The sequence below is a fragment of the Emydura macquarii genome, unplaced genomic scaffold, assembly GCF_026122565.2.
Source record: "Emydura macquarii macquarii isolate MOO-44397 ecotype Brisbane River unplaced genomic scaffold, CSIRO-AGI_Emac_v2 contig_1390, whole genome shotgun sequence".
In the NCBI taxonomy this organism is placed as follows: domain Eukaryota; kingdom Metazoa; phylum Chordata; order Testudines; family Chelidae; genus Emydura; species Emydura macquarii.
In genome coordinates, this window is record NW_027131527.1 from 15,532,688 (window position 1) to 15,676,866 (window position 144,179).

General features: G+C 40.2%; 1 protein-coding gene across 1 annotated transcript; it reads left to right on the forward strand.

Annotated features, from left to right (window-relative positions):
* The first annotated feature begins 4,899 nt into the window (after positions 1-4,899).
* On the forward strand, positions 4,900-71,885 carry IPMK (inositol polyphosphate multikinase). Its single transcript, XM_067552759.1, has 6 exons — positions 4,900-5,279; positions 16,954-17,039; positions 40,088-40,184; positions 46,184-46,356; positions 64,662-64,743; positions 65,921-71,885. Exons 1-6 carry the CDS (start codon positions 5,057-5,059, stop codon positions 66,550-66,552), a joined length of 1,293 nt encoding a protein of 430 aa, XP_067408860.1. The 5' UTR covers positions 4,900-5,056; the 3' UTR covers positions 66,553-71,885.
* The last annotated feature ends 72,294 nt before the right edge of the window (positions 71,886-144,179 follow it).

Consider the following 144,179-nt stretch of genomic DNA (forward strand, 5'->3'; position numbering starts at 1 on the left):
CCTGCCCCTCGACTGCCTCCTCGACCAACTCCATCCAGGCGAGGTCGAGACCGCTTCAGGCAGTCGAACAGAAGAGACCGCCAAGGCCCTGCAGGGGGCTCCCAGCAGGGCCAGCAGAAAAATACCAAGCGGTCCTTTTGACGGGACGCTCGAGGGCAGCCCAGTAACCATCACCATCCCACTGGTTTCCACCCCCCCCTTTATGAACAGACTACACCCCTTCCTCCGAGAGTGGCAGGGAATAACCTCGGACTGCTGGGTACTCAGCATAGTGAGACGAGGCTATGCTCTCCAACTCTCGGCATTTCCTCCAGACTCTCCCCCTACCCTGTCCCTCTTCAGGGACCCATCTCACGAGCTACTCCTCGTCCAAGAGGTTCACTCTCTTCTCCGCCTTGGGGCGGTAGAGGAAGTTCCTCCTTCGGAGAGGGGCAGGGGGTTCTATTCCCGCTATTTCCTTATCCCCAAGGTAAAGGGAGGCCTCAGACCTATTCTGGACCTTCGTCGTCTGAACAGATTTATCAGACGCCTCAAGTTCCGGATGCTCTCCCTAGCCTCCATCATTCCCGCACTAGATCCAGGGGATTGGTATGCTGCCCTCGATTTACAGGATGCTTACTTCCATATTTCTATCCTCCCTGGGCACAGACGTTTTCTTCGTTTTATGGTAGCAGGTGTCCACTACCAATTTTCGGCCCTACCATTTGGCCTCTCCTCAGCACCCAGGGTCTTCACGAAGTGTATGGCGGTGGTAGCGGCCCACCTCCGCCGCAGAGGCGTCCAGATCTTCCCCTATCTCGACGATTGGTTAATACGGGGAAGATCCAGGGTTCACGTACAGAACAGTCTAGCCCTGACCTGCACAACCTGTACCAGGCTGGGCCTGCTCGTCAACGAGCAGAAGTCCACACTTACTCCAGTACAGCGGATAGACTTTATAGGGGCCACCCTGGATGCAGTCCACGCCAGGGCCTTCCTACCGCTGCCCAGATTCCAGGCCATGACCGCCATCATTCAGGAACTCTTCAGTTTTCCCACGACGACAGCCAGGCGCTGCCTTCAGCTGTTGGGTCACATGGCGGCATGCACATATGTGGTGAGACTAGCTCGCCTCAAACTCAGGCCCCTACAAGGTTGGCTAACCTCGGTGTACACCCCAGCCAGACATTCACTTTCCAGGGTGGTCACCATCCCAGCCCAGGTCCTAACCTCCCTCATCTGGTGGACGGACCCGAGCGAGGTTCTTCGGGGGGTTCCCTTTGCAGACTTAACCCCATCGGTGACGCTGATAACAGACGCTTCAGATGTGGGTTGGGGAGCTCACATGAGCAACAACCTCAGCACACAAGGTCTATGGTCGCCTCACGAACGGCACCTGCACATCAATGTCAGGGAGCTACGTGCAGTTCGTCTCGCCTGCAAGGTCTTCCTCAGGTTCATAACGGGCAGAGCAGTACATGTCCTCACGGACAATACAGCAGCCATGTTTTATATAAACAGGCAAGGGGGGCACGCTCCTCCACTCTGTGCCAGGAAGCCATACAGCTATGGGACCTTGCGGTGAGGCACGATTTTCACCTCTCTGCCTCTCACCTCCCCGGGGTCAGGAACGACGAGGCGGACCGCCTCAGCAGGTCGTTCGTACCCCGCCACGACTGGTCACTCCACAAGGAGGTGGTGTCTTTTCTCTTCCACAAGTGGGGCACTCCCCAACTGGACCTGTTCGCCTCTGCGTGGAACAAGAAGTGCCCGAGGTTCTGCTCACTCCGGGGACGAGAGCAGGGCTCCCTCTCGGACGCCTTTCTAATCAACTGGACGGGGCCCCTGATGTATGCGTTTCCCCCGTTCCATTACTCCCCAGAGTGCTCCTGAAAGTCAAGAGGGACAAGGCGAATGTCATCCTCGTTGCACCAGCCTGGCCCCGGCAGCACTGGTTCACTATGCTATTGGACATGTCCATTGCCGAGCCGATACCGCTGCCGAGGCGATACGACCTCCTCTCCCAGGACCGGGGCCGCCTCCTTCACCCGGACCTGGACTCCCTCCACTTGACGGCATGGAGGCTTTGTGGTTAACTGAAGGGGAGAGAGCCTGCTCAACACAAGTACAGCAGGTCCTCTTAGGGAGCAGGAAACCTTCCACTCAGATGCTGTATAAGGCTAAGTGGAAGCGCTTTACCCTTTGGGCAGAGTCCCGGGGGATCTTACCTAGTTCATCGCCCATACAGGCAATCCTAGAATACCTCCTTCACCTAAAGATGCAGGGCCTCGCACTGGCTTCCCTGAGGGTGCACCTGGCGGCCATCTCGGCCTTCCACCGGCCGATGGAAGGGAGATCTATCTTCTCTCATCCTATGTCCTGTAGGTTCCTGAAGGGGATAGAGAGATTATACCCACAAGTTCGCGACCCGGTACCTCTCTGGGACCTGAACTTGGTTCTCTCCATGTTAACCGGACACCCATTCGAACCCATGGCTACATGCCCTTTGCTGGTCCTGTCCTGGAAGGTGGCCTTCCTAGTAGCCATTACTTCGGCCAGACGGGTCTCCGAGTTAAAAGCCTTGACCTCGGAGCCCCCTTACACTGTCTTCTATAAGGACAAAGTGAGACTGAGACCCCACCCAGCCTTCTTACCCAAGGTGGTGTCCCAGTTCCACTGTAACCAAGACATTTTCCTCCCCGTATTCTTTCCCAAACCCCACGGATCGGAGGCGGAGCAGAGATGGCACTCCTTAGATGTCAGGAGGGCCCTGGCCTTTTACATCGATCGGACAAGGCCTTTCAGAAAGACAACCCAACTGTTCGTCGCGGTTGCTGAAAGAATGAAGGGTTTACCTGTGTCTTCTCAACGCATCTCTACATGGATTACCGCATGTATCCGCACTTGTTACGAGCAGGCGAAGGTGCCGCTTCCCAGCTCGGTGACGGCACACTCGACCAGAGCCCAGGCCTCGTCAGCGGCCTTCTTGGAACGGGTGCCCCTGACGGACATTTGCAGGGCAGCAACCTGGTCATCTGTCCATACCTTCTCTTCCCATTACGCCATTGTACAACAGGCAAGAGAAGACGCGGCTGTAGGCAGAGCCGTCCTAAGAAGGGCTACTCAACAGTGACTCCTACCCGCCTCCATGGTATGGCTACATAATCACCTATGATGGAATGCATATGAGCAAACACTCGAAGAGAGAAAACAAGGTTACTTACCAGTAACTGTTGTTCTTCGAGATGTGTTGCTCATATCCATTCCAAACCCACCCTCCGTCCCCGCTGTCGGAGTCGGCAGAAAGAAGGGACTGGTGGCCACGGGGTCGGCAGGCTCCCTATATACCGCGACATGAGCGCGGCACTCCAGGGGGCGCAGGAGCCGACCCGCAGGGGGTTGCTAGGGCAGAAAAGCTTCCGGAGGCTCGTGCACGGGGCGCGCACTCACCTATGATGGAATGGATATGAGCAACACATCTCGAAGAACAACAGTTACTGGTAAGTAACCTTGTTTTTGATTGTTTTTAAGTTTTACAAGCTCATTTAAGTTACATATAACAGGTGATTTACAAGTATACCCAACATTTAAAAAAATGACTCATGAGGTTAAGGGTGAGAGCTGATCTTTCATTTTTAAAACAAGCATTTTTGTTCATTTGTATTTATCAAAACTAAAAAAAAATCACATAGTAGTATCTTTACTAGGCACATTTTTCTCCAGGAGATGCCAACTGTCACATGAGACATAAGACATCTGACTGATTACTTGTCTAATTACAACCAGGTGGAAATTGCTGTGCCAAAGTGCAGATCTGGTGATTGCAGCAGTGAACAAATCTTACAAAAGGAGAAAAATGGGGAAAAGAAAATGCAGTAATTACAGCATGAAAGGAAAAGCTGATACCAGGGGGAAAAAAAGCAAGTGAGTGTTTATACTGATGCACTACATGGGTGTTCCTGCAGCCTTTCTATTGAAGACATAGCCTTAATCTACATCTTGAAACAACAGATAGCTGCCTCTGTCTACCTTGAGGAATTTGAGAGAGAGAAGAAAAATTCCGTCAGTGCTACCATTGAATAAGGCGGCCTGAGCCTTGTTTTACCTCAGTCAGTTCAATCTGCAGATGATCAGATTTACTCAATTTAGTCCTAAAAACAGGCCTGCCCAGGAGCGCCTTGTCTACCCATAAGGCTCCTCTGGAAGCCGATGTTAGCACGAGTGGTACCTTCTCCCTCACCCACCTAAAACGGCCTCATGTGCACGAAGCCTGAACACTTGTGACAGCTCTAAGGCTCCAACCCTGTCAACGCTCGGTGAGTGCTTTTCTTGGCTAGGCTGCACAGTCCCAGGGTAGCAAAGCCAGGCTCAGGCGCGTTTCCAGGATGGGGCCTTAAAGCCACCGCTGCGAGCCTTGGCGCTGTGGAAGGTTTTCTCTGCACTCCGCAGGGCTAGCACAGTTTTTGCAGAAGGTGGGCGCTGGGTAACACCTGGCTCAGCGCAAGCCCACTGCAGGGCCTCGGGTTCAGCGCCTGCGAGCCCCCAGGGAGAAAGATAAACACAAAATGCCGCCCCCCCCCCCGGGAGAAGGGCTCAACGCGAGGGGCATTTGCAGCTTCGGCGCAGGCAACGCGAAGGCGAAGCGCCGGTGAGCCCCTTCCCTCCCTGCGAGCGCTCAGTTCCGCCATCCGCTCCCTGCCTGGGGGTGGCCCCCGGCTCCTCCCTCCGCTCCCTGGCCCGGGGCTTCGCTTAACACGCCGCCCCAGCGCTGAGCGAGGATTCGCCGCCACGGCCGGGCCCCGTCCCAGCCTGCACGCAGGGGGGGCCGGGCCAGCCCCAAGCGGGGGCGCTGGTCGCTGGCTGGAGGAGGAGCCGGGCCGGAGCGGGAAGTATCGCGGTGCTGGGCCGCCGCCGCCCGCTAGTCGCTCTCCGAGCGCGCAGGGAGGGAGCTGGGCTCCCGAGCGCTGCGCGGGGCGATGGGGCCGCGGGCCCGCCCGCCGCACCCTTCCCTGGGCAGCTGGTAGCCGGTGAAGCCCGCAGAGCGCAGACCGGGAGCCCGCGCTTTCCCCCCCGGGACATGGCAACCGAGCCTCCGCGCCCAGCGCCGCCTGTGGGGCGGTGTCCGGAGAGCGGGCAGCGCCGCGCTGCTGACCGGGAGGAGGCCGAGCCGCTGCGGGGCACCGCGCTCGAGCCGTCCCCCGCCTCGGCCGCGGCAGGCGGGGGCAGGCAGGGACTACTGAACGGCTGCGTCCCGCTCTCCCACCAGGTGGCCGGGCACATGTACGGCAAGGATAAAGGGGGTGAGTGCGGACGAGCGGGGCGTGGAGCCCGCATCTGTCGAGGTCGCGAGCTGGTCGGGGGAGGGGGGCATCACAGCGGGCCCTGGCTGCCTTCTTCCAGGTGCGGTCTGGTTTCCTCTCCTACTCCACCCCGGTGTGATTCGAGCCTGGGTCGTGTCGCGTCTCCTCCTCTCCCATTGAACCCTTCTCCTTTTAATTTCCTCTTGCGGGTGCGATCGTGGATTCGTAGGTGCTGGAACTAGGGGTGCAGGAGATGTTGCCGCACCCCTGACTTGAAGTGCTTTCCATTTACAGGGTTTACAGTTGGGTTCAGTGGCTTTTAGCACCCCCACTATAAAAATTATTCCAGCCCCCTCCCACCCAGTGAATTGGCTGTTCTTTGCTTTGCTATGGTCCGAGTCTCAGGTGGGTGGTGTCTCAGTGCTCCCCTTTTGCCTGTTGGAGTGTGTGAACCCTATATGAAGTGTGCATGTATTTCCCAGTGATCTGTAAGGATTCCTACTCAGGAAGAGGTTGTGTGACTGGGGTGAAACCTGTATTAATCTAACACCCAAGGGGCCAGCAAAAGTCAGATGCTTCATAGCGATTTGTTCTTAACTGAAGGTCGTATAAAATTATAGGAGAGACTGCATTGGGATTCTCCAGAGCAAAGGACTTGACTATTGGTGATTGTTTCTCAGTGCAGGTTTCACTGGGAATACTGAATAAGAGCTATAAGGAAAACATCTGAGTGAGGTACAGCTGAATATAATGATGGTATTCATTTTGAACGACAAAAGAGAGGTTTAGTTACCATGCAAAAACGGATCCTCGTCCTACGGAAAATCTTGGGTGGGCGAGAGAGGAGAACAGGGAACAATCAAATCTCAACAACGAAGATTTTAATTCATCACCCCACTTTAAACAAGTGTCTGCTCAGTCCCTTTTGGTGAGGTGTTGGGAACGTTTTCTGGTTTAGGAAATTAAACTTATCTCTGAAGTAATCTTAACAGACCCGTTTCAGTAGGTACAAAAGGGTCTGTGGGAAATGTATTTCCATTTATATAATCATGTACAAGTGACAAGTGCCCATGGAACCTTCCAGATACTGCCTATAACTGTTAACTGAGAGGAAATGCCTATTTTTTGACTGAATGTACGTTTTAATGGATCCCTAAAGTTCTGAAATCTTCTTTAAATTGTCCTCCTCTTCTGACTTCTGAGATACTTTTGGTGAATACTTTTCTCCTACAGTAGGTGTAGTACTACAATGCTGAAGCTTTTAGGTTGCTGATTAGGAAAAGATATTAGTTGAACCCCCTCTCAAAAAGTAGTTGACTGTCTCATAAACTAGATATTAATCTATTCAGGAAAATTGATAGTCCGTTTGATATTTTGTCTGTCCACTTAAAAGCGGGTTTCATTTAATAAAATACATTTCTCTGCAATGAGCCTCTCTGGAATACAGCTAAATACCTTGTCTGTTATAGTAATTTTAAGTTTGTTGGTGTTTTTACAGGGTCCCTTCCTTCCAGCCCCCCACCCCAAATACTCAAGCATATTAAAACAATATCTATTAGAGAGAAATTGGATAACTATTAAAAGGCTTTTGTTTCTCCTGTCTACGTGTACAAGCAGCCCACAAATTTGTTTGACAAATAAACAAACATCTGGAGGTGCAATAGATTTTTTGATCCCAACCCCGCCTCCCAACCTTATCCGTTAGACCCACTGGTATGGACAGTCCATGTACAATATCTTAACCACTGTGTTTCTAAATAATATTACATAAGCAACTGCAACATTATATTGTATGCCTCTACTCCAGTTTAAAATACTTCCATCATCCTGTTCGCTGAATGCCTGTCCTTCCACTTTGAGGGAAAAAACTTCCCCAAAGAGACATTTAGGCCCAAGTCCACAAAAGTATTGATGATCCTAGCTTTCTTCGACTTCAGTGGAAGTTGGGAACTTCAGTTCCTTTGTGGATCTGGGCCTTAGTGCCAAGTATTAATAATGCCCATCCTTGTAAAGAACACAGAGAATATTTCATAACCGTTTTCTGCTGTGTGTGTGTGTGTGTGTGTGTGTGTGTGTGTGTGTGTGTGTGTGTGTTCAAAGGGAAAGTTAGGGGCATGATCTTTTTATTGAAGTCTTTCTGTATGATAAATGGGAGTGGTTGGCAAGTCTTATCTGGTAGTGAGCACAAAGTTAAATACAAATTACATTTTATATTTATTAGTTTTGCAGCTGCTCAACATGAATCTTTCTTTTTTCATGAGTTCAGTAAGCATTACATTGACCTTGTGAGTCTACCTGAAATGGTTCCTATTTAAAAATGTTTTGTATGGTAAGAAAATGTATGTTCCATAATCCAACACATATGATGATTTTTTTTAGTTACATCTGGCAATAAAACATCTGGGATTTCTGTTTAAGAGTGTAAGGGGATGAGTGATTACTTGAAATTAGAGGGAACATTCTAGTGATCTACCAGATAGGATGAAAATGTAGTCCTCAAGCTCCTTGTTGGAGTCTGGAGTGACTAATTTGAAGAATGTTTATATACATCTGTTGGTCTTTCTCATTCATGGAAGATTGATGGGACTAATCTGTTGACAAGTTTCAAACGGAAAATATACTTGTTACCCTATTTTCCCAAGGGATAGTGAGCCGTGTTCTTGGCCCATCTTTGTAAAGTACTTTGAGATCCTTTCAAAGGATCATGTCTTTCTATTTAAGAAATAAGCAGAATGAGTGTCTTCTAAAGTTAATGTTCAGGCTCTGTTTATGTGAAAAAATGGTTTATTTATAATCCCACCAAGGATATATATTCCATGTAATGTGAGAATATTTGTGCAATAACCAAATAAGATAGCTTTCTTGTTTTGGTCATTCTATCTTGTAGAAAGATGCACATGCAGAGAGAGAGCTCCATTGTGCCTTCTGTTGGTGGAAGTCAGGTTTTTGGTTGCCAACCTGTGTTACTAGTTGTTTATAAATGCATTGAGATGTCGATCTTTATTGTGCATGAAACCAAACCAAACCCACCCCTCCAAACCACATTAATATGATTCTGAAGTAGTGTTTTGTTTTTGTTTTAGGTGGGTGGGGAAGAGGAGGAGGAGGAAACTTGTCCTTGTGAAAAGGACCAGAGCAGAGCAATAGGCCTGGAAACTAACTAGACCTCTTTTTTACCGTTGTTAGTAGGTTTTAACACTTGGAAACGTTCTGTATAGTTAAGAAAGATTGTACTAAATTTTCAAGTAATAAGTTTAATCATAATTCAAAGAGTAACATATCAGAAGTAGGCTGCTGTTTAAACAAACAAACAAAAAGCTCAAAACAAACTACCCAAACACTTGTACAACAGTTTGTCCTCAAACTTCAATATTCATTACATTTCATTTTGTCATTTCAGTATTGCATGGGTTTTTTTTTTTGAGAAGTATTTGCCTTGCCTTTATGTTGTCTAACCTTGATGATGCAGTGGCAGAATGTAAACTTGGGGTTAACTGATGTTCTGTATATGGCTTTTAACATTGGGATCATTAGACTAATTCACGTATTTGTCAGTAGAGTACTTAATGCACCTGAGGGTCTGCTTTCCCCCATGTCTACACAGAAGTATATGTAAAAATGGCTGTTTCTCAAAGATGCATTTTGTTGATCCCAGTGAGTGGTGAGGCCCTTATTCGCTTTGTGTCTGGAAGTTCTTAATTGTGGAATGTGTTCAAAACCCTAGTCTTAGCAAACTGCTTGTTTTCAGTCTTAAATTTATACCACTTATAAAAAGCCTATTACTAATGATGCAGCCAATTTATAGGCTGCGAACTAACTTTTGACTGAAAGTCCTTGTAGCCTTTTCTGTAAAGAGAGGGGCATGTAATTCACATGCCAGTACAGTAGGCACTTGTTTTCAGCAAAACTTTGTAAGAGCAACCGCCACTTATGAGCACCATTTCTCCTGGGAACACTTGTCCACTTGGTAACAGAAACACAGCCGCCGCATAAGAGCAACATTTGTGACATTGTGACATCGCATCCAGGGTGGAGATGAAGGGGAGGATGTAGAGGCATTGCCCCCCAAAACTGCATCTTTCCACTCCCCTCCTGACCCTGGCCCTTAAGTGCAGCTCCAGGGCACACAGCTCTGTCCACTTGCCCTGCCTGACACAGCCTGTGTGGAGAGCATGTGTAAGGGGCTGTTTTGAAGGAGGATCTGGAAGAGAGGGATTTTTTTTGGGGGGGGAGCAGCAGAGATACAACTGGAAGGTTTCTTCCTCCTTTCTTCAGCATCTGGCTTGCAGGTGGTGGAGAGAGTTTGCTGTTTTGCATTGGGGAGTGTCAGCCCCCCAGTGCACTGAGCTGTCCCCTCCCTCAGTTGCTGGTGGAGGGGTGTGGGTATGCTGTTTTGCAGTGGGGCGGTTAAGTGACTTCCCTCCCCAGGTCACTGCCCTGTCCCTTTCCCTCCTCTCATTTCCGATGTCCATGCTAGGAACCATCCCTCATCCATTGCAGGCTGTGCACGGTGCCTTCCCCAGCTATCCATTCCTTGCCAGGGTGTAGCATGAAGCTGTCAGTGGGAGCATCCTCAGCTTGTCCCTGGCAGCTGGGCTCGCTCGGCCATTTTGCCAACTGGGGGCTCTCCTGCTAAACCCAGCATTCACCTGCCCCGTTCCCCCCAAATCTTCCAAATCCCCTCACCCCCAACAACATTGCTGCCCCATGTTTTCCAAAACACCTTTAATTCTTCCTACACATTTGGTCAGACGACACTCCCCATAACAGCAACAGCCACTTAGGAGAGACATAGCGAAAGGGCATCAATATGTTGTTACTAATGAGCGTCTACTGTATCTAAATAAAGGACAAACATTCAAAACTCTAGAAAACTATGTTCAGTTTAAACTGTGGGCTAAGTGACTGCCAAGACATTTTTACACCATTTATAGTACTTACAAAATCACCCACTACCTGATACATTCCATAGGCCACATAACTATACACACTGAACTCTACAGTATTCACTATATAGTTCAGTGTGTAAATAGAAATTACAGAAAAATATAAAACTAGGCTTTTTTTTAAAAAGAAAAAGCCACAGAAGAAGCAACCTTCATGTAATGCCATTTCCAAGACTGTCCAAAGAAACCCAATTAAATGTAAATCACCCCAGAAAATTACCAATTTTAATATTAATAAGACTTTTATTGTCACCTGTGACTTAAGATCCCACCCAGTTTTGTTTGTTTACCATGTCTCATGAACTTTCATAAACTTTGAAAGGCTAAAAGTCAGACTCAGAACTTATTCTAGGTATGCTTTTTAAAAAAAAAAAAACAACAAAAACCAAATAACATATTGATCCTTCTGATAACTGCCATTTTCTGTTTTGTATAGAGAATTTACCAGAAAAGTTTGGAATGAATACATCATAGAAAGAAGCTTGTCCCCCCCCAAAATGGGATTTTTCCTCTTGATCAGAATGGCACTCTTCAGTTTCGGCTCTCCCTATTACAAAAATTGAGCAGTGGAGCAGTAGAAATCTCCTTAAAGGAACAAAGTTGTGTTGGCCTGTCCTTCTGATGAGGACAGTTTAAGGCAGGCAGTGCTGGCTCTTGGTGAGCTGCAGTCACTTTTTGAGCCTCTCCTTTTTTTCCATTTTCCACCCAACCCTTATCTTTTGACTGTGTGCCAAAACAATTAATTTAAGTAAATTTAAGAGACTGAGCTGAGAGATTCAGTTAATTTCTCACAAAGTTACTTTGTAGCATTGCTATCAGCTAATCCATAAGGCTGATCTCAACAACGTAGCACATGTGCAGGAAAAACTGACTGCTTTGACTAAGCCTTGTAATCCCCACATTGCCTATTAATTTTTGTCGTTATGGGCATTTTGGTGGCTCCTGTTATAGTTAAGTTAAATAGTATGGAAACTGTTGCAAGCATAACTCCTGTCCTCCTTTCATGTGTTCATAACTTGCTGAAACCTGAATGTATTCTCCACTAAAAGAAAATAGAATTATTTTTGTCTGGCTTAACTTTTAACAGGAATTGAATTGCTTTGAAAACCAATATAGTAGGATTAGTCACTCTATAAACAGGAGAGTAGCTTTGTTCTTCTTCTGTTCTATATGCTGTTCTGTTCTCTGTACGTTTTTACACTGTGGTGAACAGCATGGTGTACCAGTGTGTGGTGGTGTTTCCATTCAGTTCTTCCTCTGAGGAGAGATGAGAGAGTGTCTTGTTTTGCTACCTGTTTTGTTAAATATACCTATAGATATATGACCATGCTAGAGAAGTAAGGTCAAAGAAATGCATGTTGCATTTGGAGTGGAAAGTGGTGAGGTTTGTGATAGCTCTTAGTTCCAGAGGGGGTCATGCCCTAGTCTTGGACCACCCCTGGAGAAGGTTCTGTTTCCTGTGCTGATGAAATTTACTCTCATTGTTCAGAGTTCCATTGTGCTAGAGGAGCGAATGCTGCTCATAGAAGCAATGTTCTCAAATGAACAAGTGGGTTTCTGACCAGGCCACAGCTGCGCCAACCAAGCATGACCAACACACATACAGGTGAGATTCCAGCAAAAACTCAAGATTGGGGCAGCTTTCTTAGATTGACCTGCTGCCTACGACGCCATACAGATGAATAGTCTTCTCCTGAAATTTAGCAAAATTATCCCATGCAGTACAATAATAAAATTCTTCTGAGATGTTCTGACCAATCGTAGGTTTTGCATTTTCCTTGGTGACTAGGTCAGCAGGACATGCACTCTCAGTGATGGCCTACCACAGGGCACAGTCCTAGCACCAATCCCATTTAATATGTACACCAGTGACTTTCCCCAAACATCATCATGGAAATTTGACTGATGATGATGACATTGCTTTGAATACACAGGCAAAGTATTTACCTACTGTAGAACAAATCCTAAAAAGCATGGAAGAATATTTCTTATATTGGCAGCTAAAACCAAACCCCATTAAGTTTGTCGTATCAGCATTTCATCTAAACAGTTGAGAGGCTAGGGTGGGAACTACATGTGGACTTTTGTTGCCAGCAGCTAAAAAATGATTCCATTTTGAATGATCTTGGTGTGACATTTGACTGAATTGTAACATACCACCTATACCTGAAAAATACCCACGACAAAATAAAGATGCATGTAAATCTCATATAGAAACTGTCAGGAACGATTGGGGAGCTGATGCAAAACTATGGACCTCTTCACTGGCCTTTGTCTACTTTATTGCAGAATACTGCTCATTTGTCCAATTTATAGCTCCCACATATCTCTTGTCAACTCTCAACACTGCTGTGCAGATCACTGTGATCACACAGTAAGATCAGCATCACAACCATGGCTTCCTGTACTGGCGTACATCAACCCAACCCAAATTTGTTGCAACTTGGGAATCCTTTGGGAATCCCATCATGTTGGAGCAAACAAGGATTTTCCAATACACGAAGGCTTAAATAACATACTGAGATTCTGATTCAATCCCAGAAAACCTTTTCGGCTTGCAATACAAGAGCTTGAAGACTAAGGGTTTTTTTTTTGGCCAAAGATCAATGGCGAGCAAAGTGGAAGGACACCAACCTCCTGAACAGACGTGTCATCTAGTACTCAACTGGAGAACCCAGTGGCTTTTCCCTCCCATGGAAAATATGGTCCACTTTGAACTGCGTATGCACATCATGTGGTAGATGTGTCCATTTCCTCTGTAAATGGAGACTGCGCCACAATCCTATTCGTGACTATGGAAACTGACTTCAGACCATGACACACTTCAGCCATTGTCCCAGATGATCATATCCTGGTGGTATCTCTGCTATCCACTCCATGTTACCTGAGGCAATCAATTGGATTGCTTGCCTAAACTTGGACATTTATGTTTTTAAACCATATGAAAGAAGAAGAGGTATGAAGTCGTTGGCCAGTCTTTTTCCCAGAGCTTTAAACAGCCTTTTAGGTATCCTGGGCCTGGAGAACTTTGAAGATAAGGACTGAGACCTTACACTTGATTCATAGTTCAATGGGAAGGTGGTGTAGATTGCATAGGACAGGTAACCTGTGTTGCTGAGGAGAGAGACTGCATTGTTTTGTACTAGTTGGTGTTCAGATAAGTGCTGAAGGTTTTATGCTCAGCTATATTGCATTTCTGTAATCCAGCTGAGTGATGACTGAGACATGAATAAGTGAGGCCAGGTCTTCGTCTGCCAGGATGGGATAGAGACTCCTAGCCAACTGGAAATGGTAGAAAGCATTATTTGTGGCTGTTGCGATGTGAGAGCTTTCCATCAGTAAGGAATCTAAGAGTACTCCGAGATTGAATTGAGCAATTTTGGATGTGAACCTTGAATAACAGGAAACTGCACCCATGCTGTGAACTCCTCAGCATACTTTCCTCTTCCCACTGAATCACTTTTGTTTTGCTCAGGTTCAGCTTTAGCTAGCTGTTCTTCATCCATGAGTTGATCTCATCCAGGCACTGCGCCATCTTGGTGGTAGTGGCATGGTCATATGTGGTGAAAGATAGGTAGAGCTGTGTATCATCTACATATTGCTGTCGCTTGAGTCCATGTTATCTGACCAGCTCTCCTAGTTAGTGGTTCCATGCAGATACTGAAAAGAAACTTTGTGGAACCACATAAGTGAGGGGTCTAGTGGTGGAGATGCAGTTGTCCATCACCATTCTTTGGGTGCATCCCTGCTGGCGGGACTCAATTGAATAAAAGATGTTCTCTAATCCACCTTATCTCTCAAACTAGTGCATTACCCTGGACTCCTCTCTCAGGCGAGACTATAGTATCTCTTGATCAACAGTGTCAAGTGCTGCACAAAGGTTCAGAAGGATAACAATGGATATCTATATTCTGTCCATTGACAATAGGAGGTCATCCATCAGTGTCACTAAAGCAGTTTTAGGCCAGGTATACACTATAGTCTATATTGGTATAATTATGTTGCTTAGAGGTGTGAAAAATCCACATCCCTGAATGACAGTTATATTGACCTTAGCTCCTGTGTAGACAGTGCTATGTTGATGGGAGAGCTTCTCCCATTGACATAGCTACTGCCTCTGGGGGAGGTGGATTAGCTATGCTGGTAGGAGAAGTTATTCCGTCAGTGTAGTAATGTCTTCACTAAAGTGCTGCAGCAGTGCAGACAAGCCCTTAGTTTTGTGTCCTGGCCTAAAATCCCAGTTGTGCTGGGTCTAGAATGTTAGCTTCAGTTAGATGAGCTTGTAGTTGATCTTTGGCTCAGAAATGACAGGTTTGACACGGGGTGATAGTTGACTAGAACTGAAGTATTTAGAGTGGGTTTCTTTTTTGTTAATTGTACTACATGTTTGAAGGAAGAAGAGAAGATTCCTTTTTGGAATAAGGCACTGGCTGTTTTCATCAAGGGTGGCATTAGTTATTCATTTATCTCTTTCACAAAGCAAGAAGGGTATGGGTTGGATTCGTTTCTTGGTTTGGGATTCCTTTAGGGTGTCCAGAACCACTTGATAAGTGAATATATTGAACTTGGGAAATGCAGGCAGAGTGGATCCATGTTGTCTGAGAAGGCATCCTGAATGTGTGTGATCTTTTCAGTGAAGTAGGATGATAGTTCTTTGATTCAGTTATACGTACTCAGAATTAAGTGATTAACCATCCTGGATAGCTCCTTGGGGTGGGATTTGGCAACCTCAAAGGAGACTGAAAGGAAGGTTCTTGGACCTGTAATACAGTTTCAGTGTAGGCTTTGAGGAATTTGTTTCACTCTCTCTGAATCAGCCTTTGTTTTCTGCCATCTGCATTCAGTTTTCTGCCCATCTCTCTCCATCCAACAGAGGGTGTCAGAAAACCAAGGAGACCTGCGTGGGAAATGGGAAGCATGGGACTATTTTTTTGAGGAATAGCATGCCAATGGCTGAGGCCAGTGTAAAATGGTAATGATTCACCAGGTCCTTGACTTCTTGTCCTGTGGGTGGGGTTTGGAATTTGGTTGGGGGACACAATTCAGGAGAGAAACTTCCATTGCTGATGTTTTTTTAGCAGTATTTTAGCTAACTCGTCAAGCCACAGCATTGTAATGCTCCTTAACAAAATAGAACTAAAAAACTCCCTAAATTGCTAAAAATAGGTAGAAATTGTGGAAAAATTGAAGGCTTTTGAGAGGAAAATATTTGATTTATAAAGTTTTAGAGGGAGCTGTGATTAACAAATATATTTGTAAATGCTTCGTTCCAGCATGATGCATCAGTATATATTGCCGTAAGAAATCTTTGATCTAAAGTGTGCTCTTGTTTTAGCGATAAACTAGGTATTTGGGATTTAGCCCAGAAATTATATAGGTAAAATATTTGACTTGTTGAAGGTCTATTCAGAGAATGGAAAAAATGAATTTTAGATTTTTTTTGATAGCAAAGATGTTAGCGGATTAAAGTAGAACGTGCAAAGGGCTTTGTAACTCATCAGAGTATCTGTTTTCTATGTAATGCCTATTGCAGGATTCATATCTGTAGCATTGCTGCCACTTGGGTAACAGTAATTAGAACAAAATATTGGTGTCTTTGTCATAAAACAAAATTCCCTTTATATGTTTAAAAACTATTTTGATTAGTAAATATATAACAAGGCATTCTTCTTAGTGCAATAGGATTATCAAAATGGCCCATAACTGAGTGTAATTTCTGCTTTAGTTTGTAATTTAAAGGTGTTTTTTTTAAAGCAGTTTAGTGGATATGCTTACAAGTAACAGGGTATGATAAAATATATTGTACAAGCTAGAATGCCTTTAGTGAAAACTTTATGGAAGAACAAACATGTTCTTGAAACTCTCATTATGGTGAGAAAATTCTACTTACACTGCCACAAAGAGCCCAATCCGGTAGAAGTTCCACATGCGTAGTAATAATTGTCTTCAGATTTTCCTATTCAGAACAGCTACAGGATCAGCAGGATCCTGTGAAAAGTAACAGGAACAATGAAACTTATTCTGTTTCCCAGAAAGATCAATTTCAGAATTGATATTTTGGTTCCAAAAGGACCAGTACTCTGGCATGCTGTTAAAATCACTTTCTAGAGAATAATTTTTTTATTAATGCCTGAATACTATGTAGTGTATCTGCTAAGGATGCTCTACACGCAACGTACCTAACAAAACATAAGAAAGGAAATGAAAAAAATGAGGCATTACTACTCTCAGCATGTCACAATTAGTGTGACTTAGTGCAGCCTGTGCACTACAACCTCAACTTTGCCCTGGTCTTCCAGATTCTTTTCTCAAACTTCTTTCCTCCAACACCACCGAGACCAGGCCTTTCTGCCTCTTCCCTTCCAGCACAGTCCTATAAAAATCACTTGTACTCAGAGTGTTGGAAGGCTTCCATCCCGACTCGTGTAGAGTTAAGATATCAAGTATTTTCCTGTTAAAATCATTTTATAACTTAAAACATTTTCTACAAGAATTCTTCTCCTCTCCTTTTCCCTGGCCCCTGCTAAGAGTTTGGTGATTGGGGCTGCGTTTGCTAGCTTCCACTGTTCTTTACAAAGAAACTTTGTTCCACTTTCTTTGCAAAGAATAGTAGGAGTAGTTTATACTGAGCAGTTTAGCTACCTCTTGTGTAATATTTTCTAGCTTTAAAAGACAGGACCGTTGCATTCTTCAGAATTAAACTGTGAATGAACTGTTTGTTTCTCTAGGTATATTGCAGCATCCAGATGGCACAGTCTTGAAGCAATTGCAGCCACCGCCTCGGGGTCCCAGAGAACAAGAGTTCTACAACAAGGTATGAGTTCTTCAGTAAGGATGTGGCCTGCCTTATTGAAAGGGGAATGTTGTGTCTGATTCACTTAAAACATTCCCTCCCCATCACCACCTGAAAAAAAAGACACTGCAGTGTCAAGGTTAAGTAATACAATGGGTAAGTAATGCATCGTCCATTCACATGTAGAAATTTGGATTCCAATCCTGCTTTTCCAGTGTTGCAGGTTTGAGTGATATTGCATTGGCAGAGTTGTCAGGACGTTTTATGTGTTGCCTGGATCTTGTTATTAGAAGAGTTTCTGCTCTTTGAGTCCCAAATATACCCTCCAGATAGGGTTTGGGATCATGTACCTGTTCCACAGACAACAATTCCACATATTACACTTGAAAAATGAGCAAAAAAGAAAAACCTACACCACACACGCATCTACTTTCTCTAATTGCAAAGCCACTATGTGTACTTCTGCTTCTTATTCCATCTCATTTTTCTATGAAATGTCTCAAAATTCTATATTTAGATATGTAGTGTATATCACCCATCCCTCAAGTTCTGATTCATTAAGAGAATAATTCTATTCTCCACTGTATTAACAAACCAGACCCATTAATTTTAAACAAACAAAAACAAAAAACCTCCCTTCTAACTGAGTGAAATTCTCAGCCTGTTCCAAATCGGCTTATAATGAAATTTATATACTGTCCAAATGTATTGCCTTCTTGGGTTTCCTTTATTGGTACCTCAGAAAATTGTAACAAAACATAGGCTGATATTTGTTTCCTTGCCAAGGTTTTGCTATTACTAGGGTTTTCCCTGAAGGACTTCCTCTGCACTTTGTTCTCTTTACCTCAGTGAGTTGCTCCAATTTTACTAACATACCTAGGTTGAAGCATGAGACAAGAGAACATGAAATCTTCATACGGGATCAAATCGGTAGTCCATCCAGTCCAGTATCCTGTTTCTCCCAGTGGCCAGTACCATAAATTTAAGGAGAAGGTTCAAGAAACCCTGTAGTGGAAACCTTGCTGTTGACCTTTTGTGTGTTGAAATAAACCATTTATTCCTAGTACCGTAAAATATTTTTGGGGTTTGTAAGAAAAATTGTAACTTGCATCTTAATAAATATACTTTTTCTTTGTACATAAACTGTAAATAAAAATAAGATTTTAAATGTTATTTGAACTGTTTAGATTTTAGATTCACCTTGCAGGTCTACAGGGATTTATGTAGAGTTTTTAATTGATGTACAAAATAATTTGTGGTTGCATGCCTACAGAGCAGGCATTAATTTTAATGTGATTGTATTTATATGGCATAATCAGTCTTTTTTAGCAGAATAAAATGAATATTCTCAAGTCATTTGTCATACTGGTGTTCATACCACATTGATGATTTTCTTATACATGCTCTGTAGGGGTCACCAAAAATAATATGGTTTTTATAAAAAAACAATAGCTTTTGTTGTAAAATGTTTGGTCTGTATGTATTTTCAAATGTCAGAATTCAGAAATTGTGAGAGTAAGTCCACAGTCAAATCTGTAGATTAGTAAGAAATATTATTGATACTTGTTGCTGAGATTTTTATGTCCTTAACACTTTTTGGACTTTAACTTAAGAAAAATCTTTAAATGAGTGAGTTCACCAGAATAATTTATGTTTTGGGAATGCATGTTGATACAAAATTGACTGTGGAACACAAAACCCTGCGAGTGAAAACAATATTTGCATATCAGTGTAACTTGATAATTGATGTTATAAAACTGTTTAAAATCACAATTACTCTTGAGTTACAAGAGGCTCAGCAGGAGTCATTTAAACCTAAATGTAAATATTTTCCTGAAGCTTCATAATGGTTATGCCATTAGACAAATCTACAGAGGACATAATTCAGGTTGGGTGGTAATTCCCCAGCAAGAGTAGGAGATTGAATAGAGGGGTCTTGAAGAATGATAAAATACCAACGAATAAACTCTATGTAAGTCTAGACCCTGATAAAGATGTGCCATCACTACCCCAACCCCAATTCTTCTATGAAAGTCCAGGGAATAGAAGTATTCAAGTATCCGAAGAGGAACTTTAAAGCATTAACTTCCATCATGCCGGATTTTTTTGTGTACCTATTTTCGTAGACCATGTAAAAGAAGCTTGGGGACAAAACTAAGGACAAAGCGATCTTTTGTGATGCCACCATGGATGGAGTAGCTCTTTCAGCAAGTTCTATGGTTACTAGTGTAGTGGCTAGAAGCCAATTTTAATTAAGAATCCTAGGAAGGGGATTCACCTGCTAAACAAATCCTGGTATTGACCAAGATTTGACGTAGCCAGCTATTTGGGGGAAACCCTGGAGGAAGCACTTTTTGAGAAGGCGCGTGTGTTTCTAGTCTCCAACTATTCAAGCTAAAAGTAGACAGTGAATAGTGTTCTATATGGAATAAATTATTTTGTGTGTGTGGGCAGAGTCACTATTGAAGAGGACAGCAAGAACAGACGATGGAGCAGGAGGAAGTAGGGGAGGCATTTCAGGATATGGTGATTTGAATGCCACCTTCATCTTAATTTGTCCATTAACATACTACCAGGTGTGTTCTGCCCCTATTCCACTAAATCACCTGGCTCTCCTGAAATTTTAGGACTTCATTTCTGATGGGAGTTGTCTGACAATAATAATGATAACAACCAATAATATGGCAACTGTTGTCTGTTTCAATAAGCAGAAGGGTAGTAGAAGCTTCCTGCCCCCATGGAGATAATGGCCATTCTCCATTGAGCAGAGCCTCAACTGCCCATTGATGCAGGCTAATTACAAATAGGAGTCTTACAATAAACACCAATGCAGATTTGTTTAGTGGGACAATATTGGATCAGTGAGTGTGGAACCTGCACCAAACAACAATTTTAATGCCAATAATTAAGGGGAAGGGGAAACAACAGTTGAATCTGTTCAGAAGCAGATGATAAATCCAAAATTCCAAGGTAATTTTCAGGAATCAGTGAAAATTAAGACCTCTTTAGTAATCTCTATTCAATTTCTGCCTAAATATGGATCATTTGGTTGAAATTTTTTCTTTTATTGTTTTCCTGGGGGATGCATTTGATCAGGGAGAGAGACCTTTTCAGTCCAACTATCATCTAGTTAACAAAATAAAACTTGGTTTGCTTGATTACTTATTTGCTATGAGATTATTTCATTGGGTAAATCAAATTTTACTTTACTGTGCAAGAACGTGTGGCAGTCTACACTGATGGAAAATGACAAGTAGTGCTTATCTCTGTTACTAGGGAGGGGAAAAAATAAACTCTAGCAAGATACTGGAAGACTAATACAGAAATTGTCCCCTATAAAATGCAACTGAGTAACAGATTAACTATCTGTAATTTTAGTTAATGGTTTACTAGACATTGCTTACATTGCTAGCTTTAAAGAATGTGTACACCAATTTTAAAATAGCAGTATTGTCTACTTTCTGTCGTGCTGTGAAAACTGCAGACAACACCTTTTCTCTTTAAAAAAAAAAAAAAAAAAAAAAAGTTTCCCCCTCAGTTTCTTGTCCCCGTTTTCAGGCACATTCTCCTGGGGCTGTGTACAGAAGTGGCCCATATCTTACTGCATGGGGAGTGCAGAACTATCCAGAAAGTTGTATCATTTCATTTCTAATACTTCTACCTAGTTAAAAGCCTGAGGATTCTCTTGCTTTTCATTGGTTACAGCTCATTTCAGTAATCTTCCAAATCCATAAGCAGGGAGAAAAGGAAACATGTCCTGAGTGAGGTTTTCCTTTTTTCAGAATTTCTTACACTGCAACTGATGACAAGTCACTTGCAAATTGCAGTCTAATGGAAACATGTAGTTGGAGCCAGTGGGAAACTACAGAGAAATTGCAAAACAAGAGGGAGATTGTTTTTGAGGATATATGATTGTTACTCTAATATGACAGTTCTTTTTCCCAATCATGATTTTTTCTTTTGTTTCTACAAATAGGTTATCAAAATAGAAAAGGTATGCAATAATAGGAAATAGGTTTGATTTCCTAAAGTTAAAGTGCTAACATCCAGTTATCTCATGTATTGTGGGATTCAGCAGCCTCTAAATTTAGGTTTCCTAATGCTCTCCGTTATGAACATTTCTTGTAATCTTTGTGCCACTCTTACACATTCATTGTTTGCAGCAGAATTTAATATTCAGTGGGCAGGAGGGAAGAATTCTCTTAGATTACAGAAATGCATTTTTATTGTCTCATGAAATGTCATTCAGATTTGACTGAGATACAAACTGTCAGAAATGAAAATGGTTTCCTTCTCTCACTCTTGGCAGCATGCCACAATCACTGGACACGGTGAGGCTGGGCTCTCTCTGTCGTGAAAGCCACAGCAGCACATCCTACACTGGGAATACGTTGCAGCTGCAAGAGCAGCTATATCTGAGGGGTGGGATGTGGGGAAAGAGAACAGGGCTGCGTTACCCTAAGTGTAAACCCCTGGACCTAGCACATGAGGGCCTTGATGGTCCACTTTGCTCTCACCCAGGGTGGAGGTATCTATAGGGAAGAAGAGCTCCCCAAGCTCTCAGACTGGGGGCAGAGACAGGTTTGGCTTCTTCCAACCATTCCCTAGGCCCAGGACATGGCTTCAGTAATTAATTCCCTTTCCTTCAGGACAACACAAGTGGCAGTAGGTTCCTCAATTCTGGTGCAGGGGATAGATGGGTGTGGCTGGGTTCTGGCCCCTTTTGGAAAATCCACTTTCTCCTGCTGCCAGGTAATGTTACTCTTGTAGCTCAAATAGTAGCAGTCTGCTGCAGGCTTAGGGTTCAGACTCTGTTGATGCATAATATGGGTATGAGGAAGCTATTTGTTTCTCATACGAGAAGTTGGCTTTTATATTTTTCTTTACTTTAAAATTAAAACATAAGTTAGGACTGCTTACACACAACCCATTTAAAAACATTAGTGAGGCTGCAAAGTCCAGCACTTGAGTATTAGGAAACAATAGACTTACAGTTGACGATGCAACCTTAATTCTGCACCACTGTGTATATGCCTTATAGTGTAGTCTTAAAGACATAACTTGATATTTTTTCCAAATGACCCATGTCTCATTCACTACACAGGCTGGCTGCATAAGAAAGTAGAATTGACTGTTGCCCAGGCAACCTTAATATGTCTTTCTTTTCTTTAGAGTGTTTGTATTTGTAACTAAATAATGTTATGTAGTATAGTTTTGTGTGTGTAATATATGTATATTAGTACAGGTGCAACATACACATTTTTCACCTGAAGCCTGAATTTCTTGTGCTTGCATTTGTTCTATAGAGTCCTTGCGACTTGGCTGTACAGGCAACACTGGATTGTGCTTCTAATGATCATCTTTGCTCTCTGTCCCACTCCTCTACCCCAGGAAAGGCAGCAGCTTCTTTCAGTCATGGAGGGGTTTTTTTGCTTTGTTTCTTTCATTTATAATTAGGATGCCAGTGACTTGAGGCAGCTCAAAAGAATTCAGATGGTTCACCTTCCCACTCCATTGTGGAAAGTCAGCCAGCCATTTGAAGAGGTTTCTGGGTTGGAAGCTTTCTAATAGAACTGTAACAACTAACAAGGCTTAGCCCTTTTTCAGCCTATATAAGGCAAAGTGTGATAAGGCAGCCTGTGTCCTGTAAACTGTTCTTTGCTGGTGACATAAAATGAAAGAGATCAAGGAGGTCAGGAATCTTTTGCTGCATGTTGAATTACAGTATTTAATAAGCTCAGTTAATCAGTTTTACATGATCATGAATGTGGTGCTTCAGTCCAAAATGGGATGGAGAGTGAGGTCAAAATGGAAGAACTGGCAACAATGAATAAGCTGCATTAAATTGTAAATACGAAGTTTTTGACTGCAGAACTTAAAGCTGTTCTTGTAATTCCTCTAACAAAGGCTGTTCATTACCCATCCATTTATTTTGCTTTCCCCACTGTCATATGCAAGCATCAGTTCCTACAAACCCCAAACCTAATGAAGAATAAAACATAAATCTCAAAATGAAAAAAAATTAGAAGAAAAGGAAGATTAAATTGAGCCTCACTGTATTAAACATGCTTTAAAAAGATGTCAACTTAAATATTTTCTCTGTTAGAAATTTGTTTATTTACTATAGTTAAATACTGTTAAAGGTAACTAAGATTATAAATTTAATTAGAATATTCTGTGTTCAGATTGATTACTTGGCATTTGACAGCCCTTTGTATGCTGTCAGTTTCATTGCTTCTTCTGAATATTCAGTTTTCCTCATTTGTGTAGGTCTTTCATGCAGCAACAGAAGATTGAAAAAGACTTTTCAAAAAGGAAACAACTTGCAAAACCTTATAAATTAACACGAGGGAAATAAGGGCAGATGTATTTCCTTAAACTACTTTTTTTTTTTAATGATGAGATGTCAAGTTGGCACTATCTGTTTAAATTCCTTTCTCTCTTACCCTGTCCTAAAAGCAGTGGCTAGAAAACTAGCAATCCATGTTACTGAACATAAAATGTTTATTTTGAGAGACACTCATACAGAACACAAATTAAATAAAATGATCCATCAACCTCCACCCCAGGCTAAAGTGAGTAAACTGATGATCTTTGCATTGTGTCCTGAAAGTTAAAGAAGTTGGGGAAAGCCAATTTTATTGCTACTCTGTACTGAAAATGTCTTGCCACCAGTTCTTCAACCTCATTGCCTTACTTTAAGTGGGTTTGCACAGATATATCTGAAAGCAGCATTTGGACCTGCAGGTGGAAGAACGTGTTAATTATGTGCAAGTAAGAAAATCTAGGTCATTCTCTCATAAATAAATTGGCTTTTCAGGGCTAAAAGGATTAAGAAGTATTTTTTTAAATCCCTAAAGTAAGCAGATACAATTCTGAATGCATACAGAGAGTAGATCTGTTGATTATTTGCCACTTCTGTATAATCAGTTTTCAGAGTAGAACCATACTCAAAATAAAAGTAGATCAGATTGGCAAATTTGAGAACTGGAGAGAAAATTCTAAAAACGAAAGAATAGGTACAAAATAAACTCATCTACTGAGGCAGTGTGTAAAGCCACTACTTAAAGCTTTTCTGAATAGGCCATAAACTAAAGTTAAAAAGCATTGTCTAAAATACTTGAAAATCTTGAAAAATCTCATCCATAGTCTAAAGAGCATGTCATTTCCCCTGTTGTTTTCAGAATTCAGTCATATATCCTGGTCATTTTCTTGGTCAGTGTATAAGCAGACCAGACCTGCTCTTAAGGGATATGAATGTGATTGATTAAGTAAGAAAGCTGTAATTGAATTTGGCTTTTTGATTCCTAAATCTCATGACCTACTTTTCTTGTTTGGCTTGTCAGATGTAGCCCATCATAGAATTTCAATTGTCTAGTCTTCATATTCAATGCTGTGTTTAGTGAAAGACCATATTTTACCAGTTTTAAAGAAGCCTCAAGCTGGCCTCTCTCTCTCTCTCTTTTTTTTCGTGTGTGTGTGTTGGGGGGAGGGGGGGGGGGGGCTCAAACATGCATCCCAACACCACCTTGCTTATCTGTTGAGTTCTGTGCGTGCAGTGGTGGTAGTGGTTGAAATGTATGTACAGAGATACCCACACGTGGATGTCACTTCTTGAAAATTTGGCCTGTGGTCCTTTATTCTTCATAAATGGTACAAAATAATTATTTGAAAACATGGTAAATGAATTTTAATACAGTCCAGTCATGCTGTTGGTGCCATCACATTTTGTTGATGGCAAGGCGTGTGTCATTGTAAACAATTTAACTTTCTCCACTTGTATAGAATTGCCTGAACTATCTAGTTAGAACTCTCACACCACATAGCAGTATTGAAAATATAATAAGAAAACCCTATACACCACAACATAACAGAAGAAACTGATTTTTCAATTAGATTGCTAGATAATTTAAAATGACATAGGTGAGGAAAAAGTAGCAGGTAAAATAGTTTGGCAACAGGACATGAGCTCAGGCTAAATACAGATTTTGATGGATAATTTTCTGTGTTTTATTAACTTGAATTATAACATGAGTATAGCTGTGGAAAGACAGTTACACTGTACTTAATTTTTCTGCATCATTTTAGACTGGGGACCGACGAGTTAGGCAGTAGTTCTTCAGAAAAGGACCTGAGGGTTACAGTGGACAAGAAACTGGATATGAATCAACAATGTGCCCTTATTGCCAAGAAGGCTAATGGCATATTGGGCTGCATTAGTAGGAGCATTGCCAGCAGATAGAGGGAAGTGATTATTCCCCTCTATTCAGCACTAGTGAGGCCACATCTGGAGTATTGTGGTCATTTTTGGGCCCCCCACTACAGAAAGGATGTGGACAAATTGGAGAGAGTCCAGCAGAGGGCAATAAAAATGATTAGGAGGATGGTTCACGTGACTTATGAGGGGAGACTGAGGGAACTGGGCTTATTTAGTCTGCAGAAGAGAAGAGTGGGGGTGGATTTGATAGCAACCTTCAAGTCCCTGAAGGGGGGTTCCAAAGAGGATGGAGATAGGCTGCTCTCAGTGGTGGCAGATGACAGAACAAGAAGCAGTGGTTTCAAGTTTAAGTGGGAGAGGTCTAGGTTGGATAGTAGGAAAACCTTTTTTTCCTAGAAGGGTGGTGAAGCACTGGAATGGGTTACCTAGGGAGGTGGTGGAATCTCTATCCTTAGAGGTTTTTAAGGTGGCTTGACAAAGCCCTGGCTGGGATGATTTAGTTGGGGTTGGTCCTGCTTTGAGCAGGGGGTTGGACTAGATGACCTCCTGAGATCCCTTTCAACCCTAATCTTCTATGATATTAGAATATTTAAATAGTTGCTAGCAATTTATGTATAACTTCTCATGGCAATAAAATTATCTAAATTGTATGGTGCACAGAAATATAGAGGGGAAACTACTTTAAAATTCATTTAAAAATAAACACATACCTAAATAATTGAGACAGACTCTAATATTAAAGTAATATTATTGTAGTATCTTCTCTGTGTGAGTTGCCTCCTGCACTAAAAACATATAATTGCTGAAATATAATTTAAAATTTTGTTGAAGTATAGTATCTTTTCACCTACCCCCCCCAACCACCCAAGCCTTTGAATTTGACCAAGTAGCTATTAAAAACTGCAGCAGACAGCATTGCTTGTCAACTTGCATAAAAAGGGGGTGATGAGGCTAATTAGATTTTCTTCTCACTCTTCTTATTGTGCCATTTGATGTCTCTCTTTTTGTCAGCATTTCTAAATTAAACACATACATATATATATATATATATATATATATATATTAACTGCTGTGAAAGTTTACGCTGAGCAGTATAAGTGTGAAAGGGGGTCAATTTTTATGAATTTGTTGATCTACCAGTTGACTTAAAAGGTGAAATCTAAGAAACTACATTTGCCAATTAAGTGTTATGCCCAATATTAGAATGGAATCCAATAGAATAACTCCTTTTTATTTAGTCCAGAGAGTGTTAGTTTATTAACTGAATGTAAGGTTCTTTTCAGGTCAATTTTGAACTTGAATAATATTTCTCAAATCAGGACAATTGGTTACTCTTAACTGATGAACAATTCATGAATTCACTGAAACCATGTCAATATACCATCATAGTGGTGAGCTGTTGATTATACATAAATCAAGTGTAGCCACATGTTCTAGGTATGTATTGCACACAGCAATATAGTCTTGCAAGCAATTGTCAAAGAATAGGGTTAAGGCTCAGCATTTACACTAAGGAACAATGCAAATCACCAAGATTTCTTATTACATTTACTTGTGAAAATCAGTTCTTTCGTACCTAGCACATATATCACTTTTCCAGTATTTCTCTAAGGAATAAGGATGTACTTGTTGTAGGGCACTTTTAGGTGTGTGCTCCCTGCTATTGGAATTGATTGGTCCAAAATGGATAAGTTTAGGACTTGAAAAGCAATTGCTTAAAGTTATGGTTCAGATCTCTCTTAGGCCAATTTGTTTGGACTCATAAAGGAGGGCACACATATAGCATTAGTTAAAATCTAAAATATTATGTGAGGCCTCACTAGAGACTGCAGACTTAGCCAGATAACCTTCAGTTATTTGTATTTCTCCTTCCATTTTTTAATATCTTTGAAATGAAGTCTCACCACTTCTTATCCTCATAACCCTGGGATGTGGGAGGAGTTCTTTCCAGACAGCTGGTCTGGGTGCTCATCACACTGGGGATTCTGCAGCTTCCTCGTGGGTTCGGTCAGCTGTGGTGTCTTATGTTGTGGGATTTCAGGGCTCATTGGAGGGAGCCGCCTTATGACTTCTCTTGAGTGTGTGCCCGCTGAATGCTCAGATGTCGCTCTCTCTCTCTCTCTGCTGTTACCGATGGATACTGATGGAGTTTGTGCATAACAGATTTCTTCAGTCCTTTTCTTACCGGAGGCTTTTTATGGCAGAAAAAGGTTTTATCAGTATGCAAATTATGAGAGATTCTTGCCTAGTTGATTGAGAATCTCTTTTAGCTATTTTAATTTTTATTTTTGGGGAGAAGAACTACCAGTTTGGCTGATCTGTAGGTCCTAAACAAGGTATCTCACGAGATGAACCATTTTCTTCTTGTTTTTACTTTCTTGGTGGATTCTGTTCTGGGATGGGCAGAGGGGGATGGCTTTTTTATATTTTATATATAAAACTACTTTACATTGTCCACAACAATTTAAACAAAAACTGGTTAAGTTGGTTGTCTCCTGGGGTGGGCAGAATCCCTTTAAGACAATTTTCTGCTATAAAGGGTACAGAGAACAGATATGCCTTGAATGATTAATTTCTCCTGGATTAAAAATACATAATTTTATATATCTGTTCTCTATGCCTTTTACAGCAGAAAGTTCTCATAAAGGGATGCCCACCCCAGGAGATAACTAACTTCACTCGTTTTTATTTAAATTGCTGTGGACAGTGTAAAACAGTGCTGGTGCTAGCTCACTGGATGCCCTAGGCACTCCTTCCTCTTCTTCTCCCAGCCAGAGCAGGAACCTGACCACCATGGAATTTGTCAAAAAGAACAACAAAAACAAACAAGAACAACCCAAAACAAAACCAAAAAAGGCCCCAGCCTGCCCAACCAAAATGTTACATTGCACACACATCTCTCTCCCAGGGAGAGAGAGAGAGAGAGAGAACTAACCACATGTGACAGATGTTAGTCATTTAATGCACTGTTTGCAAGCTCTTGGATGAGAGTGGTGTAAGAACTGTATAGAATAGAGCCCTGAATGCTTACGTAGTTTCTGTTTGAATACTTTGTGCTGGTGGCTAAGGGGGAAAAACTTATGACAAAAGTTTGCCTAGTTGGCATGGACAGATTTGTACCTTTTGACATGTGTTGTATGTTTTTAAGGAGAACAGAAGACCAACCTGAAAGTGATGATATTGAGGGGTCTTTAGAAGATCGTAAGTTTGAATGGAGGGTGATGAAGAGGAGGGGATGCATTGTTTCAACATACTGGTTGGGGAAAAGAGAGAAGGATAAATGATGCCAAACTGGATTGGCAAGTGATACAGCACTGCCCAAATATTAGTTTAGAACTGGACCTGAAAAACCAATTGGTTTAAAAAAACAAACCCAAAACCTGTACCCCCTCCCTTTATGGCTAACAAAGAACAAATTCTTGCTGTTTGGAATACACACACTCTGGAGATGACATGATACCAGGCAGACAGTTTGAAAGTGTCTGTCTAGGATACAGACATGCTTGAAGGACCCTTCAAAGAGAGAGACTTTTTAAATTGTGGGTCAAATGATTTTTTTTATATGTTGTAAGTAAAAGTCTATGGTTCGTTGCAAAACTACTAGTCTGCTTAGTAGTATCAATATTAGTCTGAGGTATGCTATGTATAATATAATGGATTTCTTCAAGAAAATATAGTTTTTGGGTTTTTTTAAGCCTGCTTGTTTACTTTGTGGGGGTGGGGTTGAGGGGGCACAAGTTGTACTGGATGTTCTCGAAGGAAGGAAAAATGACTTGTGCTTCCTTAGACCTTAAGATCAGAAGTTGAGTAGAGAGACAACTTTAGTACAGAATCAGAATTGAAGATACACTGGTGACATCCCTATAAGATGCTGTGATGATGATTGCATAGGCTGTTGTGGGCCAGGGAAGGCATAAGGGGCTGAAGAAATTTACTTTGGTAGCATGGGTTTGCTGTGATGATATGTTGTCTCTAATTCTAATCATACTAGAAAGCAGGACCCTGAAACAAACTACTTAGGTTTGTGCTGAGTAGAATAGCTTTGGACCACTGGTGGGATAGTTTTTATTTTGTGTTAACTCACTGTCTCCTTTTTTAATCTTGCACCACACAAGAAACTCAAACCAGTCACTCTGATCTAATTATGTTTCTACTTACAAGATAAAGACCATTCATCTGTTGTTGGGCTATGAGTGTTGCAAGACTTACCTTCTGCTATCTTACAATCCCTGTTGCGTGAGAGACAAGATTTGGAGAATAGTAAGATCAGCTATAATCCAACCAATTTGGTGGGTAGTGTTTTAAAACTAGTTGGTGTATATATTGTCTGACTTTCACCTTCATTTCTACCTCTACAGAGAAGATACTTTTCTCAGTATTGCTGTTCTCAGGTCCCTGGTAACTTCATGTTAATGTTTGGCTATGCTGAAGATTTTTAGTGTAAGACATCTTAAACAGCCCTACATGGATCTATGTTCGGTATGCCTCATGGAACCTAAGGCTCTTGCTAAGTGCTATTTACTCCTTCCCTGAGGCTGCGAGTCCTATCAAGTGTTGCTTAATTTTCATTATGCAAAACTTAAACAAATGTGAAGTGTAACTTGCTGTTTGGTTGCTGTTAGAAAATAAACTGAAATTCTTTATATAAAATCATATTCTTCCTGTTTGATATCAAACTAAAACTTCTATCTAATTTAATAGACACCACCAAATCAGTACATCTTTAAGAAAAATTAGAATTTGAAAGTATTAGAGACTTTCTAAAATCCACTTACATATCATGTTTTATAAAGCAAACTATGGAAATATCATAAAGCAGTTTTGAGTTTAGTAGAAGATCTATTGCTCCATTGTAATTTATAATATATCTTTCTTTGTCAGATAAGTAATTTTATATTGTTTACAATACACTATTTTGCCCAGTGAAAAGTTTTTCCCACAATTGTGGGAGTTGGGAATATCCTGAGACTTTCAGCTGTAGTTTTCGTATAGTCTCAGACATATATATCTTTTTCTAGAGTCTGACAATTTACATACAACTGCATTTTTGCTATTTAAAAGGAGTATTTTGTAATTCTTTATATATATTCATGGACTCTTAAGTTTTGGCATTGTTAAGTAGTTGAATGACTGTATTCTGACTTTTGTTTACTGAGATATGTTGAGAAATATTAGAATAGTTGGCTAAAGGCTAATCAAGTCTCACTTTTGACTTGTGACCTGAATTTATTTCCACATTATGTTGTGACAGTCACATGATATTACTTAAAAAATTTGTGAAGTCAAACACTTAAAAGTTAGGAAATACTAGATTTACAGTTTCTGTTGCAACCGTAGTTCCCCTCAGTGGCATTTCCTAGCTTTTAAATGTTTGACTTTGCAACCTAATGTTCTTTTAAAAATAAAAAAGAAAAATAAAAGAAACATTTTATTACATACAATTGTAACAACATCCCATCATGCCTTATCAGAAGTGTCTGAACCCTGAACTTTCTTCACTGTAGCACAGATTTCTACCACTTAATCTACAGGACAAGCTACAATAGCTGGCTGCAGGAAAGCTTGAGAGGAGAGTATCATTTCTTGCACATTTATTATTGCTCTAAATGTTGCTAAAAAGTACTTTAAAAACCATATCAATTGCACTGCACATGTTCATAGCAATTTCAAAACATTTGAGATTCTGTCAAATGAAGAGTTTCACCAAAACATTTAAAGGAACTTTAATAAAAACTAGTTTCCTCCTAAAATTCAATGATTTTTCTACCCCATGTCACTTAGGTGCATTAAGCTGTTTATAAAAATTCTTTCAGTTTTTTAATAGGAAAGAGTATTCCCTGCCCCGCCCACAGCCTCTCTCATAGTCAAAAACAGAAGAGCTGTTTGGGCTGAACACTTTTCCCCTTCCCCCGCCCTCCCAAAAAAAAAAGAAAAGAAAAAAGTACTTTGAAGCGGAGACCAAATATCCAATTTATAGTTTTAAACCTGGACTACCATTAGATTGGATAGCTTCCATTTGTGCTATCTGAAAAATGTAGCTCATGACATGTGACATCCATACCTACTCCAGTCTGAACTGGCATCAGTAGTTGTGCAGTGCTGTTAATGGGCATGTTTGCGCCATTTGCATACCTGTGTTACACAGATAGAATGGTGATAACTTGAATAAATTAAAAATGATTGCTTTAAAAATTGGATTTTATGAATGAGTGATGTACTTGCTGAAGATTGTTTGTTTGGAATAAGCAGTAACCTTTGGTTTCCAGGCAAGGCTTCTTGATGGTCCATTATTCCAACTTTTGAGGGGTAGAACTGGAAATTCCATTCTCTTGTAGTTAGCATGCACACAACATGTGTTGCTTAATGCAGTGGTTCTCAAACTTATTTGATCATGACTCTCTTCTTTTATGTCTAGCAGTTTACACCCTCCACCCGAGACACAAGTGCATGTACCGATATATGCGGCAGCAGTTCTGCATTTGAATAATTTTTGGCCTCTTTGTTTTTCACTTGTTTTTTTTCTGTTGCACAAATGAGCCAATGATCCATTGTAATAACAGCAAAAGCAAAACTGTGATTGTGGTCGATGCTTACAATTAAATGTGCACACTGTGTCGTAGCGAACGGATTAACGTATGAATGATGATGACTTCATATCTTGCTATGCAAGCTTAACAGAAATCTATCAAAATGCACAGTGCCATCTAGAATCCAATGCACAGCACCATCTGAGGACCTGATATGTCTGGAGGAAACAGCTTTGCTAGTTATTCATTGCTCTTAGTAAAATGTGCCCAGTAAGTCCATCGTCCGTGTGTCCCCGTCTCTTCTCTCCCCTCCCCCCCCCCAGTTTCTCTTGCCCCTGCAGAATACATTCCGTGCCCTCCACAGGGGGGCCTGCCCCCCAGTTTGAGAACCTCTGTGTTAATGTAGTGTTAACTGTAATGCTATTGTATGAGGCTTAATTACAATTGTTGTAGGTATCATAACTGAATTTGTTGACTCTTGTACTTGTGAAATTTAGTTGCATGTCCTTGGCTGTCTTAAAACAAACTAGACAATGCAATTTTACATTCATATGCAAGATCTCCTATTCAGTTCATATTCAACATTCTGGATTTTGTGTCTGAATACAATGCGTGCAGTCCAGTCGGCACAATCAAATGAGAAGATGCTCATTAGCTGCTGATTATTATTACTGAACTCTTTCTTATGAACAGGTAATGCTCTCTTTTATGCATAAGAATGAGCAATGCTTTCTTGATTAATTTTTTACAGTTATTGCCTAACTGGGTGGCTTCCCCTGATCTCCCTCCATTATGAACCAAATATATGTTCTTATTTGGCAATATCTCTTCCCCCCCCCCCCCCCCCCTAAAAAAAAAAAAAAAAAAAATCCTGCAAACTGATACTGTGATCTGTATTTAAAGAAAAACAAGTGCTCTGGATATCTTAAGTGATGTTAGTCTAGATTTAAAAAAATTGTAGGAGGCTGTCTAATATAATACCCTTAATTCCATTACATTGTCATTGAAACAGCAATTCATCGTTTAGCATGACAGTGTGATATTTTTTCCATTTAAAAACACAGCCGTTTTACATCTGCTCTTCTTCATAGGATAGTAGACTATTTAGGAAACCTTCCTTATTCTTAGAGTGATTAAGCCCTGTGTTTTATTTGATCTTGAAGTTGGGATATCCCAACTTCATTAGTGTTCTAAATCTACAGGAGTGTACTTTTGGTACCTTCCCAAGTCCATGGAAATTAATATTACTATCATAAAAGTAAGTCAAATGATCATTCTGCTCTTAAAAATTGTAGAAGTGGCATCTTTTAACTCAACATGCTGTTCCCCTGTGTCTTTTCAGAATCATATCTGCTTACTTTATTGGCTAAAATAAGTCTTTATTAATACCATAAAGCCAAAGCAGGACAGGTAGCTGAACTTTTTTCTGGTTCATGTGTCAACAAAATTGTCAACTTAGTTTCATTTGTAGAATATTTACCATCAATGTGAGCTAGAGAGAACAGAGATCCAGGTTAAGGTTGAGGTTCCATACCTGACAATAAGAAAACCAGTCTCTGAACAGATTTGTTCTGGAAATCATTAAGGCAACAAACATGAAATCTCTGTGTCAGGCCATACCTCAAAATAGCACCCTGGAACTCCTACATTCACCACTGTCATATTATATTATGTTTTTTACAAAGTATGCCTTGTGAAGTATCATTTTAAAAGTCTTGATCTGTTGAACATTAATATCCTGTTCGATTGTTTGGGTTATCATTATATGTGAAGTTATGAAGCATTGCTATATGTGTCACTGAAATATGTTTTGAGGTTGGGAACACCCACAACCAGCCTTTCAGGTACAACAATGGAGTAGCCATGGATAGCCAGACAGTGCTAATGGCTCATCAACACCCATCAAGAAAGAATCCACTATCTAGAGACTTCTTAAAGAGAGCATGTATACAATGGAGGCTACTTGGCGAATGGGGACTGCGTGATTCGCACATCACAGCAAAGATCTTTCCAGCAAGCTGGAAGAAAATATAAAAAGGGAAGTGACATCATCGCTTGGCCTCTCTCCCCCCCCTCCCAACTCAACACCTGCAGGAATGTCTGGAGGACAAAGACTTTGAACTGGAGGGAGGTGGTCGCAGGTTGGGAAAGAGTCCAAGGCTGTTTATTGAGGCTCTGTAACCTGCTTGTTCCATCTGTCAGGGTGAGACACGGCTTGATTCAAATCCTGTTTAGTCTGTAGAACTTAGACTGCGAATTTATTTTTATTTCTTAAGTAACCGACACTGGTCTCTACGCTTGCAACTTATAATCACTTAAAATCTGTCTTTCTGTGGTTAATACATCTGTTTTATATTTTAACTAAAACCGTGTGTTTTGGTTGAAGTGCTTGGGAAATTCCAGCTCCGTTTACAAAGGCTAGTGTGTGTCCATTCTACTCTGAGGGAGTGGTGAACTTAATGAACTTACACTGGTCAGGCTTCTGACCAGTGCTAGAAGTTACAGTTCTGGGGTGCAGGACTGAGGAGTTGGGGGGAATTGACTGGAGCCTCTCTATTGTTGGTTCATGAGTGGCTGGGAGATCATTCATGTAACTCAGTTATGTGTGTGTCCCTGCCTGTGGATGGCTGTACCTGCCAAAGGTCTGTAGCTTGCCAAGAGCATCACAGTGTGAGAGGCAGCCCAGGTTGGTGGAACGGAGGACTCAGCACTCCCACAATCCAGATTGCACCCCTGAGGACCCTGTCACAGTGGCACAGCAAGCAGGGTGAAATGCACAGCTTGTTGTTCTGAGTGAGATTTGCACTTCATACACTGGGGTAGAGATTTTTAAGTGAGACTTTGTGGTGGCGGAGAACAGTCAAAGAAAAGGTTACCAGTTTGTTATTTTCTGTTTGCCTATTTTGGGAAAGGGAAGTAGGGCCAAACAAGCAGAAAGCTGGGCGAGAGTGATGCAACTGCAGAATTGGAACTGTTCAGACTGCAGGCGGCAGAAAAAGAGAACATTAGTGAGCCCTAGAGCTGCAAGCTCAAGAAGCTGAGCCCCAGAAGCTAGCACATCAGCAAGTCCTAGGACTGAAAGCCAAGGAAGCTGCGGCTCAGAAATTAGCCATGAAGGAGACGGAAAAAATGTGGAGACACCAATTGGACTTGCTAGAGAAGCAGAATTGGAGCCCTCCCGTACCACTGATTCCCACCTCTCCAAAAATCCCCAAGTGGGAACAATTGTGTCCTGCGTACACAGAAGCAGACGAAATTGCAGGATATTTCAATGCTTTGGAGAGACTGTGTATGATTCCTGAGATTCCCAATGACAAGAGAATCCCCACTTTGGTTGCCAAATGGATGAGGGTTAAAGGGGCTGCAATCTGTGAAGGAATGTTCGACCTTGTTGCTCAAGAGCATTTCCTGAGCATCTGTAAAAATGATGTGAAACAGTGTCTAGGGGACAAAAATGTGAAAACTGTGTATGAGACAGTGTCTCTAGCTGATCCCTTTGAGCAGACTCAGGCATCTATTGGGAGTAAACCACAGAAAGAGGGGTTTAAACCTAGTGGGAAGCATGGTTCCCATTTTACCCCTGGGAAAAAGGAGGGTGGCTGTGAGGCTGGGCAGTCACCTCCTCAAAACCATTCCTTTAAACCCCCATCCCAAATCTCCTTTGAGTACAGAAGAGCCCAAAAGGTGCTACCACTGTGATTCCACTGATTACCTGAGGAATGAATGCCCTGTGCTAGGAGACAACCAATAGCTCATGTTAATTCTAGTGTCCTCCACACAGAAACCTCACAGGTGCCTGAGACTTATCATATTGGTTTTGTGGAATTGGCTTCTGCAGAGCCAGACATGGAGCACATTAAGATTATCAAAATTAATGGTAGTGCGTGTGGGGTGGAAGGACAAAGGAGCACAGATTTCTCTGATCAAGAAGTGTGTGGTCCCAGATGCCAGTACATTACCTGGTCAAATGGCAGAGATTTTGGGGGTGGGCAGAACCAGATTCCTTGTGTCACTAGCTAGAATCATGTGGTGTGGAAAGATTTGGAAAGTGTTTTGATTGTGGAGGTGATGGAAGGCATCCCATTTGACATGCTAATTGGAAATGATTTTTTCCATATAGCTAAGATCGTTAGTGTGGTGACCTGCAGCAAGAAGGAATATTATGCTGGGACACCTGAGGGAAAGGATAAAGTCCCAGGAACTGCTGAAGGAATGAGAGAATCAACCCGTCACAGCCTCCCAATGCTATTATATAGGAGTTTTGTTTTTCATAGTAGAACCCCACCTAAAGACTTGTTCACATGGTGCCTGTAAAGTGTGTATGTTAACATGGAGTAGGTACTTTTTAGAATATGCCAGCAGGATCTACGCTGGGCAGTTAGAGTGCAACATGTTTTACAAATCACACCCCTCTGACACATGTTGCTGCATGGGGTAGACAAGCCCTTTGTTTGCACAAGAGATTTCACACATTATAAATCAGAGGTTTTCTTGTTAATCTACTCAGTGTTCAGTCATTAATACCCTCAGTGATGCTATACCAGGAGGCAGACATCATGCCCTAAGAGGTTGAGCAAACCACGAGTGAGCTTGTCTAGCTTTTTACCAACTTAGGGTATCTGCATTGAGAATATGCGGCATTCAGCTGGAGTTGCATAAGAAGTTCACCAGGTGATCAGAGCAACATCATGGAACAGCTTGGGTGCTGGCAGGAGGACTTAGGGAAGACCGAAAAGCAAAGAAAGGAGGATCTGGAGTGGAGTGGAGGAGATGCTGGTGGAGTATTTTATTTTTGATCAAGAGAATAAGGGAGTGAAACATGGCATTTCGGAGAGATAAGTTTGAGAGACTTTTGGGGATCGTGAGCCATTCAGTTCAAAGCTATCCTGCCCAAATCATCTGCCTACCCATGTCCAATCCCATAATTTTATCTCCATTGGTACCATGTCATCCAACTGTGGACAGCTCTCGCTGAGGGGGAAGTCAGTCAGTGAGCTGTGGAACTGCACAAAATCAGCAGTTATCCTCTGCACTCTGTTCCTGTTTTAATATGGAAGAAAACATCCTAATTTGCAGTTCCTTTCATAAGTAACATGGAACAACATTTTCAGTTTATTTTGCTCTTTGATGTTTGAAGTGTGTTGCACTGTTACTTTTGCATGCCACTGTTGCTGTTTTGATCTTGTTTCTTTCATTTTGTACATCCATTCAACTTTGTCATGGGATCCGGATGCCTAAATATGCTGACCTTTAATAAAGCTTTGTGTAGTCACACACGGAGGTCTGGAGTTGCAGTGGATAAATAAATTGAAAAGAAATAACAAATCCACCATATTTGTTTCATGCAAAAATCTTAAAGACCACACTTCATTTCACTCCCCTGACCCACATTGTGGCATCAGCACCAGTATACAACCCACACAGCTCAAATGGGGGTGCACAAGGCATCCCATGTGGCTGTTGCTGTAATGGACCAGCATCAAGAGGTGCACTCGGTGGCTGTTTGTAAGCAGACTCCAAATCCTCAGTGTCCTCAATCCATTTTGCCCCCAGATTATTCCCCTTGAATTGTGTGTCCTTGTGCCATGTATGGTATTGTATGTACTACGGTCCAAAGGAGTATGTATGTACCATCATCTTCCCTTCAGTCAGTCAAAAGCACATTCTGCCACCATCCTTTACCTGTGTGGTGTTTAATTGTACTGTTTCTTGCCAGGCCAGTGGAAATCATAAGCCTTCATCACTCAGGGCATCAGAGAGGAGGCAGGGGTGCCTGAAATGAGAGTGGGCGAGGACATCCGACTGATGGCTGTCACGAGGATAGAATCCTTACCAGCTTACCCGCACTGAAACACTCTCACCTTAACCACTCTGCCATGTATATGCTTTGTAGGTATCCGTCAATAGCACCTGCACAGTTTGGGAACACCATCAGTTCAAACCCCACAGTTATTTTCGAATAACCTCCCTACATTGCTGTAGAGCAATAATTGCTTACAGATTTTTGTGACTACTGTGCCAAACGTGGATTTGCTAATCCCCAAATGATTACCAACAGATCTGTCTGGAGTTGCCAGCTTCTACAGGTCAATAGCAACATGCTTCTGGACCATTATTGCTTCTCTCGTCTGGTTGTTTTGGTGCTCAAGGACCTAAGTGATTTTTTTGCACATCTCCAGGGATCTTGCTTTCCTCAGACAAAAGTTGTGGGCCTACTGCTGATTGAATGTTTCCATCACAATATAGTCCCAGCAGTCTGTGCTCTGGTCATGAGAGTGGGGCGATGTTTGCTATGAAAGAGAGCATCAGCTGGGTGCATGCCTTCATATCTGCCTGGTACTGATCTCTTCTTGGTGTGCTTGTAACAGCAAGCTACCACTGCTTTCTCTGGGCAAACTGACTCCTTAAATGTCTGCTGGTGTTTCTTAGTGGCAGCTTTCACAGAGGCACACCAAAGAAACACTGCTTTCATAATAACTAGTCCTACTTGTTGGAATGAGGAGGTTGTATATCTTAGAGCACAAGTGGGTAACACACCAGCTTTTGTCCTGCAAGGCAATGAATTTCCTGGACTTAGGTCATTTCTGCCCACAGTTCCCAGAGGTGACAGACCGTTTTCCCACAGCACCTTGTGAACACATATGTAAAGCGGCGCATTAAACTGTGGTTATACAGGCCATGGGATATACATCCAGAAATCTCTCACAACTGGATACAGTGCCAGTGCAGACGTTGGGCATGATAGTAGATGTGTGGAACTTGACTGCTGTTCTGTAGTGTGATTGTGCTCTGTCAATTTATGCAGATGACTAACTTGTGAATGCTCAACTCAGGGTTAGATTGAAGGTAAGACAAAGCCTAAGACAAAATGTGTAGGCTAGTTTTAATGTTCTGCTGCTGCTTGATGCTCCAATATACTTGAATTGACATAAATAGTGATAATTGAAATTTGCCTTGATGTTTGTAGAATTGTGACTAGACTTTTTTGTTCACCTTTGTCCTGAGGCCATTGTGGTGTCATTTAGTTCAGAGTACCCTGTAACATCTTCAGTTCTGAGGAGGAGACTCAGTTATAACAAGGAAATCTCCTGCCATGGCTATATGGGTTAGTTTTGCAACATAAATGGGCCCTAACTGTTTGGGAGTTGCATTTAAGGTTTGGATTTAAGAAGCACTATAAATAGTTTGGAAGTGCAGTTAAAACATGTTATTGGATGCTTTATTGCAGAACAACATGTTTTAGCATTTCCTGGTAACTCCTATATTGTATCTGAGGGTCCCTCAGTGTAGATATAACTTGACCCATATCTGCAATGGCTTTGGAGCCATGCTGTCTACAAGCATTTAAACTTGATGATTAACATTTGTCTAAGCACCGTATCCTTTATCAGTGTGGGCAGCCTTTTTTTTGGTCCAAGATCCATGCCAGCCAAATTGCTTTAGGTCCGTGTTTTGGAACCAGGGAATGGCTTGCAGCCTTCCTAAACTGTGTCAGGGAGATCTCGGGGACCGGCACCAGACCACGGATCAGTCACTGAGAAACACTGCTGTAAGTTATTGGCTGTGCTGCCTGTAGCTACGTTTTCTGACAAAATATTCAATTCCACACTAGCCAGGGAAGTGTTTTAAGAACCCTGCTAGCAATAGCAATATTTAAAAGTGGTTTTAGTCATAAGTATTTGATTCAAATAGGAGAGTCTCTAGGCTCCAGTTTAAGTGAACGAGGAATTAATATTATAGAAATATAATAAAGAGCAGCTATTATTCCCAAACTATTTTTTTCAACCATTTCTTCCCAAATTCTAGAAAAAAGCAAAAGTGGATGAAAACAGATGTATCTGAGTAGCGTGTTAAGCCTGTGAAATTTATTCAAAGGATGTAGTACTGGGTTGTTTTGGGGAAAGTGAGGAAACAGAATCCGAACTGAATCTGTATTCTAAGCCCAATATAATTTAAAATGGTTAAAATCTATAGTAATCCTTCGAAATCCAGGATTTAGGACAGAAGAATGAATTCAATCTGCAGTACACTGGCTTTTTAATACCAACAATTACAACTTAAATTTTGATAAGAAAAGATTAACTGTTTTTTTGTTCGTTAGCTATTACAGTATTCCATGGGTAGTAAAAATCAGTGTTTATTTTGCATGTTGGAAGATCACAAAGATGTTGAATTTCTCATATATACTTTATCGTCTTGTAGGTTTTTCCACATAAAGTGGTTGTAAGTGTTCTAGAATACAGGCTATTAGAGGTGGTAATTGCTGGGCTCTTGAAAGTATATATTGCATAATTTACAGTTATATTTCCCCTCCTTTGTTTCAGGTTTATGCTGCTGACTGTTGTGACAGTGTTCTTCTAGAGCTGCGGAAATACTTGCCGAAATATTTTGGCAGCTGGTCACCACCTACTGCACCTAATGGTATTGTTTTAATTTTATGCTAGCTGCCCAAACTGGATGGGGAAATTTTCTGGGGAATTGGTTTGGCAATACCAACCTTTTGTAACTTTTTTGTAGCATAATCCTATTATCTATATCATCATATATAACAGTAATTTAAATAGGTGCCCTGTTTAAGAAAAAATTTTAATGTAGGAAAAATATTTTGTCCTACAGATATTCCTGAATCTGAGTGAGACCAAGATCTGACATTTTAAAACTTCATTTGTATAACACTGTAAATATGTTGCACTTTTTTCTCTGATCTTGCTGGTGGAGACTGGAAAAAAAGATACAAATTTCTGCTGCAGATTTAAGAAAGGAAGTAGTGTATCCACTTTCTTATCCAGATAAGATATCTCTTATCCACAGATAGGACCTCTGGAACAGGACATTATAAAGCCCATCTAAATCTTTAGCCACCTTTTAACTAGCAATTTAATTCCTTTAGTATAGCTTTCTATTAGGTGTTGCTTATGCTGAATGTGGATAACTTGTTTTCCATATACAAGTATGAATTATTCTGTGTAGAGAAATTCTGCTATAATCCCTTCAGTGTCTGGAACCTCCTTAGTTCACATTAATACCTTCTTGCTTTTGTATTTGGCAGTATCTTGAACAGCTTTGTTATAACACCTGTCCTTTTTATCACTCATACCAGTAAACTGTTAATCCCCCTGCTTCTTTAAATTCCAAGCCTAGTTTCTCTTAGTCATTTGTATAACTCAGATACTAGAGGCTCTGTGAAAGTCTGGATATCATATATATATATATGTGTGTGTGTGTGTATATATATATATTCAACATTTCTGAGAGAGATGCTGTAAATTAGCCAGTGTTGTGCACAGATGGGCCAGAACATCTGCTGGTCTCCACATCAGTTATGATTTTGGCTAGTCATTCCCAGTGTGTGCTCTGAGTTCTAAACTTCCTTTTGATTCAAGATTCTGTGCTATTATTTCCTTTTTACTGTTAAGTAGACCTAGTGACTTTTGTCTGAGCATATCAGTTTTCCCAAGTCCTTTCCATTCTTTGCAATAACATTTTTGTAACAGTATTTTCTAGCCATCAGACTTAATTAGCAAGCCCCTGATTTGGATTTCTGATATAGAGCCTATCATAGTCCAGGAAGTATGTACAGGAAGAACCATCCATGTAGCTTCTCTGGCTGGAAGTTAGTGGGTAGAAGTAGGCAGATTGCTTCATTGCTTCACCAAACACCCAAGAAGGAATTCTCTGTAATAACTCAGAACTCACCCCATCTAACATCCCTTCACACGCCATTGGCATATCTACCACGAGTAGTCAAAGATCAGTCAATTGCCAAACTAGGCTGTCCCATCATACCATCCCCTCCATAAATTTATCAAGCTCAGTTTTGAAGCCAGCTAGGTTTTTTGCCCCCGCTGCTCTCTTTGGAAGGCTATTCCAGAACTTCATTCCTCTGATGGTTAGAAACCTGCATCTAATTTCAAGTTTAAACTTCCTGATGGCCAGTTTATATCCATTAGTTCTTGTGTCCACATTGGCTCTGAACTTAAATAATTCCTCTTCCTCCCTGGTATTTATCCCTCTGATGTATTTATAGAGAGTAATCATATCTCCCCTCAACCTTCTTTTGGTTAGGCTAAACAAGCCAAGCTCTTTGAGTCTCCTCTCATAAAGCAGATTTTCCATTCTGTGGATCATCCTAGTAGCCCTTCTCTGCAGCTGTTCCAGTTTGAATTCATCTTTCTTAAACATGGGGGACCAGAACTGCACATAGTATTCCGGATAAGGTGTCACCAGCGCCTTGTTTAATGGCACTAACACCTCCCTATCTCTACTGGAAATACGTCATCTGATGCATCTAAGGACCACAATAGCTTTTTTCACGTCTACATCGCATTGGCGGCTCATAGTCTTCATGTGATCAACCAATACGCCCAGGTCCTTCTCCTTCTCTGTCACTTCCAACTGATGCGTCCCCAGCTTATAGCAGAAATTCTTGTTATTAGTCCCTAAAAGCATGACCTTGCACTTTCCACTATTAAATTTCATCCTATTTCTATTACTCCAGTTTACAAGGTCATCCAGATCTTCCTGTATGATATCCCGATCCTTTTCTGTATTGGCAATACCTCCCAGCTTTGTGTCATCAGCAAACTTTATTAGCACATTTCCACTCTTTGGGCCACGGTCAGTAATAAAAAGGTTAAATAAGATTGGTTCCAAGACCGATCCCTGAGGAACTCACTAGTAACCTCTCTCCAGCCTGACAGTTCATCTTCCTGTATAACCTGTTGTAGTCTCCCCTTTAACCAGTTCTTTATCCACCTTTCAATTTTCATATTAATCCCTATCTTTTCCAATTTAACTAATAATTCCCCATGTGGAATCAAATGCCTTACTGAAATCTTGGTAAATTAGGTCCACTGCATTCCCTTTGTCTAAAACATCTGTTATCTTCTCAAAAAAGGAGATCAGGTTGGTCTTGCATAATCTACCTTTTGTAAAGCCATGTTGTATTTTATCCCAATTACTGTTAACCTTGATATCCTTAATTACTTTCTCTTTCAAAATTTTTTCCAAAACCTTGCATACTACGGAGGTCAAATTAACAGGCCTGTAGTTACCCGGATCACTTTTTTTCCCTTTCTTAAAAATAGGAACTATGTTAGCAATTCTCCAGTCATACGGAACAGCCCTTGAGTTTACAGATTCATTAAAAATCCTTGCTAATGGGCTTTCAGTTTCATGCGCTAGTTCCTTTAATATTTTTGGATGATGATTATCTAACCGCCCCCCCCCTGCAATTTAGTCCCATTAAGTTGTTCGAGTTTGGCTTCTACCTCGGTAATTTCTACCTCCATATTTTCATTCTCATTAGCCACCCTACCATTGTCCCCAAGATCATCATTAGCCTCATTAAAAACGGAGGCAAAGTTTTTGTTTGGAGATTTGGCCATGCCTAGATTATCTTTAACCTCCACCCCATCCTCAGTGCTTAGCGGTCCCATTTCTTCTTTCTTGGTTTTCTTCCCATTTATATTGCTATAGAACCTTTTACTATTGGTTTTGATTCCCTTTGCAAGATCCAACTCTACTTGACTTTTGGCCTTTCTCACTTTATCTCTACATTTTCTGACCTCCAAGAGGTAGCTTTCCTTGCTGATCCCTCCCATCTTCCACTCCTTTCTAGGCTTTCTGCTTTCTCTTAATCACCTGTCTGAGATGGTCTACAACTCTTGCCTATGAATTTTTTCCCCTTCCTTGGGATGCAGGTTTCAGATAGTTCCTGCAACTTTGACTTGAAGTAGTTCCAAGCCTCCTCCACCTTTAGATCTATGAGTTCTTCAGTTCACTCCACTTCCCCAACTAATTTCCTTAATTTTTTAAAGTTAGACCTTTTGAAGTCAAAGACCCTAGTCACAGATCTATTTTTGTTTATCCTTCTATTTAGTTTGAACTGAATTAGCTCTTGGTCGCTCGAACCAAGGTTATCCCCTACAACCATTTCTTCTATGAGGTCCTCACTACTCACCAATACCAGCATCTCGTCTTGTTGGCTCAGTAACTGTTTGGTGAAGGAATCCATCAGCTATCACATCTAGGAAAATCTGGACCCTATTATTACTGCTAGCACTTGTCCTCCAGTCTGTATCTGGGAAGTTAAAATCTCTCATAATCATATAGTTCCCAGTAGTATTTACTTCATTAAAAGTCTTAAAGAGGTCTCTGTCCATGTCCAAATCAGATCCCGGTGGTCTGTAGCACACCCCAAGCACTATCCTAGGTGAAACTCTAGTAGTTTTCTTCCCCAGTGTGATTTTTACTCAGACAGACTCTGTCTTATTAATTCCATCACTTCTAATTTCTCTACAGTCTACCTCACCATTGATTATACAATGCAATTCCACCACCTTTGTCTTTATATCTGTCTTTCCTAAACAGCACATACCCTTAAATACTTGTACACCAGTTGTGACTACTATTCCACCATGTTTCTGTTATTCCTATAATATCTGGTTTCATTTCCTCTACCAGTAGCTCTAGTTCCTCCTTTTTGTTACCCAGGCTCCTCGCACTGGTATATAAACATCTTTGCTGTTTGGCTTTGCTCACGTTCCTTACCTGATTTGACACAGTCATTCTACTGCCAAGATCGCCTATTAGGCTGGTATCTACACTACTCGTCCTACTAATATCCATTCTGCTCCCCACTGCTGTGTCCTTTCTTACTTCATTTTCCTCCCTCTCAATGCTAAAATCAGGTGTGGCAATTACCTGGGCATCTCCCCAGTCATCTCCCCAACTCCCTAGTTTAAAACTCTTTTAATCAGTTGTGCCAGCCTCCATCCTCAAAGTACATTTCCTTCCCTACTCAGGTGAAGTCCATCCCAAGAGAACAGTCCTCTGTCCACGAATGCCTCCCAGTGACCATACATCCCAAAGTCCTCCTTATAGCACCACTGCCTGAGCCATCTGTTGATCATCAGAATCTTGTTGCACCTTTGTTGTCCTTCTCTCGGGACAGGCAGAATCCCACTGAAGATCACCTGAGCCTCGATTTCCTTAAGAGTCTTCCCCAGCCTGGCATAGTCTCCTTTGATACGTTCCAGTGAGAATTTAGCTATATCATTTGTACCCACATGAAGGACAAGGTTCCCATATACTGTAAACCTCCAGAGACTGAACGGAGTCTGTGCATGACCCCTAGCTTGGGGCTCTTAGCCACGTTCTTGGGATACAGCCTAGCATCTGTCTAGTATCCCTCCTGAGAGCTGAGACCTTCCGCTCCAACTGCCTAACGCCTGCTACCAATGCTGACTTCGCACATTCTCCCATAGCTTGAGTGCACCCCCCAGAACTCCAGCCTTGTGGGTGTTCTGGGTCCACCAGTTAACTCTTCAAGGCCACATAACACACAGACAGACTTCGCACAGGATTCTTAATCACCCTTGCTTTCTTTAATAGCACAAGAACTATACAGACTTATAAAAAATTAAATCCTACAATTCATTTCCTGCCTCAGTTTCCTCATTATTCCAGAACATTCTGTGGTATGGCATCAGGACCTCCGGGACTATCCAGGGTCCTTCTTCTGTAGCACATGGCTTTTCTTCTCAGTCGTGGAGGCCCCTGCCCCCTTCTTCAGCATGCATGTCTCTTTACCTCTTTCCTCCATACTCAAGCTGACCCTAAAGGCTTTCTGATGCGTAACATAGTATCTGGTACCTGTGAAGATTGGATCCATGATTGCACACAAGCATGTCAGAAAATACCAAGAGAGGGCATTTCTGGTTGGATAGACATACAGACTTAATATAACATCTTAAACGTGTTTCAATCCCAAAGATTTTTGGGGTTTCAAACAGTTGGCATGTTTCTGTTTCAGTTAAAGATATTATCGCACACAATGAGCCAAAATGCTTTGTTGCTAAGTACAAATGGAATCTTTTGTCTTGAACTAGGATTATCAAAAGGGTCAAACTCATGAGAGAAATGGGTGGAGAATTTTTACTGTTCTGTAGTAAGGATATGAGATGCCATTTTTTCCTAAAACCACAGTTCCCATTGTTTTTAATTCCCCTCGTCTCATGTTTAAAAATTAATACTTAATTTCATGATCTATCTGCTCCTTCGTACTTATTTTAAATTTATTAAAGACTTAAATGAATCAAACTCCTGAATTCTTTTTCAGCAATAAATTGGAATCTGTTTCAGTGCCAGGTAGGCTGCTGTAATTAGCGTCTTTTCCTAAGGCAGGAAGATTGGTGCTTACCTTTTGAAACTTGGTTCCGACAGAATTTGCATGTGCATGGTACTAGTGTGTGTTCTTTTTTAAATTCACGGGTACAAATTTGTTCTCCCTATTCTAATACTTAAACTTAACATCTAAAGTGTGCTTTGTTTTTTATTCACACTGATTCAGGTAAAACTTATATAATAAAATGCTTTGTGTTAGCCTATTGTTAACCGAGTTGTTGTCTTTTTAACAGATCTATACCTAAAACTGGAAGATGTGACCCGTAAGTTTAATAAGCCGTGTATAATGGATGTGAAAATAGGCCAGAAAAGTTATGATCCATATGCTTCAGCTGAGAAGATTCAGCAACAGGTCAGCAAGTACCCACTAATGGAAGAGATTGGGTTCTTGGTGCTTGGCATGAGGGTAAGATCTTGTCTTTTGTTGTATTCAAATTCAGTTTATGCCGTGGGCTAATGCCAGGAGTTAACAAGATTTAACCAATAGTTTTCTAGTGAATAACACACTTCTGTCTCTTCTGTGTTATATGAATAAATGTACGTCTTAATATGTCATATAAAATATATTTCAAAACACAGCTCATATTTAAAATAAGCGTTTAACCATGCAAAGTCCCTTCTAAGATTCTAACCGTAAATTGAACATGTAAATGAGTATGATGCAGAAATGTCTCAGGTTAGAAAGTGGATTCTTTAAAACTTAATTTAGTTTTGTTCCAAAGATTACTTTTCACTTGTCATCATATAAATTTAGGGGATTATCAAAGCAATTTTAAAAAATTATAAATGATGCATTAGTTACTTTATATTAACAGTCCCAGATTTTAATGTGTTGGTTTGTATTATTTTGGTGTATTAAAAAATAAAAATATTTACAATAGAATGTTTTTATGGAACATCTTGTTAGTAGTATACATATTAAGGCAACTTTTGGCTTTGCTTTCAAGACTATGGCTCCAATCCTGCAAATACCTGCATGTACTTAACTCTACTCATCTGAGTAGTCCAATTAATGTCATTGGGGACGACTCATGCTTACAGTTAAGCGTATGCCTAAATGTTTGCAAGATCAAGGTCTAAGATATTCAATAGAAATAGATGTTATATTTTTCTCAGTTTAAAAGAAATTTGATGTTGAATTTTCAAAGAAATTTGTGGTATGTGGAGACACACACATACATTTACAATTTACTTTTTTTAAAAAAAGTGTTATTGACAGTTACGCTGCTTACTGACTTCAGTTTTTATCACTAACAACACACAAAGTCAAGGTTTTTTGGTGTCATTGTACTTCAGTTTATGAAGATATTGACCAGGCAACATAATGTGAAGAGATAATTGTGCACTTCTTCTGTAAAGGTGTAGTGCTCAACAACTTTCTGATTAATTGTCATTTTCTTGCACTCTTGTCCAGCATAATCTTCACGATTGTTTCAACTACAGAATTTCTTTCCCCCTGCCTTTTCCATGATGTCTTTTTCACGGTTTCTAAAAGTAATATTTCTTTATATTGCCAAAGGACTTTTCAGTCACTTTTGTACTAATTATTGAACAGGTGACAGAGATGATAAACTACAATAATTGACAAGGAATTTGCTTATGAATATTTTTTCCTATCTTTTGCCAGTATGTTGTCATTTTGAATAGCTAGATGTTTGTCTTTCTTGTATTACCTTCTTTTGATGCTTATCTAAATTTCACTTGAGGGTCAGACACGATTTTACATTTGTGATGTGACACTTGGTGTAAAATCAAAGAATTACTCTGGGGGAAAAAAAGGGAATATAGACCATGCTTCAGCTCCCTCATTTATCGTTAATTATGCTGGGGACCATGTAGCACTTTGAGACTTGTTCTTGTGTAGATGGATACCCTAGTCATGAGCTGTACGGTCTCATCATTTGAATTTTTGATTTGTTAGTTTCTGGTGTGTGCATTTGCTTATGCTTTAAGGGGCTGAGGGAAGCAGAATGTGTCCAAGGGAGAGCAGGTAAAATGCAAATACAAAATATTTGACTAATTTCTTGAGCACCACACTACGTGTGTTCTCTTTCATCATAAGCAGACTTCTCAAACACTAACTTCTCAAGCATTTGTACGCTTGTCTCTAAATAAAAACTTAAGGTAATGCACATTTGAGACCTGAGAAGGGCAGGCAGAGATGATTACAGACCTCTAGAACATCTGAACTGAACTATTGCATCTTTTTTCTTATCCTTGCCTGTCTTACTTCATGTCTAAAATAAGAACAATATTGTATTATTTCTAACCCTGGAAAATGTATTTATTACAATCTTGCATAACTTCCCTTCATACTGAAGCGTTAAACTGCTTATTCTGGACCATTAAGCACATATAAAGATTTTGCTCTCACATCTATAAATCAGATCATGATGTTGCTGTGCATTAAAAACTAAGCATTATAGCCTTGAGGGCAATAGGGAGCTCCTTTTCATTAGAAGAACTATCCCATAGACTACTTAGGTCATCTCTAATCTTCTGTAAACAGTAATTTTGTACATTGATTGACACGTTTTGTGGAAGGTCTGTCAGCCAGATTATCCTTTCGAGCAAGGCTTTATTTTGTTATGGATTTACTACACACTTTGATTTGGCAGGCATTTTCAGTCTGTATTTATAGTAGATGAAGAGTGTTATTCACGTTTCCTTCATTTTGTTTTCTCATTGTTTTTCTTTACACTCTCGTACTTGTTAATGAGTGAGGTTCTACTTTATCTTGTTTAGTGGTGTCCTAATTTTAAGTGATACTCTTTTGGGATAGTTTTACTGAGATCTGTTGGGGAAAAATAATATCTGATCTGAGATTTCCTGTCTCAGCTAATATTGCACTGGTGTAGAATGTAAAAGATGGGAATTAAGATAAATGTTTGTTCTGGCGCTCCAATAAAGCCACACTGTGTAAATATTTAGACAGTGGGATTTTATTGTATATGTGTGCTTAATTGAATGGCGCAGCGGATGTAGATGTTAAGCCAAAAAATGAAAAGTTTAGTTGAATTTATTTACAAGTTCAGAAGTGAATGCACAAAGTATCCTCCCACCATTCCCAGGACAGCTGCATGGACAGCGGCAGCCATAGTTAGAACAAAGCCCGGCTGCATTCCTGGCACTGTGCCTCAGAATTCTGAGCCAACGTGCTGGGGTTCATTTGAAGAGGGTTGAGTCTCTTACCCACATGAAACACCAGAAGCTTAAGTAATTAGTCCATGAAGATGTAGATCTGGCCTGGCAGCAGGTAAAGGTGAATTTTGATACAATTGGGAAGCTGGCAAGAGCTGTTTCCGGGATGCACCATCTGGGATGGCGGCCCAAACTATTTCTTGGCTGCAGGCATCAGTGTTCCACCAAGAAGTCGAGAGAGAGAGCTTGAGGACGAGCTTTAAGCCTGAGACCTTTTGTGTGGGGAGCATGTGCAGGGCTCACTGCAGAAGGCAATGGAGATAGAGTCTGCTTTGTTCTCTTGGGCTTGTGTATCTCTTCATGTCCCTCTGTTAAGGGAGAGCAAGGAAAGGCTGTGCTTCGTAATGTGGATTTCATGTTGCCATCTCCCCAGAGCTGTCTGCCTAAGCAGCATCAAAAGCCAAAGAATCCAGAGCTTTTCACCAGCAAGCACCAAAAACTGAAGGACTTTTGAAGGCTTCCAAGTTGCTAAAGTGTCTTAATTGAACTTTTTCATACCTTTAACATGTTTGTGCTTCATTAAAGTTTAACCTAAATGCTGAAATTCCTAGATTTATAACACTTGTTTTGAAGATAATTCCAACATCACTAATGCTTTTTACCCTAAATTACTGAGATGAGATCTCAACCTTAACTCCATCTTAAGGTACTGTTTTTTGTTGTCTAGGAATTATTGTATATGCAGGTAGTACTTATGTAAGATTGTATACGAGAATGTGGGCTGAGAATAAAATGTCTAGTCAGAAACAATTGGATTCCAGTCCCAGAAGGATGGAGATTATAGCTCTACTGGAATGTGGCTGATTTTAACTTTTATTTTTCTCTTTATATAACCTCTCCGGATCTGTAAAACACTATTTTATGTGCTTTATAATTCACTGACAATGTAAATGTAATGCTTATTTTTACATTATTTTATGATTGTGAGTGCTAGTGTTTAATACTCTGTCATTAATTGATGTCATCTTGTTCATATGGAAAAATTCATTCTACTTCTTAGCTACAATTATCTTCACAACTATAGTTCATCTAGACACGGTGCTGTCTTATTTAGTGCCTAATCATTGTGGTATCTGGATTTTGTATATCTTGTACAAAAGCTGCAGGGTGAAATAGAATTTCCGGTGTTCCATACTTATGGAGAGTTTTCTCCTTGGAGTACAAATTTCTTCTATAATATGCTCAGCTGATAATAGATGCACAAGATTTTCCCCCATACCTAGATCTCCTCGGTTGATTAACTTTTTCCTGTGTTCCTGTTTTATTTTCTATAAAGATCTGATTTTAATTGAATACTTTTTTATGCAGTCATCTGTTACTCAATATGCCAGCTGTCATGTGCAAGGGACGCTGCCCTCTGATGGAGAAGATGATAAGCTAAGGGCATTATAATAAAGAAAGTAGGTATTTCCTTGTTCTTTAATCTCTCTTCTTCACAGTTTATTATTAGAGATGATGATCTCTAATAATAAAGATCCTTGAATAATTTAATAGACTGCAGAGAATTGGTTTCAAGGATCAGCCAAGTTGCCAACAGTGTTAAATATTTTTCTGGCTTTCATGTGCCCGAAAGGGTAGTATGTACAAAGATCCAGAGAAATTGAATTTGTGTGGTTGTGAACCATTCAAGTTCTATGCCATACAGAATAGGTTCTGCAGAGAACCATAGGGTGGAGGATTGGGAGGTAGGGTATCCATGGGGGATCTTTCTTTTACAGAGGGGTCTGCACAGAAACAGAGCTGGAGAGGCACTTCCTTAGAACAGGGATTCCCTAACTGTGGGCTGTGGCCAAAAGGTGGGCTGCGACACAATTCTGGGTGGTCCATCAGCACAACTGCATTTTGTGGTCAAACTCTTAGTAGATCTTTAACTCCACGTGACTCATATAATCTAAGTAAAAGCTATACAGATATAGTGTTTTTGGACTGTATGTGTTGGACAGAATGTAAAGAAACTTCATTTATTTTAAAAAAAACCCCAAGCTGCAATATGTTAAATTTAATTCTTGCAAGTACAGTTCACTGCAAGGTAACCTAGCAACATACACACAATCTGCCAAAAATGGCAAACAGTATTTCAATCTGACATAGATCGATTTATTTTTCGAAAACGAGAAGGGTGCACTGGGGGGAAAGATAATGGAAGTCCTGGACCATCTACAGCTAAACGAAATGAGCCAGTCAAAAAAAATAAAGAAAGTGGTAAGAAAATATGACGACACATACTTGAAATTTGGATTTTCCTTTACCAGATCGGATGAGTACCCATTGCCTCAGTGTGTTATAAAGTAACTGTTACTTTATATTTTTGTTTACAATATGTGATTCTTTTATAATTAGTCGAGAGTAGGATTGGGTTTTTACTTACACAGTACAGAATTTTAGATTTTACACTTTAAAAAAAATGGAAAACACAATGTAGTGTTCAAAGTTGGATGACTATTTTGTTTTAAAATCAACAAATAACAATGTGATTTTAAACAATTTTGTTAATGTTGTGTTGCTTATTATTCAGTTTTATATAGTGTACATTTATACATTGTGTTTTCCGTTTGAACACCACATTTTGCTCTTAATGTTTTTTAAAAAGCATAGTTTTACTAAAACTGTTTGGTTTCAAATATCTTGAAGCATTTCTTTGAGTGCTAGGGATTTCTATCATTACAATTATTTACATGAAAATGAAAAGAAAACATGTACATTGTTTATTTACAATGTTATAGTTTGTATGTAATAATAAAAAATAATTTTCCTCAAGAAGCGCTAATAGTGGGCCGCAGTGCCTATTGCAGTTGCCTCAGGGAAAAAAGATTGGGAGCCCTTGCCTTATAGCATGTTATACAGCAGAGGTTCCCAAAGTGTGGTCTGCAGATCACTCTGATGGCCTGTGAGAGAACAGACTGCCCTCATGGTGCTGGGTCTCTTCATTTCCAGCTGAGAGAACAGATGGGTGGACAAATAAAATACAGAGTAAAAGTAGAAATTGTGATGAACCTTTGTTCAAAAAGCACTAACCACTTACAATAGCACTAGGGCAGCTAAAAATACATATAATATGTACCTATTATTATTCTTCCCATATAAGCCATTGCTCTATTTCTGGGGTGGCCAAACTGTGGCCTGAGAGCTGCATGCGGCTCTTTTGCAGTTAAAGTTCAGCTCATGGAACCCCTTTTGTCCCTGTCCCCCCCCCAATCTCCACCTGCCAGACTGGGGTGGGGAGCTCAGAGCTTCTGCCAAACAGGAGGGTGGTGGGTCTAGAGCAGGAGTGTCAAACTCGCTGATGGTGATGGGCCAAATTCTCATAAAATGCACTTCACAGGGGCCATGCAATACCCTCCGCCGAAACATTCGGGCCATCTTCCCCTTTTTGGCGGTGGGATTTCATGGGAGACCGTGTTGCCGGACTGAGTGCATTGCCGCTTTAAGGGATTTCTCTGCGTCCGGCATCGCCGCTTTAAGACATTTCACGGACTCTTAAACTGGCAGTGCCGTACTCAGAGAAATCACTTTAAGTGCCAATGCCCTCAATTTGGGCAGCAGCACGTCTCAAAAAACTGGCTGGACGCGGGCCGGATCAAAAATGTTCACGGGCTGGTTGCGGCCCGCAGGCCGTATGTTTGACACCCCTGGTCTAGAGGATTCTGCCCAGCAGGGAGGGAGGTCTTGGGGGGTCAGTAAGTTTGGCCACCTCTGCTCTGTTTGATACAGGGTTGTTATGAATTGGTGGATGGGTAGAGAGACAATGAGACAATGTCTCTGTTACAGTAAGGTTTGTCCTAAAACCTGGAAGTTGTGAAAAGAAGCAAATGCTCTGTAAATAAAACCTATTGTTCTGCAGGAATATTTCTGGTGTTGTTTTCAGTGTACTTAACACAGGTGCATTTTATTTCAATGAATAGACATTCCACTAAATGTGCACACGTGTTAATGTCTGAGGTATGTGAAGAAGAGATTTGGAATGTGCATTCATTTCAGTGAACCAGACAGACAGATTCATAACAGTCTCATGTTAAACATTGATAAAATTGTGCGTAGTTCAGTGTGGGATTTTTTTTTTTTTTAAGGAAAGGATATTGATTGTAAAACAAGCAATATTAAAGCAATGAGAATTTAACACACAAGTCGAGAAATGTAAAATTATGGTGTAGAAAACAAAACTTGGCACCCATCTGTGTGGTTATAAGAAATAGGTTTTAACAGCATATACAACAATATAAAATACTACATAAATTCAGGAAGCATGGAGGTGTAACAAAGCAGGCCACTTACCTTTTGCAAAAACATACTGCCACTGTCAAAAACATACTGTCTCTTTTAGGCAGCTTTTTTGTCCCAGACTTAAATAAAACAAACAAAACCAGTTCTTAAGCTCACCCTGGACTATAACTCATAAGGGATTTTCCCCTTTACCTCTCAGGATCTCACTGACTCCCCTCCCAGGGGACTCTGGCAGTCGTACTTCCTAGCTCTGACTTACTGGGTCTCCATCACTCTATGCCCAGGTGCCTTCTTCTAATGCTCAGGTGGGGTTAGCTGACCTGTCCCAGGTACACTGGCCTTGCTCCTTCTTAATAAGCGAGTGTCATCCTGTGATGTGGGATTTAGGATCCATAACTTTGAATTTCTTGACTTCTGTGGGATTAAATATTAAATTAAATTAAAACTCTCTCAGGAGGTGATTGTAGACCTCATTGCACCTAATACACTGTAGTAGGATCTGGGAGGAGATAGAGGGGGGTAGTAATGGAGCCGTTGAAAAATCCTGCGCCTACTTTTCATACTCTTTTGGCACTGTAAATGTGGTGAAAACCGACCCAGGTCACATTCTCCTACATACTCATGAGTCTAAATTTCTGAGACTAAAACTCAGAGACATTTACTAGAAGTTAAATCCAAGATGATTGATTATGGCAAGTGACAAGCCAAGACTGATTTTTCTGCCAAACTGTTTAGTTAGTTACCTCATCCTCCCACTTTCCCTCTATTTTTCTGTGTTGCTCACCTGTCATTTCCTATCTGACATCTAGACTGTAAATCACAGATTTTAAGGTCTGATCATTTGTCAAGTCAGGTCACTGGCAGAATGGAGGCCACAGAATTTGATACTGTAATTCCAAAAAGTCAGTTCAATAATTTGTGATTGAACTAAAGGATATCTTTTAGAAAGACATACCTTTTTGATTAAAGATTCCGAGTGTTGGATAATCCACTATCTTGCCTGTTAAAAGTTCCAATGATTAATTATCCTAGCTGTTTAAAATACGTACTTCTAGTTTTTCTAGGTCAGGGACTGTCATTATTGTCTGTACAACAGTGCTTTGATCATTGATTGGGATTCCTGTGTGCTACCATAATATAAATAATAATGCATGAGGAAGAGAGATTGCCTACCACTGTCTCTCATTTATTGAAAGATTAGGGTGCAGCACAAATGTCCTAACTGGTCTTGAAAGCTTAGCTACTCTGTGAAGTAATGTTTTGGACTGCAGATTGTCTGTATTTCAGAAAATGTTTTCAGATATTTAATAATTTGATTGGAGAGCTTTTCATATGGATCCTCGGTTATATTTTGCTTTTTCACTGAACTAATTAAAACCAGTTCTGAGTCTCTAACTTGTTACTGAAGTGTTCTCTTTGTTACTTATTCCAGTGATGAGTTAAAACTGTATATTCAAACTGTGTGTCTTCACTTAATTGTATGCTTACTCCGAGCTGTTCTCCTAAACCAGTGTGCACATAAACCAGAACTGTTGTTTATAAGCCAGAGAACAAACTGTACAGTTTGTGTCTTTCTCAGTCAGCAGCAGGGAGATTTGTATCTCCAGCATGTCAGTGCAACAAAGAGAACATATGTCAACATTTCTATGTGAACTTACAATCCTTGTCAATAACAATATAATAGCAGCCATTAGAGGATAAAAAAAAGTTCCTAGAGTTTTTCAAATCCTTAATTTTTTCCCCCAAAATAAAAAGTGCTTGTCAAAACTTAGTGGGCCAGATTTTCTGCTGGTATCATGGAACTATATTGATTTACATCAAATGAAGATATGTCTCAACATTTGCATCCTATAATACAGCAAGTTTGCTTGCTGTGTTTCATGTTGTCACACTTCTTTTTGCCTGGCTCTTCCAATCTTGTGAGCAGACAGGGTATTGATATTTAAGATTCTTGCTGTAAGAGCAGAGATACCTTTAAGTAAACAGAACGCTGTATGTATAAATATAATTAAATATATTTATATTTGATAAATTATATATTTATATATGTACAAATAAATGAGACAGAAGGAATAAATAAAAGCACTTCAGACTAATAAAAGTGATTCTTTAAATGTTTTCTGTTTCAGTAATAATTTACACATTTATAAAACTGATTTTGGCAGATGTTCAAGAGGTCTGAAAAATATTTAATCAAGCTATTTATTTATGAAACCAGAATTGTTCCTTATTGATAAATATTTAAATAAAAATATCAGGGGAAGGTCAACCATTGATTATCATTTGAACAGTTTGTGTATTTCACTGTTTTGTCCTGAAAGTCAATATTGGATTACTGTGAGTAATATAGTGTAATATTTGCCTGACTTCTCTAAATACAACTTAATATCTGAATTTGGGGTTGCAAATTTTCAACCCCATCATTTTATCAATGTGTTAAACATTTAAAAAGGAGAATATTGGATCAGCTTGTTCTTTTGAATTTGAGGTTTACATGAAATTAAGTATGTAAAGTGAACTAAAACTACTTAAAACGAGAACTCTTACACACACTGATCTGTTTGAACTAAACAGAAATATGAAAACACATTGATACACCTGTAAGCAAGAACAAAGTTTTGGTTAAGTTCCGATGAGGATGGTTTTCTTTGGAAGTTAATAATTTATTTGTATTTCTTTGCCTGCTGCTTGTGTAGAGTCCACATTACCAGTATCTGTTTAAAAAAAGACTGGTGTTCTTGCCCACAGTTCTGCAGCTGGGTCTGCCCATGCAGAAACCTATTGACTTGCGGCTCCTTATTGGTGCACAAATCTGCTTACAAAGAACCAGATGCAAGGGCTTTGTTTGGGGTCTTAATGGGATCAGATACTTGCAGCGATTCTTGATCATGTGCATAGTGCAAACATGGCAGTTAATTTTGAAGGAAGGAATTTTCTCTTAGGTGATTTTGGTCGGGACCTTGAGATTTTACCTTCCCCTGGGATGTTAAGGCAGGCATACTCCTCACAGTCAGTGAACTACAGTTGCAAAGGGAAGGGTAGATAGCGATCTTTCCTGTCTTCTTGCATTATTAGGAAGGTTACATGTTTGGCTAGTCACATGCCTAGCTAATCTTTTTGACAGAAATGAGCTAGTGCTGTCAGTTGCAACAGCTGGGTTGAAACAGTTTAGTTCAGAGGCCAAATACATTTGGAGAAGAGAGTCTTGCTATTGGTAACTGCATCTGAGTGGGAAGAAAACATGGTCAAGCAGGAAGCCAGGTTGTTTTAATTAATTGTATTGGGTTCGAAGAAGGAGTTGGTTAGAGAGAGGAATGCAGCCGTAACTACGCAACTATTACCTTTGTTTGGCACTAGGTAATCATCGAGTAGGGTTGGGAAGGGGGTATAATGGAGCATTCCTATCAGATCCTGGGTTTCAACTCCATTGTTGTTGTATTTGAGTTGAGTCAAGCTTTTCTAGAATGCGCCAATAGATCATTTATATTGAATCCAGGATATTTTTTAATAGAATGAGTGCCATCTTTATGTTTAACTCTGCTTAGATTGAAAACTAAATTCCTAATTATATATTTATTTCGGTTAGACGTTCTTTTAATGTAGTTTTTTTTATATTGTAGGAATTGTAGCTAAATCCATTTGTAACCTGTGTAGCCTCACAGTATTTATATTAGTACACAGGAAGATTGAGAAATGTATTAGAAATTGTAGCATTCTGCTATATTAAGATGCTAAAATATGCATTCAAAGGACCTGATGATTCTCTTCTTCTTTTTTGAACTGTAAGAATACTGTGTAAATCAATACTGTCTAAATAGTTACCAGGTAACTGTGTCTGGCTAGTGCTGGACAGTAGCTGTGTGGTGACTCCCTTGTCTGATAGAACACTTGCAAATTGTTGCATCGAAAAGAGGTTATGGGCAAAGTGGAATAAAAAGTTTTCACCCAACTCCAGTGAGTGAGATTTTTTTGGTAATGATCTTGCAGTACGTATACATAGACTATCTACATAACTGTTACCCAAAGCATTCCTGTGTTCACATCCTACAAGCTACTGTAATAATCTTTGTACAAAATATGTATTGTGAGGTATCAGTTGAAAACTACTAACTTGCTGATCAGTAATATTATGGTGAAATGTATGTAGCAACATTATATGTAAAGTTATGAATTTCCCCTGCATGATGTTATTTGCACATGTTCAAAACCAGACTGTCCTGCCTAGGCAAAAGTTGTCAAACAGGTCTATCCTAAACAAAGGAAAATGTGTTTACCCCCAGTTTACATATAAGTAGTAAATAGGATCATCAAGACAACAGGGGGAGGAGGTGGTAGGGAACAGAACAATTTGCATTTCAGCAAACACAGCTGCAGGGAGGAAGGTGGAGCATGGCACCTCCTTCACCAACAGACTCCATGTTGCCTTCCTCACTGCTTGAATAAACTTTGCTTTGAGGGGTAACCTTCAGAAGAATCCATTTCAAAGGTTTTCTGGATTATAAAAGAAAGGGGTAGAAAACCCCAAGTTATCTCTTTTACCTAAGAAGACAAAGGCACCAGCACATTTGGGCCTCTGGAAAAGATCTTGACTGAGGAGAGGGTCAGTCACCATCTTGCTGGAGGACTGTGGGTGAGAAAGGCCAGCTTGAATGAAGTCTTGAACCGAAACTTGATAAATTCAATTTTAGACTTTTAGATGTGTATTTTCACTTTTGTTTGCTGGCAACCATTTCTGACTTTATTCCTCATACGTGAACTCACATAAAACCCTATCTTCTTTCATGAATGAACTTTTTTGCTATTAATCTAAACCAACAGTAGTGTGTTAGTACTAAAGTGAATGTCCATTCCAGTTACTGTGGCAAATTGGTGTATGTTGTTGCTGGACATATCAGAGCACACAGGTCTGGGGAAGCTCTGGACTGGGCTGTGTTGGGGTCATCTTGCTGCTTATAACCAAGGCTGGTGGAATCGAATATATGCTCAGTGTGGTGCTGACAGGTTGCTGGACCCAGAGCTGCTGGACCAGGTCTGCAGCTATACACAGATACTCCGGGTGTGACCCCCATGCTGGTAGGCTGGTTGTGAGCAGCCCAGATTGGGAGCTACAGCAACAAAATATTGTGAGGCACTAGGGTTACAGAGCAGGTGGTGACACAACTCATCCCTGGTCTGAATTGCACCCCAGAACATGACAATAATTTAGTGCTTTTTCTTCCAAAGAACACATCTTACCGTTGTGAAGCAGCAGCAGCTCTCCTTAATTTTTCAGCTCTCCATTTTGACGTCTTATCAATGAAATAGTAAAATAAACAAAATGATTAACAAGTACACAACCTCCTGGAATGAATAATTTGTGAGTAGAAACTGAATAATTTGGAGAATGTCATTGGATATATATGTGTATTGGAGGCAATGCATAGGATCCATTGGGAGGTAATGTCCTATTTCATGGGCCATGTTGTGGATGGGTGCACAGTTAATGTGCTGTATAATACATAACTTTTAAAAACCAAAATTGATAAAAGACCCTCATTTGGAAGGGGCACTGTGTAAAGAAGAAGAGACATTGGATGCACAAAGAAAAATACAATGGGTCTCATTCAAGCAAAATGCTGAGGTCATTGGGCATTTTGTTGGAGTAAGGCCTGAAGAACAAGGCATAATAGCTTTAAAACAATATTTCTTCAAAACATTTTAATGCTTTGTCATTAGAGGTCATTGCACTTAGACTAATTAAGGAGATAGAGTTTAATGCATTGATCTTTAGTCAAGTCAGGTGTTTGTGATACAGAACAGGTGTGGTATGCTATTATGTGCTGAAGGTATGGGTTCTACTCTCCCCAGGTACCAGAACCGAGGCTTTTTTTATGGAGGCAGTGTTTATTTTTTGTGCTTCTTCACAAGCTACTGCCAGGGAACTTTGGCAGAGGTTTCAGAAGCTGTTTTGGAGTGGAGAAGACAGAGGCAGCATCTAGCTGTTAGAAGTAATGCAATAGCAGCAACTGAATAGAACAATGTGGATGTGGAGGTGTGGACTAAGCTGATGCGGTTTCTAATGCTAGATGACCCCTATGCAGATTGCCACTTCTCGGCCAACAACAAAAGCACACATTAGGGGAACCACATTGTGATGGAAACATAGGATGACCTGCAGTGGGCCCAGCACTTTCACATGAAGACATATTCATGGAGCTGTGTGAGGACCTTGCCTTGGCACTTGCACAGCCAAGCAGCCAGATGAGAGAGTTGGTGAAGGTTCAAAAGCGTGTTGCTATCACCCTAGGAAGACTGGCAACCCCAGACTGCTATATAGATCTGTTGGTGATCAGTTTTGGGTTGGGAAATCTACAGTTGGTGCAGTGGTCATGGAGGATTGCAAGGCAACTAATGCTATGCTGGCCTTGTCAAAATTAGAACTATTAAAATGATAAAATTATTATAAAAAACTATAAAATTAGAACAATGCCCCTGCCTTTTCAAAATTAGAACTATTCCTGAAATAAAGGTGGGATTTGAATTGATGGGCTGCCCAAACTGGGTAGGTGCAATTGAATGGGAGAGATGTACCATTTCAAGCAAACAAGTATGTTAACAGGAAAGGAGTACTACTACATCATTCTGCAGGCCCTTGTGGACCACATGGCATGTTTATGGACACCTACACTGGATGCACTGACAGTGTGTGCATGATGCCAGGGTGTTCCGTAAGTCTGGCCTGTTTCAACATGGCTAAGATGACATGTCATCTTCCTAACAACACAGTCATCAAGGGGTGTCTGTGCCAGCTGTGATTTTAGGCAACCCGACATCTCCTTTACTGCCCTGGTATTGAAGCCTTATCCTGATGTGTGCCAGCAGGACAAGAGGCACTTAGCAACATGCTGAACAAGTGCAGAATAGTGGTTCAGTGTGTCTTTGGCTGACTAGACGCAAGAATGCTCTAGAACATTCCCACGCTAGCATCAACTTCCTGGACACCTCCGTCAGCTTTAGCAGTGGAACCCTACCGATAAGTAGAGACAAGAAACCCACAGATCTTGTAACCATGCCAAATACAACAAGAAATCTGCTATCTACAGCCAGGCACTCAGATACCACAGTATAAGCTCAGAGGAGAAAGTCCAGGATATACATCTTAACACACGTAAAATCGCCTTCACCAAACAAGGACACTCCACCAGAGAAGTAGGTTGTGTCATGGAATGGGCTGCTCAGATACCCTGAGAGAACCTGCTTCAATATGGGGGAGAGGGAAAGCTTCCAACCACAGACCCCTAGTTGTCACTTGCCATGCCACGCTGGAACCCATGCAGAATATCATTGAACAGTTACAACTCGTACTCAGAGGGAACCACATCCCGAAATAAATCTTTCCTAAACCCCCTCTTATGGCCTTCAAATAGCCCCCCATCTTCTCCAAGCTCGTCATCCAAAGCAAGCTCCACACAGACCAGGGCACACCAATTCAAAGTGGCATGAGATCCTGCTATGTCTCCACTGCTACGAAGATCAGTACCCACAACACACCTTTCAAGATCCCTGGGCCCTGCACATACCTGTCACAACATGTGATGTACATCCTCTAGCGCACTAAATGTCCTAGCAACAACTATATGGGTGAAACGAGACAATCACTATATTCTCAAATGAACTTGCACAGAAAAATAAGACATACACACACCGTATCACATGTGGGTGAACACCTTTCACAAAGTGATGATTCCATATCTGACCTCTGTTCTTGTCCCCAAAGGAAACCTACACAACACCTTCAAAAGAAGATGAGACTGGGAGCTTAAATTCGTAACTTTGTTAGACATTAAAAATCATGGACTTAATATAGATATTGGGTTTGTGGCTTATTTCAGCAAACTATAGCTCACCAACCCCCGCCCTCTGTTTTCCCCTACCCACCATGACTGCTGAGGTGTTAACTGGCCACTTCAAATTTCAAGGGACCATTCAAGATGTGTTAACTACCTATGCCAAACAGTTTGATCCACTTTATATTTAGCTGTGACACTGAGGGTATGTCTATGCTGCAATAGTACACCCGCAGCTGGCTCATGTCAGCTGACTTGGGCTTGGGTTGCAGGGCTATACAATTTCAGCATGGATGTTCTGGCTCAGGCCCCATGTGCCTGTGTCAGCTGACGTAGGCCCACCATGGATGTTTTATTGCAGTGTAGATATACCGCAGAGTGCTTTTCCAGACCAAAAAAAAGCTTCCTGTAAGCTTTAACACTTGTGTTTCTCACCAACAGAAGCTGGTCCAATAAAAGATATTACTTCACCACCTTGTCTCTCTAAAGGCATGATGGTTCTGCTTACTGACTTGTTTGGACTGTAACATCTTTAATAGTGTATGTGTGATTGGAGCATGTTGTATACCTCACAATATACACAAGCATGAGGGAAAATGCTTTCGGATGGACAGGTTGCTGACAGTTGGGGTATCTTTAGAAACAACCAACAAATGAACCTCCTTATTGCCCCAGGATCTGCTATAACAAAAGCCATAAGGAATGCTATTTGTGATTGCATATTCAAGCTGCACGGGGAGTACACTAGGGTTTGAATAATGGGGTTGCATGGCACACATGGATTGTTGTATGGTACACTGAGGCTGTTGCCTTGCATTCAGACGTAATGTGTATGCATACATTAAAGAAATAAAGATTCCTTTCTCTTCACCGTCGCTGAAATTAATTGACACTAAAAAGTGGGCATCTGAGCCGCGCCAACTTGGTGGAAGTATATTCAAATATAAGATAAAAATTACATACTCATGTGGACTGTATAAATCAGTAGCGTTGTAGCTGGTTTTTTTCTGCTGCAGTGGAGCAGATGGAGAGTGACGTGTGTATATGTGTGTGTGTGTGTATGTGTAAGTAAAATATAAATGGACTAAAATCAGAATAGTAATATACCAGCTGCTGCAGTACTGGCAGGGTGTCTTAACATGTAAGTGTTTGGAATGGCAGTGAGTGCCTTTAACCACAGTTTTATGACAAGTTTAATTTTAGTTGGGATGTGGTTGCAAACGCTTAACTTTTATATTAATGCTTTTTCATTAAATAAGCTACTGCGTTCATCAGCTGTAAATGTTGGTTGGACTTTTGTCTCCGCTTGTCCACCATTTTGAACAGCGTGATTGGGAGTTGAGATTGTGGTGGGGGTGAGAGGGAATTGGAAGGTGAGCATCCTCCTCAGCTGACGCCAAAGCTAGAATTATAGACTAAGAAACCACCCCCTTACTTCATAGTATTCTTCATTATAACAAAGATAGCAGCCTCCATCTTACCCCTGAGATGTCAGGTCCTCCACGGCTCTAAGTTTGGGAAACCTCCACCACTTTGTGCTCTTCCTGGGATGCATAAAGGAATTTGTCCTGTGACGCAGAGCTGAGGTTGTCTCCCAGTCTGAGCTGGCCCTCAGCTTCTACCTCTCCCTCTCCCTGATGGGTGTCCAGGGTGACCTGGATGAGATCTTTACAGATATCCAGGCTTTGAACCCTTACCCATTCCAGCTCTGCAGATGAGTCTGTGGATAAATGGGCTTTTGTGCTCACATGGGTGCTTGGAATATGGTTCAGTTCTTGATAAAGTAGACGGGTGTAGGGATACCACTGGATTTCTTATTCTTATCCCTGGTCTTCCAATCACTCACCTTGAGTCAGCACGTTTTTCTTCTTGCTCTGCTGTCTGGCCTGTTTGATCCCATGTTCTTCTCACAGCTTCGTAGATAAGCTGTTCAATTTTCCTCTTTGCACTGGTCAAGTCAAGGGTTTTACTCACTTCAGCTCAAAGCTGCATCAAGATTCTGCAGGTGTGTTTCTGGGGCAAGATGCCAATGTGCAGGCTTGTAGGGGCCGTTGTACTGCTGTTTCAAACTCTGTGAATGGGGAAGCCTGGAGAAACAGCAAGCAGAGTGGGATCAAGGGTATTGAGCAGAGGGATATGAAGGAAGTGGACTGCCTCTGGTCAGGATTCAGAGCACATGCAGATAGCAAGGCAGTAAACAGGAATGGATGCCCAGTGGCGTTATGAGAAAGGATTGGAGGACCATTGTACCTCGATTTACTGTGGGTGCCCATGGCTGTACGTATTCATTGCATTAACCTTGTGGTACCTCGTCTGCCTTTCAGCCCTCAGAACATGGTGGCTGCCTTGCCGTGTGGCACTGATAGCAGTGTGTGGATGTGTGAATGTGCACAGCATTCAGGGAGAAAACGGGGGGTGAGCATGACGTTAGCATGCAGTGAAAACAAGGCCAATGTGTTGAGTAGGCACTTTTGGCTGCGTGTTTGTTGGGCTCTATGAGCACTGTTTGGAGAGACTGAAAGAGTGGTGTTTCTTGGGACAGGACATACAGTAGATGCCATGCATGAGGTTTCTGTCAGAGGCAACTGCCTATTTGCCTTGTTGTTAAACACCCCTACTTCTGAAAGCAGGGCTTTCTGTAAATTTTGTAAATAAACCAGTTGTACTTAGGCCTGGTTGACAAGCAAGTATTGTACCGGTATAACTGTCTATTATGGGTGCAATTTAAAAAAACCCTGAAATAGTTATATCATTACAACTTCGACTGTGGACACAGTTATACGGTACTGCTTATTCCCCCTCTTGTATGGGAATACCTATACCAGTATTAAACACCATTATGCTGGTATAGCTGCATCCATGCTAGAGGGCTTGTACTACTTTCGCTAAAGCATACAGCTTGGTAGTGCAGACAATATCTTAAAAAAAAATCTGACCAATGACACCAATTTCAGTTCCAAGTAGAAAATTCAACTGTCATGCTTTGAAAATCTGCTACCGCTTGGCAGAGAAAACCACAGTATTCCTTATCTTAGTAAGCTTGTTGAAATAGGTCATACTTAGAGAATTATGAAACTGTAAAATTAATCTTGATTTTTATAAACTTGTTGGGTTTTATTGGTTTACACCAGAGTATTTTACTGTGAGAATAATTTACAGCAAGTTGTTAAACCTGTAGTGGAATGTTAGTGTCTGGATTGCCAATTAAATCCACAGTAGCCAGCACTATAAAGTGTTTGCTTCCAAGATAGTAATAATTTGCTGATAATGATCTAGCTGAGGGTGTTTCAATTCTACAAAAGTCTGTGTTCTTAAAAAATATCATTGTATCAGATTGGTAATTGGCATAGTAGAGCACAAGAGGGCAGTGTTGACCTTTGAACAAATTTATCAAAGTTTTTTTTGCTATACAGGAATATCAACTGCTCTGGATGAATGCAGAATTCCCTTTGTTTTTTTGCAGGTTTACCACATCCATTCCGACAGTTATGAGACACAAAACCAGCACTATGGAAGAAGTTTAACAAAAGAAACAATAAAAGATGGTAAGTAAATTAAAGTGTGTGTGGACAGACGTGCGCACACACAGTATTGAGTGAATAGGCAATTTCAGATTCTAAATATTTTTCAGTGACGCTGCTCTTGTGGATTTCTGTGCATTGGATAACCTGCTGGATCTGTAATAAGCTCAGGTGGCATTTGAATTAGTCAATGACAGTCTAAGTAAACATGAGCTGTTGCATTTGGCCTAAATTCACCTGTAGATTACGGTAAATGTCCCAGAACATTTGTTTCTTGCGAATAAGGAGGTAATTGTGGTAGAGTACAAGTGAATTGTTCTGTGCAGATGTGACTTAGTAGAATAAATTCACAAGAGTGTTAAATACATAACATAAGATATAAAAAATTACCTTTGAAAGGTCATATAACAGAGCATGCATTATGTCCTTTTTATGATAAGGCTTCTGTAAATGTATGTTACTTAGTTCAATTTCCCTCAGTTTAAGCCCATCCCTACTTTACTGTACATGCTACTTAAAATGAACCTATATCAACTTCCTAAATAACTCTAAAAGAATGGATAGTGCAGTAGCCTTGGTATATTTCAAAACATTTATCTTTAAAACCAGCCTGTTCAAAGCTGGACGAGCTTGCTACACAGCAAAAGTTGCCACCCTATGGCTGTTTGGTAATCTTTGTGATGTTTATTTCAAACCAGTTCTTAATTGACACCTGTCTATTTAATAAAAATCCTTCCACATCCTTCCACATATTTTGTCACCTTTGTTGACAGTCTTAGTAAAGAAACCAAGGACTGCTTGAGCATGGAAACCAATCTGTCTTCTCTTCCTCGAAAAATTGGTCTCTCCACAAAAAGGGTGATGCACATTGGTAGTGTGACATGGGGGAAAATTTATTTAGCTGGTCTCCTTGCTATACTTGTTCTGTGAATAAATTTGTCAATTTCCAATACTTTTATACTTGTAACAAGTGCTAGATAAACTACCAAAATAAAAATCTCTGTATGGTAACTGTTGTTAATATGATTTTCAATATAGGTCTAATTTGTACAAATCTTGGTTTTGAACCACTGAAATTGGTGAGAACAGATTTGGGCTAAACACGTAACTGTAATAGAAGGAAAAAAAATCACTTTTAATGTTGTTTTTAAAAGTGAAAAATATACTGTAACTTATCCTGAAAGTTTGTTTCCTTTTTCAGGAGTTTCCAGGTTTTTCCATAATGGGTATTGCTTGAGAAAAGATGCTGTTGCTGCCAGTATTCAAAAGATTGAAAAAATCTTGCAGTGGTTTGAGAGCCAGGAGCAGCTTAACTTCTATGCAAGTTCACTACTGTTTGTTTATGAAGGTTCATGTCAGCTGACAGCCACAAGGTTGAGTGATGGCACTTTAGCAGAGAAGAGAGTGCCTAAAGGACTAATACCAGATGGAGATTTACTGGAGTATAATAATAATATTCATGTAATAAATTCTACAGAGAATGGAAAAATAGAGGCCTCTGTAGGTAAAAGCTTGCCTAAAATTTATGCATTTCACAAAAAGGCATATTCAAAGAGGCACCACAGTCAGATCTCACTAAAAGCTGAAAACCTGGAGCAAGACAATGTATGGAAAAGCAGCACTTGCATTTCCCAAGAACATCTAAATGGAAATGTTATTCCCCAACTGGAAAAGGTTTTCTGCCATATGCCCACAGAGATAAAGGAAAGTGCAGATGTAGAAGTCAGAATGATAGATTTTGCTCATGTGTTTCCTAGTAACACAAAGGACAAGGGCTACATTTATGGTCTGAAGAATTTAATTACTGTACTTCAAAATATTTTGGATAACTAAATTGTTTGTTATGGATTTTAGTGGGGGCCAATGATAATGAAAAGCAACAACATAAAGAATTTCTGCACTTGTAATGCTGTATAACTGGGTTTGTATTGTTGTTCTACTACATTTTATTTGTCTTTGTACTTTTGGTAGAAGGGTTTAACTTTTTATACTCTTACTCAGGAAAATTAATTGGTAGTTGATTAGTAAAGTATGAAAGGGTAAAATTCTTAGGAAGTTTAAGCAGTGGTGGTAGTGGATACATGAATTAATGTGATGAAACTTGCTTTGCCCAAATCAAAGGAAAAGTGCTATTTCATAATTAAGGGTGAGGTAGCTCCCCATAACTGCTTTAGGTTAGGTGCTGTCTGCCCAGCTACCCTTGACACTGAGCCATATCTAAATTAACAGGTTATTGGAAGATAGGCAGAAAACTAGAATGCGTAGACTGATGTCTTCAGCATAGCCCTTGCGTGATTACTACATTTTTAAAACTGGAGTAACCCTACTTTGAGAGAAATCCTATTTACATGCTGTATTCTGACTTAGCAACCAGCATATCAAGTGGTGCTTCTTAATGAAATGGCATGATACTGCTGCATTCTTAAAACTGATAGGAGCTTCCCCTTTCTCATGGGTAGCTCTTAATGTATGTTCATAATCGACAGACTACAGTGTAATTAACATGTAAGTGCTATTGAAATGCTGGACTAAAGAATCATAAACAAAAATGACTTTAATTGTATAATTGCCTGAGAAGTCTTTTTTTTAAAAGGAAAAATAAAAATCTTGAAATCCCATCAGGTTATCTTCTGAAACATGCTCGTAATTACACTTTATCCATGGAATATCTGATAAATGGAGGACTGAAGTACTTCCACCAGACACCTTTCTTCTAAAAATGACATCATAGCAAAAAAGCAAATCAAAACACACATGGCATTTTTTTAAAGGAATATTTATTGAATATTGTGACTGTGTTTTTTTGGGTTTTTTTGGTTTTGTAGAGTTCAACTGTAGGGTAGTGCCAAATAGAAACCATGATTGCGTCATGCAGAGAAACTAAACCCAAATTTAGCCCTCGTGTAATCTGTCAGTTTCATTCACTTCATTGGAGTTATACCTACTTACACCAGAGCTAAATTTGATCCTTACTTATTACTGACACATAAGCAAGCTATGTAATTTGAAAGCAAATCTGAATTTTGTGTACAGCCAAAATAAAGATTCACATGTGTTAGTTTTGTGATGGAATGTCGCAAGTATATTTTGCATGCCCCTTTAGGTACTGTTTATGCTCCTAATTTGCATATACAGTCAGCAGCATGAGATAATATGAGGAAGAGGTGCTTAGAATGTTGTGGTCCATGCTGTGAAAGGTGCTTTATGCTGAAGTTATAACCCCAAAATAAAATGGCTAGAAAGAACTCTGCTCTTGGAATTACATGTTTATTAAATCTGAATTCGGATTTAATGTGGCCTTGCTTCTCAGTATAGTGTTCTGCACTTTACACTCATTTATACAAATCCCTTTGCAAATTTTGTTAGAAACAGGTTTTATATATTGGAAAGAGATAATTGCCTTTTCAATCTAACTAGTTTTTATATAAGGCTGGCTCAGCATTTAGATGCTGAGATGCTTATTTAATTAGAAACAAAACAAAAGTATAACCCAATAGGCTGTAAACTAAATTGTTTCTTTGAGTTAATATTTGATAATACGTTAGTTTTAAAACAAGCAATTTGCAAGGCCAGGTATATTCAAAGCATGGAAAATAAATGCTCAAAAGTAGGAACATAGTCATTTTAATGGAAATTTTATGCAAAGTCTAGTGAAGGCTAAAGGAAAATATCAGATATTTTATGTTTTGGTGACATTTCCTTTGCAAGCTTAAATTTAGACTCTAATGCTCACCAGAGATTAGGCGTTCTGATTTAAGCCATATTCCTGGGAAAATTACATTTCGTTTGCAGTTGTGCTCTTGTTTCTGTGTGTTACTATTTGTTCTATCTCACAGATAGTTAACACTATTCTAGCCTGTTAATGGCAATTTTTCCAATTATATTGAAAATGCTTCATAGAAAAAGCAGTATAAAACCCATTCTATAGCTGCATTTGAATTCTCACCTGTAATTCATCTCTGCTGCATATTACTCCATTTGTGCCAGGGAAATCAGACTTTTGATTCCAAGGAGCCTGTTATTGGAAAATGATCTGTCTTCTCCCAGTCAGAAATGCGTGTGCACTCCTGTCTGTACTGTAATATATATGTCTTAGGTGTCTGAATGCCCTTTTAGAGTTGGTTTGCTGTGCTGATTATGGCAGTGTTTGTAATGAACTTGGAATATTGTTAAATTGTCAGATTATTTTGAATAAAATAATCTAAATAATTTTATCATTTTTTACCAGAAATTACAGATATATTTTCTATTAATTAATACTGCAACAAAGAAGATATAACTAACATTTTTACTCTGAAATTAGGTATAGCTGAAAGCTTGTTGTGGAATTGCTTCAACATAGTATCTACTGTGAGTTTAAGCCTGCAAAAGTACTACATTCAGACTATTTTTGCACATTTTAGGTTAATATATTAGTGTCTGGTACAGTTCAATCAACATTTTCAGTTTTACTTGGAAACATAGTTAGGTCACTGAAACCAGTACCTTGAGTAATTGGTTAAACCGATTACAAAGATCAATAGTAAACAAAAGGAAGACACAGTGACCAGTATGCATGTGTTTTAGCATTGATTCTTGTGGGCCTAATTTTTCTCAAAATCAATGTTCCCTCTTTATGATTCCCATATTATACATGTATGAAACATACAATATAGAGAACGGTTTTTCAGTGGTCTTCACTTAAATATTAGTGAAACTTATGGGTATTTCTGCTAAATATAAACAAATTAACACTGACTGGAGTGATACCTGATCACTATTGTCTATTGATTAAATCTGTCTAAATGAGTGTTTTGATTTAAGCAATAAGCATGGAAGACATTTGTTCGAACAAAATAATCAGTTGTCAAAAGGGAAAATTCATGAAAATGTTGCTTTAAATATATTCTTTGTGAATATAGTCTAAAGACTTTCTAGTTATTAATTGTGGTAATTGTGTACAGGTTTATCTAATAGGAATTTAAATTGTATACATTTTTATAACAAAGCATTTACATTCTTGATATTTTTCGATATTGGTGGAATTTGCTGCATAGATTCAAATGAAGTTGGAAATTATTATGCCATTATGAAATGTTGAATAATTTATTCAGCTAGTTTTACAAGTTAAAACTATAAAATCTTCTGTATGAACAGTGTTTAACATGTTATATTCTCAAACTTTTAATTTTTTTCTTAGTGTGCATTTGGACTGTATTTTTGCTTCTACATAACACTACAATTCCATGTGGGGTTTATAGACTGTCAAGTAGGAAAGATTATTTGATTTGGATTAACAAAGTCATCAAATTATTGATATAAGTCAGTACACTTGTTTCCAAAGTAATGTCAGTATATGTTATATGCCTAGGATGCTAGTCATGTATTTCTTGTGTACAAAGAACTATTGACTTCAGTGGGAGTTCTGAATAAGAATGTATTCAAGAGCAGGCCATTCCTCCATGTCAACATAAAAGAATGAACTACATAAGGATGTGAGCATTTGTTACTTGCAACCTAAAAGCTTTGAAACTATTGGAACTATTTCATTTTCTGTTTTTAACTGGAAGTAATGCGAAGCCTAGGAAGAGGAAGAAAGGGTAGAACCACTAACATTTTTAGTAGGGGCTGACAGTTTTAACTAGGTTTGTTAGGGGCTTTTTAAAGACTTGGACCAGTTTAATAGCTTTCTATATAAACACGTCCACATCTGCTATTTAAAAATATTATTTGCTTATTTAATTGTTTACACTTTTTTGCAATAATCTTCCCTGCTGAGTGCCTTCAGCTCCTTTGATGACCTCACATATGTAGCATCTAAAGTACCATAATGGAACGCTTTAAAGAGGATTTTGATGTCATTAAAATTTTTTTAAAAGTCCTATATCCATGTAACTAATGTACACATACTGGAAAACAGTGCCCAAATACTTTAAATAATGTGGAAAATGCAATTGCACATTAACATTTGTCACCATCAAAAAAGTAATGGAATTATGATTTTGAAATATAATCTGGTTGGAAACCAGTTCTCTTAAGTTTTAATAAACTAGCTGTGGCTGTGTTTAAAAGAGAACCTTTCAAAGCATGGTGCATGAAAGCGAGTCTGTTGTTTTAAGGTATTCCATGTTGGGCTTGGGGCGACTAAAGTAGTGCAGCCAAAAGCAGTAAAGGATCGTAGTGTAGAATGAGTTGGACATCTGCTCAATCCTGCAATACAAGTAACTATTACAGATAACGTCCAAAGACTTTAAGCTTACATGTATCTCATCCCTATGGTACTTGCTCATGCTGTCCACTGAATTACAATATATTATAGTAAAAGGTAACTGTGAAGTTCATTCCATTCCATATCCACATGCTAAATACTGCACATTTGCCATTGTACATGAATTGTTAATTAAAATACCGGTGAAGATAATTTCCAAATTGCAAAGGTTTGTAATAAATGATACATTAAAAATAAATACATTCAATTATAGGAAAAGTGAATTTCAGGAAATATTTTGCCATCATTTTATAAAGATGGGCCTCACATATTTGAAGTTACTCTTTGTTGGAAATTATTTTAATTATATGAAATCCAACTGAAAGGAGATTATGCAGAAGAATGGTAACCAGGAACAAATGTATTTTAAAAACACCTTGTTTTAAATTGTATAAACATTGGGACTTGGGTATTAGTTTGTTCAATGAGATATTGATAAATCTACTATGAAGTAACATTTTTGAAATATGATGTATATTGTACCTGAATATAAGTGAAAGTAGAGTGAACAAAGGCACTTTATTACTCTGGGAACTGTACTGGAAGATATATGAAAGCATGTGAAATTGCACCTAAAGCTGTGTTATTAACTGGTGACTTTAAAAACTGCAATGCTAAATTTATTGTACTTGATGAATGAATGTACCTAGTCTGGTCTCATTGTCTTTGGTTCAAATGTCTAAATTATTCAAATGTCACTCTATCTCCTTTAATTTGTATATGTTTGACTGTGGTTCATACTTTGTTTTTTTGCCATTATTGGACTGCAGGGGGTATTGTGGATGTATTACATGTCCATTATTTTATAGAACAATATAATATGCTATATACCAACTTTTTGTAATTTAATTATGAGTGATATTTAGGTAATTCTAACAGCTGTATATTTCGCAAACTATTAAAAATTTTCTGCAAGTGATTTTTGTATGTGTAATTGCTTCCTTAATTAGTATGGACAACTGCCAACAAACAAAAATCCATGTGTCTACATTCTTTTTCCCGCTGTTCACTCTGTTTTATTTCCCAGCCCATTCTCAGTCTGTTCACCATTACATAACAGATAACACGAACAAGCAGGAAGTCAGATACTCCCTTGGATTTAGCACTGTTCGTGGTAAAGTGGGTTTCTCTCATATTGGGGCATCCACTGCTGGTAAAGCCTGCCTATCAGCACAAGGCAGTAAGCTCAGCTACAGTTCACTGTTTCCATCAATTAGTGTTGCACTCCATTACTGGTACTGTCCTTTGAGAGCCTCTTCCCTGTAGAAGAGCTTCTTTCTGCTTCCATGCTAAGACGCAGCTTTCTGTGGGACAAGACAGATTGCAGGAAAATGAAGGAACCCTCCAGAGTGGGGGAGAGCAGAAAGCAAGGCTTCCAATAAGTTCTTGACCTTTCAGACCTAAATCTATTGGTAAGGAAATTGATACTTCATTTGCAAATATTAGTCTTCTGTTTGAGAAGACTTGCCCTTTAAAATCTGTGTTCAGTATACCTCAAGAACACTGTGACCCATCCGTGCCTAGGGTAGCCACCTGAAAATGCCAGTCAGGGCAGGCTGCAAAAGGAGAGCAGATTCTCTCAACACTGGTGGGTGACACTGAAGTCAGACTTCCCAACCAGCCACAAACAATGGTTCTGATTCCTCACACTGGTTATCAAGAAGCTAAAATAAAAATATACACAGCCCCCTTTTACTGCATTTCAGTCTCTGGCTCCCAATCAGCCACTAGGTCCAGTAAAGAGATAAGTTATTTAAAACTCTATGCTCTTTACCAAAATGGTTCTCCTGACCCCAAAGGGTCAGCCACAGTACCAGATCAATATAAGTTTGGATCTTACCCAAAATACCACTCTGCCAGCCAATCCTTTAGTAACTAAAAGGTTTATTATAAAAAGAAAGAAACAAACCATAAGAGAAGTGTTAAATGATCAAAGCAATCAGATAGATACATACAAATGATTGGAAAGTCCATATACATCAGGTATGTGGAGTTTGCAGACTTGTATAGTCCCTCTGGTGCACATCCAATACCTGGATGGGTCTCAGTCCTTTGATTCACAGCTTCAGTTTGTAGATGAGGTGATCCAGAGATAGGTGAAGACTGACGACTGAAGACTAAATAGTCTATGTGCAGACTTTGTTCAAATTCTCCCATGAGAATTAGCAGGGTGATTCCAGGCTGCTGCTGGAATCTCAGTCTTACGATCCAAACTTTCCCTGGCAAGCATGGACAGATTTGAGATAAAAGAATCGGTCCGCTAGAGTCTTTTATAGATCTATGTAGGCTGACTGATACTTTCTTGACAGCAAGAATCTCCTTGAATTAATAGATGATTACTTGGGACTCTGAAGTACCATCTCCTATGTCCTGAGCACAGCGGTAACTAGTAACATTAGCACAAGGTAATTGGCCATTTACAACCATTCACAGGTATTCACTACTTAAACTTCAAAGAGAAATATAAACAATAGTATTGTTACATTCAAAATTCCATTTAAATGTTCATATGTTCTTTTCCAACTCTTAATCAATAGAACAGTGACAGACAGGAAAGCAGTTTATCTACATTGCTAACCTGTAACGAGATACGTAAATAACATCAAATAACTACAAACAATACACTTACTTATCAAAGCTCTAGCCTACTTATAAGGAATGACCCTCACTACCTTTGTATTTTTCTATAATATATCTTCAAAGGTCAGAGTTAGGCCCAGCAACTTGCAAAGTTGTTTGGCTGTTTTGGGCCTAGTGTCACAAACACTTATCTCAGTGTCCCAGTTCTCCCCTGCCACCACCAGTTCCCAATATTTGCCATTGCAGGTAAACATTTAAAATAGATAGTCATGCCTTTAAACTTTCCTAAGCTTAGAGGGCATTTATCAAGCTAATGAACAGTTGTTAATAACACTGAGAAGGGAATCCAGATTTACCATTATCTATTCAACACCTATGTTGGAAAAAAACCAAACAAACAGCTTTCCACCCACTACAGACAGCTGAGCCTTCCAGACATCTCAAGTTCATTGTACATCAAATGGAAAAGCTATTCTGTCTTAGGAAATAGTTTGAGAAGTGTTAGGGCGCGCAAGATTTTGTAACGCGAAATCAGTATAGTTTGACAAGAGCAAGACCCTGAAAGCAATGCTAAGCCAGCAGCTAGAAAGGCAAGAGTTAAGACCTCTCAGGAGCAGAACCCAGACGCTGCCCTCTGCCCGACCTTAGGCCAGAGGAGGAAGTGCCTTGGGGTCTGGAGCATCCTGAGACGACCACAGACATTTGTTAATGCTTAATAAGCTAAAAGATTCCTATTTTAGTAATAATAAAGGGGAAGTAAGGCTATGGCTGGGTTCTTTTTAAAGTAAACAACTAACGTCACCTTATTCCAGAAGGTCCCTAGCTAACTACCAATAGACTAATAGCAACTAAGTGCTAAGGCCCAATCCCTACTGGGATTGAGATATATGTCGTGTATTACTGGGTAAGGCTTGCTGCAAGGTGAGGGGGGAAAAAGGGTATATCAGTCCCCCGAGAGCCTCCCCAAGCTGAGACTCTTCGTGGATCCGTGGAAGCGCTAGCGGATGCCTCGGGCAGGCGGTTCCCGTACATCACCCGCTTATCAGAACGAAGTATGGGTCTCCCTCGTTCTTGCAGTGGTAAGCGTCCCTGCACACGTTCAGATAAGGCTAGCTCTCTTACATCGATGGGCCCCCAGGAGTATATTGCTGTAGGTATCCTCTTGGCAGGTCTCTTCCTTGCTTAAGGTTCACTTCTCTGTTCACTAATTGCAGCTGCTGCTGCAGTTGCTCAGCTCATAATAATAATAAGTCTTGTGCCTATAAGTTGCTACTTTATATCCTTGTGGTTAATTGTACTTTCACTGTACTTTTCACCTTAAAACTTGTGCCGGAGCTTCAGTTCCTGTATGGTAAAGGACTCCCGCTCCTGTCTTTCTTATGCTACCTCATGCTACTTTATATCCTTGTGGTTAATTATACTTTCACTGTACTTTTCACCTTAAGACTTGTGCCGGAGCTTCAGTTCCTGTATGGTAAAGGACTCCCTCTCCTGTCTGTCTTTCTTATGCTATCTCATGTAATAAATAAGCACTTTTGACATCCTTTTGCCAGTGTGCTCCATTCCGCCACCAAGATAAAAATACCGAACACTACAAGAAGTCAGTTGTCAGCCATTCTAGGAATTGTTGGCCTTTTGAAGTTACAGAAGATATGATGCCCTGTTCATTCTCACACTTCCTAGAACAGTCATCTATAACTTATTAAGTCCTAGCTCCAGGTTCTAGTAAGCAGAAATATGCAATGAAGCTTTGGAAGCCTATCTTGGAACATGAGAACAGGACAGCAGTTTATCCAGTAGATGGAGGGAGAACTTACTGTAATAAGAAAAAATTTAACAAAATGGCTTCAGCTGAACTACATCTTCATGGTAAGAGACATGAAATAAATTACAAGTAAGGTTACATTTTCAGTACTGCAGAGACTTAGGAAATTTACCTTGAAGGTTAGATGCAAAATTCCAACCTTTTATATGCAAAGAATCTAGGAGTCTAAAGGCACATGTGCTCTGCTCTGTGGCAATTCTAGAGACCGCCATCACAGTATGTTGAAAATCAAAAGCATTCCTACACCCAATGGAGACCAAAACTATCATTTCTTTTTCTGCTGCTTCTGTTCATTTGGGTTTTCAAATTTGGTATGAATATGATGATAGAAGGTGGTTTCATGGTGTGGATAAGAGTCACAGTGGCAGTCAGAACAATCAAATACATTGTTAACATTGAGTTGCATTAAATTTCTGTGCCACACCTTTTCCCCTCATCTCTATATTTGGCTTTGATATTTAACATTTTAAAATGCCTGTTCTCCTATGCCAACTATTTCAAAAATCAGTTGGCATACTTTTTTGGCTTCGAAACCGAGCTTGATAAATTTATGCAGTGGATGGTATGATAGACAGCCTAGTTTGGGAATTTGCTGATATTTGACTACTGGTGGTAGATATGCCAGTGGTCTGTGATGGGATGTTTGATGGGTTGGGTTCTGAGTTATTACAAAGAATTCTTTCTGGGTTTCTGGCTGGTGAGTCTTGCCCATATGCTCAGGGTTTAACTGATCGCCATATTTGGGGTCAGGAAGGAATTTCCCCCCAGGGCAGATTGGCAAGGCTCTGGGGGTTTTTCGCTTTCTTTTGTAGCATGGGGCACGGCTCACTTGCTGGTGGATTTTCTGTTCCTTCAAGTCTTTAAACCATGATTTGAGGACTTTAATAACTCAGTCATAGGTTAGAGGTTTATTACAGGAGTGGGTGGGTGAGGTTCTATGGCCTGCATTGTGCAAGGAGGTCAGACTAGATGATCATATTGGTCCCTTCTGACCTTAGAGTCTAGGAGGTGCATTCTGCCTAAGGTAAAAAGCTGAATTTTCATGCCAATCTCCTCTTATATGCATTTCACAATCAAGCCATGACTACAGCCATGGCCACCTTTTAACTTTGTTGGAATCTCCAAAGTGGAGGAAATTGACATAATTTAAACAGAACTTTTCAATGCAGCAAGTACCTATTACTTCAAGAATATTGGAAAGAGCCATACATCTTCCAACCCACGTGAAGTATTGGGGCAAAGGAAGTACTCCAATTCTAAAGTTACAGTAATTCTTGCATGCAGTGTTGTTGTAGCCATGTGGGTCCCAGCATAGTAGAGAGACGAAATGAGTGAGGTAATATCTTTTGTTGGACCAACTTCTGTTGATGAGGGAGAAAAGTGTCATCCTAGAGCTCCCTGTAACTTGAAAGCTTGTCTCTCACCAACAGAATTTGGTTCAATAAAATATATTACCTCATCCACCTTGTCTTTTTAGTAATTCTAGCAGGCTGCTGGGACCTTGTCCGAGGAGAAAGGCGGACCAATGCTAAGGAGCAAGGAAATGCTTTACACAAGTTTTCCTTTCACAGGGAATTTCTTGCCAAGATAACTTTTTACATTTGTTGTTTGTTTGGGTTTTTTTTTTGTCCCATGTATGAAGCTTGTAGGACTCAAAGATGCTGATACATTCGGTTGAATTGGATATTTTATTTAATCTGTGTTGACTCAATAGTTTCTGAAAGACTGTCATCAAAACCTAGAGACTGGATAGACTTATGCTCTGACAAGGCACTGTGAGAATTTTAGAAACTAGGAATTATCAGCTGTGAAAATCATAGTTTAAATGAGGTAGTTTTTTCTGCATTTGTCCTTTTGGAAAATACTACACGAGCAGCAGCAAAACGAAAATAAATAAAGACAAGGCTGTAAAACCATGCATAAATGATAACAAAACATTACAATCCAAGGAGAAACAAAATGCTCCAAACATGTTTACATGGCACCCCAAGAAGAGACTAATACTGATAACTTACAATCTAAACTATACATATATAATAAAATGAGGCATCAGTTCTAAGATGAACCTGAAGATCAGAAAGAGGAAGACAGACCATACGTTCTATGGTCTGAAACCTTCTCAAATTATTTGAAAGGGACAATACCATTGTTAGCTTTTCCTGTAAATTTTGTGATCAAAAGAAGGAATTTACAATCTTAGGGATGGAAAATTGCAGATGCAAGGGATAAACGAAATGAATCTGCTGACATAGGCATTATGGTTATAATTATACTGGAACAGCTGGTGCCAGTTAAAGGCATTTTCAGGCTAAGCGCTATTTACAGAATGCATATGCCAATTATTTTGGAATATGGTACACAGCAGTTTCAGTGTTGTACCATAGCTCTGATTAAAAATCTGGTGATTTGTGAAGGGGAGACTAGTTCCAAAGGCCCCCTGCTGGAGACCTCAGGATCCTACCACACTGGTCCCAGGAAAGGAGCAGTGGAGAAGTCCTCCAAGTAACCTAGAATGGCTGCAGGGGAAGCAGCCAATCAGGGCCCAGGAATGGCATATAAAAGAAGCAACAACCAGCAAGACAGTCAGTTTCTTGCTGGAGTTAGAGAAGTGCTAATGGGGCTCCTGGCTGGACAAAAGGGACTGCAGCACCATGGACAGCTAGCAGGGATGGGGGAGTGAGGAAGAGATTCTGGCTGGCTTCTGGGCCTGCACGTAAAAGAGCCCTCAGGTAAGGATGAAGCATAAGAGAAGGCTGGAGCTGTGGGGAAGTGTCCCAGGGAACTGAATGTGAGTACTTAAAGGGACACAGCAGCACATGGCTGCTAGTTTTAGAGTCCCTGTGCTGTGATCTGGAGTAGTGGGTAGGCCTGGTTCCTGCCCATAGGCCTCTGGGGAAGTGGCCTACTCTGGGGCAGAGATAACGTCCCTCAAGGGGAACTGAAGTGTTAAGAGGCCCAGCTGGAGTCCTTGGGGCCTGCACAGACCAAAGAGGGTGAAACCATTACCGCCAAGAGGAAACCCTGGGTCTGCAACCTGATACCAGATCTGGGACTACTTAAGACTGCACACACACCTGACAAGATGGGATGCTTGTGGGAGGTCCATGCCATTACATGATTATTCTCAGACTAAATTGGCATAAAATAGTGGGATGTGGTTTAAGTAGTCCTCTGCCTTGGGCAAGTGATTACGTTAGTCTTTGCTAAAGGTTGTAACTCTTTGAGATATATTAAAGGGATAGATATATAGCTCTACAGAAGAATGGCCATATTGGGTCAGACCAATAGTCTATCTAGCCCAGTATCCAGTCTGTAACAGTGGCCAGTGCCAGGTGCTTCTGGCAGTTGGAAGTTTAGGGACACCTGGAGCATGAGGTTGCATCCCTGATCGTCTTGGCTAATAGCCATTGAGGAATTATTCTCCATTAACTTATCTAATTCTTTTTTGAACCCAGTTATACTTTTGGCCTTCACAACATTCTAGGGCAACAAGTTCCACAGGATAACTGTGCATTGTGTGAAGAAGTACTTCCTTTTGTTTGTTTTAAACCCACTGCCTATTAATTTCCTGTGTTATGTGAAGGGGTAAATAACACTTCCCAATTTACTTTCTCTATATCATGCATGACTTTATGGATCTCTATCAGATCCCTTCTTAATAATCTCTTTCCTAAAATTAATAGTCCCAGTTTTTTAAATCTGTCTTAATACGGATACTGTTTATATCCTTAATCATTCTGTTGCCCTTCTTTGTACTTTTTCCATTTCTAATATATCTTTTCTGAGATGGGGCAACCAGAACTGCATGCAGTATTCAAGGTGTGGCCGTACCATGGATTTATATAGTGACATTATGATAGTTACTGTCTTAGTATCTATACCTTTCCTAAGGGTTCCTAACATTGTTAGGTTTTTTTGGCTGCTGCCAGACATTGAGTGAATCTTTTCGGAGAACTATCTGTGATAACTCTAAGATCTTTTTCTTAGGTGGTAACAGCTAATTTAGATGCCTTTATTTGCTATCTTTTAACCAGCTACTGATCAATGAGAGGACCTTCCCTCTTATCCCATGACTGCTTGCTTTGCTTAAAAGCCTTTGAGGGACCTTGTCAAAGATTTTCTGAAAGTTCAAGTACACTATATCCACTGGATCATCCTTGTCCACATGCTTGTTGATTTCCTCAAAGACATGAAAAGCTATGTTACAAAAGCCATGTTGACTTTTCTCCAATATATCCTTTTTATTTGTGTCTGATTTTGTTCTATACTACAGTTTCAACCAATTTACCTGGTACTAAAGTTAGGCTTACTGGCCTGTAATTGCCAAGGCTTCTGTGTATTTAACTTTTTTTTACTGTTAGCTTTTTGTCCTTAGCTAGTGGTTCCTCAAATTATATTTCTACTCTTGACTTGCCAGATTTTATGCTTCCTTCTATTTTCCTCTCTCTGATTTGACTTCCAATTTTCCTTTTTTATCTCTAACTGCTTCTTTTACTTTGCTGTTTAAGCCACGGTGGCATTTTTGGCTTTCCTACTGCTTTTTCTTTTAATTTGGGGTATACGTTTAGTTTGAGCCTTTGTTGTGATGTGTTTAAGTAGTGTCCATGCAAGTTGCATGCATGTCATCCTTGTGACTGTTTCTTTTAACTTCCATGTAACTGCCTTCCTAATTTTTTCTGTAGCTAGTCTAAATTGATGAACTTCATGTGAAGGAATACTTGAAGAGGCACACCAGTTCTACTGCTAGATTCTCATGCGATGGGTTACAAAGCATCCTGCATTTCACAGTTAGTTCCATATTTCATTCTTGAGTTTTAATGTAACAATCACACAAACTGATACTGCTTTCCAGTTTTATTCGGGGTCTGTCTCTTCTGTCTTCTGGATGCATGCAAAAAGAAAAGGTATCCTTTTAAAAAATGTTTCCTAAACAATAACTGTTTAGTGATCTGGATTTTGTGTGGGAGTGGATTTTCCCTGACCTTCCTCTTTTTTGGAGTGGAGAAGTGTAAATTTGGGGCAGGTATGGAAAATCTGTAAAGTAGTATATGTTTATAAATTTGGTAGTTTATGTCTGCTAATTTTTTTTAAAGGGTCACGCTTTTAAGCTTATTTTCATATTTTTCTCTGAATATTTCTAATAAAAATAATCTTCAGACAACAAATTCCACAAGCTTCCTCCTCCATTGTGATATATTGAAGTGAAGGGTAAATCACATTATTTATATACATGACCAATTATAACTAGCAACATTTTACTCACTTGCTATCATGCTATTTTGCTTCCCATTAGTACCACTTTCCAGTGATACTTTGCTCACCTGCAGATTACTTTTTTTTTTTTTTTTTTTTTTTTTTTTTATTGTAAGGAACCAGAAATGGAAATAGTATGTGAGAACAGCAAGCTTTGTTTTGAAATGATCACAAAGCAAAATGGATATGTCCTTTCATAGTATATTTTCTATAAAATTGAAAAAATACAGCCTGATTGCCTCTGAATTACTTTTTGTAGAAACTGTTTAATTTTAGCTTTAAGCATAGCATCCTGACGCTCCCTACATATGCAACACATTTTAAAAATCATTTTTCATCAACCCCCCTTTTTTCTTCAGAAGATTCTGCATTTCTCTTAGATTCTTTATTTTATTTTATTTTTTCACCATTTCTCTTCTGTCACCTTGTAGCTTTTTATTGTTCTTTTCCTTTTTTCCTATTACTTAATGAACGCTAACAGCGTACTTAGTGTTGGACAGGCCATAAAGGAATATAGACTCCCTGTCCCAAGGAACTAACAAGCCCTGATCCTGTAAAGGGGTCCATGTGTGGCCCCTTACATTCATGCTGTGTCCCTTGGACTTCAGCAGGACTTACCTGATACTGACACAGGGATGGTGCAACCTGCTACAGTAAATTGAACTGTTTATAAGCATGGGTCACTTTACTGTTGAGGTCCTAAGTCTCTTCTTCCTCTTTGCTTCTCAATCCTCCTGCCTCCCTTTCTCTCTCTCCTTCCAATTTCCATTCCTCTTGTCTCCTATTCCCAAATTCATGCTTCTGCTCATCCTACAAAATATTTTTCACTCAGATGCTTTCTTTCTAACAAGATTTGAATGCAATTATAATCAGTGGTTTTATTACATATTTATTTTTCCTTCTGTGGTTTCTATATCTAATCTGCCATTTGAGTCAAAAAATAAAATATTTATACCTGCCAGTTCAAGGCATCTGGCACTCGAGCAATGGTGTTTCACAGACATCGCCACCAGCAGCAGCGATTCTGTAATCCAAATCAGCTGACAATTTTGTTGCTGATACATCAGGAGAACCTGGATGCAGTCCATTTTCCCACAGCTGTATTAGCTTTGAAATGTGGATAGTAGTAAAAACTTGATTTTGTTAGCAAATTCAGCAGACATAATTGGGCCGACAGATGGGAAGTGATCAAATAGATGCTGAGACAAAGTACCAGTTTTATAGAATCACTTTTTCTAAAACCATCGCTCAAAGTTATGACTTGAACTGGAATTTCCTGGATTTATGATAACTGACTTCTTGGGTTACAGAATGGAGTAGTGTCTATTGTCCACAATGCTGTGCTCACTACCTTTCCTTACCTACAAAAAAACACCTCCACATACCTAACCCCCTTAAACATCTCCACTTGATCCTCTTTCATTTTAGGATCCAATTCAAAATTGCTCTGTTTTTGGAAAAGCCTTAAATGGTTCAGCTCCAACTTACTTCATAGACTTTGTAATACTCTGCACCCTTGTCCATTCACACTGCCAAGTACTTCTCTTCCTTTGTTTAGTTTCACCAATGCTTTCTTTTTAAAAATCTTTTCTGCAGTTTCTGCCACGAGGAACATCTATCCTGTGTATCTATACCTCATAGACCCTCCATCTCATTTCAGATTTCATCTGAAAATCTCTTGCCTATATATCTTAATTTCTCGTTCCTTTTGTTATTGACTTTGATTCAACTTTTTAATTTTACTACCACACAGTGTCTTTAAACCACTGCTTCTTAACATACGTGGGGTAGTATTTCATTCTAAAGTATTTTGGGACGGTATGTATGAAAAGTTATGCAAAACAAAACTGAATTGTTTTACTGGACATTTCCTGGAAATTTGCTGCGTTTCTTTATTCATAACACTTTCTTTAACCACATCATCCATAAAGGTACAATGCTGAATGTCCTACTTTTTGTTGTGCTTTGATATGGTTGCAACCTTGTGTATAAAGATCATATATTAGGAACAGAAAGCTGGAAGGCATTTCATCTTGACCTCTGGGCTCTGTTGCTGCTTTTTGTTATAAAACTGATTAAACTTCACTTTAGGTGTATCAGTTTAATTAAAAAAAAAAAAAATTGTAGCCTGAAAAGAAATGCTAATATTGCATATCACAATTTCTGCTGTCAGTAAAATAGTTTAATTTTTGTGCTCTGTATAGGTCAATGACATGAAAAGGAACAACTGTTTGTCCCTGGTAGTAGATGTATTTTCATGGGGATATATTCATCTTTGTAAATTGGAAAACCATATCCCATTATGGATAAATCTGTACAGTTTGCACAAGTACTTCTGTTTGCCCTTTTTATTACTAGGCAAATTGACTCAAAGCTGTAGCCCAAACATCTATCTGTTCCATGAAATTAGACATGTTTAAAGCAAATTAAGGTTTATTTAACATGATTTTTTGATATTTCCCATGGATCACAGAAGTTGCTTTTTAAATGCCTGAAGTCTCTCATTGGACTTAAGATATTCCTGAAAATTTCTAGATTTGTTTAACAAGAAATGACGTCAATTGTAATAATAGAGAGTTCCTAAACTTGGCCATAACTCCAAAAGTTTGATTTCTTTATAACCCAGTCAGGGAGCATAAAACATTATATTGACCCTAGACATCATTTTGCCTTTTATGAGGAGACTCAACATTTGATGTTGCTCAGCTTTGTTGTTCACATGCCTAAGGCAGGAACAATGAAAAGTCTGATTTAAAATGTAGATTTCTTTTCAAAGACAGATTATCTTGGCCCAATGTCCTGTGATGTGTCCAACACCGCCATAATATTTCAGTTCTCAGTTATCACTTATCTGTGAACATTTCTGGGAATGATAGGTTGAAAGAGAGAGCATCTGTAAGCTTTTTTTTTTTTTTTTTTTTTTTTTTTTAAACTAGTACCTGCTACTGGTACCATGTAATACAGTACAAGCTGCCTCTGGTCAGCTGCTCAGTAACTATGTTGGGACAAAGCATAGGGGAGAAAATTCTGAACTAAATCCACTGTGGAGTAAATGTCAAGCAGTGGCACTGCAACTCGGCTCTGCCCTGCAGCATCTCCTGCAACAGTACTTGGTCTCCAAGCCTTTGAACTTAGTCAGTACTGCTGAAAGGTATGTTTACTGTATCAAGTTGTAATAGCTGGTGCTATGCTAGAAGTTGTGCGCAAGTTCTACTATCTGGAATCAACTGTATCGGATAACTTATTTCCAGATGGTGAGCTTAATTCTCACATTGAGACTAGTGAATGTAGTGGCTGCCTTTCCAAATACAGATGACCACACTACCAGAGACGTCAGTATCAGATGGATGATGAATGCATTCCAGAGGATCTCCTGAATGGAGAATGTGTGAATGCTCCAAGGCCATAGGCTCAGATTCAAGGACATTTGTGAGAGGGACTTGAAAACTTCCAACATTGGTTCCACAAGCTGGGAAGAGGCAGCTAGGAACAAGCCACAATGAAGGGCTGCACTGCACCAGGGAGTCAAGAGGCTGAAGACAGGTGACTAAGAGAGGAAAGTGAAGAGAGCAAAGAGGAAAGTGCAGCAGGTCCCAAGTGCTTGTAGTGCACCAGCTTGATCCTCTGGCGTTGAACCCTATGTCTGTATTATCTGTAGCAAGCACTGTTGCTTGAGAATTGGACTTTTTAGACACTCATGATCCTGCAGCATGATGCACAGTAACAGTGTAAATGCTAAAGCAACTCAATAATCTTTTTGAAAGGGGTGGCTGTCATAGGTAAAACAATCAATTACACCTTTGATAGGAAAAACAGGTGGAATTTGGAAGATCATGAATATGTCTGGACTTAAGCTGTCTGGATCACCTACCCAGTATATGGTTGGTTAGCCCAAGCTTGAAGAGATTGCTATAGGCATCCTTGACCCACACAGCCAATAGTAATCTTCCCTCTTTATTTCTATTATTATGGTGCCTAACTTAATTTTAAAGTGATAATTCCACTCTGACTTCATATATGTAGATCTTGGCTGCATTAATCCTATGGAGAACCAACATGTAGTACCTACCTAGGTGGAATTACCACAATTCTCTGTGTAGCTATTGTGTTAGATGAAACATTGGTGGTACCAATATTCTTAATGTGCCCTGTATGTTCATAGGGTACCAAAATCATTACATATGTTTTTATAGTTGTCTACCTTTCACCAATCAGTAGAAGAGGTAAGACTAGAACTCATGGTGATGGAGGACAGCGGTAGGGTGACAATGTGCTTTGCCTGTGTTTCAGCTGAGTCTTTTGCTGTGTGTATATGTGGTATGCATACATGTCATGAACAAGGCTCAGCATGGCCTGGGACCATGCGCACACAAAAAAGGACTAGGTGTGGATCAAGTTCTATGTGTGCATGGTGGTTTTTTATTTTTTTGCAGCTCAAAAATATACAAGATTGGTGCTCTTCAAATCCCATCTAAAAATAAACAAAGATGTATGGACTATCACTGGAATCACTTTCAGGATGGCGAATGAATGGAGGGCTTGAGATCTGTAACAGTCTCTCAGTTACTGAAGGAAAGGTGGTCTTGGCAAAATAAAGTAAGAGTTGTGGTTGCTGAACAGATCAGTTTGCCTCTGAAATTGTTGCAAAGTTATCATTCTCTGACATTTTGAAAACTTCTTGGGGAAGGACATAAAAATAGGTACTTAAGTGAAATGAAGTGACCTTTGAAGCTGTCTAACACCAATGAAGAAATAATGAGGGATGTGAAACCTACTTCTTTTTAGGGCCTACAACCTCATGTTTAATGGGATTTTTAAAATGAACTGTTTCTTCACCTCTTGAACTCTTGCTCTTGTAACCCTTTTCATCCTCATTACCTCGCACCCTTGTCAGCCCCTGCCACACTTTGTCTAATAAGTTTCCAGGGTCCAGTTCCTGTCTTTTAAGTTGTTTTTAAATTCTGGGCATAGCTTTGTCAATTAACTGGATCAGTCCTAGTGCTTGATAAAAATATTTATATAGGAGCCAGGGTGCTCTGCAAGGCTCCTCTCTAAGTTTCCTTTCTGTTCTTCTACTGAGGGGCACGGAGAGGCAGAAGGAAGGAGTGTTTTGCTTCTCCTCCTTCCTGTGAAATTAGATACCTGGCTCACAGGCCCTGCACATCCTCTGAGGTCCAGCAGGACACATGAAGCCCTGTGTCTCTGCGTTGACTCTGGGTCTCCTGCAGCTCTGTCCCTATTCCCTGGTAAAGACGTCACATCTGTTGTCTGGCTGCCTAAAGGGATTCTCATGACAAATATTTTGGTGGCCTCAGAGTGCGGCCACCAATGCTTGCTGGTGGCTATACTGACAGTTTTTCCTGGCCTGAGCCCTAACATCTTGGGGCCAAAGCCCAGATCCAGAGCCTAGGGGCTGAAGCTGGGCAGGGAGCCAAACCCTGAAGCCCTCCTCCCAACCCTCAAAGCCCTTATGGTGGGTCATGAACTCTCTGGGCATTTGCAGAGTTGAAGGTTCCTCCCCCTGCTAAATGTGCGTGCATGCATGCATGCACGCGCACACACACACACCCCCTCACATGTGTGCAGAGGTGCTGCCCAACCCCCAGGAGTCTGTGTGGTGCAGGATGCCGATCCCTTGCTGGCAGTGCCAGCAAACACCAAGGCAGTGCATCCAGGAGCAACGGCTGGGTGCTGCAGGGAGGGGCTGCTACTTCCCCTCCCCCCATCTCCAGTTTTCTGCCCAGGAGGCTGCTGTAGCAACAGAAAAATCCCCTGGTGGCCACATATGAGAAACACTGGCCTAGACCCTCTATGCTGGGAAATTCACATAAGAGAATGGAAGAGGCTGTACTGGGAAGTGAATATAATCATAGGCTCTTGTCTTTGTGCTTGGTATAGGGATGACTGATGTGCCTACCCCAGAGCCCTGCCCGATCTCATTATATATGGATCCTCATATTCTTGAGATCCAAAGAGGAGGGGTTGTATCCATGTAACATGTTGGACTCCTTTTCTTTTTGGGAAGGGAGAGATCTGTGCTTTGAGGGTCTGTTCTGCACAGCAATCCAATATTCAGAGCCTGGCCCAATAACTGGATGTTTTCTTGTTGCTGTTGGGTTTTGATTTGTGTAGGTAAAATTAGAGCATTGTGACCTAGAGTGTTTTGAGACTAAAGTTTTGGACGTGAACACTACTAGAATAGTGACAAGAAATGATGAATCACTTAATGTACCTGCCCAAAGGCTTGTATGGCAAGAGGAGAACAGAAGAGAATAAGAACTACTGGAAATTCCCTTGATATTATCATTTTTATGGACCATCACAACTTTGAAGCTTCCCAGAATCTTTTGAAGTTCCCTGATGCTTTTTAGTATGAAAGTAGCTGCAGTACATTTCAGACAGAATGGTCAGCACGACAACCCAGTGAGAAACGTTTCAGAGAAATGAATCATGGTGTCTGTTTCAATTTTAAACTTTTTGCCAGCAGGAAATTAAGGTGCTTTGCAGTGCTGCTTACAGACCTCAATTATGTTAGCTTTGGTTTAAATGAAAGAAGCTTCTCTAAGGCTATAAAAATCAATGTGCTTGAAGAAAAGAGAATAAAAGGAAGAGGAGAACTTCTCAGGAGAGGGGGAGCCACGTGGTAGGGAAGCATGAATTTCTTCTTGAAGAAATGTACAGTGAAAATAGAGATTTAAGGAATGATACTTGAGTTTAGTGCTCAAGAAAAATACCAAGTTGGTGGCCCACTAACTGATGTCTTTTATTTATATGCCCAACAGTTACAGTATGGGAGTTGCAGTGCAAACTCTTCTTATACTGCCCTCCCCTTATCTTTAAACTCAAACCTCAGGTCTCTTCAGAGGAAGAGGTTGTGCATATACCCCATAATTGTGTACAATGGGAAATTTAAATAGGCTGAAATTTTCTTCTTAAGTATCCCTATCACTCTCTCCATTACCTGAACCATTGTTTCTCAGTGTGTCTGTCATGAGATACAAAAACCTGACACATCAAACACATATTCAGTTAATACCAGGGGCATAAGCTCTTCCTTTCCTAGGGGAGCATTGGGATGACAATGGGAACTCTCTCCATGGGGCCTGTCTGGCTAAGACTACAGGAGCAATAGAGAGGAGTCCATTTCAATATCACATTCATAGTTGCACCACTATAAACATGTCTGACTGCAGCTGAAGAACCACAAACTATTCTGGGATTTCGGAAGCTGTTGTGAGGATTTGAGAAATCCTCAGAAAGCTTTAAGATTTTTTTGGGTTGATAATCTCCACGTAACGGAATTAAAATCTTCCTTTCTGTTTAAAGAAATCCCTCAATTAACTCACTCTGTCTCATTACAGCATAGGAAATGAATCTGTTCCCTCTAATGCAAATGTTGCCAGGTTTAACCAGTTATTGAGATGATATTGAATGGGGTTTGCCCCATCTACACTTGCATCTGAACCATGTTCAGCATTTGTTCTGCTGCCCCCAGTTGTTAGTAACAAGTTACTTTTCCTGTGCAGACAAACCCAGCATGTGTATATGGGCACAGTTAATTACAAAACCATATTCTTTAATGTAACCAGTCAGAAACAAAAAATCCTACAAGAGAATGGCCACTTACTTACATAAGTACATTTCTTAAAAGGCTATGGAGCAAAGGTCAAATGTCACCACACCAAATGGACTCTCATTCAGAAAGCCCCAGCTTCTTCTGCACATGGTCCTAATATAAGGCGTTCCTAACTGTGAAGACAAAAGCCAGGATAAGTAACAGCTTCCTCATCTTGCTGGTTGGATTGGTGCAGAGCCAAAAGTATAGTGTATAACTAGCAATCAACAAGAAAAAACACACACATTTTTAAATTATGCACCTGCCATGTCTAGGTTGCATGATAAAGAAGCGTCTGAGCATAATTCAATTTTCCAAAAGAACAAGCTACTCTTAAACTTAACACCACAGAGCCTTCTACACATCCCGCTTATTGAGCGTGTTCCCTCACGCGAGGTCAGATTTGGGAGCCTGATTCTCAGAATGCTGAGCTCTCACAACTCCATATAAAGTCCATGAGAGCTGTAGGTACTCAGTGCTTCTGAAAATCAGATTCTGAGTGTTTCAAGATTACATCAGGATATCATAACCAAGCAAAAGGAAAATCCTCATGTCCAGAATAAAAACAACTCACAAAGCCCCGGTATTCACATCTCCCCACCCTCACACTTTGACTGGTGGTGTCTTGTGATGTCTTACACGTGTATTTCTACTGGTCTATCTAGAAACTTTAGTAGAAGCATTAAGACCACAAAAAATGGTATGTAGCTAGTGGGGGACACAGGCTCCCATCCCTTACACCTTGCTGTTCAAGCATGAAGTTTCTGAAATTTGCATTCATCTCTTTGCTCAGTATGTGGGTTTTCTGTATTTGGTGCTGGATGTTAATGGCCCACGTAGGGGTAATTTGACAGTGTTTATTGCTGTTTGGATTTTGTACATACTGTTGCCCCTTCTTGACCCAAGTGGCTAGTCAAAGTGGGGCTGTTCCAGTTGGAAGCAGAAATGGATGGGTCTGGTATTTTCTTTGATGCAATCTCATTTATTTACAAGGAATGTACAACATCCTGCTTTGGAGCAACCAAGAGCAAAAGTTTTTCTGTAGCCCCAACCCTCTTTAGCCAGCAGACCCAAGAGCTCTCTAACTTTTTCTAGGGTGTTACTGGGTTCGCTGCCTAGTGCTTGGCTTTCTTGTTTTTTGCCTCTGCCTGCCTGTCTGTTCTGTGTTCTCCGTTGTCACATGTTCTCCCACCTCTCTTGCTCCCTCTCTCACCTCCCCCCCCCCCCAACAATACTCAGCAAAAGTCGCTCCCCTATCCAGTATAAAACTCGGGGGGCTGGGGGGTGTTCACATGGCCTTTTCTGTTTTAGGTGGGGGTATTTATGGCTAACTCCTTCTGGAAGGTGCGTTCACACCCATCAATGTCAATGAGGTTTTAACTCATCCCATAACAAGGTTTAACCCATTTTGTAATTTTTTGGGTTCATCTGATTGATTCCTGGGCTCACTGTGGGATATTTAGACCTAGCTGGCAATAACCATAGTTGGTTAGGGCAGTCCCAGCTTCTCAAAACCTGAGCCATTCCTGGACAGTGTTTCTTAGGGGCAATCATCACCTGCTTCTTCTCTCAGCAGCAGCTAATTGCAGCAGCTCTAATTGCACCCCTAAAGCCCGGTCTCAGCTGTTCCCAGAAAAGCTGGAGGGGAGCAGGGGAGGTGATCAGTGATCTGTTAGAGAGGGGTATCCATGTGTCAGAGGTCAGTCCTTGGGGAACAGGGGGAAAGCATATGAAAGTGGAGAGGGATGAAGTAGCCCTGTGGGGGGTTGGCCATCGGCCTCAATTTTCTTCCCCTCAAGCCACTTTATTTTTTAAACAAAATTGATCATGATCAGTACTAGGCTTGTGCTTTTTGTTTTATGTCAGGTTCCGCTGTTAAATAGAGATGCTTGATTTTCCTTTTATTTCTTTTTTTTATTATGATCACAGTGTACTAAACTCTGCATGCACATATTCTCCACAGAAACGCTTGAAAATTGCTGTACATTTGAATTTCAATTATCAGAAGGTCTCAAGCATCCATCTTTCAGATAATCAAGACTCCTGTTAATTAGGGGGACCCATCACAGTACAGTGATAGGTACATTTAAAATTCAGAGAGAGACTCTAGACTCACTGGTCCACAACGCTGCCTTAGTCTCCTGGAGCACAGTGAATTCTTCAGTAAACAGCTGGGGACATAACTGATCTTCAGATAAATTAGGTTTTTGGTTAAATGAGGCTTTATATTGCATATTATAATGAGATGTGGTTTGTCTGAGGTGGTAGGTTTTACAAACACTGTAACAGAGTGCAGTGTTCAAAGTCCAGGAAAAATAAGTTATAAAAACTGGGTAAAGTTCAGTAATTAATAGCCTTTAATTGTGAAGAGTAACAACTTTGTGTGAAAGACTTGAGCTTTTCAGATTCATTTCCATCCCTGTAGTTAAAGAAAGCAGACTCTGTTTGGTGTATCATTATTAGGGTTTGTACAGGAGTATATATTTTTAAAAGGTGCTTGAACTTCTGAACCTTTCTGCATCTGAAAAAGGTTGCTGACTGTCTTTGTAAAAGTGTCTTGGAAGAGCTAGCTAAGAGGGGGTTATTCAAAGGGCTTTGGATCAATGTTTGTGTGCACCATTAAAACTGGTTGAAAGTGCTATTTGAGTGATTTTTGCTGCAGCAAGAGAGGCAACTGTTCTTAAAATGTAGTGGAACATTAACACAATGCCACTAGATGGCGCTGTTACCGAGCTAATTCAGCGCTCTGTTCGGAATAGTGTCTGTGGCTAGAGCTAGAGAAATCTTACTGAGTTATGAGGCAGTTACTGCTAGGAAGCTGTTGCCTGCACCAATCAATTTAACTGCCTCTAAGCCAGGTCTGAATGTCTCAGTGGCACTCTCCCTGCTCAGCAGCTGAAAGGGGGGACACTTTATTTGCATGGGCTTTGTATCTGCATGAGTACAACTAAGTATTTAGCATAACTTAGCTAGGTGCTGAGCATAATGGGAAATGGTTAGCAGGGCTGGTTTTGGGCTACAAACCACTTTTGTGTTAATTGCTGGGGTAATGAAATGTTCTTCAATTGTATGAACAGATGTCAGCAAAACTGTGCTTAGTTTGTTATGATAGAATCTGCACCCTAAACTAAACAGAGCTCCACAAGGGTGGTGGACAGATGTTTCAGCCTGGAAACAGGAGGAGGCAGAGCAGTCTCTTATTGGGATTGCATTGGCCCTGGTAAAGAGTTACCCCCAGGTATGGAGTGACTCTCTTTTCCTGTTGTTAAAAGGTAGAATTAATGACTCATCTTGGAGTCTTTTGTTTCTTGAAAGCAGGGACGTTGCCTGTATGTTAGCAGAAGGCTTACCCAGGAGCTGAAATCACTAAGAGCTGAACCAGTAGAGGATCTGGGAAACCTTGCCTGGCAACTGACAGAGCTGAGTGAGCACCAGGCTGGAACAGTTGGGGCCAGTCTGGTGCAGTCGGCAGAGAGGCCGGCACAGTCGGTGCCAGCTCGGTGCAGTTAGCAGGAGCCTGGTGCGGTCGGAGCCAGCGGTCAGTGGGAAACAGGCGTGGTGGGAAACAGGCGTGGCCGCTGCCAGCGGCTGGGGACTCAGCGAGGCCCGAAGGCGGTAGGAGACAGCAGCAGAGGGGGCCTGGTCAAGCCTGTGTCGGACAGGAGTGGCAAGGGGGTGGATCCACACCCAAGAGGTGGACATTGCAACTACGACGGTCAGTACAGGGGGAAGAAGGAAGGGAGAGGCGAAGGACACGCCCTGTACTCTGGGATGGGTTTGGCTCATTGAGTTCATGAACTCTGTTTGCACTGTTTTTCCCAAACCAGTGCTGTGTTACCTCTCTTTTGCTATTAAAAGGTTTCTTTCTACACTCAGAATCTGCGAGAGGGGAAGTATTGCCCTTTGGGGGGCGCCCAGGGGGTAGTGTGTGATTTCCCAGGTGACTGGGTGGGGGCTCGAGCCAGTTTGGTGTTGTATCATTGACAGGGACCCCTAGATATAGAACCTGGCCCTTGTTGCTGCTGACTTGGTCTGGCAGAAGGGTTACATGCCCAAGTCTTTTTCTCCTAGAATTTGTTTTCTAAGGTAGAAGCTGAGTAATTGCCTACAGTAAAAGAGTTATGCCACATCCTTCTAAAACATCACATATAGTGCATTAAACCTGGCCAAGATTGGTTCATTGCTGCTCATCCCTCGGGATTAAACTCTCTTTATCAGAGCTACCATAATAATATAAGTTTATAGGGTTACTTCAAAGGCACAGAGAAGTAATAGAGCTCCTGCATCACTGGGACTGTGGTAATTAGTGTTAGGTTTAATTATTCAGTATTAATAAGCAGTAGTAGTCCCCAATGGAAGTTATTGCACATGCTCATTGGTGTGCATTACTGAGAAATACTGACCTATTTTCAAGGGATTTTTTTAAGAAATGTGTTTTTAAGGATATTAGTTAATAGTTTCCTTAGCTGTAAAGCTGTAATGGCTGAATAGTTGAAAATTAATAAATGTATAACTTTCACTATAAAATCTTTTCTTCTACAGAATTTCTGTTTATGGCCAGCCCTCTAATTTTGCAATGTAGTTAGTCATTCAGTGTTCAGAGTAGGAAAATAAAGTTGGTCTGGCATTAAAATTCCCATGAAAATTCATCCCAAGGCAAACTGCCATCTCTTCAGGAAGTTCCACTTCAGAAAAATACCACTGTCCCAGCCAATCAACGTTTTAGTACTGTATTGTCATTCTTTGAAATTACAGCCTTCAGGGTGGCTTGGAGGTTACAGCAGGAGAAGGCGGCAGGGTCACAGGCACTGTATTAAAATATCCACATCACCAGCAATTTTGTTTCTTTTCTGCAGTCCTCATAACCCTTGCTCACATCTGAAAACTATCAGGTTGCAAAACAACAGCTAGGCAAGGCAGCTCAAATGAATGCCACTTCAGTCACAAATGTCTGGCCCTCCCCAGGCATGTCTAAGACAAGAGCTTGAGGACATGGATAAGCCTTGCCTTTGGCCTGCAGCCAATAAATGCCAGCTAACTGGAAAAGTGAATTCCAGAGATGGGAGCATGTTGGCTGTCATGATGGGGTGTAGGGAGAGAGAGTCTCTAAAATAGCCATCTCCAAACCACTTATCTTGAAGTGGACCCAAAGGCAAATCAACCGCCACTGCAAACCAGAGAGCATAGGGGAAATAGGCTCAGTGTGAGAAACACCTGTGTATAACTGAGTGTTGCATGTGTGCTACAGAGCATTTGGGAGCGTTAGCTAAGGGTAGGCCCATGTAGAAACCCCATCTGGAAGCCCCAGGGATGTAGGTAACTCTGACTAGATCTGTCTCCACAAGGAATGGTCACAATATCCCAGCTAGGCGCAGATCTTAAAAAAAACTTCTCTGGCTATTGATGCTACCTGGGACTCCACCAACAATAGAGGTTTCCCAGACTGCAAACCTCACTGACAAATAGCAGACACACACAATGGCTCAGTCTTGATGAAGAAAATGTGGCATTGTAGACATCTCTTCTGGTGGATCTTTTTGAGACAGCCCATTAAAGAGGAATTGGTAATCTTAAAATTTACATGAGGGAAATGAGCCCTAGGCTTGTGAATATTGTCACCAGCCTTCTCTACTATGTAAACCTCAAAACTGTGATAACCATGCCTTCCTAGAGGGGATATCAAGTTATTTACTTTGATCTGAATGTTTCCTCACATAATTTTTGTTTTTAAATCCTCTTCTTCTATAGTGATAGAGTATGATCTGTCAACTTTCCAGGAAATCTTGTAAGCACAAGACATACCTCTGATACAGGATTTAATTCCTTCAGCCTCCTAAACTATTGACTGCATTTGTATGAAAATTTCCAGAGAATTTAATCTTTTGCTGCATGTGAGTTTTCATCCCTAGCAAAGAGATTTAAACTTCACTTTACATTTAAAAAAACCCCCAAACACAAGACAACACCTCAGTGTAACTTTAACTATAGAGCAGCTTCCTGTGCCCTTGTCACAGGTGGTTGGGGGTTTGTGGGGAAGGCAGTGGACTAGCAATGTGGGTTCTTTTCCTTGCTCTGTCATGTATGGCCTGAATCACCTTTTGTGTGTCATGTAGGGCCACATTTTTAAGTCCTCAGGAGCTCACAATTGTGGTCAGATTTTCAAGAGTACGGCGCTCGACACCCCAAGAACTGAGCTCTTTTGAAAAGCTTTGTGCCTTATTCCCCACCTGGATAATAGGGTTAATAATACTGCCCTACCTCACAGGGCAGGCTGTAAAGATAATTTCATTACTGATATTGTGGGGATAAGTACCATAGGAAAACCTTAAAAAATACAACAAACAAACAAACAAAAAAGAGAGCTCAGGACTGAGCTCATCTATATGCCCCTGCCCCCTTACTCCCCTGCATATACTGACCTCATCATGGAATACAGCAAGGGGTAGGAGAGGGGGGGGAACACTGTCAAGCTCTTACTGTCCCTGCTGTGCAGACAGGAGTGGGGAGTGGATGGAACCTTGGCTCCACACCTAGTGTGCTGGCTGGTGGTACAGATGGAGAAGCAAGTAACCTGCACTATGAAAAGGGCTAGCAGAATTTACTTCCCCCATGCAGCAAGGGGAAAACCAAGATCAAAATGTGACTCTGACTCAAGTTTGTCCCCGGCTCTGCTCCAGAGGCAGGGCAGCTATATGCTGCCCCTTATTCAGAGCAGACTGCAAGGTGCCAATTCAGTCCTCAATGAATAAATAAAAACTTTAAAGGAATCCAGTAGCAGTAAAGGAGGAAATTGTTCTGAAGATCAGGATTACAGTGCTGCTGCCCATATGTTCCTATGAACTATTCTTCCATGAGAAAACTTCATGGCCAAGTTTTACTGTTCTGTTAGTGTTTGTAGTAAGACTTCCAATCTAGCCCCAGGAATAGAGATTCTGTTTAAAACGAAATCTATTAAGGTTTTTAAGTAAGCTGGCTTGTGCAGCACTGCTTTACTCTTCTGGCCTAAGTCTAAATAGAGCATGTAAAGGGGTAATGTATTGGACAGAAAGGGATATGAAATAGGTTATTTGATTATTTCCCCCGAAGTAGAAGCAATTTTATAGGCACTTCAGTTGATTTCCTGTGCAGCGTTCCCATATATATCACTTGCTTCCTGGGATGCCACTTCCTGAGTGGTCCCTAATGGCCAGAGTTCTCTTAGCAGCAGCCTCCCATGCTCCTAAGATATTGTAGATACTACTACAGCAAATACAGACTCCTCTTCTCAAGTGTATTTCTCAGCTGTATTTTTTTTGAGCCAAAAGCCTTGGGTTCCTTCTTGAAGTCTCATGTGTGATACAAGAGATGATGTCAATCACTGCATATTACATGCTCAACATATTGATTTTGTACAACATGCTAGTGGATCAGAGCTAAACTTGGCCCGTATATGTACTGTATAGAAGAAATCTCTTTCCATGTCTGTCACTGTTTGTTTGGAATTCCTGGGTTTTTGCATGATTTATAGTAACACACCAAATTAAAAAAAAGAAGTAAGATTGTACAAGGTAGCCGAGTTGCTATGCAGCAGGGCTGCAGACACCAACAAGGGCACAGTGATAGCTCCTGTTGGAACTCCTGTTGGACCTTTGTTACCCTGGAAGGGTTGATTCATGCATTTAAACTATGTGTTACTTAGCCAGAGGGCTGAGCCAATGAAGTCCCACCTGAAGGGGGCAACAGCTGACGGGGGGGGGCACCGTGAGAAGAGAGAATGCAGACTTTCACCCAGCCGATAGGAGGCATTCGTGAGAGGTGAGTGCACTCCATTGCATTGAGATACATTGATATTTTTATCCTCTAGACAGATGACTTAAAGTCCCTCATAGATTTCCATCAAAACTTCAATAACCATCACCCATCCATTATGCGCTCTCAAGAACACTTCTACACCAGCATCAACTTCCTGGACACCACAATCAGCTTCAACAATGGAATCCTGTAGACAACTAAATACAAGAAATCATGGTTCACCACACCTACCTTCATAGATCTACTCCAAACACACCAAGAAATCTGTTATCTACAGCCAGGCACTCAGATACCACAGAATATGCTTCGAGGAGAAAGTCCAGGATATACACCTTTAACACACTCAAAACCTCATTCACTAAGCAAGGACATTCCATCAAAGAAGCAGATTTCATCATGGAACAGGCCACTCAAATATCACAAAACAACCTGCTTCAATATAGAAATAACCGCTTTCTCTGATAGCACACCCCTTGTTATCATCTACCACCCCACATTGGAACCCATATGGGATATCATCAAATAGCTATAACAAATACTTTATGGGGCCCCATCCTAAATCCTCTCTTCTGCCCTTCAAACAACTCCCCAATCTCTTCAAGCTCATCATAAGAAGCAAGCTCCCAACAGACCCTGCCGGAACAACCGATATAAAACCTGCAGACCTACTATATCTCCTTTGCCAGAATGATCAACACCCCCGACAACACACGTTTCAAGATCTGAGGGTCCTACACATGCCTATGACAACATGTGGTGTACCTCATCCAGTGCACTAAATGCCCAACCACAACTATGTGGGTGAAACCAGACAATCACTATACTCTCGCATGAGCTCACACAAGAAAATAGGAGACAGAAAGACCACACCACCTGTGGGTGAACTCTTTTCACAAAGCAGACACTTTGTATCTGACCTATAGTCCTCATCCTCAAAGGAAACCTGCACAATGCTTTTTTTTCAAAAAATGATCCTGGGAGCTTAAATTCATAACTTTGCTAGACACTAAAAATCATGGACTGAATAGAGATGCTGGATTTATAGCCTACTGCAACAATTTGTAACCCACTAACAAGCCATACCTCCCTCCTCCAGCTACTTCCCCCTTCCTTTCCTCCCTATGACTTGAGGGGTGTTAAGTGGCCACTTCACCCTGAATGATCCCTTGAAATATGTGTTCACTACTTATGCTAAACAATCTGTGCCACCTTGTATTTAGCTATGGCACTGTGAAGCTCTGAAGAAGAGCTCTGTGAAAGCTCAAAAGCTTGTCTCTCTCACCAACAGAAGTTGGTCCAATAAAAGATACTACCTCACCCACCTTGTCTCTCTAATGGAGTACCATGATTAGTTTACTTTAATACCTTGGACAGCAAATAACACAATATTTTAACACTAGATGTCAGTAGTGTTTCAGCTATTTCATGTACCACACACAGTGGTCTGTATTGGAAGCTAGCCCTCTGGCACACTGATATAATCTCCTTTATTTTATATCCTCTAAAATAGATAGGTAGAAATGTGTTCTTTAAACAGATATTTTCCTTCTACTTTACAGTCCTTGGTGAATGTGATTTAGGTCACTGATGACTTGCAAAATTACTGAGGACATATTTTGTAGCATTTCAATAGATTCTTGAAATCTTTTTTTCTTTTATGGATAAATCATTGACTACTGGAGATAAATTAAATCTGGATTTGCAGTACTGAAAATATTTATGGAAGATCAACTCATGCAGCTGTTGCTTGTAAAACTTTTGTTTTAGACTTCTATAAGTGGCTTAACTTTTTTCTAAAAATACCTCTTGTTTAGAAATGTTATATCTGTAAACTCTGATTTAGCCAGAGTCTTTTTCCCCAATTTAATAAATATCAGCTAAAGCCTCTGTCAGTCAAATGCTTTAATAAAGTGTCCTTTATTACACTGAAGGAAATCAAACATTGAAAGGAAATGGACTGGAGTGCTACTGACATTTAGAATTCTCTTGTTTCTCATCTGATCTTAAAAGCATATAATTCTGAAACCCCCAGAATCTTTATCACAATCTCGATCCAGCTATTGGTTTGTTAAATGCTTCAGAATAATGACAGGAGAAAAAAATTCTATGGCCAGTGATGCTGAATAAAGCCAGTCTTCCTTACTCCTACATATATGGTACAAAACCCTAGACAAATATTAAATATATTAACATATTTCTGAAATCAAATCTTCATTATTAAAGGAGTTTATGAAGCTGGTAATTACTCAACAGAAAACTGTCAAATATTCAATTTGCAGTTGATAAAATATTTATTCTGTTTTAGCTTTGGCTTGGAGAGGCAGGTTTTAGAAACATAAAAATATTTCTGACAAGGGTTCTTGAATTTCTCCCTTCAGCACTGTAAGAGCTTTGCACTAGCCCTTAGGGCCGGGCTTGTTTGTACAGCGCCCAGTGCAAATGAGTGCTCCCGTAATAGAAATATTTACTATTATTAATAATAGCACTTTTCCCTCTCTAACGAGGGACTGATCAAAATGAGCTCCCAGGAAATGGATTGGTAAAATGTAGGTACACAAATGGTTAAGTAGTCACACATACAGAAAACCCAAGATAATGGGAATACTTACAAAAAAAAAAAAAAAAAAAAAAAAAAGAGGTTACTATCAGCAGGTGGAATTCTTATCCTGTTCCTAACAGAGCTCACCTGCCCACTGCACACGCCCTCACTAGGTTTGGCTCAGACTTAGGGACAGACCTATGTTGCCAATTTTACAGCAACTAGTCCCTTGCCCCTTTGTGGGCTTTGCCTTCATTGTTAACGTAAACAACAAAATAGAATACAACATGTTCAGTCTTGAGTGTGGCTGCCACAAGTTCCTTCTATGGCAAGACACTCCAAAGGGTGAATCAGCGTCCTAGAACCCGATACCTTGCTACTTGTGGTGGTAGGACACAGTTACTGAGGATTCTTTTTTAATTTTCAGTGGAATTAGTGAATGTTCATAGTAAAAGAAAAAATAGGAAAATCAAAAACCATTCTTTGTCCTCCCCTAATTCAATTTCATATTGATCTTAGTGAAGTTGCAAACAATAAAATTTAGTAGCTTATAATGACAATGTACTGAAATATACTACATACTCTATGATGTATGTAGATATCTATTAATTTTTTATTACACTAACTTGGAGGATTGCTTCTAAAATGAAACACCAGTTGTGTGTACCATCTACTTATAGATGCAAGGATGCTGTAGGACAAAGACTGCAGTGTTTAGCTCTAATGAATCCTTCCCCATTTGACAGGAGTTTGCATTGTTCTGAAGCACTCTTATTTCACTACAAATATTACCCTGGCCAGTTCTCAGCATATTGTGGATTCCTGACTGGCTGGGATGGAGAGTAGGTTTCCTTCCAGGGGCGAGTTCAGCTATAATATTTAGAATATCCTTTAGAAATATATATAAACCAGAAAAAATGTGAATGATTACTCATCCATTTATGGCTAATAATGGGGAATCTTTTTATGGTCTGAGATTGTCATTTTATTTGTGTTGTAATTGCCAGAGATGCTTGGATTTGCTCTTTTACCATCTCAGCTATTTTGTGTACATTTATCCTGGACTGGTGTTTGTTATAGTTTGTACAAAATAATAATAAAAAAAAAGTTTAAAAAAAATCTAAACTCTATTTGTGGGGTCACAGGCCAATGTAGTTCTAGCATCTGCAGCCCTGAGCTAAAAAGAGATTAATTAACTCAAAGCAGATATTTCTCACTCCAATAAGCAACTTTATGGCATCCTCAAAAAGAAATCATTTCACATTTCCTTAAAGCGCAGAAATAATTCATGTTAAAATGATGCAGAGTGTCTGTAGAATCCCTTTAACAGCTTTACTCACCACATTTTAGCCATTTTAGCACATAAACCTACTGAAAGAACACATTTTAACAACTTGATCACTAGAGAATGAGACAGCTTCTGGGGACAAAATTCAGCCATTCTTGTTCATCCAAATCAAAACAGGCAAAACCAGCTGTTGAGCTGACACAGGTGAATTTTAATGTGTTTTTAATTTACTTTAAGACCATGGCTATGGCTCACAAGTGCAAATCTATCAAGTGATATAAAAATGTGATCGACTGACATAGTCTATTGCAAAGCAATGTCACATTAAATTATGTAAGTACACTGCAGAGTAGTTTTGCCAAGGAACCTGATGAAAGAAGTAAAGTAAAGCTTATCAATGTAAATGCTTTTTCAAAAAACAAATCTGGCACCTCTTTCCTTGGAAATGGAATTAGTGACAGAGCGAAGAAACTTCTCTTTTCTGGGGAATTTTCTAGCCTTTTCTGATCTTTTTGCTTCTGTTCAGGAAGTTTGAAATTTTTTTTGAGATTTGGAAGAGTATATTAAACTCAACTTAGGAAAAGCATAATATCATTTTAGTAACTCGCTCTTGTCTTAGCTAGTTTTTGAGAAGATTTTTAAGAACATGATAGAATATTCTTCTATCAGGGTAAATTTTACCACTGTGTGGAGGCCGGTCCAAAGAAACATGCACTGGCTAAATCCCACTTAAGCCTTGTTTTGAAAACTTGAGTGAGTATCATCTGAGCTTGTACTTGACCTCTGTGCATGTACTTGCTCTTCTCTGGGCTCTCTTCACTTGGTCCACATCTTTCTTAAAGTGTAGCACCCAAAACTGAGCACAATACTTCATCTGAGGTCTCACCAGTGACAAGTAGAGTGGAATAGGTACCTCTTATCTCTCCTGTTAATACACCCCAGAATATTTTCTTTTTTTCATCTGTGTCACATTGTTGGCTCATATTCGATCTATCCGCAGTAACCACCAGATCCTTTTCTACCGTTCTACTGCCTACCCAGTTATTCCCCATTTTGTAGCTGTGTATTTGAATTTTTTTCCTAAGTTTGGTACTTTGCACTTGTCTTTATTGAATTTCATCTTGTTGATTTCAGACCAATTCAATTTATCAAGGTTATTTTGAATTCTAAGCCTGACCTTCAAGTGCTAGCAACCACTTCCAGCTTGGTGTCAAGTGCAAATTTTATAGGCATACTCTCCACTCCATGATCAAAGTCATTAATGAAAATGCTGAACGGTACAGGACCCAGACACCCTTTTGGGACCCCCTGAGATAGAGCTCCCAGTTTGACGTTGATAACTACTCCTTGAGAATGTTTTTTTAACCACTTGTGTACCCACCTTATGGTAATTTCATCTAGATGACATTTCCCTAATTTGCTTATGAGAATGTCATGTGGGACTGTCAAAAGCCTTACTAAAATCAAGATATATCACATCCACTGCTTCCCAAGCATCCACTACTCCTATCAAAGAAGGAAATTAGGTTGGATTGGCATCATCTGTTCTTGACAAATCCATGTTGGGTATTATTTATCACCATATTATCAGACACCATTGAGAGGAGCGCAGTATAAACCCCTTGTTACAATGTAAGAGGACTGAGGGTAAACTGCAGCCATGTGCTGATGTGTGCCATTTGTCCTTCACGGCTGAGGTGGAGTTTGCCCACTCTTGCAGCTTATGGCTGCACAACAGCTGACTGGGGGCTTAGCCACCCTCTAAGCTGCCCCTTGAAGGTGGATGGTCTTATAGTAGTAGCTATCTCTGCACGACTGCAAGCTCCTTAGGGCAAGGAGCTGTGTCGTTGCATATTGTTATGAAAAGCCTTGCACATCATTGGTGCTATGTGAATAATTTTTTTAAGCTTGTGAAGCTGCCAACACGGCTGTGTTTTTTCCCATCCCTAAAGAAACACTCTTCTTTTGTCCATGTAGAAATGAAATACTCTCTATATAATTATTTTTTGTTCGTTTGTTTTGTGGAGGCACCCAGAGACCTGGATTCCGTTGTATGAGGTCCTATATAGACATAGAAAGATGGTCTCTTCCCAAAGGAGCTTACAATCTAAGCTTAAAACAAGGTTTTATATCTGTTCAAAATGTCAGCTGACTGATGCTGTCTTTCAAGCCTTAGCTTGTTCTGAAGTCACAGACTCTGTTATCAAAACCCGAAGAGGAGAAATTACTGGGTCAGTATTACAGGCTGAATCCCATTATGAAAGAGAATCTGCTGTGGTAGTTTATGTACACTTGGTCCATCTCCCTAGGGAGAAAAAACATACGACCAGGTAACTGGCAGACAACTTTGATTATTATTTGTATGCTGTCCTGGGGCCCAATCCTGCAAACATCATTATGATTCTTTAGTGTGCATGTGGGGAGCAGTAAATATCTATGCTTTTTGCATGGATTGTTTGGAAACCACTAATTTTTATGTAGAAGACAGTTAAGAAACTTAAATAGAAATTCTATGTATGGTAGCTGGAATAAAATGTACTCCAATAGATTTAAATACAATACTGGTGCCGTGGTCACCTTGTATTAAATTTAAGCATACATTTGCTAAAATCAATTAGGCATGTACCTACAGGAGACAGCTATTACTCAGTGTCATTTGTGTGTGCTGTCCCAGGAAAGATTTTGTATCAGTGTGTAAAAGGTAGACCTAATCTGAGTCAGATAATAGCTGGAAGAATCAACATGCTCATAATTACTGTTCAGCAGCGAAGGCTAGTCCCTTTAAGATGACTGCATGAGAAAAAATGTTTAGTTGGTTCTTTGAAAGGCAACTTTGTCTCTCATAGGAAATGTATTTGCAAAATTAGTTTTGCTTTAATTGAACATTATGTAGCAAACCTCATCAACTGACCCATATCACATTCAGGTTTGTACGTTATGTTATATATAATTCCTGTTGACTTTTTCTGAACTGTTATTGGTGAAGAGCCAAAATCTAAAGAAGCAGACACAGAAATCTCTAAACTAGCAGCGACTAGAATGTTCATATATGATGAAAGTAATTTTGTACTTTATTTTTCATGTTCTCTATTGTAAGTTTCCTACCTTATACTTTATTTCGACCAGATGTGAAATAGGATTTCCCCTCTGATTCCGCCAACTTATTTTTATCACAAGTAATGTAATTTTAATACAGCCTATGAATCAAAGCATTTAATGACCTTCACATCAAAAATATACCTTCTGCCAAGCTATTCAGTGTCATTCTGTACAACTACATAAAGCAAACTATTATGAACTTTCCAACTAAAGTCAAGGGAATCAAATATGTAGAAAGTTCAAATAGCCATCACTGTGTAGTCTACTGGTAGAGTTTGAACTGTGACTTTGCTTTTCCCACAAGAAGTATGAGTAAAACTTGCTTTGTCCTTGAAGATTATTTCCAATACATTGAATTGGGCCAATTGTTACAGTTAAAATAATGCTTCCTAGAACTGCTATCCTTTTATGGCTTTTGCTTCTGAAATGGATCACCAATGAAGACAATAAAGGGTGAGTGGGTCTCTCCCAGAAGAAAGAGTAGCAGCAGTTTCAATTAGTAATAATAGTAGACAATATTGCTATATGAGAAAGTGGATAATCATGTTCAAGGCTTATGCAGCAAAGCAAATATTTAAAGTATAAAGCAGATGCTTAGAAAAGGAGATGTCATGCAGTAAAGTTAATTTGTACAAACAGCTTTATAATTGTATGATCCTCATGATATTATACTTTACAGTAAGTGAAACTGCTAGTTATATGGGTTGCTAATATGAATATCAGATTACTTGTTACAAACAGCATTAGATTTCAGAATGTGGTTATGTAAATGAAGGATTTAATGTACTTGGAAAATATTTTAATACAATTATACTTTCTTCTCTTTTCAAATGTCTTATCATATATTAGCAATCCAGACTTGACTATACTGAAGTGGCCAAACGTGGGTTTTTTTAAAAGGACAATGGGAAATGAAAATAGAACAATCCTTTACATTTTAAAATAGCTTGTTGAAACCTGTGCTTTATCCTGTTTTCCAACAATAAGTTTATAAATCTTAAAGGATTTAAATCTCTCCTTTCTAATCTCCTAATGACCGACAACTGGCAGTTCTATTTTATTTTTTTTCTTAACTTGTATGCACTGAAAAATAAAATAAAATAAAAAATCAGCAGAGGCAAGAACCTTTTCAAATCCCTAACAGTAAAATTCAGTTCTGCTAGGAGAATAATTGTTAATTCACATGGCACTTCTTGAAAAGGCTTTCAAAGTAAATGTTCAGCCTCTGTTTACCCAACATTTCCATCTTTATGATAATTTTTTGGTTTTAAGTGTCAAATAGAATGAGCTGAGCTACTTCACTGACAAGTGCTGTATAATGCTGGGGTCTGAATCCGCTGAATGCCTCAGTAGTCGTACGTTCAAAAACTGGTGCATTTTAGTTACCGTCTCCTCCATTACAAGGCTATTAGCTCAGTATTAGTATAACTAGGGGAGAAAACATCATCTGATTAGCCCTGCTACTGCATTCCTTTCACTTTGAAAAAGAGCTTTGGTGCTGGTCTCTAGAGAAAAATGAGGTTACGAGACATGTCATTAACTTTGATGGCTGGTGCTATAACTAGTAACGTTAGAGAGAATGAAGTACAGTGGTGGCTCTTGGAAGGCCTTTTGCATGTAGTGATGTTTGAGTTAGAGGGAACTGAGATTGGTCAGGCTCCGGTTTTCAGTTGAAATGTGATTTATAAATAAGATGGAACTTCAGGAATCAAATAAGCACCTGAACGCTACTTGAACTTGCATCTATACTATATACAATTATTTCCTGGGGATGGTTCTAGGTTCCCAGGACCTGAGAGAAATCATTTGATAACTCTACTCCCTAGTCCATGCTCACTTTTCTCCTGTATCACCGGACCGGAGCTTGTCCAAAACTTTCAAGCTTTCTCATGAACCTTTTCCTAGTCCCTCCCAGTCTATCCTGGTCTGAACCCTAAGCCCAGTTAAAGAGACAGTAGCAGATCCCTAAAGGCAAACACACCTTCACACAAAATATTCAAACTAGACTTGAGACAAAACTAAGGATAGCATCCGTGTTAATTGTAGGGCACTCTTGCCTACAGCTGCAGGTGATACATTGGTAAGTGACCCAGAGTGAATGACTGACCATTCCAGGTATAAGGCTATTAAATCCTGGTTCTCAACTTCAGTGAAGTTCATAATTTAAAACATCTCCCTTTGCAAATTTCTATTTTGTTATAAACCATATGGTCCAACAATGTTTCATGAAAACTATCCCCAAATGCTTTATGGAGTTAAATAATAATTACAGTGTTAAAATAAAATACCAAGAAAGAAGGTGGAAATGGAAACAAAGCAAGAGAGAAGAGTTATGTCTTCAAGTGATATTTATAAATAATGATCTGAAGCAGTGTAGAGATTAAGAGGAGACGGTCTCTGACAACAGGAACTGCAGGAAAAATGGTCTTCAAGTCAACACTATTGAGATTGTTCTGAAATACAGGATAGAAAAGAGGCTGGTGCTAGACATGTGAGGGGAATAGAAAGAAACAAATCCCAGAAGGCAGGCTGCAGATATTCCACAGTTTTCAAAATGAAGGCAACAGTGTGTCCTAGTGGAGAGGGCACTGAACTGGGATTCAGGAGACCTGCAATCTATTCTTGGCTCAAATCTATTCTTGGGCAAATCACTTCCTCTCTGTGCCTCTTTTCTTCTCACCCTTTTCCTGTTTTGTCTATATAGACTGTAAATTTTTCATGTAGAGATTGTCTCTTACTACGTTTGTACAATTTCTAGCATAATGGGTCCCTTATTTTACTTAGTGCCTCAAATTGTTTCTGTAATCTGAATTAATAATCCTGAAATGAATGGGCACTCATAGAGTTGTTTGGGGATAGGATGAGGTCACATTTCTTTGTAATGTAGGTGAAAGGTTGGCAGCAGCATTCTGCATAAAACAATAGTTTTCAAGAGCAGCCTAATAGGGCAGGAAGGAATGATGTATAATGGCACAAATATATAGAAAAATTTGTAACATCGCAAGTAGCTGGAACTGAAACAGTCAAAAGTGCCTTAAGTGAACGAGTCAGGTTTACTTTTGTAGTCACCAACTACAGGTTTTTAGCCAAAGGGGCAAGCTGGGAACTGTTATTGCTAACAGTGACATTTTTATTCCGTGATGATATCAGTAAGGATATTGCAAATACAACCCTGGTGTAACATCCTACATGTGACTGCAGGCAAGAAACAATTCAGTTGCAAACACTGCTATTTTTAACAGTTCCAGAAAAGCTAATTGTTAGATACACTGAGTCAGAAGACAGAAGTCATGGCTAGGGTTATGCCCATACCTCAGTAATGATGTATTGAAATAGTCTGAATTAGCGAAGCCTAGAGATTTTTGAACTGTAGGCAAAAGAAAGAAGCCACTAGATCAGTTTCAAAAAGAAGAAGAAACTTACGAAAGTCCACAATTTTAACAAACTGACTTTTACCATAAAACACAGAAGCTGAAATCACCTGCAGGTAAGGAACCGAGAGAACTCATGTGCTAGTAAAAGGGGAAAATAATTAAAAAACAGTTCTTTGAAGTAGAAAATTTTAATTAGAAAGGAATGCTTATTTTGGAATGTAACAGAACCAACACATTAGTGTGAGCATCTACTACAGATGCTTAACGTGTTCAGTGTGCCATCAATGTCGTAGGCAGTGAGGGTGGCTGCTGCTTACTGCCCACGCACCACTCAGGTCAGTCCAAATAGCTGGTTTAGCTTTTAAAAGTCCCTAAGACCATGTCTAGAACTTACTTCGATATACCTTTTATGTTGCTGAATAATCACACCACTGAGCGATGTAAATTATACTGACCCAAGTGCCGGTGTGGAGAGCACTATAGCTACTGCCTTTCATGGGGGGAGGAGGAGTAATTAAGTTGATGGGAGAGCTCTCTTCTGTTGGTTTAGAGCAGAGGTCCCCAAACTGTGGAGCGTGACCCCCCAACGGGGTGCAGAGAAACCTTCACGAGGGTGTGGCGGGGCCTGGGTCAGCCTCAATGGGGGCAGGGAGGAAGCACCACCCTGCCCCGCTCTGTCCCCATCTCTGCTCCAGCCCTACCCCTCCTGGCTGCGGTCCCGCGCCTTGCTCCTGGCTGTGTCCCATGCTTGGGCCCTGCTCCTGGCCAGAGCCTGGTCCCATTTGTAGCCCTGGTTCCAGGTCCCGCAGCTGCAGCTCCAGTCCCCATCATGGCCCCAGTCGCTAAGTTTGGGGGCCACTGGCTTAGAGCGTCTTCACTGGAAGACATTCTAGTATAGATGTAGGCTAATTAACTTTGCCTCTCTTCCTTTCCCTCCTATGACTGGAGGGGTGTTAACAGGCCACTTCCCCTTGAATGGTCCCTTGAAATATGTGTTAACTACTGTGCTCAACATCTGTTACATTTTGTGTTTAGCTGTGAGAGTCTGAATACATTTCCCAGATCTGAAGAAGAGCTCTGTGTAAGATCAAAGGCTTGTGTCTCTCATCAGCAGAAGTTGGTCCAATAAAAGATATTACCTCACCCACCTGGTCTCTCTTTAGGTTTGTCTACACTAGCATTTTTGTTAGTAAAACTTTTGTTGATCGGGGTGTGAAAAAACACACCTGATTGACATAGGTTTCACCGACAGAAATGCTGGTGTGGTCAGAGAGTTCTCCTGCTGATGTAGCTACTGCCGCTCGATGGAGGTGGTTTAATTATGCCAGCAGGAGATCTCTCTCGCCTGTTGGCATAGAACGGCTACACGGGAGACCTTACAGTGGCACAGCTGTACCACTGCAGCTGCGCCCCTGTAAGGTCTGTAGTGTAAACATAGCCCAAGTAATTTAGGTGCTTTGGAAAATCTTACCCAGAGTCCAGAGAAATCCCTACCATTTTTTGTCTTTGAATCAATAGATTCTTCTGTTGTGTAAAAGGTGGTAAGTGTAAAAGGTTGTTTGGAGACCATTTTGACCCCTATACAACTTAGAGCAGGCACAGGTCTGCCCAGCTTGCAGCTGGGAGCCCATGACTCCACTGAGGGGACCGAGTCTGACAAAAAATCATAGACATTGATGGATTGGAGATCATGGAAAAGCTGGATGGTAAGGGTAGGGGGACAATATCAAAGGAAACTAAGTGATCCCTAGAAAGAGTGAACTCACTTATTGAGAGATCAGAGAGGGAGCAGTATCCATTCTGTGTGGCCATTTTGTGAGTGGCGCAATTGTTCCAGGTTTGAAGGTTAAATAAGGAGGTATGAGCAAAGACATGGGAGGCTAGTTGGGTCCAATGGAACATCAAGAGATGTTGAAGTCTCCAAGGCTAGAAGTGGGAAAGTTTGAGGAGAGAAAGAGGGAGACACAATGTCAAAATCAAAGAGGATGGCGGACAGGGAGGAGTTGGGGGCACTGATAGGTGACAGCTTCCTGGATGAGGAGGAGGGGAGAGAAGAACCTAAGGTGAGTTGGTCAAAGGATCGAATGAGTAAGAAGAGGAGGAGCCTGGAAGCAAGATGAGCAGGAGGGGAAAAGACCTTTGTGTCCTTCACAATGGAATATTTAATTAATGAAATCCTAAATTCCTGAAAACCAGAACTTTCTACGGACAACTGGCAGCTGCTTTACTAAAGGGACTGTAGTGGGTGCTATTAGCACATCCCTTGGTACACGTGACAAAATCATACAAAATGTAACAGTAGCAAATTGTGGTATATGTAGTTCTGTAGTTGTTTTTGTGTCCTTCACATTTCAAAGGAGCTGCCTGGTGCAGCATGTTAGAGAAGAGAGACGCCCTGTGCCCTTTCTAATGGAGGCTTTTCTTTTCTTTTTTGTTTCGGTGCTGCCTTTAATCTTAAACCAGCCATTCAGCATGGTAGCCTGGGCAGCTCTATGCATGTGGAAAACAACACCCAGAGCAATAAAACTATTTTAAGATTAATTCCTTGAACCTCTCAGTAAGGTTTCCTTTCCACTGCCTGCATCAAGCTGTTTTTAATTTTAGAATCAGGCTCTTTGCTTTTCAAGCAATTAGAACCAACTTGAAAGTGATGACTTGCAGTGCTCTTTTGACACATTAGAAAATTATACAGTGAACTTTGAACACTGACATTTTGCAAAGTGCCAGACACATGGTGCTGCTGAATATGTACAGTGTATATGCTCACAGTCTCCGAAACATGTTTGCGATTTTTTTTTTAATGATTAATACACTATGTACTTATGACATCCAGGGGTGCAATCCACACCAGTTAGTGGTTGTATCACCATGTGCGCTGCAACCTGGGGTGCTTCACAATGTTTGCTGTGGTCATTCCCCACCTGGACCCCCCACAGTCAGCCAAACAACATGTGGGTAACATCAGGAGTGTCTATGTATAGCTGCAGCCTGCCAGCACAGTCCAGTCACAATCTGACTTCCACCAGCCTTGGTTACCACTTTCAGGGTGACCTGCAACACACTCCCAGTCCTGAATTTTCTCCCAAAATGTGTGTTCTGCATGGTCTAGCTCTCTCCTGGACAGTTCAGATATTTCAGGTCCACTTCCCAATTGTTGGATTTCCCAATATTGTTGGATCAATATCCAACAGTTTGCTCCTTTAAATGGAGTTATCCACAGAATTCAGTTTAAACGCAACACTGGATGAGTTTTGATTAAAGAATAAAACAAGTTTATTTAACTACAAAGAGAGCTTTTAAGCGAGTACAAGTATAAGGCATTAAAATCAGAAATGGTTATAAGAGAAATAAAGTTAAAATGTTTCTTAGTGCTAAACTTAACAAACTAGACTTGGTGCCATGTTTCCAGTGACATTGCTGACCAAATCCTCAGGACAAGATCTGCTCCCACAGTTCAAAGGCTGTTTTTTTGGTCTTCTGAGGTGAAAGGGAGAGGGCTGGATAGGGAGAGCTATTGTGGGGAGTTTTTGCTGTTCACTTTTATAGTCCAGTCCCCCTTTGAAATGCATTTTCCTGAGGGTTACCTCTAGATAAATTTTATTCCTGCTGTGAGGATGGAGACAAAGAGTCTGGTGGTGAAAGAGGTTTCATGTTGTTGTTTGCTAAAATGCAGATTCGTCTTGTCTCTTGCTGTCTTGAGGACCTTCTTTACTACTTATGTGTAAATTAAGGTAAACACATTCCTTTGTGGTCCCAATGACTCTGCTTAACCATTCCTGCCTAACTGGGGTTACATGCCTTTGAACATGTGCTACCAACATCATATGGAGGAAATTAATAATTTTCCCTATAATGTTGCTACACACATTTCATCATTATTTTAATGACCAGGAAGTTAGTAGTTTTCAAATGATACCTCACAAGGCTTCTTTTGTACAAAGGTTATTAAAGTGGTGTGAGCACAGGGGTGCATTCAATCACAGTACTTTTCGAGGGAGCCCTTTCAAAGATGCCAGCCTGCATCCACAGGTGAATGCTTTCTACAGTGCTTGGCCCTTTAAGATGTGATATAGGTAGCCTACAAGGCTAAGCCAAAAAAAGCTATAAATTCACATGCTACCAACTCTAGATGGAGGGGACAGGAATTTGAGGCTGGAAAAGGAAAAACAGGAAGATCCGCTAATTTAAAAATAAATGAGAGAGGTCTAAGTCTACAGTAAGAAACTGGCAGTAGGACCAATCCTGCGTCCAGCAGCAGAATTCCAAGGACTTGGGACCAATAGCCTTAATCTTAGTAAGTGTCTTGCTTGCTTTCTTGAGATACCATTGAATGCTGTGCTCCACAGGCTAATAGGAGCAGACAGAGGTGTCTCTTCAGCTGGTGGATTACTGGGGTGGGAGGCACTTTTTTACTGTTCAGGAAGATTAACTGCTAGTCCTGTTGGCTCTGGCTCACAGGAGGAGGAGAAGCTGCAGGCACAGCATCTACTACATCTGCTGCTGTTACACTTAATGTTGCTATCATTGCTGGTGGTGTTACTGCTGCTGCTGACAGAATTTCACTTACAGCAGGTTTTGTTGCTGCTGTGATTATAACAGCATCTTCCCTGTCTTTTACTCTGGCTCTTTGAAATTAAGTGAAATTGGTCTGTGTGGAAAGGACTGGGACAGTGAGGGTGCTCTGCTTCCTGTAGGGTATTCTCCTGTGAAGGGTTTCACTCCTCATGGTCAGGTGTGGCGTAGCAGCTTTGGCCCTGAATGGCTCCCTTGCCGCTCCAGTAGTCTTTCTCTTCCTGTAATTTTGCCTTCCGACCGGGTCATAATTTCTGGGGTACTCTCTCTCTCCATAGCTGTCCAAATCCTGCCCTTCTTTCAGGGTGCACCACCAGACCCTGCTCCCCCACAGGGCTGCGTTAAGCCTCCCCAGCTCTAGTCAGGCTAGGATTCAAGGACTTATTCTTACCCCTGGGCTTCCTCTCTATTCAGGCAGTCAGACTCCCTCTCTCTCTCTGTCTGTTCCCTCTCCCTGATCACCACCAGCTTTCTGTCAGTATTGCGCATTAACCCTCTCTCGCATGTCCTGTCACAAGGGTTTGTAGGCACTATGGTAATTGAAATAATAATGTTGGGGCCTTGCAGGTCCATCTCCTGTTGGAGAAGAAACAGATGACCTGAAGTCTTGGTATTTTTAATGTAAATGATTTTATTGACACTATATAGATCTTTTTTTGAACAGAGGTGCAGGCAATCCTCTCTTTCTGCAAACTAAGCTAAAACCAATATGTAGTTTCCATGAAGCAACTATGCCCCAAGAATTGATTCTAGTTAGAGAGATTTAGGAAGTGAGCAAACTCTCCTGCTGCTTGCCACAGCACTCCTCCAAAAGAAATAGCACCACAAAACTGACAAAAAAGCTTTTCTTCAAAAACTGAACTGTGCTTGCATGCTAAGAAGAGATGAAGGAAAACCTAGATGAGGGAGAATCCCTGCTCCCAACAATCAAACAGCAGGCATCAGTCTTGCCACTTAGATGTAATTTTAATGTTGTTATTTCTCTTTGAGACTTACAATTAAAAGATGCAGGGTCCCTCACGGGTAAATTGCTCTTCATTTTGAGTCTGAATGTTGCATGCAACGACGATAACACGTGACCCCCAGAAATATTTTAATGGAGCCCACATGAGGGTGTTGCGGTCAGTGGTGGAGTCTCTCTGATGTTTGCTAGCATGCGGGGTGTACCATGAGCTTGGATGTAAGGTTCTGTAGGTGCTCTAAGCCCGAGGCTCTTCAGGCTTCAGCCTCAAGAGATTCCCATAAACGCTTGCAGTCAGATGAACAACAGCCCTTTACCAGGGCTGCCAGAAATACACAGTGCGGCTCCTCTCAGCACAATGGCTTTAAGTTACAAACAAAAGACCCCACGGCTCCAAACTCAGCCCCTCAGTGCAGCCCAGTAAAGGGATATGAAGGTGAGTCTCCTCCAGCCTAGTGCCAGGGTTAATCTTTCCAGATGCAACCACAGGCTGTCCTGCAGATCCCCAGGCCGGAGTTCTATTCTGTCTTAGAACAGTCTGCATGACCCTGCTGTTTGCCGGCCATTTCCAAGTATCTACCTGGCGAAGCTATCGCTGCCCTCTTCCAGTAACAGGCTGCTTCCCAGACCAGCTCTCAGCCTTTCAGGCCCAGTTTCCAGTCAGCCTAGCTTTCTCTCTACTGCCAGCTCCCAGGCTGCTGCCTCTGGCCTGCACCCTGCTATGACTGGTCCCATGTTATGTAGCTCTGTAGCATGCCATGCTGGCCAAGTGTGACTCTGCAGCACCTTTCCTCTTTTTTCTTTCCAAGAATTACCCAGACCAGATTAATTCAAATTAATCCCCTGGGGGGGTCGGGGTCTGGTTTATTAATTTATTCTGCATAAATAACTCACTTCTTTAGCCCCTTTTGGTTCCAAGTAAGAGTCCTAGTCAGTTTCCTTCTTATGTTCAGGAGATCCCAGACCTCCACCTGGAGCTGACTTGTATTTCAGACAGTCCCACTCATTAAGACAGGAGTCCCCAGCTCTCCTTCTTAGAGCTGGAGTTGTAATTTAGACCAGCTGGAGAGCCTCAGCCAGCTTCCCCAACCATCACTTAATCACACAGGAAGAAAACTCTACTGTATTTCAGTAAAATCATCCAACCTGTCGTTCTGTTGGGTAGATACTTTCCCCCTGCCTTAGATTAAGAAAATCACTGAAATCAATATACTAACGTGTAATGTTTGAGTTCTTTATACTTTTCTATTGCTGCTTTTATTGTTAATATGAGAACCTGTTTGCATAGGAAATCCATAGAAATTATTCACTTCAAAATTATGGTGTTTGCCCCTTGATACTAAGTTGGTCTTTCCCTCTAACCAGGTTTTATAATAAATCTGAGTCTTTTAACAGCAATATCAAAGTACTGAGTGCTCTTCCTGTACAGCACTAGATCTATGATGCAGGATATTGTATGACGTTCTAATCCCAGCACACAGAACAGTTATTCAGTTTGTACAACAGGCTAAATGAATCACTATCTGCTTCTAAAGTCAAAGTTACGAGCAGAATAGCTTTCAGAACTTCCTGTCTTTAGCAGAATCTAAAATCAGTAGTGATGTTGCTAGTTGTCAGTCTATCTCCTTATAATGAGCTAAATGATATATCACATGTAAATCACTGAGGATGTTTTCTGTAAGGTATTTCAGGTATTTGGGGCTATTTGTATTGGTTTCACAAGCATTTTTACTGCTGTTGGGAGCCGTTTAGGTGCTGAAATTAGACAAGATCTGGTGTTCTTATAATATTTGAGTTCCCAGAGCGTGTAAATACTGTGAGAATATAAGATCTTGCTTTATATCTGTTCTATAAAGAGCTACCTGAGATGCAAACACCCCAGTGAAAAGCAAATACCAGTACTGGCACCCAGATTCCTTTGAAACCCAAATCCACAAACCTCATTTCCTATAATCTCTGCGCCATGCTATCTTCTTTCCCTCTGTGCATTAAAAGGATGAACATCCACCAGATCCATTTTAGGCTTGCATACATAAAGATAAGTAGTACTGATCTGTTCCCTAGGTATAATGACCCAGAGGAAGCCCTTTGCAGGGATTGTCTCCACAGTAGGTGTGAGGATGGGAGGAACAGGCCTGGAGGATGACTACTCTCTGTAGCATCATATATCTCTGACCACACGGGATTCCTATAAATAAGTTAACCATGACCCCGTGAGCGGTAACTTATTCATTTTCCTGCTCTGTGCTGTGCAGCCCCGGAACAGAGCTGTTAATAGGGCCAGAGGGGGGCAATGGGAGCAGGAGCCAGTGGAGGCACAGACCCTGTGAGCTTTTGACTCTGGCCTCTGTAGACCCAAAGAACTAGGTGGACCTCTAGGGATCGATTGGTTTTGAAAGGTGGATGGCCTGCTACTTCTCTGGCATGGCTCCCAAAGTCAGTGATGTGATGCAACGCCAGTTGTTTTAAAGCAGACACAGTCAATGATAGTGAGCAATGCTTTTACCAAAATGGCTGCTATAGTGACTATATTAGTTTAGATGTTACAAAATTGCTTATTGGCGGAGGAAGAAATATTGGCCATGTGTTATGGCTGCTTTTTGCAACATGTTTACTCCAGGAATATCCAGTACTGCAGCTTATATTTCAGGAAACTTGTTGTGCCTGAAGCATTAGGCCTGCAGACTTTCCATTAGCTAATCAAAAGCAAATTATGGCAGAGATGTTGAGGCATCTGTAGGTGGGAACCATTCAAGTATCTGGCTAGAGATCCTCAACCTCGATAACTAGAGTATAAGGAAAATATTGGTATAAACCTGAAAATATACTTAAATCTGAATCCTCCAGTAATGAAAAAATGTGTATGGATGTTGCTGAGTCTGGAAAGCACTGTTAAAAGTACAATGGTTAACCATAAGAGTAAATGTGATAGAACAGGAATAATACACTTCTGAAAATACATGTTAGGACATCTTTGGACAGCTGGAATAGCTAATGCAGTTCCATGTGGATTGAGTATCAATCTCTATTTTTTGTCCAGATGTTCAGTGTATTTTACTCATACTATGTGACTATATTTGAGCTCTTTCTTTTTGTATTTCTGTTCATTATTTAATGGTCTCCTAGAATTCCTTGGAGGTGAGGAGGAAAATAAATAATTGTTACATATAGCAGAATATATATTTTGTAGCTTTATCTTTTGCTGTCAGAAAGAAGCCATTTTTCTATTCTGCTAAAAAAGCATGTGGTTCTGTATAGCAGTGGTTCTCAACCAGGGGTACGTGTAACCCTGGGGGTACGCAGAGGTTTTCTGGAGGTACTCAACTCATCAAGATTAGCATTTCTCAAGATGGGGGTTGCAAGATGGGTTTGGGAGGGTTGCCAGTGCAGGGTTGGCATCAGGGGGTGGCAAGCAGAGCAATTGCCTGGGGCCCCATGCCCATGCTAAGTTACAAGCTACAGTCCCGGGGCTTGAGCTTCAGACAAGGCTCACCAATGAAAAACTGGCTCAAGTATCCCACTGAAATGAAAGTACAATATTTGTATTCCAGTGTATTTATTTTATAATGATATGGTAAAAATGAAAAAGTAAGCCATTTTTCAGTAATATGCTATGACACTTTTCGATTTTTCTGATTTTGTAAACAAGTTGTTTTAAAGTGAGGTGAAACTTGGGGTACACAAGGCAAATCAGACTCCTGAAAGGGGTACAGTAGTCTGGAAAGGTTGAGAATCACTGTTGTATAGGAAGTGGGAAAATGCTAAATAATTTGTATCAATGAAATTTGGTTTGTCAAGTATTGGCTCACTTATAGCATCTAAAATCATGATGCTCAGAAAAATTTGAAAGGTCTTTTGTAAAATAAAGTCTGTACCCTGTCTTTAGCTGCATTGTTTGCAAGAAGCTAGTCCATATCAGAATAAAGTTATATTAAGTATACTGATATAAATGGCCATCCACCCAGATCCACTACAAAGGTTCTAGAATTGACTTAAACTAAAGATAAAACTATTTCTTTACTGGCAAAAAATTTTTAACCATGGGGTAACTAACGTGTGTTAACTGTTCTGATGTAAAAACATACTGGAGATGAGACACACTAGTTTTATTGTGAGGTCAACTAGTTGAGATCAGTCAGTGGTGGAGGGATATAATACTTAACTACCTCATGAGAAACACTACACGTGGTTATTTGTCTCCATTTTGTTTTTAAACAATGTACAATAGTTATCTTGCTGTGAAATCCAAACAAACAAAGTAAACTGAACCCAAACAGCTTTGTGTCATTGAAGACCTAGCCAAAAAATAACCTCAACCTCTTTCTGATCAAAAGACATGCATTTCAGTTCCAGGTTAGGTACTTGGAGATGCCTGAGTTTCTGATTATATTACTCAAAGAAATCTTTTCCCTAATCACTTAGCTTTCACTACTTTGGTTCAAACTTCACCTTGACTCTTTGATCTTAGAGTGTTTTGTTGAGTGGTTTGTATGGGGAAAAGGAATGATTCATATTAACCTGTGTAGCTCACTACAATACTGTACATATTTACAAAAGAACCACACATAATCTCTCTTCTCAAATGAGAGTTAGGATTGAGTGATCTGGCAGGCAAAATATCCTTCCTACTCCATCTCCTAGAAATTGCCTTTCATTCCTCCCCCCCCCCCCCCCCGCCCCGCCCCCAAAAATGTTCTTCACAACAGGAGACTCCTGTTCAGGAGTCACAGAAATGATACCGAAGGAACTGCCCAGGACAACTGAGGCCTGAAATCTGTGAGGTTCACATGTCAGCAAATATATACTGTATTTATTATACATACATACACTTCACTGGAAATAAAAAAAAACAATTACTGGTGTTACATTTCTGAAACAGTCAATAGTGTTTTGAACCATGTAAGAACGAGATAAAAGCCAGTATTTACTTGTAGGCCCCTGAATATTGGTGTCCAAAATAGTTCAAACCAGGCTGATTTCATACACATTAATATCTTTCAGGCTGCTGTCTCTTTGACTGTTCACTCATTAGAGTGCATTTAATGCACTCCTTTTGGGGATGAAGAACTTCATTATTTTTGCTTTGTTCTGGGTCTGTCTCTGTTCATGCAATCGGTTGTCTCATTTGCTCTTGTGGCTCTCATGTCCTTCCATTACACTGTGACTCTTTGCTCTGAGGAGGGCTGGATGTTTGCTCATTTCAATGATGTTGCTGAATGGAACTGAGCTAAACTTATATATTTTACTTAATGGGATTTGGCCATGAAAATATGTATTTTTGTGGCTGTACATGAAATGGATTCAGTGACAAAATTCAGAATCTCTCCTGGGGTTGAGCAAATTTCTGAGCAAAACTAGTATTTTAAGAATCAATTTTCTAAAAGGGAAAGTTCACCTTTGTTGGGTAGAAAGGGGTAATTTTAAATTATTGGATGGACAAGTAATATTATTTTAAAAATTACTACAAATATTTAGTTTAGAGATGCATGAAATGGTAGGCCAGCTCTTATTAACTGTTTCTCTTACTAAAAACTCAGGGATGTAACTCCACTGTTTTTAATCACAAGGGTACTTTTACACACTTTAGGGGATGCCATGATTAAGACCAAGCAAAATAATCACAGTTATTAATCATGGCTATTTCATTATTAAAGAGAAGAAAATAAAAAAATTGAACAAAACAACACAAATGATAAGTTGTTTATTTCTATCATAATCTGTTCTGTATGTCTCCTTGAAGAGCTTTTAGCAGAGAGTGAAGCCCCTTTTGGTGGGGCACTTTCTTTCAATAAATTGAGACCAAAGTGTAATGTTTCCTAAAATTTTTGTGAACCCAGTCTTGTTTCTTATTAGATACTTAAAACTAGATATGTATGGGCAAACTACTTTGTTGAAGCCTACTGATCTTATTCTTATTATTAACTATTCTTCTTTTTAACAGTTTATAATTGGGCAAAGTTAGTCATCTTCCTATGAAACCAAAGAAAATATTTAAATCAATTACTGGGAAAACCTTTTAAGGAGTTTTCTTAAAACAGGTTAATTATGAATATTAATAATCTTAAATCAAATTAAATCCCAAATTAAATCCGTCTCCTCTTCAGGAAAATGTGGTCTAACCAGTTGGTGATTAACAGGAGAAACTGTTAATATGTTAAATTACAATTGCATTTCAATATTCCAGTGAAATCATTCACAAGAGTTTTAAAATCTAATCTGGTGTCTGTGACTTGGGCCTGGTTTACACTAGAGAGTTTTGCCCACAAAAGTCACCTTCACTCACTCTCCTTCTCCGCTATCATTTTTTTCATTGGCTCTGTGCCTTCAGGGTTGGTTAAGGTGACACTTTTTAGCTGCTGAATATACAGTCTGGGTAATGAAGATGTAACATTTCTTTAATTGCCTTTGTTTTTCTAGTGGAGAAAAAAAAAACCAGATAAACATTAACTTTTTCTGTGAGATTTAATGAGAGATTCCTTCAATTTTATCAGAGTTGAACAGGAAATGAAATTGTTTTAAAAAATTCCAAACATTTCTATTCCTTACATAAAACTTTGTAGTTCTCAAAACAGTATTTTAAAATTAAATAACTCTTAGAAAGTCTTTCACTTAAACTATTGATACTACATGACTGTTTTGTAAAGATGATTTTTCTTGTCTTTTTGAGGGGGGTGAGTTGCTTCAGCACTGTAAATAATTCCCCATTAATATAAATATTCTATACTTAAATGGATTCTTACATTAGAAATTCATTTAGCAAGAACATGAAATTCCATGTTGGTACATAAAGCATTTCACCATTTGCATAGCGATATTAGGATCTTTTTGCATTTAGTTAATGCAGATGCAAGTATGCATTTCACAAGTTTTTCCATTTCAATATTTAAAAATAAACAAAAGTTTAAAACATTTCCAACTACACATGCTTTTCTCTAAAGCTTTAAAAACACAAGCAGAGGCTTTCTTTAAAAAGAAGGGGTTGGGCTCGCTTTGCTCCTAGTTTTATTGCTCTGATAACACCCCTCCTTTCTTCTTTACAATTAGATCTGTTCCTAAAACATGAATGTTCTACACAGATTTGTGGCTAAGGCGGTACTCTTTTTGACATTTGCTTGTCCTTGGAAGATAGAAATAGAAACCTTCTGGAGTTCTTTGATTGGTGTTAACATTTTATAACATAACAAGCTGAAGACGTTTTTTTCAAGCATTCTGGCTATAACATACTTGTAGCTCCATCTTAATATTTGGTAAAGGTGCAAACAAGTTTATAATGACCTAAAAAAGTAATAATACTGTTATTAGTATTATTTCTGCATCAATATTAAGGTCTGTCCACCATTTCTTTGCCTGACAAAATGATAGCTTCCTATCAATTAGAAAGGCTTTCATCTTCATTAAAAATTTGAGGCAAGGGGGAAAAAAATATTTTTTTCAACTTTTAAGAACTCTGCTTTTCCTATTTGATACAACCATAGTCCTGAAATTCTGGCAAATAACTTTAGAAATGCTGGAGAGCTACACTTAAACTGCCCTAGAATATAATTCTCACATTTAGTTGTGTTGAGCATGCCTCACTATCCCCTCTACTGTGTCAGCTCATGGGTGTTGGTTAATTTTTTCCTGTCTGTGGTATTTTAAGTACACACACCACCAGTGTAAAAGATTAATAGAGTATTCTATAATAATAGTCCCAAACTTTCCAACTTAAGCTAGTGTCACTAGTGTTTTGGAACAATAATTATAAGTTTTGGTATCATATTCGTAGCTTGAGGCTGACTGTGTCAATAAGGTGCTGTAATTAATGGCTTATGAATAACTAGGCTAATTCCTAAATTAAACTGCACACAGCCAATCAGGACTAGATGTTTCTATAATCCTGAGCAGAGTACTCTAGTAGTTAAAAGTGCTGTGCTTTTTCTCTGAACAAACCTGACTCCTGCATATGTAATAAACAATAACAACACTAGCTAGGTGTGTGTGTGTGTGTGTGTTTTGTGTTTTAGTTAAGGCTTGTTTTGAAAGAACACTATAATGGACTTTTTCTTCTTTTTCTTCTCTATTGTTTCTAGCCACCTTTGTAAGTGGCTGACTTCTTTTATACTTACTGTGTATGTTCACAGGTAACACAATACAAACCTTACATTTTGAAAAAAATGACATGAGGAACAAGTAGAGATCAGGAAAGTTGGTATACAATAACTAGCACTGCTTGCCTGTAATTCATTGGCTAACTTTATGTGATTATGTCTCCTTTTGGTGACTGGACTGTGCTGAGGATAAGAAACTTAGCTAGCTTAACTCAGAGGGCATAAGCTTTTGATGTCCTGGGTTTTAGCTCCACTGATGACTATGCTTTCTGCATATATGTGGCCTTGGTTTTGATACATGTGGATACCACCTTTGCCCTAATCCTGCATTCCTACTGCAGCCTAATTGTCTACTGAAATGAATGTGTGTTTTGAGCAAGCGAGGAATAAAGAATTGGCTCCATTCTGAGAACGTCTCTAGCAGTGTGTACACGTGTTTATTATGAGACCACCAATAAATCCTGGTATTGTTTGTAATACATTCATTCTGAAGAGCTATGAACATAATGAGTTTTTCAGACGGTTACATGGAATTGAGGAGAAACAGGGTTAAATAACTGTGGAGAAAGAAAGAAACTATTCTGGAAAAAGTCGTCTTGTCTATTAAGACAGAATGACAGTTAGCTGTACATTAATTCTGGGGCCTAAAGATTTTAATATTTCCTTAAAATTGTTCATGTTTAATCCACCTCTCCCATATACCCCAAAACAAAAACCTGTAATTGTATAAAGCACATGGAAGAACACCTGGTATGAATATGTTATGGAGACAGGCTTTCCATCACATCTCTCACAATCACCTTTTCATCTGCCCATACGGTACTTTTTTTGACATTGTGGCAATAAATGGATTTTAATTTTATCTGATACATAAGGTTTTAGTCCTCAGTTTTTATATGGTCTTTATATTACATTAACATATATCAAACTGGTCATTTTAATATGCTGTAGATTAATATAGAAAAAAATATAGTGCTAGAGAGTCATGCTTTAGGTGTAATGAAAATACTCCTTGAAGGCTTTGAGCCAGATTGTGTTCCTCCATGTGTTTATAATATAGACTTTACTATACAGATAAAAGTGTGTATTTGAGGTCCATTGAACACAGAATTTTCATAATAAATCACAGTAATACAAACACCTGGACTATGTTTTTGTGCTGATCCTCTTTCAACATTCACACTGAACATTTGCAGAGATTTCAACAACCCTCTCTTACCTGTCATAGGCTGGTCATTGAACTGCAGCATAGAACATGTTGTTACAGGAGATTGAAAGACTCCCTAAATGATTTTGTTTCTCACTATGTAAAATATTTATTGATGCTTCATTATTTACTCAATCCATTGTTTTGTTTCTTCATTTTAAAATGGTAAAATAGAATGCAGATATGTTAGTGAATTATGGGGTCTGAAACTTAGTTAAAATTGGACCAAGTCATTTAAAAGATAGGGTGGAAAGATTTGTAGCCTTTTTAAAATTTGAATTGAATTTAGTAATTTTGTGTTAAATTACCATGAGTTCAGCTCCTATTGCTACGGTTTCAAGCTCAACAGAATGAAAATCACCTCTGGTGCTTTTCTCAAATTTGGAGGCTCCAGGAACATACGAAGTCCAAGGATAGTGACTACAGACACAATCAAAAGTACAAAGTCTTATCTGTACTACAACTTTTATTAAAGCCATAAGTAAAGTATATGTATATAAATCCTATAAAAACCCATGCAATGACTAAGACTGCAGTCATACTGACATCCTCAAAAATATTTTAGGGTCTGATGGACCTCTCAACAGATGATCATCAATATAGGGATAGTTCCTGCTGGGGTTTCCTGTGGTTTCTTCCATCAGGGGTGTTTTCTCATTTTTACCCAATCAGGGAAGCTCTTTTATATTGTTGTTCTCACTACACCTCACATTTTATGCATATGAATGAGGGTTTCAATCCTCTTTTCCTTGTCTGTACTTCTACACCCCATGCGTATTGGGGTGCCCCATTTTTCATAAGTTGTTTCTTAGTTCTTATTTTCATTAGCATCTACGCACAGCATTTACCCTGTGGCCAGGACAGGACATTCCGTGATGTTACAGTCAGGTCTCTCGTGAACTTGGACAATACATGGCAGTTTATTTCAATCTAGTTTTACATAACATTATCTATTGGCACAGCTTTTACAGTAATCTTGTGACCTTACTGGCTAGGGTTAATCCTAGATCACCCACTCATGTCAAGTGTTCTTAAGCCTATGGCCTCGTCTGGCTAAGCTAAAAACTTACAGGCGTTAGCCTGTAGGCCTTGCATTTCAGCCATGCTCTACTTATATACCTAATACAGAGTCATCACTCCTAAATATTTGTCAATTTTATACTTTTATCATCCTACAAATTAAATCTATTTTGCATATATTGATGATTAATTCATATGCTATTTCATATACCATAACACCAAATAATACAATGATAAATGGATGATAAAATGAATTAATTGGCTATAGATTCAATTAATCACATGTGAGGCGAGACGTTACCAGGTTAGTATTTAGTTTTGTGGACTCTCCTATATGTAGTCAAGGGTGTTGTCAGAAATCTTATACTACATATATATAATATGTAGTACAAAATAAATAGCTATAGTAAGCTGATGAATGTGGACTCAAAGCGGCCTGCAAGGCTCTTGCTCCAGGGTTGTAGGGTTCCAGAAGCGGAGGTGTTGCCTCAACTGGGGGACGGGGTGACCAAACAAGAATGCGAACAAAGCTTTGATTGAAGAAATATTACTTATTTATTTACACAATAGAAGATAAAGCACGCAAACATAACTGCAACAGACAAGAAACCAAATAAAAATACATAGGCCTAATATTTTCCCATATATGTAATCATTTTTTGTAGTACACAATTCTATTATCTACTTTCTTGTGCTTACAGACAGATGGTCGTTTGTGAACTTTCAATTATCTTAAAGCAAGTGTACTTTCATATTTTACCAAAAGCTTTTCTTTCCCTAAGCCCCTTGGGCCGAGTCGACCCTAAGAAGTATTAGCCGTCCCTTGGATGTTGCTGGTTCATAGAAGGGCTCAGTCCAGCTACCAAGGATCCCAGTAAGCTGCAGTCCAAAGTGCCACTGACTTTTGGGGTTTAAATACCCTCAAGCTGATCAATTTACTTGTTCAGCTTGCCTCATCATGTGACATAATTAGTGGGCATTTCTGCTTAGTCATCATGACTTGTGGTCATTTCCAGGTGTCACTCAGCCGAGTGTGGTCAGCTTCGCCCTCTATTTGTGCTGTGCTAACGTCTGGACAGCTCTTATTAGGTCCTTCCAGCCCCTTCTTTCCCTCTTACATACTTTACTATTCTATCTTAAAGTCCATTAAGTATTCTTTTTATATTTTATGGTGAAAAGGTCACTGTAAAGGGTGTAAAGTCTACACTCAGAGCTTGATGTCTAAGCACTATAAAATAGGTCTATAGGCATAAAAATATGGTGCAAAAATGGAAGCTGATCTAAAGCCCTGTTTTTAAGTGGGCACCTATGCCAGTCCTGCTCCCTTACAGTGTGCTTTATCCCTTTCCTTTCCTTTCCTTTCCAGCTGAACACATGTGCCTTCCATTCCCATGACATGGTGTACGCATCTTTCTTCAGCTCCACTGAATAGTGCTTGCATATTTTTGACATGCCCCTGGAACACTCATTAGCTAACTGCAGTTATGCATTGTTTTCATACTAACTCAAGAGACACGACATAAATGTACATGGTGCATTCAGCTCCTATTGTACTTTCCATTGAGCACACACAGCATAGTGTGTTCTAAAATTCTAGATCCTGGCATCTGATATTTAAAAAAAAAAAAAAAAAATCTAGCAAACTAAAATGACAGAACTAGTAAATGTCTCTGATTTGCAAGTCAGTCAAATTCAAGTTTGTTTATGCAGGAAAATTCTTTCTTGCTGTTCTCTTACATGCTCTGTATATGTAAATAATATAAAGTGTTAAATATTAAAGGAGTGGACAATATTATTGAGACATGTTTGAAACTTTATTACATAGAAAATAATATTGTGAAAAATGTCTGCCTTTAGAGAACAGGAAGTCTTTAAAACAGATGATTTTATAGATGAGCCTCAACGCCCCCCATATTTTGACACTCATCTGTCATGTTGCTCAATATCATACAGAAAACTGTGTTCCTAAAATAGATTCTAGCCTTGAGCTTTATGCATCCAAGTGCATGTTATTTGGCAATGTTTTCACAGAAGAATCTTGCAAGCTTTGAGCACTGTTGCCATTTGCTCTACAGTGCAGTGCATACACCCAGCTGCACCCAATTTCACTGATCAGTAGCTTTGGCTTAGCTTAACCCTCATAAATTCAATAATTCATCTGCTTAAGGCAGAAAAAGATCTAAGAAAGCTGAATCTTACAGAGACTGGAACGGAAATCATTGATTTTTCTCATTTCTTGATATTTGGTAATACTGAGGACCAAATATTTGCATGTTACTGAGAAAGCACACACATTAAGAAAAAAGCTTTCATACATGGCATCCGATCATCTAGTGATTAGAAAACTCTGGGTGTTAGTTCATGAACTTGCTGAGAGGAAATAGGATTGAATGTGTCTATTTGTATTACTGTAAGGCCTAAAGGCCCCAATCAGGTATTAGGGGCCCATTCTGCTCGACACTGTCCATGAACACATAAAGTGTCCCTGCTCCAAAGAGCTTAAAAGCTAAACAAAATGAGACAAGTAGAGAAAAACAAATGGGATGGGACAAGGAGGTAAGTTAATAGCAAAGTGATCGTATTGGTATGAAGTCCGGTGGTGCCTGCACACCTGCTCTTTAGATTTATACTTATTTATTGACACTTCTGTGATGCTCATCCCTGTTGTGTATCCTTTTACATTCCTCCCTCCACACCCACTCTGTACTGTGAACACCCCCACCATGTGCCTGCGTGGAAATCCCAGAGAAGGAAGAGGCTGTTTATACAGAGGCCCAGCGCTTTTGCGTTGTTCCCTGGGCTTCTGGAGCAAACAGTACCTTGAATTCCCTGCTGGAGGCTGTTCAGGAACTCCCCTCTTGGGAAGGGACTTTTCATAGCAGAGAGGAGTGTGCAAGAGATGAGGTTGGCTGGGTTTACGGTGTGTTATGGAGAATAGCCATCCTCCCCTTCTGCACCTGGCTTGCCCTTTCCGCAAGTAGGGAGCCCTGCCTGTGGAATGTATGTGTGGAGAGGAGGCATAAGGAGATGTATGCTATTGAGCCACTGCTTGCCCTCTTCTGACTCCCCTCCAGCTGCCTTCCACCACCTTTATTTCCCTTCAACCGATGTGAGTGGAAGAGAGAATATCTGTGTCCTCTTAATGTTTCCCCTGCTGGCCCTTAACCTGAATTGCTATTTCCATTGTCCATTAACATGCCAATGAAATAAATGAAGCTGGACATACCTGGTATATTTACCAGCAGAGGAAGTATATTAAACCTGGAACAACCCTGGAGTAACCAGAGTACTAATAAAACAACACAGGTCTTTATTTACTGAAGCTTATTCCAATATAAACCGCAGGACGTGTCAATCAAAATATTAACAGTTTTAGTTAACAATACAGTATCGTATCTCCTAAGGTCACTTGGTTTTACATTCATCCCAGTATTATGATCAACTGACTAGAAGAGTATTGTGAAAGAGAAGAGAGATAATTTACAGCTGAATTGTAACTCTACAATCCAAACTGAGGAAGGGGCAGTACAGAAACCCGATTGTGACTCTAAAGCCTGGCCTACATTAGGAATTTACTTTGATATAGTTACAGATCTCGGCCGTGAAAAATCGACACGCCTGAGAGATGCAGCAATACTGACCTAACCCTGGTGTAGACAGTGCTAGGTCGATGGAAGAATTCTTCTGCCTTCCTAGCTACCGCCTCTCGGGCAGGTGGATTACCTACCCCAACAAGAGAAGCCCTCCCATAGGTATATATAGCGTCTACACTGAAGCACTATAATGGCGCAGCTGCGCCACTGCAGCATTTTAAGTGTAGACCAGCTCTAAGGGTTCCACCTTTTATTCTGTTTCCTTCTTTTTCTGGGTGGAAGTGATCTGCGGTAATTCTTTTGCTCCGGTGCAATCACTGGTGCACTGTGGGACAGGGAGTCAAGGATCTGCCCTCTCCCCTTCTCTCCCACCTGTGCCCAAGTGGACTAGCAGTTGGAGATGATTGCTTTCCCTGCTGTGTGGGCTCCAGTGATGATAGTAGCCTGTGCTGGGACATTAAGTTTCACCTTGCATTGCCCTACATCCTTGTGCGAGGACATAGTAGAGTTCACCGTGGAGCTAAATGTACCTTTCCTAGATGCACAATATATTTGGCTTGACGTGTGCAGCTCTAAAAGTGCTTCCTGGAGACATTTGGAAAACAATTCAAATAGAATTGTTTAGCACTAAGCTTTTTAAAAATGAATGTAATTCTGTTGAGATAGAATAACTTGTGATCAGTGTGGCTGAAACAATGTTTTATTTCATTTGCAGTGTGCTTTTTACCTGAATTATGCCATTGTAAAATAAAATGCATAGATGGAGCTCTCACTAATTGTGTTGCTAATACTAGATATATGACTCTCTGCTCAGTACATGGTGTCTCTTGGGAATCTGTGAGCTGTGAGTGCTGCAGCCGTATGTCCTGATTAGACTGACCGCTGAGAGTAAAGTAATTATACAAAGGGCCAGCAATGACAGGGACAGCCACTGCTGGCATTTCAAATGTGTAAAATTAAAACAAGTTGGTTTCAGAGTGATATGACTGGCATCAAACAGATTACAAGATTCCGCAACAGCAGTCTGTTTTAGTGTATGCAGAATGGGGCACACAGCAATAGCCCACATGGGTAGTAGGAAGACCTGAGTTATGCAGTCTGTTCTGAGCCCATCCTAAGAGCTTTCAAAGTGAATCCTTGTGCAGATAACTTTTTAAAAAACAGCATGATGACACTGGAGGAACAAGCTCTTCATTGTTGCTGTATATGCTATGCCTGCGCCTTATGGTGTTCATGGAAGATAGAGCTCACCAGCAAATCTGTAACCAAAGGTGCAGTGAAACCATAAATCAAATGAAACTCTTTGGATTTAGGGCTCTGTTAAAACTTGAAACTCAGACCAAGATTGTAAGAAGCTTCATTGAAGTTCATGAATATTAAGGCTTGGTCTACACTTACCGGCGATTCGGCAGCAGTCAACAGGAGTTACGCAAGCTACACAGAGTGTTCCCATCGACGCAGCACTACGCAACTTGAGGAGTTGGTTTTAGTAGATTGACTTCCTGGTTGATTGAACGGGTCTACACTGACCACTCAGTCGATCCAGATAAGTTGATCTGATGGCGGCGACATTGCTGCCATCAGTGTAGACATACCCTAAGTGACTATGGAACAATAGATGGCTTTGAACTCAACCCAGGGTGAAACAGGGCAGTGTCAATGGAGCTTTGCTTTGGGTGTTTGGGGTAGTTTGAATGAAATTCCATGAGAAATGCAGAGAAGTTGTTTTAAATCTCTAACTCGAAATGGAATGGAAGGCTCCCATTAATCACTGAGAAGTGAGACCACACTCTAATAGAATGTACCCCCTAGGTATTTTCAGAAGAATAGGAAGTGCTCTAATTGTAACAACCACTAGATGGCACCAAAACACCTGGTGTAAATACTGCTTCACTGTATTTTTATGATACTTTCCAAATGATCTAAGACTGAAACTGAGGGCTTGTCTACACTTACCTCAGAGATTCGGTGGCAGTTGACCGGAGTTACGCAAACTATGCAAAAAACTTGTGTAACTCCCATTGACTTCTGTGCTTCTGTTCTGCGTGCCATCTTCACTGCACTGCGTCGACGGGAACCAGGTTCCCGTTGATGCAGTGCTACACCACTTGAGAAGGTGGTCTTAATATGTTGATTTCTGGACCGACTGAGCGGATCTTCACTGATCGCTCAGTCGATCCAGATAAGTCAATCTGACGGCAGTGAATTTGCTGCCGTCAGTGAAGACATAGCCTAAGAAAGTGAAGGGAGCCTCTCCTGTCCCTTATCTCCCCGGCAGATCTGCTGGATGCAGGGTAGGATACTTTTCTGGCATTCTCTTGAATGTCAGGAAATGAGAAGGACTTTGCTAATGCAATAATTTGCTCTGCTCCACACAAATGGGGCACGGTCACACAGCTTATACTGTGGTGAGCAACATGTGATGTGGAGGGAAAGGAGCCTACTATTGCTTTTTGGAGCACCAGTAGCATCTTTTCCCCCACGCCTCCTTGAGACACCCTATGCTGTGCCAATACCACGGATCCTTCACTTGGCAGTTACCTCTGAGCCCACCATGTGCCCACTTTGAGCTCACCTTTGAGTTAGAACAGGATTTGGCCAACTTTATGTACTTGCTGCCCGCTGAGTAGGTTAGGTAAGTTACCTTCACAGTCTGTGCTGCAGCCTTTGTGCCTGGGTGAGGCTGAGCACTCACAACTCCTACTGAATTGTGGAAGCAATGGATGCTTATAATCACCTCTTAACGGGCCCTCAGTGCATATTTTCCACTTGAGAACAGTGCACACTGCTCATTAATGGCCTACTAGAACAGTGCTATTAGTATTGTCTTTAGAGCTTTATTGGCTCCAGTGTGCTGGTGTGTTTCATGTTTAGATTAGGCTTATCTCAGTTTTATAAAGAGTCTAAACATTCCAACACACAAGCATGATCCATTGGGAAGCGCTAAAGCTTGGGACTCGCCTCTGCTTGGAGTCACCTGAAAAGGCATAAGTCTTACTCCAATTATTTGTAAAATGAATTTTCCAACACCTCTAAGGGTTAGGCAATTCCACAAGCCTCTGAAAAAGACAGCCTTCTCCTTGCACAAGTTTTTATATAAAGGTCTTTTTTTTTTTTTTTTTTTTTTAAACAAAGATGGCTCGTTATGTGTTTGTACAACACTCAGCACAATGGGATCCTTAACCGAACTCCTAGGTGCTAGCACAATACAAATAAACAATAACAAACTGAAATGAACATGAAACTCTGGAATTTCTTTATAACACTAGATGGTGCTCCTTACCTACGTGGGGCTTTTGGATTGCCAGTGCCGCATCATTGATGCCAATTCTGTATCAACATGCGACAGCTTTGAATCTATTTCAGGTTGAAACCTCATAATCAGGTAAGATATGGTTTACATTATTTTACAAAATATCATTGGGAAAACTCCACTTTAAATACTTATTAAGAATACTGTGAATTTATGCTATGATCTGCGAATCGCAAGTATTTTATGAGAATTATTTAATTAAGCCTCGCTATGCCCCTGTGAGGTAGGGAAACAGTACATCCATTTTACAGATGATTAGATTAAGGCACGGTGAGGTTCTGTGGTTGCCTGAGTTCATGCACTGAGTCAGTGAAAGAGCTAGGAACGGAACCCAAGATTCCTGGCTCACTGTCCTCTGTTCTAACTCTTCGGCAACACTCTATTAGACCACTGTATTTAAAAGTAAAATTGCAAAGGCTGTTGTCAGGCTAAACGTCATGTTTAAGAAAATAATATATCCTATGTATTGCAAATGATCAAATAACTAGAGTGGATCTGATTATGCAAATGAGATTATGGATTTTTATTATGGAAGGGATTGTTAATAACTGTCTAAGCTCTGAGCTCAGTAGCTGTCATCAGCAGAGTTCTGTGAAAGAGCAGTACTTCACCCTGCTCACACCCACTGTGGGTTTGCAGTTGGGTGCACAGTGCTCCCGGGGGAAATCTGCAAACTTCCTCCTCATCTGCCCAGCTAACTGACCTCCCTCCCTCAGCACTTGCTCTCTTCACCTAATCGAGACTTGGATAACTCCTGTTCACACGGAGGACTTCAGTATGATTTCTTTTTCCACCGTCCTGTTGACTACTGGATTGTTGCCTCTCCAGGATCTTCAGAAGGCTGCTCCTCCCAACGTCTTTCCTTGAGGTGCCACCAGCTCAGGCCACTTTCCTGCTCTTGGCTCCAAGAGCCTCTAGTGGGTCGGACAAAAAGAAACATGATCCCTTCCCTTCTCCCAAAGCCCTCTCCTCTTCCTTCAGCTACCTTGGCATTAAGCCCAGGGGCAGGAAATATTTGATAGGGCTAATAATGGGACTTGGTTTCCTAGAACATGGCTGATGAGAAACACCTGTGGGTCATCTAGCTAAATTAAGAATTTATTATGGGTTGTTACCTGCCCCTGGGTTTAATGCAGAGCTGGCTACAATAGAAAAGAAGAATTTCCAGGCTGCGTGCTAGCTGCTAGAAGACTTTGGGGGGGTGGGTAGTGCTACTTCTGTTGGCCTATGGAGGCTCAACAACCCGTTGTCCCCTTAAGAGGCAGCCAGTCAGGAAGCAGGAGGGAGAGTAAGTATACCACTGCACCTAGCTGCTGCAGGAACTAGCAAGAGGTTTTCCAGGGCATAGTGGGAGATAGGGACAGCTAGGAGAGTGCTTGGGATGCCCTGCTATGGGGTAGGTTTCAGTTAACTGAAGACAATGGCCCAGGTGAATGCGAAAGAGCTGGCTTGCGGCTAGTCATTTGTGAACCCAGATGTGGGGTTCAGTTTGCAAATACCATCACAAACTGAGCTCTGCAGTTGAGGTGATTCTAGTTACCAGCTGATGGCCTTTCCATCAGCTCTGTGAAATGAATTGCTGAGCTCGATCCCATTTCTAGCATACACACATCTACATCCCCATTTGCCACTGCTATGCAATGTTGTTAGAGGCTCACTGCTGCTATTGATCATTTTGCTGTTTTGTGGCTAAAAAGAAAGAGCACTTTGATCGCAAGTGCAATGTACATGGTACCCTTCTTGAGCACTTTATGTATTTATTAAAACAAAAACCTATCCCTTGCCACCATGATGCAGTGTGATGGCAACCATCACCTTTACTTGTACCTGTGGGTTACATTTTCAAAGGTGGGCATGTGAATAGGCATCACATAGCTAAACGCATAGGAAGGTATTTGATAAAATGTGCCCCTTGCAGCCTAGCCTCATGCATGGTAAGAGCCTCTTCCCCCACTCCATTCTGTTAGTATTACCAGTGTAAATGTGATTAAACTGGGAAATGTTAATATTTGATGCAGAATATAAAAAATTAAAACCGATTTAGCAGTCTATTATACATATTAAGGTTGACTGTGTACTTTCAAATACAAATGTACAATGACAGATGAATAACATTCTCTGAACAGAAATGTTTCTGATAAGCTTCACTAATAGGGTGGCTGTAAAGTCATCAAGATCCAGAGCAAAATCTGCTACAGTTCTGGAGGTGTATCTCCCGAAATAGCAATTATTTTTGTAAGCAGTTTGGGTGAGGAGTGAAGACCCACCCCTGCAATGTCCAATTTGAAGGTAACGAGCCGATTACTTCTAGAGCCCATTAGCTCTGGAGCAGGGTGAAAGGAGTTACTGTACCTTTAACTGAGGTTTTATTGCATGCATCAAATAAGCTTAATTTTCAGAAGTAACTTTTTGACAGTTTGGGGGATACTTCGATTGCTTGAGCTTGTGTGAATTATTGTCCACCAGACATTCCCATCTGGTAGTGCCATTTCTGGCGCTGTTACAGATGCTGTTGTACAGTTTATAAATGTCTATTACAAAATGCAGCATTTGGGGCTTTGTGCCTCGGCTACTTTGAACTGCAGTTGGAATCTGATAACCAGGGGTACATGTGCTTTTTGTTTTCTTTTGCTTTGGCAAAATCTATTGAAGGGAACAAGACAGGTTATGAAGTTGCATATATTGTTTATCCAGTTTCAAGTTAGTTTTTGCTAAGCTCTTCACACACACACACACAAAAAAGATTGATTTTTGTGTTGTAGTCTAGTACCTAGTGTCTTGAAGGAGAAAGATAGGATGGAAAAGGAATCCAATTTTGTTGAGTCTGAGATTTCAAAGGTGATATTATAATGAGCAGGTGTAAAGTAGTAGAGACTTTGTATAATTTTATTATCCTAATTCCCTAGTCACTTGAATTGGAGATATTCCTCCTCCTAATGTCCTCATGCAGATTTCCATGCAAGATTATTATTGGAAAACAATTTACATACAAAAGGGACCTCTATAATGAAGCAATGGTATTATAAAGCCACATGGTACTGAATTTCAATGGCAAAAAGTTTCAGTGAAAGTCTGTAGAGACCCAATGTCAATGCCTTGATGAATCATGAGCATTATATCAAGCCAATTTTAATGCAAATGTATGGACAGCCTATTACAATGTCGTTACGATGCTGTTACAATGTGAAATTACAATGGCAAAATATTTCAGAACAATTCACTGGATCTTGGGCTAATCATGCTATTACAATGCAAAATTACTGTTATGGGAAAACAATTTCAGTGCAAATGTGTAGATGTCTAGAAATATGAAATAATAACAATGCAGATTCTCATCATTTAAAAAAATAAATTAAACTGAAAAACTATCCTTGAATAATGTTGCAGTTAATATTCAAACTTATGTAATAAAGGAAATTCAGGATTGTATGGTAACACAACATCATTGTAGCCACCTTAGCTCTGTTATATCTAGCAACATGATATAATATTGTTATGGGGTGGGTTAAATGTCTTTGAAACTGAAACTGCTGCCCTTCATTCTAGATAGTTGTAAGAAGCCATTAGGCTTCTTTATAGAAGCAGGTAGCTGAAGCAGGTAGCTGAATCAATAGTGGTCTCCGACCCAAACACAGGCACATGTCACCATCCAAAACAAAGGCACCTGTAGCTGCAGGGGTTTTTGCTGGCTATTGTTTTGTGAAGGTTTGTGTGTTTATGAGAGAGAGACTAGAGAAGATAGACCAGAGAAGCTGAGAGAGAAGGCAGAAGGTAAGTGCCAGGCAGTAACAGAAGTACTGGGAGAGATGGTGCTGAGAGAAAGCTGTGTGAGAGCTTTTGGGCTGAGTGCTGGCTGAAAGGGGCTTAGAGAGGTTTGATTCTTGCTGTGTTCAGGGAAACAGAACTTTGTACATTCTTTGTAAGTAAACAAGATTGTATCAAAGATACCTGACTCCATCAACAGCTTCTCCTCCTAATGGAAACAACTTGCAGGGCCCTGAACTTTGGCTAACCACTCAGATAAAAAAGGGTAACAGTATTGATACTCTTTTAGAGAGCCCAACAGCACTTGGGAGCGAATCCTGGCTAGTTTCAATGGATCCCTAAAGGCCAAAATGCGGTTGACATAATCATGTACTTAGCTCTTTATATGGCATTTTTCATCAGAAGATCTCAAAGCACTTCACAATCTTTAAGATAGTCAACCTCACAACATCCCTGTGAGGTAGGGAAATGTTACCCCATTTTACAGATTGGGGTCTGAGGCACAAAGACACAAAATGACTTGTTCCCAGTTACCCATGGAGTCTGTGGCAGAACCAGGACTTGAACCTGGGTCTCCAAAGTTCTAGGTTAATGTATTAACTACTGGGCCATCCTGCCTCAATGCTAGGTTGCTACTTTGAGATTCTTTTAAACATCATAGAATGCCCCAGTTCTGTAGTATAGGTGCCTATTGTAAAGCCTGTCTTGGTACTAATGTGAGTGTAAGAATTCCACTGTATAGCATGCAAAATGAAATGTACTGTGAGTGTACGTGAGAGAGATGGTTCTTCTTATCCTCTACCTCTGTTCATTTTAGCTGTCTACTTAGGGGAACTGTCTGCTTGGGGTGCTGTCCTTGGTCTCCTCCTCCTCATTTAGAGGGATACTCATTTTTACCATACAGCTTCAGCTACCATCTTTACAATGATGACATGCAAATCTACCTCTTTTATTCCTCACTTTTCTCCCTCCCCGGATCTTGCATCTCAGTCTGTATCTCTGACGTCTCCTCTTAGATGTGTCTGTCAGCTTAAACTGAATATGGATAAAACTAAATTCCCTTAACTTCCATTCCAAGTCCTTCCATTCTCTGTCTGATAACAATTCCACCATGCTCCCTGTCACTCAGTCCTGTAATCTGCGGGTCATTTTTGTTTTCTTCTCTTGACTAACATTTGCCTCCAAATCCTGCTCTGCTTCTTCAACATTTCTAAAATTATGGCTGTTTTCTTTTTGTCCACATTGCAAAAGCCCTTGTCATTTCATACAAGGCAGAACAGCAGTTGGGGGACACACATTATTTTCAAATAATACAGAACCATCAAGCTGTGAGTATAGGTAGTTTATGTAACCATGAGGGCTTACTACTTGTTCATCTTGTCTTCCTGACCCCTCTTCTCTCCTATTGTTACTCTCTTATTATATTGTTTTAGTTTAGATTATACATTTTTTGGGACAGGGACTGGGTTTCCTTTATATGTGTATCTGTACAATGAGACCCTGATCCTCTGGTACAAATAATAATATAAAGGTGAAAAACAGATCTTGTATTTTGGAGTTTTTTAGGCCTTAACCTTTACCGCTTATGGGGGCTACTTGTATCCTCTCCTCCCGCAGTGTTGCCAACCCCTGTAATTCTATTACACATCTCATGATACTTGGTGTTTTCTTTTAAAGCCACAGCTTCTGGAGTCTTGTGACTACATGAGAATTTCTATTTTAAAAAGTTCTTATCACTTGGGGCTGTAGAGAAAGTCTTGGAAGTGTGAAAACTACAGGCTCAAACTGGAAGGCAAATAAAAAGAGCTACAGATTTGCTATTTTTAATATGCCATGATATTTATTTCAATCCAATGATTTTTGGGGCCTGACTCATGATTTTTGAATACTTGAAGTTGGCAATATTGCTATTGTGTACTGGATTTCTCAAACAAACAAATGGTCTGTGACTTTTCCCAAATACTTACCTGACTCCGTACATCATTAATGATATATTTCACTACCACCCTCAAACATGGGTTCTATATACAAAATGTTTCAGCAAAGTGAATGGTGCAGCAGCTGATTAGGAGGGGGAAAACCTAACACACTGCACTAGGCACCTGTAACTAGCCTAGTGTTCCTGTTCTCTGCAGAGTCATTGATTTGTGAAGCAGTCTGTCACTCTGGTAACTTTAGAAAAGACTTTTCCCCCACTGCTGTAGGCCTCTCTATTTTTGGAATTAAGAGACAGGAGGATTTTTCATAAAGAGAATTATAAAGCAAAGATGTAAAGATTTTTTTTTTTAAAGCCCAACGCTAACCCCCCAAAACCCTGATTAATAAAGAAGGTTGTCAGTAAGAGTATGATTTCCCAGGATGTGAATAAAACATTAAGGAATTATTTAAAATACATAAGGGGAAGAAATTGATGAGAGAAGCCATTGCATCACTAAAGAATAGTAGAAGCAATTTAATATGATGGGGATAGGATATAAATGAAAACTTAAACAAGCTCTTTTTCTTTGTATTCCTGAAAAAAAGGAGAGCTTGGATGTCAGAAATGGAAATTATTTTTCCAGGGAAAGACCATGAAAAACCAAGGAGATTAATAGTCTATCCTATCAGAACAAGTCTGGTGTTGGGCAATTTTAAACTGTGGACAAAGGAGTGAACATTCAATTAAAGTGGGGTATGTTTGCAATAATTCCATTCCCTGCAAATATTAAATTGGCTTAAAATGATTAAACTGTGACTAAACCATCCATCAACATAAATAACATCCCCATTAAATCCAGATTAAAAAATTAGAAATAACTTGTTTGTTGATTTGTCCCTTGGCTACTTTTTCTCTCTCCTTTTGTCTGGGTCCTCACAATCTAAACCCATTTGATTCGGACTGTTTAACAGTGTTAAAATTTAAAGGATCAAGACCATCTCTTCAGTTAACACCAAATTAAACTTGATAGAGGAAGTTCACACCTCAGTGGTTGTCTATCTGTTGACTAAAAGAATGTATCATCACTCCTACAAGGAGTAGGGCATGGTCTATGCTTAAATTTTGTTGTATGCAGTGTTGTAGTTTTGTTGGCATAACTATGTTTTTGTTAGAAGAAAAAATCACACTTTCCGTTGTCATAGCTGTGCTGGCAAAAGCCCTAGAGTAGACATAGTTATACTGAAAAAAATGCTCTTGCTGGTTTAATTTATTTTGTTTGGGGAACTGATATAGGCTGTACGGGCTTCTTATAAGAACTTTTTTGCCAGTATAAGAGGTGTCTCCACCAGGAAGGTTTGCCAATATAACTATGCTAGCAGGCAATCATTTCTAGTGTAGACAAGACCTTAGCCACTTCTAATATTAACCAAAATAGAAGCTTAAGTTCTAGAATTCAAGGCAGCACTCTAAAGAGAATCGAACTTGAGAGGATGTGGGGAAAGCAGCAAATAGTAGATAAATCAGTAGACATGGCTTATGGTTTTCAACTTTGACATAAGTAAGGTAATGAGTTTTGGGATAAAAATGTTCAGCTGGTGCACATTAAAACACAAGATAGTGGCAGCTATTCAGTCACAAAGTTGAGGCTCAAAGAAAGAATGAACGCAGGGAAAGATGCTGGGATTGTAAAAGCCTCTGGCAAAGATATATGTGCCTGCTTCCTATAAAGTGGAAAAGTGAGCTCTGATTCAGGAAAGCATCCTGATTCAGGGATGCTAACTTCAAGCATGTGCTAAAATTCCATTGAAGTAATTAAGTACTTTCCTGAATCAGTTGGGTATGTTGTTGCAATATGAATGTATATTAATGAAACATTGGCAGTACTGGCTATATGGCCTTTGGGTCCACTTCTAGGTTAGAGGTAACTTCTTGTAAGAATGCAGGAAGAGTTACATGGATAAAGTGTGTTTTTGTCACATTAGTTGTGTGAGACTGCTTCTTCTGGGAAATCTCCCCAGATGGGGACATAAACAGAAAGAAAGAGCTGGAATGATGACAGAGGAAAGCAGAAAACTGGCAGCCCCAGAATGTGTATGATGATGTGGTGTCAAGGCAAATGCAATGTTGCTCCTGAGATGTGACTCCAGAATCTCTAAGACCGTCTTACATGCCAATCTCTCTGCTCTTGCTCATTGTAGAGGATCATCCCTCACTTCAGACTCAAAGTTCCCATCTGTCCCTCAGAAGTCCAGTGGAATTTCCCTCACTTTTATAGTCATTAACACCAGAAAGACAGAATCGGGAAAGTAATTTATGGAAAACATTATAGAGAAATTAACTAGATAACTTTAAGCTTCCTGCATTTTTTTTTCTTTTTTCTGCATTTTGTCAGACACTTGGGTCTGGCAGATTAGCGCATTATCCATATGTTTCTAGCAAATTAATGTTATTTTTTTCATTGGGAGGCATTGCACTAAGCTCAGTATAACCACCACTAGAAAGTTCTTGGGCCTGAGAACCTCCAGTATCTATAAATCCAGCCTCTTTGTCTATATCCTGCCACACCATGGCTGTCCATGAAGCTATAATTTCTGAGATACAGCTTGCATTCCATATCACCAATTTATTTCTCCTTTCTTTCTTTCTTAAAAATAATATACTTGAAAATATCCTGTGTGTCTCAGTTTTTAAGTGCCTGTTACCTGTGCACTGTTCTCTAGTTCAGTATATTAAGGTCCAATACTCTTCATTTCTTGTAGCACATCCATTATCTCTGACTGTAATGATTAGGTGGTGTCATGAGCTGTTGAAATGCATGGAGATACAGCCTATTAATTCTTTCCACTTATGAATATGAAGTAAAAAGGACTCCTTGGCACTTAACATGACAAAGTCCAAGTCTTAATGAATAGCTAATCTGGGTTTCAAAGGCAATGCCTTGGAAACTACCATCTGATAAAAATAGAAAAAACAGAGTTAAATACAAAAGAAAAATGAACTTGGCTCAGAAGCTGTGTCACAACAGGTTCAATTTGAACTGTTATGCTTGCGTAGACCCCATACTAACTTTTACGATACTTGATGTGACCTAAAAAAGGATTAAAAACTGAAGCATTGCCAAAAAGCAGACAAAAGGCAGATTAGTTGATGGAATTACACTACACTGGCAAAGAGCAAACTAATAGACATTGCACGCTTTCAGATCTAGACAAGTAAATAAACTCAGGCTAAATACAATGGATATAACTCAGCAAGCCAGTTCCAGGAAAACCTGCTGCAAAGTTTGTGCATATTCCAAATGAGGTGAGAAATGTCAGGTATGTAAAGCTCAGATAATACTGAAATGGGATTTAGCCCATGAACTGAATCCAGTTAATTTCCTATGTATCTTTCTTGCAAGGTGACCTAAAGAGAATACACTAGCAAATTTGCTATTAATGATATTGACAGTGGCAAATTAGGGATGGATGTGGTTTAAAAGATAAGAATGAAAAGGTTACTATATGTGAGGTTAGTATAGTGAGGTGGTAGAGTCGAAAAAAACAAACCCCAGAACATTGGTGCTGGAAGCACAGGGACTGTAAATATTCCTGTTTGAGAGGGTAGGGTGAAGGTTTCAACCCTCTCCCCTTACACACCCCTCGAGTGGATGGAGACAATCTGGCCTTAAGAATCCAAGACTTTGCTATATGGAGAAGGAGCCTGTGAGGAAGGAAGCTTTGATAGTCATCAGCAATTTGCGGTTCTTTAAAAAGGAACCTTTTTGAGCCCAATCTCGCATGCCTTAAGCAAAAATCCTATTAAAAAGGAAAGGGAGCAGGGTTTAGCCTTTAATTATCAATAACCCTTGGAATACATTTTTATCTTTTCAAGGTTTTCTTATAGGTACCGGGCCATGTTCACCCCATCTGGTGAAGTCTCTTTGCGGAGAGGAGGCAATGGAAATGTCAGTTGGGGGCGTTTGGGTGTTACGTTAGAGGAGGACACTTTAAAGGATGCACTGAATCAGCACATCCTCAGCATCGTGGCTCCGCCCCTCCCCCCGCCAGCGCTGCTGACCTTTTGTGCTTCCCCTGGTGTGCGGAGCTTGTGGTATCATGTGCCCCTGTGAACTCCCCCTTGATGGACTTTCTGATGCTGGGGTTGGCTGAACTTTTTTCTTTGAAAATGTTTATTTCTTTGAAATCCCAATTTTCTTTTCAACAGAAAATTGGGATTTCAAAGAAATAAACATTTTTGCAGGAAGTGCCTGCTTTTTTCAAAATTACAATGGTTTTTTTTTTTTTTTTTTGTCTTAAGACTGAAAATCTTTTGGATTTCAGCTGAAAATACATTGGTATTTGGTTGCCAAAACTAATTCCCGCCCCCCCTCCCCCGCCCCCAAAAGACAAACAACAACATTGTTTTGTCAGGTTTTCAATTTTTTGACAAAAAGTCTAAATGTTCTATGGCTGTTGGAAAGAGACCTATTTTTTGACTAGCTCTGGGTCCTGGTCCAAAACTAAGGCTCCTAAGCACTATGATAATACAAATATGATTAATAGATGTGATCTCTGCATCCTGTTTGATGTTGGCATAACTATTATTGCTTGTTTTGTGGCAGTACACAAAGGCTGGTAGCGGAGGGACTCTGAGAAAATTGGGTGTGGAAGTCTGAGCCAGTAGTCAATTCACAGACCAAATGATGTTCCAAGTTGGAAAGGCAAAAGCCGTCTGCTGGCATCCAGAACTGTGAAGGGGTGTGTGGTAGAGGGACCTTTGGGGAGGGTCTTTCCCTGCCCTGCTGCTGATGCTCTAGGCTGTTGTTGGGAAAGTCCTTCCGGTTTCTGAGGGGCCTTGGGAGTAGGCCAGGGGAGAATTTGGCTCCCTATATCATAAATAGAGTTCTCAGAAGCGTGAAGTAACTTTAAACATGGACTACTTTATAAAGCCAGGGATAAAGCAGATGACCAGTGTCCAACAACTCACTACAGTACACGTACTGGCACTTACTGTTGTTACCACTGAAAGGACCACACCAGCCATGCTTAAATGGTTTGGATTACTCCATTTATTTATGTTTGGATAGGTTTTAAACTTGCATGAAAAATGTTGAAGGGTGATTTGGAAGCATCAGTATTTTTAAAAAAAACCTTTATATGTTTAGAAACAAAGTTGAAATTCAATGATAAATTGTTTAATGCTGCTTACCTCTGACAAGACAGAAGTGGCAAAAAGCTTACTCTCTCAGTGTATAGCCTTTTCATCTCTAAGATGTACTACTTTCCAATTAAGGACTCTGTTAGAAGCCTGACCTGCTTTGACTAGGTGCTTATTAAATTTCTTTGGTTTCAGCCTCTGACTGTGATAACACAGGATAAAAATTTTACTTAAATGCTAATAAGAAACCATTTTAGTGGGTAACTTTGATGTTACATCTGCAGTATAGATAAGAGATTTCTAATTTTAATGAATAATTAAGGTCTAGTTTCTTGTTTGAAACATCAGATTTTTCTTCAATGTTATTTTCTGTGCTAGTTTCAAGGGTGTGTGTCTCATAGCAAAGAAATCCATCAGCAATGGTGGAAAACAGGAAATTCAAGTGAGCGGGCCAAGGGGTTGGCCATGTGAGTAAAGAATAAGATCAGGGAGGTGAATGAGTGCTAAATGTTATATCAAGGGATTCAGGGATTGAAGTCAGTGGAATTTTTACCATGGAATTTAGTTGGAGCAAGATCAGGTCCCCTGGGAAGAATTTAGAAAGATGTGAGTACCTGCAGTGGGGATATTGGTGGTGATGGGAGAGGGGGAAGTGTTGGTAACTGGGAGAAGCAAGTGGAGAATGACTGTGAAAGCCCAGTAATAAGTATGTTGTGTCAGTGAATCAAGGATAGTAGTCACACATGAGCAAATTACATTATCTTGCCCAAACCAAGACTAAAGTGGGAGATAACGGGCTAGAAGTAGCTGATGTGTGTGCATACCAAGGAATTGCTTTGAGTGATAGAAATGGATTATAACTAGAAGTCATGGAATAATGTTTAAGTAACAAAATTTTACTCTTAATGACAAATTTACTAATGATGAGGTCTACACAGCGCACTAAGCCTGGGCTCTACTTGTTTAAGCGCAAGCCCCTCTTCTGTCCACTTAGTAAGTAGTCTGTCTTGAGCCAGGAGCCTCTCTGGACTCAGGCCTATGGACAGTGCTGGAGGTGGGGGGTGGGTCCAAGTCTGAGACCCAATATGACATGGGCCAGAGCCAAGGCATTTTGCAGTGTGGACGCTGCTTGTGTCCTGGTCATCAGATTTGGAACTGGAGAGTTTGCCAATACTGTCCCACAATCCCTTGGGGCTGTGAAGGGTAAGAAGTGACCCTGGGGATGAGGCCAGTAACTGAAAAGGCTATGTCACCAGAGCAGCTACATCACATCCTGAGTCTGTACCCAGAGGAGCTATTTGGAGATGGCTTTGGGGAACAGTCTCCTGCAGAACTGGCATCAGAACAAGCATGGGAGCCAAAGCCAGAGGTTTCTGGTAGGTTTCTGCCACCGTATCATTTTTTGTTAATATATGGCTGGGAGGGATTACCAGGACATGGACCTATTAAATTGCTAATGCAGTCAGGGGTTTTGGTGTGTTTTTGTTCAAGGCAGAACCTGTGCCATTCCCCTAGTTCTCCCGTCTTCCTGCCAATGCCACTTGAGATTCAAAATGGACACTGCGAAAAGAGGAAAAAGATTAAACAAGCAGTTTACGAAATTTTTCCTAGTTACTCCCTGGTTGGTGTAATATAGGACGACACTCCGCAATTAATACCCTTACATATCCCTCCTATCTGATACAAGAGACCTGATCAATCAGAGTGCAAACATGTTACAAGGAGCCTGCTAGGAAAGAGAAAGAGTCAGAGATGAGCTGATGGGAGAGCTGCTGGATAAAACTGATTGGCAGAGTGAGTTCCAGAGTGATCAAATGGAGTATCAGAAGAATCAGGATACACACAGGGAAAGAATGATGGAGGTTGCACTGTGCAAGGAGAAATTGGCAGACAGATGAATGGAGCATGACAGCAGGATGAGGGAGGAAGACAGAGCACAGAGGAAGGAGCTATTCAAGTAATTACTCCTGGCTACCAGACTGCTTGTTCTAGTGGCACCTTCAGCTCCTGCCTTCATGCAGAGTATGCAGACTTTGGAGAATTCAGGCAGTGGCTGGACCATGTCACAGCAATGAACACTAGCACGTGAAACAGATAAAGGTATCCTCTGCATTCACCCACTCCCGTCACAGCCTGCACGTGCAAAACATACCAGAAAGACCAAGAATATCAGAGGGACAGGGAATGCCCAGGAATAGTTGGACGTGTCATTTGGGCACATGGATCTTTGACTGTGTTTTGGCAGAGTTTGTTTATTGCGCTGCAGGCTATGATGGCAGCTGATCTGCATTTCTGGTTATTACAGCATGTAAATATCCATGTAAACTAATATGTTGAATTTGCACACAAGGCTGCAGTAGCAAGTTTTATTATTTGTAATAGTAAAAAAGGAACAAACTTTGGGCATGTGATGACATTCATTAATCTCTGACTTTCAAAATTAAAAATTTGCAAACTGTTTTCACAGTAATCCATAAGCAGAATTACTGTACATGGACAGTATTGATAAAATGTGTAAGACATCTCCATATTATTTAATGAAAGTGATGAATATGGAGTTTACAAGGTGCTGCTTTGGGGTGCAGTGTGTCACAAAGTGTAAATTCATAATACACAATACCAACACATTTACAAAAATCTTCCCACAGCTGCCCCATGCTTATACACAGCACAGCCTCAAATACCATTTCATTCCCCCTAAGACATGGGACCATGCAAACCTATTATGTGGGTGCACTAAGCATCCCTGATTTCTGCTGTGCATATGGATCCAACACTAGTCATGATCTGTCTGTGTGCCTGTTCAGATAGCCAGCAATATCTTGAGTCCACTCCTGGCAAGACGGACTTCACACAGACATTGTACAGAACACAGCAGACCACAACAATGCAGACTGCATTGAAAACACTGGCATCCAAATAGCTTTGAAGGCTTCTGCTCACAAACTTACCCAAAAGCATTTTATGTACTACACCATGGCAAGGAGCAGATTGCTATTGTAGAATTGTTCCCTATAATACAAACCACACTTGCCCAACACTATTAATAATATAAAGGGAGGGAATCAGAGAGAAACATGGAGGCAGTTCCTTAAATTATCTCAGCTGTTAAGCAGCAATCTCAGTGAAGCAAAGTGTGGGCGAGGCTGTGGGCTGGTCAAATTTAAAAAATGATGGCTATTGGGAAGGACCTACCAATAGAGATGCAACAACCAGCTAACTTTTTCTCTATTGAGTAACTGTCTTTAGAGGCAATTATCCATGACTCAGAATACTGGCAATACATACTGAAAGTTCAAAGAGAAGGGTCATTGATTACTATTCACTTCAATAAGTCAGGAGCCTCAAAAAGTATGTGTCATATGCAATGAAAATCAGAAATGGCTGGATGATCCTATTTAATTACATTGATTTCATATGCACAAAATTAAAGGTCATTAGTGATACAAATGAGACTGCAAAGATATGCACATTTTGTTTATTGTTCTTAACTGATACACAGCTTGTAAATCAGAAAGACTAAGTGAGAATAGTTCTTAGATGTTTAAACCCAGCAATAAATTCAGAGTTAAGACAGAAGCTATCTCTCTAACTAGCCTTGAATTTTATACAATTTCCCTTTGCGGCAATAGCAGAGTGCCTTCCATATAAAATTAACAGCAACAGGAAAGTCCCCAGTGGACTTCTACTTGTCCATTGTTAGGCACTTCTGTAACAGCCATAAGATTGAAGTGCATATAGTAGGGAAGATCACCACAGCTGTGGAGACCTGTATAGGGTGGTAAAAGGAATAATATCAGTTTTAACACTGAAATCTGGATTTAAGTATAGACATTAAGGACCTTATTCTCACTTACACTAATGTTCTTTTACACCAGTCTCATGTAAATGTAATGTATGTTTATTTTACAACCCCATTACACCACCAGAGAAGTCAAAAGAGATCCTAGTGTAAATGAGAATCAGACCACTTTATTTTTACATTAGTATTTAAAAGAGAGGGTATAGTGCTGTTGCATGTGATGGCGTCTGTGTTCCTTCAGACCACCAGTTAGGGCACTGGCTGACATGTTACCAATATTCTGAACAGATCCACTACAGAGGAAGTGCTTAGTCATTCTTGGTGTACTATTTTTAATATTCCCTTCAGTTGTTAATGCTTGTCCAAAAAGGAGGCAGGGTACAAACTTTGGTGTATTATGACCTCTTTATCTTGCATAGATAAATCATGAAATAACTTCAGTTTTTTCTGTGTCAATTTACACGCACACACA

Bases quoted from the DNA above. Each gene is read 5' to 3' on its own strand.
- IPMK (XM_067552759.1), top strand. From the start codon at position 5,057: ATGGCAACCGAGCCTCCGCGCCCAGCGCCGCCTGTGGGGCGGTGTCCG. The intron at 5,280-16,953 runs GTGAGTGCGGAC...TTGTTTCTCTAG, and splicing joins GTACGGCAAGGATAAAGGGG to GTATATTGCAGCATCCAGAT. The intron at 46,357-64,661 runs GTAAGATCTTGT...GTTTTTTTGCAG, and splicing joins TCTTGGTGCTTGGCATGAGG to GTTTACCACATCCATTCCGA.